This window comes from Nelumbo nucifera, chromosome 7 (genome assembly GCF_055504915.1).
Source record: "Nelumbo nucifera cultivar China Antique chromosome 7, China Antique-T2T, whole genome shotgun sequence".
NCBI classification, from domain to species: Eukaryota; Viridiplantae; Streptophyta; class Magnoliopsida; order Proteales; family Nelumbonaceae; genus Nelumbo; species Nelumbo nucifera.
In genome coordinates, this window is record NC_142655.1 from 43746710 (window position 1) to 43890888 (window position 144179).

General features: G+C 39.6%; 1 protein-coding gene across 3 annotated transcripts; it reads left to right on the forward strand.

Moving 5' to 3' along the window:
- Nucleotides 1-15477: 15477 nt before the first annotated feature.
- Nucleotides 15478-95237, forward strand: LOC104589917 (Subtilase family protein). 3 transcript variants are annotated; one of them, XM_088891385.1, is made up of 12 exons: nucleotides 15479-15925; nucleotides 16017-16480; nucleotides 17578-17731; nucleotides 29796-30193; nucleotides 30738-30833; nucleotides 31752-31824; nucleotides 59925-60207; nucleotides 60754-61085; nucleotides 62168-62438; nucleotides 69454-69621; nucleotides 75448-75729; nucleotides 94592-95237. In XM_088891385.1, exons 2-12 carry the CDS (start codon nucleotides 16269-16271, stop codon nucleotides 95011-95013), a joined length of 2691 nt encoding a protein of 896 aa, XP_088747511.1. In that variant the 5' UTR covers nucleotides 15479-15925; nucleotides 16017-16268; the 3' UTR covers nucleotides 95014-95237. The 3 variants fall into 3 exon arrangements, with proteins under 3 accessions (XP_088747513.1, XP_088747511.1, XP_010246696.1); XM_010248394.3 differs by lacking the exon at nucleotides 69454-69621 and having other exon boundaries at nucleotides 15483-15925; XM_088891387.1 differs by lacking the exons at nucleotides 69454-69621; nucleotides 75448-75729 and having other exon boundaries at nucleotides 15478-15925.
- Nucleotides 95238-144179: the final 48942 nt, after the last annotated feature.

Sequence of the window (144179 nt, forward strand, 5' to 3'; positions counted from 1 at the left end):
GCTAGCTCTACACGAAAAATCCTACCGGTCGCGGTTCAATTATTTTCTTCGTCCACAATATAGTTTGTCTTCTTCGTTGGCAGTATTTTCAACCCATCATCGATCTGGATGGTCGAACCGCCACCTAGCCATATTCCGGGTTTAGTTTATCTTAAATTTGGAATTTGGTCAAAATCTATTGACTGGTCAAAAATTGTCTCACTTACGACGTAGGTGGTTGAACTGTTGATCCATTCAACCCGGTCATTAGGTCATGTATTGTATGTACAAATTTTCAAATGCCATAATTTTGTGTTTAGATATTCTATTAGGATGAATTTTTTAATATTTTGGATAATTTTTCAAGATCTATGCATCACAAAGAGCCAAAAGGACCTTGCACCGCTGTTTTGCCAAAAAAACCTTTATTTACCTCAAAATTACAAATTTTGGAATTTTTTATAAATAAAAAATTAAGAACTGAATTAGAAAATATAAAATAGAGCATATATTATATATAGACCTCATTTAACTGAAATTATCAAACAGTAGCCCACGACTTAGAGGCAAAAACAGTAAACCCTCTATATAGTTTTTTAAAACATTGATTTAAGTCAGTAGAAATCTGTTGGATTAAAAAATATAAAAGAAAAGAGTGTTTTCTTAAAGAGAAAAGGAAGAGAGGAAGTGAAGAAGACAAGAAAAGATTTTGAGAAGTAGAAGAGCTATATTTGGCTGCCCCCTTCACTTGTTATTTATAATAAAAAATATAAGAGTACAAAGACTACAATGAATAGGACTCAAAATCATAATAAAATTTGGACTCACATAATTGTTGTGGCCCCCATTACCTATCTAAATCCTAACATAACACAATTATTTAATAATCACAAAAAATGTCCAAACTTCAACACTCCCCTTCAAGTTGGGAGTAGATGTCACACATTCCCAACTTGCGTTGATTATGTTCAAGTTTGTTCTTTGCAACTCCTTTAGTGAGAACATTAGCCAACTGTGACTCTGAAGAGACATAAGGCAAGCAAATTTCTCTGGTAGTTACCCTCTCCCTTATGAAGTGCCTATCAACTTTAATGTGTTTTGTTCTGTCATGTTGGATTGGATTATGGGCAATGTTGATTGCAACCTGATTGTCACAATACAGTATCATAGGCTCCTTTACTTTCACCCCAATCTCACTCAATAGGGATAAGTAGTTCTGAGACACCATGGGCCATGGATCTATACTCAGCATCTGCACTTAACCTAGCCACAACCGGTTGCTTCTTGTTTTTCCATGCAATCAAGTTTCCACCTATGAAGGTGCATACTACTAATGTAGATCTCCTGACATCTAAACACCCTACCCAGTCTGCATCTGTATAGGATTCCAGTTTCAGATTTTCATGGTTTGAAAAAAGAATGCCTCTGCCGTGGTGCTTTTTTAGGTATACAAGTATTCTCTTAATAGCTTCCCAGTGTTGAACCCGAGGTGCATGCATGTACTGGCTCACAACACTGATGGCATAGGAAATATCTGGTCATGTCATACACAAATACAGCAGTCGGCGTACCATTCTCTGATATCTCCCCACATCTTTTACCAACCCACCATCCACAGCATTAATTCTATGGTTTGGACCAATAGGAGTGTCAGCTGGTTTGGTTCCCAACTTTCTAGTCTCCCGTACTAGGTCAAGAATATACTTTCTTTGAGAAATAAAAATCCCATGCTTGGATCTTGCAACCTCAATCCCCATGAAGTATTTGAGTTCACCAAGATCTTTGATATCAAATTCTTGTTGCAATAACCTTTTGAGAGCATTAATCTCTTCCAGATTATTTCCTGTAACCACTATATCATCCACATATACAATCAGAATTGACACTAGAGTGTCTATCCTCTTCACAAAGAGGGCGTGATGATACTGGGTTTGTGTGTACCCAAAATGGATAAGTACTCCTTTGAACCTGTCAAACCAAGCCGTAGGTGATTGTTTCAAGCAATACAATGATTTTCCGAGTTTGCACACCTTTCCTTTACCAATCTTTCCATATATACATCTTCCTGCAAATTACCATTGAGGATTGCATTTTTAACATCAAGCTGAAACAGATGTCATGAGTTGGTTGTTGCTAGAGACAATATAATACGAACTAACTTCATCTTAGCTACTGGTGCAAAGGTTTCCAGATAATCAATGCCATATGTCTAAGTATACCCTTTTGCTACCAACCTTGCCTTGTACCTCTCTATCCTGCCATCAGCCCTATACTTTACAATAAACACCCATTTACATCCAACAGATTCCTTGTCTAAAGGATCAACTATTTTCCAAGTTTGGTTCTTATCCAAGTCTTCCATTTCTTCTTGCATGGTTGTTTTCCACTCAGGTTCAAAAAGAGCCTTAGTAATATTCCTAGGTATAGACACAGAATCCAGGGAAGAAAGGAAAGCTCGGTAGGAGGGTGCTAAGGCACTATAGGAAAGATGGTGTTAAATGCAATTGGTTGTACATTTTCTCTTTCCTTTGCGAAGACCAATGGGGAGATCAAGGTCAATGGGATCAGCTATAATAATAATGTTAGGTACAGGAACATTATCATTAGAAGAAATGATAGGCTCAGGCTCAAAGGGAATACCTAGAAGTGCATCTACGGAATCTGGAGCTTCAGAAGGACTAATGGAGAGTGGTGCAGGTTGTGGATGCATGGAGTCAATCATCATCTGCTGGCACTTCTTAGGTAAAGAAACTGATGGAGGTACTGTTGATTGAGGCACAAAGGAAACAGGAAAAGGAACAGACTATAAGTTCTCCTCTCCAAAACTCTCCCCCTAAGGAGAACCACTTGAGAAGTAAAAGGTAGATTCAAAAAAGTAACATCCATAGTGACAAATCTGTTCATCGATACAGGGTCATAACAACAATACCCCTTTTGGTTCTGAGCATACCCAAGGAAAACACATTTCTTGGCCTTAGGATCTAATTTCTTTCAATGGGGGCCAAGAATGTGAACAAAGGACACACAACCGAAAACCCTCAGAGGAATGTGAAACATCTTTGCATATGGAAAAAGAAGGCTGAATGGCACCTTAAACCCCAAAATATGTGAAGGAACACGATTAATCAAGTGTACAGTTGTAAGAACTACATCTCCCCAAAAATGGACAGGAACTAAAGCACATACGGTAAGACTTCTTGCCACTTCCATAATGTGTCTATTTTTTCTTTCTACTACTACATTCTGTTACGGTGTATGTGCACAACTGCTCTGATGAATTATACCATGCTCCAAAAGGTATGTTGTCAAGTCCTTCTCAAAATACTCTTTGGCATTATCTGATCTGAAGGTCTCAGTTCTTACTCAAAATTGTGTGAGAACCATCTGATGGAACTGCCAGACCAAGTTAAGGACCTCATCGCGGAATATCATCAAATATATCCAAGAATATCATGTGTAATCATCCACAAATATGAGAAAATAACGGTAGCCATCCATGCAAGGAATATGATATGGTCCCCATACATTAGTGTGAACAATATCAAAAGCAAATGCACTTCATTTATCACTTGGTTTAAAGGAATGTCTAAAATGTTTTCCTAACTGACAACTCTCACACTCCAAGGTAGATAACTGAACAAACTCAAATAACTTTAGAAACAAAAAATTTAAAGAACTAAAAGAAAGATGCCCCCATCGATTATGCTAGAGCATAATTTGACTCACTGATTCTAATCTACTACTACTACTGCAACTAATATGATGACTTTGATACCTCAAAATCTCATCCAAAAGGTAGACTTCATTCACCTCGCAATAATCTTCTTTGACTCTAGATCCTATAAAACATAATTACCAAGAAGGAAAGTCACTGAACAATTCAAATTTTAATAGGTTAGTATGAAGTTTAGGGATATGTAATACAAAGGATAAAGTAATATCATTGGTCACTCTAACTGTTCCCCTTCCCAATAATAGGAATAAGAGAACCATATGCTATAGAGACTATGTCTCTACCAGAGCACAATTGATAAGAACTGAAGAGGGTAGGGGCATTAGTCATGTGCTCAGATGCTCCTAAATCTATAATCTATGGAGGTCCTTCCTTACCTGAAGTGGATGCAAGGTTTGCAATTGCATATCAACTACCTGTACGTGCCAAATAAGAACTGAAGAGGGTAGGGGCATTAGTCATGTGCTCAGATGCTCCTAAATCTATAATTTACGGAGGTCCTTCCTTACCTGAAGTGGATGCAAGGTTTGCAATTGCATATCAACTACCTGTACGTGCCAAATAGGTGGTGTAGTTGGCTCCTACATTCTACTGTTCATCTGGAAGGCTAGAACTAGTTGTATCTTTTTTACTCATGAGCTGTCCAAACCTTTCCAATTTTGTTCACACAGCTACTACTGTAATGGATTTTCAACCAGTTTGGGAAAGAGGGGCCGAAGATTCTCCTATAGTGGCCACATTCGCATTCCCCTTCTTGTTCTTGATTCGAGCAAGCATAAGATGTGGATGGAGTTTCCAACAAGTATTTCTGGTATGCTTAGGCTTCTTACAGTAATCACACACCAAGCCCTTATCCCCCCTCCTAGTCTCACTGCTCCCCCTGTCTCCATTCAGCTTAGGTTTAGATGTACTAACCATGGCCAACTAGTCAATCCAGGCTGTCTCAACATGGCATTCCTCTTGCTTTCCTCTCCAGAAACAAAGGCATAGGCTTGAGAGAGTGTCACACTCTCCCTAGAGAGGCTTTGCTACCTAGCAATGTCGAATTCAAGGTCTAGCCCTGCCAAGAACTCAAAAACCCTATTTTTCTCTACCAGTTTCTGATAGGTTGTTGCATCATTGACACTTTCCCACGTCACAATTTCTAAGTGTTCTATTTCTTGCCAGAGGGTTTTCAGCATGGAGAAATACATAGCAAGAGCTTTATCTCCTTGTTTTATACTAATCACTTGATTTCTTAGCTGATAAGCTCTGGCTACATTCTGTTTCTGAGAATAGGTTTTGCTTACTCCATCCCAAATCTCTTTAGCAGTATTAGCCCACAATTTTTTTTCCAATGTGAGGTAGCATAGAATTACACAGCCAGGACATTACCATGTAATTTTCTTGTACCTACCGAGAGGAATCTATATCTAGTTTCCTTTCCTCCCCAGTGATGTATCCTAACTTTCCATGAGCATCAATGGCCATCTTGGCAGATTGTGCCCATTCTAAATAGTTTGTTCCATCCAGTTTTACTGTAATAATAATTCCAGACCCAAAAATATCATTACCATTTCCAACACCCAATCCCATGGTACCGATGGATTTCAGCTTGGTATTCCAATTCTCCATCTTACTTCAAACAGTTTAATAGACTGAAAGAAGAAAGTTGAGAGCTTCCAAGAACAATTTTAAGAAACACGCACAAAAGCAAACCCTTATGGGAAAAGAAAAAACCTAACTGGAGAGAAATCTCTCTCCTCCCAGCATCTCCCAACAAAGAGAAGACTGGAACGACTACTCCAGAAAGCCTAGAAAGGTCCAAGCGATACCTATGCGCCCAAGATTAGATCAAGAACAGAGAGTCCAACTTTTCTAGGACTCTTCCCTATACTCCAGTTCCTCCTAATTTTGATGCCAAGATGCATATCACCTTCCTGATGACTCGACCTCACCAAAAAATCCAAGAAGTGGGCAATCAAAAGCAGATCGATCAACCTCTTCTTACTTCATGTAGTCACCCGATATAGGGCTGAATGAGAATGCTTCAAGAACCCTAAACCTTGCTCTAATACCAAGTAGAAATCCGCTGAATTAAAAAATATAAAAGAAAAGAGTGTTTTTGTGAAGAGAGAAGGAAGAGAGGAAGAGAAGAAGAGAAGAAAAGATTTTGAGAAGTAGGAGAGCTATATTCTGGCCGCCCCCTTCACTTGTTATTTATAATAAAAAATATAAGAGTACAAAGACTACTATGAATAGGACTCAAAATCATAATAAAATTTGGACTCACATAACTGTTGTGGCCCCCACTACCTATCTAAATCCTATCATAACACAACTATTTAATAATCACAAAAGATCATCCAAACTTCAACAAAGTCAAATTTGTTTGATGTTTTATTTTACTTCATCATAAACAAATAAACATATAAAATAAGGAGTAAACCAGAATTTACACTCTAACCCGTTATGGTGCATGTGAATTTCCCACCCCACATCTCGGGTTGGCACTTGGAGTGTAAACCAGAATTTACAATGAATCCTTTTTTTTGTATTCCATTAATAGTAACTTCCCCTGACCCCTTTTCCCCCCAAAATGTTGATTGAAGGATTTGATTCAGCATCAATACTAGAACAATCCAGCTAACACACCAACAAGCCAGCCCTTGGTTGGTTACAATGAATCCATTTGTATCTTGTAGTTTTTCAACGATAAAATTGAAATTGCACCACTTGCATTGGAAGGGCTGAAGGACAGGCAGTGGCTTCTGGCTTTTTAAGATGGACTTCACATGGATAGTTTATAAATTATTTTTAGTGAAGAATCTAGAGAACCCAAATCGATTGCTAGTTTTGTTGTTCAAAGGACCATCTACTTCAGCCTCTTTAAGGGCCCATTTGGAGGGTTGAACTAAAGATTGCTAAGCTATTCAAAAAGGCTGAAACAGTATAATTAACAACCAATTCAGCCCTTTTAGACAAACACTAAATAGATGTATGGGGTTCATCTTAGAAAGCCAGAAGCCACTCCACTTCACATGGGAATTTAGCTCAATAATCAATTTAACCCTCTTAAACAATCACTAAGCTATGTTTTTTTCAAAGGAAAAGGTAGGGAAAGGAAGGGAAAAGTAGGAAAATCTATACAAGTTTCGTACATGTTTCCTTTCCTTTCCCTACCTTTTCTTTCAAACCTTTCAAAGGAAAAGGTAGGGAATGAATGAATATGAATGGCACATCCAATTTTATTTCACATAGTGTGAAGGTTATTTGTTAATGTTTCTGTTAGACAATATTTTTTCACTATTCAAATTAGCTAAACAAGAAAACAAGAAAAAACTATTGAAAAATGTTTTTAGTGCTTTTTAACCATTCGGTTAGATACCATTATGTGTCACATAATTTGAATAGTGAAAAAATATTGTCTAACAGAAACATTAACAAATAACCTTCACACTATGTGAAATAAAATTGGATGTGCCATGTCAACATGTCTCTCCTTTCTTTCCCACCCCTTTCCTAATTTCTCAGGATTTTGAATTTTCTTCTTTTTTTTAATCCACAATTTCTATGAAAGCCAATAACACTCGAGAGACGTTTGGACTTTCATAGCATCTCTCGTTTTGGTTTCAAACCTTAGGCTCCGTTTGGTTTGTGGGAAGATTTGGGTGGGATGGGAAAAGATGGGATGGGATGGGATGGGAAAGCATAAAAATTTAGGCTATGTTTGGTTTGAAGGAAAATGTAAGGAAAGGAAGGGAAATGTAGGGAAATCTTTACAACCCTTGTATTGGTTTCTCTGTCTTTCCCTTCCTTTCCCTACTCTTTCCTTCAAACCAAACGTAGCCTTAAGTTTCCATTGTTTGGTTTTATTGGGATGGGATAGGATGGGATGGGACTGTTCACCTTCCTCCTTTTATCGCTAGGTTTGGGTGGCAAGCTTCCTATGTAAATGACTCATATGTAACCGGGCTCTCATTTTTATCGCATTGGCGCGCGAAACCTCACTCTGTTGTTTTTTCAAGGGTTGCTGGTTGTAGTCTTGAGGGTTGAAGCATCTCTTGTTGGACCATGGCTTCTCGTCCTTCGAAGCATCTTCATAAGAACTAGAGTGAAGACAATTCAACTTATTCTTCTCTCGACAAGAGCTTGCCTCTTGTGGTCTTTGCCCATGGCGCTGGAGCTCCTTCTACTTCAGATTAGATGATAAGATTCATCCTCCCACTTTCTTTGGGTGGCAATGAGAGCACTGCTTTCTCCTTCGTTCGAGACAAACAGAGGCGACGGCTACCCCCAACCATGGTCCAAAAATGAGAACTATGTGTAAATGAGAGCACTATTCACCAACACTGGCGATGGCATTAGTGCTAGACACATGCGCTGGTACCATTGAATAGGACAGTATTGCCAAATTTCTTTGTTAATGTGCGTGGGACCTTCGGCATGGTCGTTTTATGGAAGGAGGGAGGGAGGAGGGAGATGGAAACTTAAGTTTTCTCGAGTTTTCTCACTGGGGTGGCACTGTTTTGGCGTGACCCCGAATCAGCGATTTTGGGATCTCGCATCCCACTTTTTTTCTCATCCCATCCCCCTCTTTCCCTCAAAACAAATATGAGAAAAGAGAATATTTTTTGAATATTCCCTTTTTCTCATCCCCATCCCAAAAACCAAACGGAGCCTTAGGTATTCCAAACGTTTGAGATCATCCCCCCTCTCTCTCTCTCTCTCTCTCTCTTTGTTCTTCATGTTTGCAGTTTGCTGATATTGTTGCATAGATGGTTCCAGATAGTTGTAGAATTAGTTCCAAATGCATGAGATCGTCTTCTTGTTTCCTTCATGTTTGGTTTTTATTCTCCTTATTCCAACTCTCAAACCAATTATTTTTGTTACATAATTAATTTGAGAATATTTTTGCAAGGTTTTCTTCATTGGTTGTAGAGTTAGTTTCTTATCCTTATTCAAACTCACTTCCAGGTTTATTTTTTTTGTTGGATTAACATTCTTTTTCAGCTTCATTTTTTATTTAGCAGTAATATTGTAGGTTTGTTTCTTCAGGCGCATTTCAGCATTAAACTTTGGTTCAAGTTCGATTCTGGAGTTAAAGTTGCATCAAGAATAAATCAGGTATGATTTCTTCAATATATTTTTTGTGTTAAAATTGACAAAAAATGTTCTTGGCATCCAAATCGATTCATTATAAGTCAATAGTCCAAAAAAAAACAAGCATAGAATAGAAAAAATAAATCGGATTGTTGCATGCCCATTTTAACGTGTGGGTGAAGGAGATGATGAAAATGGGTTGTCCTCGACCCTTTTTCGAATAACCACTCAGACCATATAGATCTAAACCGTGTAATACACGGGTTGCTTAATATGTTAGCAACCTGTGTAATACACAGATTACTTAATATGTTAGTAATCCATGTAGTACATGGTTGCTAAATATGTTGGCAACCCATGTACCACAAGGGTTGATTTTTTTTCATTTTAATAATAATAATAATTGATGATGCGCATTTTGGCAGCTCCCCAGCTAGCAGGTGACTCGGATGCCTGGCTGAATAATTCCTACCTGGAATGTGGCTTGGACGCCTAGTTGAATGGTTCCTACCTGGAACGTGACTTAGACGCCTAGCTGAATGGTGATGAGCTGGAGAGGTGGCTCTGATGCCTAGATAAATGGTGACGAGCTGGAGAGGTTGCTCTGATGCCTAACTGAATGGTGACGAGCTGAAGAGATGGCTCGCATGGGAACCTTGAAAGGCTCAACCTGTAAGGGCGACTACAGTCTGTTGGCCGCCAACTCCTGCGGGAGCCATGGAGGGCTTGACTTGTAGGGGCGACCTCACGAACAGGGCTAACAAGGCTCGTCTGGGCTGATTATGTATGTCGCTACTCGGTGGAAGTAAGTCGCCATCTTGGCGGAAGCAAGTCGCCAGTTCGAAGATTGGTCTCCAGGTCGCCAGGTCGTCAGAATTTTGATAGTCTAGTTTTCCTCTCAGCACCTCGGCCTACAAACACCTCGTCACCTTGGCAAGACTGACCTGCGAGGGTGGCTCCACAACCTACTGGTCATCAACTCCCACGTAAAGCATGGAGGGCTCAATCTGCAGCGCGACCACACAGTTTGTTGGCTATCAACTCCCACGAGAACCACAGAGGGCTCGACCTATGGGGTGGCCTCACATTCTATTGGCCGTCAACTCTTGTAGAGAGCACGTAGAGCTCGACATATGGGAGTGGCCTCATAGTTGGGGAGATTCTGTCTAGGCAAGACTGCGAGAACTTGTTTGGATTAATCACTTTGCTTCTGCCCCCGTAGGGGGTTCTTACGATCAAGCGCTATTGTTGTTGCTTGAAGGTTTTATTACTTGAGGCATAGAGAATTGGGTGAGGACATAGCCTTATGTAACGTTTCCCACAGACGACGCCAATTGATGTTGCGCATTTTGGCAGCTCCCCGGCTGGAAAGTGACTCGGATGCCTAGTTGAATAATTCCTACCTGGAATGTGGCTTGGATGCCTAGCTGAATGGTTCCTACTTGGAAGGTGGCTTAGATGCCTAGCTGAATGGTGATGAGTTGGAGAGGTGGCTCTGATGCCTAGCTAAAATGGTGACGAGCTGGAGAGGTGGCTCTGATGCCTAACTGAATGGTGACGAGCTAGAGAGATGGCTCTGTTGCCTAGCTGAATGGTGATGAGCTGGAGAGGCGGCTCTGATGCGACCTGCAAGGAAACAATGTCAGAGTGCCTGGGTTGCTTTACCAGGGGTGGGCACTCCGATGCTTAAGTTAGCGAATCAGAGATTTTAAGATAGCCAAATGTGAGAGAGCTAGAGAGCTACGAGAACTAAATTGCACATCTACCTGGGTCTTAGGGGCTGATGCCCTTATATAGTAGGGTTGTCATGGGTCTCGCAAAACGCTACCGGAATCCTCGGCCAACGACGTAGGGGTCCGTTCTGCTTTGGAAGGAGGATAACGTGCCAATTAATAAGGCTTGTCGTTTCCCTCCGATTCAGGCGGGATGAAGATAAGGCCTACTGTTACGCATCGTGATTCTGAAGGGTTTGGACACAACTGGCAAGCTTCTAAAGAGGTAGGTCGCCAGGTCGGCGACAGAGGCAGATCGCCAGGTTGCTAGGTCGGCGATAGAGGTAGGTTGCCAGATCGGCCGCAAAAGTAGGTCGCCAGGTCGGCGGCAGAGGCATGTCGCCAAGTCGGCAATAGAAGTAGGTCGCCAGGTTGGCGGCAAAGGCAAGTCATTAGCTAGGACCCCATTTTGGCTAAGGCAAGTTTGCGCCTAGGTGATGCTGGGATGTAGTCCAACTGTTCTGATATGCCATGTGTCATGATGTTAGTGGAGGGCCAAATCTACCCTCATCAATAATAATAATAATATTATACAAATAATATATTATACTAATAATAAGAATAATAATTAAAAATATATTTTTTTGCAATTAATAACGAAAATTATTTGGAAAATTAAAAAAAGAATTAGTTTTGTGTAATTCTAGAAAATATTTAATATCATAATTAAATTAGAATAAATTAATTATCACAAAATTCAACAAAAGTTCAACTTCAAAAAATTAAAAATTTAGTGTACTTTTCGAAAATTTTGGAAAATTTATTAGATTTATGCAATTATAGAAAATTATTGAAAATTTCTGTAGTTTACATTGAATATCGTAATTAAATTATAATAAATTAAATAATTTTTCAAAAATTAAATTTTAATTTCTTGGAATGTACTATTAAATTATAATAAGTTAATTTTCACAAACTTCAACAAAAATCCAACTTCAAAATTTATTTCTTAGGAAACTAAATTATAAATTTAGTGTACTTTTCAAAAATTTTGGAAAATTTAGGAAATTTATTAGATTTATGTAATTCTAGAAAATTATTGAAAGTTTGTGTATTAAATAATTTTATTTAAGAATAACGTAATAACAGTTTTTAGTAAATTTTTAAAATTATAAAAAATAAATAAATTTTCATAAAAATATATTTTGGAAAATAAAATATAAATTAGCCTACTTTTCATAATAAATAAGTATTGAAAATTATTATTTTTTGTATTTTCAATAATTTTCATTGTAAATTATTTATCAAATACTGTATTTGAATAATAACAGTATTATTAATTAAAACAGTATTGATTAAAAACAGTATTTTTAATAATTACAGTATTTTAACAAATACCGTATTTTTAATGAATACCATGTTTTTAATAACTATAATATTAAGTAATGATTTAACTGTATTTATTAAAGAAATCAACGATATTTAATTACAGTATTTTCATAAATACAGGCAATTAAAATTAATATAGAAGTATTTATTAATTAAATTAATTATGGTAATTATTTAATTATTTAATGTATTCTTACTGAAAACAAATGCGCATTAATTTTGTAGTGAAAATTAATGAAAAATGACTAATATGCAAGGCATGCTAAAAATATTGAAAATTACTGCATAATATTGAAAAAATTACTGAATTATATTGAAAAATACAACAAATAAAATAAAAATACGGAAAATTCTGAAAAACCTAAAAGTTAATTAAAATACTGAAAGTAATAAAAAAGTTAAAATTAATACAATTTTATTGCAATTTTTTTTGAAAATTATTGAAAAAATACTGAAAAGTAACAGTATTTTTATTAGTTACGGTATTTATTTGATTATTTAACTTATTTAAATAATTATAATTAATTATTAAAATACTATATTTTAATAAATACTGTATTTTGAATAATTACAATATTATTCACTAATTAATAGTAAATTTATTGAAAAAAACATTTTATTAATTAATAGTATAAATATTGTAATTAATTAATAGTATTTTCAATAAATATAGTCATTAGTTAAGTACAACCTTGCCCAACTCGACCCACACCCAAAGTGTAATAATATTTGTCTATGCCTAGAATAGGGACAAGCTTGCCTGTGTTAAGCATAAAACTATGATTTCTTTTATAAATTAAAATTTTAATTTAATTTTAATTTATTACAAAAAATATATTAAAAATCTATCTAGGCAACCTATAAAATTATTACTACACTATGAAAATCTGGTCCAATATCTTTTCAGTTTTTGATTCATTGGGCTACACAATGGGGGTAGCCCATCTCCCATAGCTCAATTTGGTTCAGATAATTACAAATGTCAAATTGCTCTTAGGGTTGCAACTTAGGGGATTGGGTCAGGTTGATGATCAACCAATGCCTAACTTGAATTCTTAAATCTCAAGTTCGGGTTTAATTTAATTATGATTAATAAAAAAGTTAATCTATAGATAAATTTAATTACGACTACACCTAACTTTATGTATTTACTAATATTTAAGTAACATTTACAAAAATTATAATATTTAATTGTTAATAAAGTAAAATAGATAAAATAGAATACTAATAAATAATATGGAAAAAATAATTATTTTATTAAGGAACTAACAATAATTTATTATTTTTGTAAAATAAAGATCAATTATTTTAATCAATATTGTAGTTATCATATTTATTATTTTTGACAAATCTTGTGAGTCGCACGGATCTCCACTAGTTTTAATTAAATATTAGCGGAGGAGCCCTGCTTTGTAGGGGCTGGAATGGAACCATCGACCCATTGACCTGGTGCTTGGCCAAAAACCGTTGAATCGGTCAATGACCCAATGACTCGAGCGGTCGAACCATCGACCCGTTGACTTGTTCAATGTTTTTTGGTTGTTTTTTATTTTTTTAGCTGGGAACCATCCAAGCAATCGGTTCTGTTTTATCCTAATCTCGGTCCCCAACAAAAAATCATTGAATCGGTCAACGCCCCATTGACTCGAGCGGTTGAACCATTGATTCATTCAATGGTTTTTGGTTATTTTTTTATTTAATTTTTGTTGTCAGAATGGGCCATCCATTTGAACCGAACAGTCGAATCATCAACCCGAAAGCTGGTGGCCAGAACGGTTATGTTTTCAGGTCGTATGAGTCACACGCTCGAATGACATAACACGTATGTCTTAATAGACCTCATACACTCATTTTTTTTGCCTATAATTTTTGTTGTCAGAACGAGTCATCCATTTTTTTATTTTTTTAATTGGGAATCGTCCAGGCAACCAGTTCCGTTTTACCCCAATCCCGGTCCCTGGTAAAAAACTGTTGAATCAGTCAATGACCCATTGACCCGAGTGGTTGAACCATCAACCCATTGACCCGTTTAATGGTTTTTGGCAGTTTATTTTTTATTTTTTTAATATTTGTTGTCAGAACGGGCCGTCCGTTCGAACCATCGACCCGAAAAACGGTGGTCAGAACAATTCCATTTCAAGTCGTATGAGTTACACGCTCGAATGACATAACATCATGGTTTTTAAAACTGACCTGGACACCGAACCGGTTAGGGTCCAGTTATCGAGTCGAATGGCTGGCCCATTCTGATAAAAAAACAAAAAAAAATTTAAAAAATAAAAAATAAAAAATGGTCAAAAGCGTTTGAATGGTTCGATATCTAGTTATTAACAATATTTATAATAACTATTATATATTTTTATAATTAGATAATTATATATATCTAATTATCTAACAATATTTATATAATTCTATATATCTAACAATATTTATATAATTAGATAATTATATATATCTAATTAAACCAACCCGAAGACCGAACTGGTCAGGGGTCCAATTATCAGGTCGAACGGTTCGACCATTCAAACCGAACAATTGGCATGTTTTGACAAAAAAAAAAACAATCAAAACTATTCTAATAATTCAATATTTATTTGTTAATAATATTTATAATAACTATTATATATTTATATATTTAGATAATTATATATATTTAATTATCTTATATATTTATTAATAGGAAATGAGTTGCTCTCAGGTGTCTTTAGATGAAATGACTTCTTGATGGGACTATTGCAATAGATCAGGGCTATGAATTTCCGTTTTAACTCTGCGCTAAAACCGAGACAGTGTGTCGTAGCAAAAGTGAAATCCTCCCAAACGGGCATTAGTGTCTGGGCAATCTGTACACGGTATCGGTAGCGGGGTTGCCAATTGCCACGAAGTTGACTACTGCTACCCTCTGACACTTTTGGTGCTGCAAAATCACGGGTTGGCCCTACGGACTGTGAAATAGTTGCCACCTCACCTTATTCCCACCACCAAGGCACCAACACGGTAAGTCACAATACAAAACCACGTGGTTTCTCTGTATAGATTCAGATGGTGGGCAGAAGTTACTGACGCACCGATCATAGTCATTCGTTCACCTTGTAATGATGTAATCCACCGATGATCTTGCCAATGACAAGAATTCAGCATCGTATGATACTCATATTATTGATCAGATGGTTAGAAATGGATCCATTTTAGGGTCAATCCAAAAGAAAAAGGGGGTATTTTGTGAAGTTCTCGGAAATCGGAACTTTAAAGTGGGCCCACATTCCACAGATTTAACGGTTGTATGATGGCATGGCCCCACAAATTATACAAAAAAAGTTCAAATAATCTGTACTCAATCAAAAGCAAAGATAAAAAAAAAGATTCCAATAATGGAAAGAAGAACCTCATCTATTGCTGAATTGCTTGATTTTGCACTTTTGCATGTGCACCACCATATAGTGTACAATACACCACCGTCCCACGACACTCCCACCAAGCACCAAGCCACCATCTCCACCTTTTATATGCTCCAATTCAATGTTCTCTCCAAACCCACACTCCAAAGTATTCACGGGTAAAGATAGTCAAAATATTAACAAAATGTGAAGAGAAGAAAATATCAAAATACAAAAGCTATTTTTATCTCTCGCTGTCTCCCACCTTCTTTGAAAAATTTAGAACGTTGGGAACTACTAGAACCATCAAATAAAAAGAGGCTGACCAGTGACCATCATCTTCGCCATCATTTCTCAGATAACCCACCAGCCAAAAAGAGTTCTTCTCATTCCTTTGTGTCTATTTCTTAATTCTATTTGAATTTTTTAATCTGGTTGATTCTTGTGCTGACTGTTCCACTACAAGACGAGTAAAACAGTCGAGAAAGAATAAAACCAAAATAAAGAAAACGTTCACTTCTTCCTCTTCTTTAAAAAAGAGAAAAAAAAAAGAAATTGAAACGTTTACAGTCACAGCAACCAAGAAAGTTGCAGATTCTCTCTTCAGCTAACAACACACTACTTTAAGGTGCCATCTTTTGGAGAACAAAAAGGTGCTCTCTCTCTCTCTCTCACGAGAAACCCATTTCCGTTTCCTTTCGTTATTTTGGCTTCTTATTTATGGAGGATTTATGGGTGTTGCAGTTTTTCTTCTTGGATATGTTTAGATAGCAGAGAAGGGCCTCTGGTTTTTCTGGGTTTTGATCCTCTGCAACATTCGCCTCTTGTCGGTTGGGTTTTGTTCCTCTGCAAGATTTATTTCTTGTCGGTTTTTGAACAGGGGGAGGAGAAAACATTGTATTTTGATGGAGGCCAGGAGGAGTTGCTGACGAGTTTGTGTTGTTTTGTGGTTCTTATCTCCTGGGTTTTCCGAATTTTCTGTAGTTTCTTTCTCAAATGGAGAGCGTTTACTTTTGTATGCATTTAACGGTTGTGCTTTGGTTGGGGTTGTGTATGGGAGTCTTTTGTCAGGAGGATTCAGTTACAGCAGTTTATATTGTTACTCTGAAACAAGCTCCTGTAGCACATTACAGTAGTGAAGCGAGATTTGAAGAAGCTGGTCTTAGAAATGAAGCTTCTGGGAGAATAAGTAAACTGGACAAACCAAGGTACTTGTTTGTTCACAGTTTTCTGTAAATGAAGGATTTTTATTTCTTTAAATGTAGTAATGCTGGTTTGGTAAGGGGGCTTGTTTTGTACTCGGGTGGAAATTAATGGCTTCGTTGAGGTCTTGTGTTAACTTCTATTTGTGTTTCATTTTATTTTTATCTGGTTTATTCTTACTATTTGTTTATTTTTACCTTTAGACTTTGTGGTAATTCCCTTCGAAACAGGGTACATTAATTACTTACTCTTTCACCTTCATTTCAGTAGAAATCATGTTGCTGGGATCTCTGATTTTTTGAAGCCAGTTGTAAATTCAAATTGACTGATTTTAGTTATTTCTCTTTCTTTTAATTTTTTACGGAAAATTTAGGAAATTAGACCGAATTATTTGCTTTTACTGATGGGTGTTCATAACTGGTAACGTTAGTACGTTAATTAGATTTAATTCTTAGACCCTCTTTAATTATTTCTGTGTGCTTTTGGGGCTGAGGGGGGCTTCACAGAATTGTGTATAGTAAAACATTGGCACTTTGGAAAATCCAATGGATACAATTTTTTCTTTCATATGGTTTATTGGGACTGACCAATTGTAAATTTGTCAGAATTTCACCATTATGTCCGTTGTAAAAATTAGTAATTTCTATTTTACTTTTCGTGTGTACAAGGATGAGGTTTGGAGTCAAGAAATAGTTCTTACTTTTTGTTTTTGTAACTGTTTATTTTTTATCTTCATATTTGGAAATAAGCACTTCCCTAGTTGAGTTCACTGAATCCAATTATAAAGCTATATCCTCCAGTTTTGGTTTAGTAGAAGTTGGTTATTTCCAAATTCAGTAGAGGTTACGGGGTGCCCAATAGTTATAGAGCACGTTTAATCCTGGCAACTAGGCATAAACCCTGACTCTCTATGTATCATAGTTAGTGGCTATTTATTGTTAATTTGATGATGTTTCCTCTTACAAATTTCAACCAGAGCTGTTGGTCTCGTTCAATTTTATCTGCCAAAAGGAATGCTTAAAATGAGATGTTTAGGCATTTGTGGAATTTAGGTTGTTTTCTGAGTTAAATGTTCTCGGCATTTATTCTTTTCTTAATGCAGAAATATCTCAAGGTCAGATCATCGTTATGGTTCTTATCTGACCCGGGTACATGATTCTCTCTTGAGAAGGGTGTTGAGGGGGGAGAACTATTTGAAGCTTTATAGCTATCATTACTTGATTAATGGATTTGCCGTGCTTGTAACACCTCAGCAGGTATATTATTTGTGTCTATTCTCTTTATTATATGCATTCTTATTATTTTTCTTTCTTGTCTACTTTTTATTGATTCATCTATGAAATCTTTTGTGTACCTCTGGGTTGAGTCAGAAAATGTTTCTGACCAGATTATTCAATTCTGTAAAGAATTTGATCTTGATGAGCATTTTTTCAAACTGATTTACTAAGCTTCTAAATTTGAGCCTTCAACTTGTTTGGAGTTTCTTGAATTGCTGTTATTGATAGTAATGGCAGTATGGCACATTAGCACTATTTCGGCAAGAAGAAGCACTGGATCCACAACGCAATATGCCATCTGGGATGATGATATACAATTGTGATCATTTTTCAAAAATCCTTTTTTTTAAGAGAAGGTAAAATATATACATATTAAATGCCAAAAAGCAGAGAAGAGGGTGGAGTGACCACCTCTATACAATGAAAATCTGTATAGTTGATAATCTTCTCAGAATTACATACAAAAAGGAACCAAAAGAACTCAAATGATTCATAGTGTCTTCTCTCCCAGACCTACAGAATTTTTTAGCGAAACTTCCTTCCCAGCAAATGTTCTCCGGGGAACTGAAATCAGATAAGCAAAAGAAATGGACACGAAAATTCAGGGGCTTCCAAGAAAAAAGCTATCGGTTCTTCAAATGATTTACCAACCTTCAATGCTAATAACCTGCAAAATATCTTGAAAATTGTTTGTCCTTGAGGGGAGTCACGAACCATGAGGAGTCGTCAAACCGGGGTTTTGTACACGAACACGCGCGTAAGACTTGTACACAAGAGATGGACACCACTTACAACCCAAAAGCCTAAGCTATTGGGTTATGGGCCACTCTTGTATATAAGTCCTTTGCACTTCTTGTGTCTTTCCAATGTGGGACTCTCTTTCATTCCTCATTCCGTACACCTACTCACATGTGCATCCCAACAATCTCCTCCTCACATGTGAGTTTCTTTAGCCACTCCCCCTAAAACGGAAGTTGATCACCAAGCTTGACATGTACCATACTGCACTGCATGCACAACACCAAGAGCCCTTGTTCACGACCATAGAGAGCCTACCACCTCCTGCTACCTATCTGAACACACGTAACCATGGGTGGTATCATGGGAACCACGTACATGCTCTTGAAAACCACTCACCAACTGCTCTCACCCAACCCATTCAACCATGGGGAACCGGTAGAGCCATGAGAGCCATCACATGCAAACTACTCGACCATGGGGAAAGGAAGCAAAGCCATGGGAGTCACCATCATATGTTCATCTGCCAACGCTTGCACCCAGCCAAACCTTTGGCTCTGATACCATTCGTTGGGCCTTGAGGGGAGTCACGAACCATGAGAGTCGTCAAACCGGGGCTTCGTACCTGTACACACACGTAAGACTTGTACACAAGAAATGGACACCACTTACAACCCAAAAGCCTAAGCTATTGGGTTATGGGCCACTCTTGTATATAAGTCCCTTGCACTTCTTGTGTCTTTCTAATGTGGGACTCTCTTTCATTCCTCATTCCATACACCTACTCACATGTGCACCCCATCAAAAATCACCTACTATAGGTTAATGGAAGATAGCAAATTTGAACCTGTGGGTAGGTGGAGAAAGGAAATCTCGATCAAAGCAAAATTATTCAAGTTTGAAGCAGTGAAAGCAAGGAATTGATTAACCTGAAGATTAGAGAAGATAAAAGAGCTATGGTTTACCTCCAAAGAGAATTGGTAGCTTGGCTAAAAGGTTTTTTTTGGACTTGGGCCACATGGCTATAGTGTCAAGGAAAATGCAAAGTTGGAAGAACACATTGAAGAGGAATGGGAAGTTGTTTGATGGCTGGTTCATCATGTTAACAAAGCGGTTTGGGGAGGGCAGAAAAAATTTGATCTGCATTCCCCTTGGAAACAGAGAAAGGGTTGGCTATTGTTTGTGGAAACTTTGCAGGAGTTCCTTTGGAGACATGAAGAGGAACTAAAGGCTAAGCAGATGCTATAGGCTAACAAGACCTAATCGTTGGTAGCTTGGCTAAAAGGGTTTTTTTGGACATGGGCCACATGGCTTTAGTGTCAAGGAAAATGCAAAGTTGGAAGAACACATTGAAGAGGAACGGGAAGTTGTTTGATGGTTGGTTCATCATGTTAACAAAGCGGTTTGGGGAGGGTAGAAAAAATTTGATCTGCATTCCCCTTGGAAACAGAGAAAGGGTTGGCTATTGTTTGTGGAAACTTTGCAGGAGTTCCTTTGGAGACATGAAGAGGAACTAAAGGCTAAGCAGATGCTATAGGCTAACAAGACCTAATCGTTGGTCGTGGCAAATGAGGAGACATGTGACAGTGGAAGCCAGAGGTTCCTGCAATAGCACAAGAAGTTTGCTGTATATCAACAAAAAAGTAAAATAGTAGAGTTACATCGTAGAGAAAATCAAAGAAAGACTAAAGTTTGAAGGCCCTTTCAAGTTACGACCATTCCAATACAATTCTCCATTCAAATGACAGAAGGTTTAGTGATGGATGATAGGTCAATGGAATCTGAGTGCAAATCATGTAGAGCGGGCAGAAATTTTCAAACATGCGCCAAAGACTAATAGGGTTGGTAAACTAGCAAGTGAAGCAAAAGGGGTAGGTGGCCCATATTATTCTAAGCCTAAGTCACATGATCACTTAAAGGGTTAGGTGACTAGTTTGGTCCAAGGGGTGGGGGAGGGGGTGGTTGTTGAGGTCTATCATCTCCTCACTTGACTCCAACAGCCCCCTTAGCTACTGTAGCAACAATAAAGGTTTTGAGAAACCACCCTAACACATCTAGGAGCTTGGTTGAAACTGTGATGGCTTTGAATAACAACTGGGTATGGAAGATGGTGGCAATGACAAACACCTCAACTCCAGAAAAACCTAATATGAAGTTCAATAGGGTTGAGCGTGATGATTTTGAAGAAGATTGTGAGTGATTTTGAATACCTAAGGTAGGTGAAGGATTATGAGACAAAATAATCTTCTAGTATCGGGAGTGTTCTCTCCATTAAAGCCTGTAACTTGTGGGATGATGAGATGTGAGGGATGGAGCTCCAATTTGAAGACCACTAGTACAAGACTTCTTTGGTACCGAGAGAAGAAAATATTGAACGTCCTACTTCAACCTTCTAGGTGGATTTAGATGTAGCTGAAAGAGAATATGGAAAACAATCAAAGGGCATTCATAGGATATTCATGTGGGATTTAGGTCTTGACACTGACCCAAGCAAAGAAACAATGGAGGAATGATCAACAAATGTTATCCTAGTTTTACTTGACAAGGGATCCTTTTCAGCGGGTAGTGAACAGAGGAAGGCTTATAGTAGTTTGGAGCAAGGAGTCTCACTTCTTTGCAGATCCAACTAGTGCCACACCTCAGTTTGCTTCTGACCGAAGTGCCACAGTTAATTGGGTCTAGGGAACTCTTTTTTTTTTGATGAATAGGGAACTCTTGGATAGTAGCTTAGAGAAAGAGAGGGATAGAATTATGACCAATATCCTAGAGAACCTAGTAGATTTGGCCCTAGAGAAGGTGTTGGTTGGAGAAGGGTTGGAATACCCCAATACCCAAGTGTGAAGGACTTGTGTCAAAATTTTCTTGAGGCTTAGGTGGGAGTAGTGACGCAAAGCCAAGAAAGGAAGGATTGGAAGAAAAGAATCAAGAGAGAAGGGAGGTAGGGGAAACTAAAGTCTACCTAAGAAAGAAGGGAAAGCAAAGGACAAGAAAAAAAGTGGGACTAAGAAACATAAATGTGGAATTAATTACGAGAGGGAGGAAGGTAGGAGAAAGGAAAGAAGAAAAGGGGGATGCTGATTAGAATTACTCAAGGGAATCTCAATCGGTTGAAATGAAGATAATAAGATGGAATGTGGGGGATTAACGTGTTTAGGAAAGAAAGACCAGACTTGGTCCAAGAGCCTATGTTGTCTGAGGTGGATAGAAAATGGATAAGAAGTATCTGGGGATCTAGAGGTCTTAGTTGGTCTTTTGCACCTTCATGGGGAAACGGGGATTTTCACCATTTGGAGGAATGAGAAAATGGAATGCTTGGAGGACTTGGTATGTGTTTGGAATGGGGGACGTTTATTGACCAAACGTTTTGTACTTGATTTGTTTGGAAAACCGAGAAAAGGAATAATGAACCCATTTATTGACACTTTAGCGCTTCCCCCAACGGTAGACGCGCACATAAACCAAAGTACACTTTTGCAAGTTCCTATGCGTACACATAATGGGGGAAATGCTGAAGTGGCGCCTATGTGGCAGCGTTTATTTAATAAACGCCCATGGTTCAAAGCACCCTCTTAATTGGCCAATACTCAATTTCCCTAAAAATCAAGAGAGTTTTGGATTGAAGAGAGTGGGTCTTAACAAATGTTTATGGCCCTAATTCTTTTTGAGATTAATATGGTTTTTGGGAGGGGTTGTCTACAATTACGAGATTATGGGAGGGCCCTTGGTGTGTGAGGGGTGATTTCAATGTCATAAGATTCTTGAGGGAAACAAATAACCCAAACTTAGGCATCACAACTAGCATGAGGGAGTTTAATGGTTTAATTAACTCCCTTGAATTGAGAGAACTTCCACTATTGCAAGTGGATTTTACTAGGTTAAACTTTCAATTCCCCCAACTTGCTCCAAATTGGATAGATTTATCTTCTCTTATGATTGGGAAGAATTGTGGGGGACCCTAGTAGCAAGGGGTTTGCCTAGAGTTACATTAGATGGCAAATGCTCGTGCTAGGTTCTCTTCAATCAGCAAGCTGGTGTGGGAGGACAGGTGTGGTGAGTCTAGTTCTGAAGTTAAATCTGTAGCTACTTCTTGCTATAAGAACCTTTATAAAGAGAAGTGGGTTTAGAGACCTTTTCCCTCCGAGCTCCAATTTAATAAGTTAAATGAAGAGCAGAAAATCTGGTTAGAGAGACCACCATTCTCAAAAGAGGAAATTAAGGGTGCAGTAAAGAAGCTAGAAAATGATAAATCACCAGGTCCTGATGGGTTCTCTAATCTATTCTACTTAAAATGTTGGGATATTATGAGGAGTGATCTGATGCAGGTGTTTCAAGCATTTCACACTAATGCCTCCTTTCAAAGAAGTTTGAATGCAACTTTCATCACTCTTATTCCAAAAGTTGAGGGGGGTGTCAATATAAAGGACTTCAGGCCCATTAGTCTTTTGCACAGTTTCTACAAAATCTTGGCTAAGGTTTTGGCTGAAAGAATGAAGTGTGTGTTAGGCAGTGTTATCTCTTGTAACCAAAGTGCTTTTGTCTCGGGTAGACAGATGGTTGACTCCATTCTCATTGCCAATGAATTGCTGGAGTCCAGAAGAAGAGAGGGGACCCTAGGTGTTCTGTGTAAACTGGATACTGAAAAAGCTTATGATCATGTTAACTGGCACTGCTTGGATCTGGTTTTGGAGAAAATGAATTTTGGGCAGCTTTGGAGAAACTGGATCAAAGTTTGTATTAAGACTCCTAAGTTCTCCATCTTGGTTAACGGGCAAACGACGGGGTTTTTTGGAAGTTCAAGAGGTTTGAGGCAAGGTGATCCTCTCCCCTTCTCTTCATTTGCGTCATGGAAATTTCATCTCTCTTTAGCAAGAAGGTTGTTGAGAATGGGCTTTAGGAGGGCTTTGCAATTGCTAAGAAAAAGTTAATATTCTTTAATTTTCTGATGACACCTTATGCTTTGTTGATGCTTCTCCTAATCAATTGGAGGTGGTGCTTGGATTTTTGAGTTGGTTTGAGGTGGTGCCTCAAGGTTAATTTGAGTAAATCTCAGATTATCCCTGTAGGTTTTGTTACAAATCTAGAAGTTTGTGCAGAAGTTATGGCTTGTCAGACTGCCCATCTTCTGGTCAAGTACTTGGGGCTCCCTCTTGGAGCTAAATATACTTCTTCTCAGATTTGGAATCCAGTGGTTGAAAGAATGGAGAAGAAATTGGCTTCCTGGAAAGCTAAATACCTTTCTTTCGGGGGGAGAGTGATTTTGATTAAGAGTACTCTTTCTAATCTACCTACTTACTTCCTCTCCCTCTTTCCTATTTCTTCCTAAGTGGCTAACAGATTGGAGCAACTACAGAAAAAATTTCTCTAGAGAGGTTGGGAGGAGGAGAAGAAGGTTCATGTTGTAAACTGGGATCAAGTGTGTCTTCCTAAGGAAGTTGGAGGGTTGGGAATAAGAAAATTGAAGAAATTCAATTCTGTCCTCCTGTGTAAATGGCTTTGGAGATTTGCAAATGAAAGAAATGCTTGGTGGAGAAAGTTGATTGTGGACAAATATGGAGTGGATTGGGGTGATTGGAGATCCAATTCTCCTACTTCAGGAGGGATAAGCTCCATTTGGACAGGTATAATGCTAATTTATTTGAGGAAGGAATCGGTTACAACTTGGTAAATGGGGAAAGAATTAAATTTTGGAAAGACTCTTGGTGTTCTGAAGTGTGTTTGAAAGATGCCTTTCCTCTCTTGTATCAAATTTCTGTAATTTAGGACTCCTCGGTGGCTGAGAATTTCAATGTGGATGGTAACTCTTTCAGTTGGAACCTAACTTGTAGGAGGTGCCTCTTTTACTGGGAAATTGAGGAGTATGCAATTCTGTTGGGCCTGCTCCAAAACCAGAAGATTGACCCAAACATGGAGGATGCTTGGAGATGGAAATGGGAAGCTGATGGCAGGTTTTCTGTAAAGTTTATGTTCAGTAAGTTGATAAGTTCAGGTCAGGAAAACTTTCCGGCTAGGCAGATTTGGAGCTCAATCAGTCCTTCTAAAGTGAAGTTTTTGCTCTGGACAATGGCTTTAAATAAATGTCTTTCCAAAGTTAATCTAGTGAAACGCGGCATACAGATTTCGGACATGTCATGTGGCTTATGTGGTGGGTTAGTAGAAACTACTGAACATCTGGCCTTACATTGCCCAGTCTCGAAATATATTTGGAGGCATTTTCTTCAAGCTATGGAAATCAGCTGGGTAATGCCAAATTCTATGAAGGATCTGCTGTTGTGTTGGCAGATTGAGGGTCTCAGCAAGAAAGGTATCTTGGTTTGGAAGACTATCCCGGCTGCTGTGCTTTGGACTATTTGGATTGAAAGAAATAACAGAATTTTTCAGGGCAAAGCTAAATCTGCAGAGGAATTGGTGCAGAAAGCTGTGGGAAAACTTCTGTCCTGGGTGTCGGCAACGGAGGTGTTTAAAAATCAGAATTTGAGTCTGTTGTTTAGATCTCAGAACTGGATGTATCTGTAATTTGTGGTGGCTCTAGGCAGCCTCTAATGGCCTAGGCTCCCTTGTACTGGTTCTTGTTTTAATAAATTTCCTTACCTTTTCAAAAAAAAAAAAAACAAAAAAAGAGTTACATTAGATCAGTGCTCTGTCTGCATTGAGAAAGAAGTTCCCAGTGGAGGTCGTTCTCTCTTCAGATTTGAGAATATGTGGTTTGAAGATACTTATTTTAAGGAGAAGTTGAAGGGTTGGTGAGGGAGAATCAAATCTTTGGGAGAAAGAAAGTAGTGGGTTTTTTCTAGGAAATTAAAGAGTTTAAAGGAGAGAACAAAAGTCTGGAATACGGAGCAGTTTGGGAGGATAGAAGAAGTTAAAGATAACCTAATTGCAAGGATTGAGGAGTTGGATAGGAAAGAGGCCCTCAAAACTCTATCAAAAGAGGAAAGAGATGAAAGGTGGAAGCAAAAGCAAGAATTGGAACAAATTTTAAGGAAGGAAATTAAAGAGTTTAAAGGAGAGAATAAAAGTCTGGAATACGGAGCAGTTTGGGAGGATAGAAGAAGTTAAAGATAACCTAATTGCAAGGATTGAAGAGTTGGATAGGAAAGAGGCCCTCAAAACTCTATCAAAAGAGGAAAGAGATGAAAGGTGGAAGCAAAAGCAAGAATTGGAACAAATTTTAAGGAAGGAATATGTTGGAGACAAAAGCTTAGGTGTAAATGGCTTTTGGAGGGGTATGGCAATCCTAAGTTTTTTCACTCACTTGCAAGTGGAAGGTGGGAAAGAAATACAACCCACAGTGTGGAGGTGGAAGGTCAAGAGATAAGAGAGGGTCGGGAGATTACAAGGATTTTTGTGAATCACTTTAAGGCCATATTCTCAATTTCAAGTGGAGTATTGTCAGATTTGTCGGATTTGGGTGGGATTAGAGTTTCAGAAGAGGAACCCCATCTTTTAGAGAGGAATTTCTCTTTGGAAGAGTTCAAGGAAACAATTTTCTCAATGGAGAGATCTAAAGCCCCAAGACTGGATGGTTTCTCTTTGGCTTTCTACCAAGAGTGTCAGGATTTCTTAAAGCTAGACCTCTTGGAAGTTTGTAATGATTTTTTTTCTAAAAGGAAAGATCTATCAAAGGGCAAATGCCACTTTTATTGCATTGGTTCCAAAGAAGAGGGAGGCCAAAACTCCTAAAGATTTTAGACCAATAAGTCTAGTAGTTGGGAGCCTTTACAAAATCATTCCAAAATTTCATTTGGAGAGGCTTAAACAAGTTTTACCCTTGGTAATCTCACCATTTCATGGGGCCTTTGTGGAAGGAAGACAGATTGTGGATCAAATCCTAGTGGCTAATGAGTGTGTGGTGGAAAAGAGAAAGGGGAAAGAGAAGAGGTTGGTATGTAAGGTGGACCTAGAGAAAGCTTATGACCTAGTGGATTGGAAAGTTCTACAAATACTAGAGAGATTTGGGTTTGGAGGAAAATAAAGTCTGGATTGGAGGTTGTGTTAGTTCAGTTCATTACTCAATTGTTATTAATGGTGTAGCAAAGGACTTTTTCCCGGCCAAGAAAGGAATTAGGCAAGGAGACCCTCTTTCCCCATTCCTTTTTACCTTAGTAAGCAGAGGTCCTAAGCATATTTACAAAGCTTAATCAGGAGTTGGAGAGTAGGTAGAAATCAAGTGGTTGTCATCCACCTCCAGTTTGTTGATGCCACAATAATGTTCTGTGAGGGGGTTACTATGGAAATGGTAAGAAATTTGAATTTGTTGATTGATAACTTTGTGGGTGTGATTGGGTTGAGGATTAATTGGAATAAAAGTGGAATTGTAGAGATTAATTTAAAAGAAGGGGAACTCCTGAGGTTCACTGTGACTTTGGGCTGTGAGGTTAAGAACTGGCCTATGAGTTTCTTAGGATTGCCTCTAGGTGGGAATCCTAGACCAAATGGGTTTTGGAAGCTAGTTGTTGAGAGATTTAATAGGAAACTAGCCCTTTGGAAGCAGAATTATATCTCCCTAGGAAGAAGAAGAATAACCTTGTGTTGAGAGAAAAATTATATTTGGTTGTATTTGAGTATATTTGTAATATTGATAAATTATGGGGACCTATATGTATTTATGGGAGAAAAAGGGCTTTCTGTGTAATTCTGATATATTTCAGTCTGTTGCTTATTTACGCTAGTGGTTGTGTGAGATTAGGGTTGGAGGAAGAGAGTGAGTCAGAGTGAGAGAGAAAGAGGACTTCCCTATGAAAGAAATTTGGAGTATATCCCACCTAAGTTCAAGCTCTTTGCTGGGAAATATTCCTTGGTAAGGTAAATACTAGTGATATGCTACAGAGAAGAAGGCCTTTTGCTTGCCTATCTCCTCACTTGTGCTTCTTATCTAAGGAAAGTGGTGAGGCCTATCTCATTTATTAATCTTCTGTACTTTTGTGCATCAAATTTGGGAGTTTTTCTATTCTGTTTTTGGTTGTAAGTGGATCTCCCCTCAAGATGTGGTGGGTATTTTCAATCCTGACTTCTTGAGGCAACCTAAGAAAAGAGGGAAAGTGCTTTGGAGAGCTACAAAGGCAGCAATTTCTTGGGTGGTTTGGGAGGAAAGAAATAATAGGATCTTCTTGGAAAAAAGCAGAGCACTAGAGGAAGTGATGAACGCCATAAAGTTGAAGGTAGCAGCACATTGGGTAAAAACATTGGTCAGCTTCCATGACTTCTCAATCACTGATATTTTAAGAGCTTGGATTGAAGTAGCACAGTCTTTGAGAGAAAAAGATAGAGTAAGAGAGGACTGGAAACTGTCAGAAGGCAACAAAATCAAGTTGATCTTTGATGGAAGCTCTCTTGGCAACCCAGGGTTGGCAGAAATAGGAGGAATATTCAGAAACTCAGAAAGGAGGATTTTGGCTTTGTTTCAGGGCCAATTGGTGTGGGAAATTCTTTAAAGGCTGAGCTTTTGGCTATGCTACAAGGTCTTCAGATGGAAAAGCAATTGGGACTTAGGCAAATCGAGGTGGAAGGAAACTCAAAAGTAGTCATTTTCATGGGCAAGTCACAACAGACGTGCTCCTTGGACCCTTCAACATATGATAAGGGAAGTGGAAAAGATTGCAAAGGATACAGAAGCTGACTCCTTAGCCAAACAAGGGGCCTTGAAGCAGCAATTTCTTTTGGGCTTCTATGTAATCTGAAATCGATAGTTGTATTTGGGGTTGAAAAGTTGGGAATGACACTCCCACTACCAAGTTGTATCAATTTCTGTTAAGCAAATATAGTATAATAAAATACATCTTCTACTGAAAATTCTATTACTTATAAAAAAAAAAAACATCTTCTACTGATAAAAAAAAAGAAAAAAAAGATAGATGCTCAGGGAGAATTCTGAAAACTGCTGTGAACTGAACCCAGGGAAGTAATCTTTGCTATGGCATTCCTTATAAAAAGTTCTTCTGTTTCTCTCCACCCACACTGTTCGAAATGTCGCACTGGGAATCAGCTGCCAGTAACTTTCCCTTTACAGATCAGCCTACCTATGTGCTAGCTTGAGAGAGTCTCCAAAATGTTTTTTTGGGGAATGTCCAACTGATGTTTAGAGCACTCAGAATGCTGGTCCAAACCTTGTGGCTCTTGGGGCAGTTTACGAAGAGATGATTAGCTATCTCAGGGTCATAGTTACAAAGGACATAACTCATAGAAGGGAGAGTCGTGCTTCTGCTGTAGAGTTTGTACCTGGTTAGGCATATAAAGAGGGAAGCTGCCCAGGCACTTTTGAGGGGATGTGATGGGACCAAATAAGGCTGTGAGGAAAGTGTGAAGAGTGGGAATTATCCAAGTGTTTATGAAAGATTTGACAGAAAAGTTACCTGCTTTATGCCACTTGCACTTTCTTCTGTATAAAGAATCCAAGTCTGGTCTTAGGTTCTGGAGAGATTGTAAATACTCCACTGCATGTTCTATCAACCTAATCCTGCATGTTCTTTCTGAATTTGGGAGATCAAACTGCCTGGTCAGATTCAGTAGGGAACCGGTCCACAGTTCCATCTTGTACTCAACAATGGAAAATGGATTTGGGAAAGAAGCAGAAAGGGCTTTCTCTCTCTACAGCAGCATTTTGTCCAAAATCTGATTTTCTGCTCATTCCCAAGCTTGTCAGAGTCTAAGAGATGCCCTCCACAAGTTTAGGATGGGCTTTTTAGATATCATTCTTCAAAATTCTTTTTTTTTGAAGACAAAAGAGAAATTTTCATTAAAATAAAAAGAGAATCATTACAACCCAGATGGTTGTCAAGATGACGCACTAATATAACTAGTCAAAATGAAAAACCTCTACAACAAATCAGACCTGTTAACTTGCTGAAATTCTGGTAGAACCAAAACCCTCCACTCTCCCCCTCTTTGTTGGGCCATACACATTTGTTAGGCCCCATCTCCAGTCTTCATTTACTTCTTGCAAGCAAACTGATACCAAATATGTTCCTACCTTCTCCTCTATCTTCCTGAAGGGTCCTGGATCCCATGATATATGTTCCTACCTTTCCCCATTCTTCAAAATTCTAGCTGATTATCATTGTTTAATGATGCCAAATGATGCTAATATGTTATGATTATCATCGTTTCATAATGTCAATTTGCAAGGTAGTACATATCCCAGGTGTGTGCAACTGAATGGTATCTAATTCCTTGTCTGTGAATGTCTTTGCAGTGTTCAGAGATGCTTTGATTTCCTATCATAGACTTCAAATATTGTATAGAACTAAATATTGTATAAAGTTTTGTTTTATTAAAGTTGCTTATTCTATGATCTTGGTTAATCTCAAAGGCAGAGAAGCTCTCAAGAAGACGAGAAGTGGCCAATGTAGTTATGGATTTCTCAGTTAGAACTGCAACCACTCACACTCCAGAATTCTTGGGACTTCCTCGAGGAGCATGGGTCCAAGAGGGTGGACCTGCATATGCAGGAGAAGGAATTGTGATTGGGTTCATAGATACTGGTATAGATCCAACACACCCCAGCTTCTCGGATGACATTCTAGAAAATGCATATCCAGTTCCTTCCCACTTTTCTGGTGTTTGTGAAGTCACAAGGGATTTTCCATCTGGGTCCTGCAATAGGAAGCTCATTGGTGCACGCCATTTTGCTGCATCTGCTATCACCAGGGGAATATTCAATGCTACTCAGGATTATGCTTCACCATTTGATGGTGATGGCCATGGAACGTGAGTTTTCTCCCCTTTCATTCATGTAACTTCTTTTATTGACTTTGAAAGCTGTAAAACTTTGGTCTTCAATAGATTTCTTTATTTCTTTTCTTTTATTAATCTTTAGAATGAATATTCAGTCACCTGTCTCATAGGCATGGTGAGCCCAGATCTTGATTGGTCTCATTTGGAGATCTTCCAGGTTCAAACAATCTGACATTGGATGATTAAATCTCCTTTATGTGTCATATTTTTTTTATGGTGGAAAAAGAATTTGGTTATCTGAGCAGTAAAAGCCTTTTCATTGCTGCTTCCTACCATCCAACCAAGCTATGTTTGAGGAGATCTCAGCCACAGAGGAGGATTAATGTTCAATGCCAATACATGGTCCACAAGTGTAATTAGTCCACATATAAATGCTATCTAAATACTTTGGTTGTGTCTTTTCAGAGTTGACTTATGTTTTAGACTTCCCATAAAAAAGAAATACAGAAAAAGAATATATTTCATTTATTGGCTATTCTTTCCAAAGGCAGCTGATTATTTTTCATGTGAAATACAGGCACACAGCGTCCATTGCAGCAGGGAACCATGGCATACCTGTAATTGTAGCTGGACATCACTTTGGGAATGCAAGTGGAATGGCTCCTCGTTCCCAGTAATCAATCTATTTATAGTTAATTATTTCTTATACGAGTAATATACAAGCAATTTATTAGACATAGATGCTCAGTTTTTTGAGAATAGAAATATAGATCCATATGCAAATTATGTACGGAATCATAGAAATTGTTTCCATGCTGCTTCTCTCTCTCTCTCTCTCACACACACACACACACACAAACAAATAGATGCATACTTGCTGCCACCTCCAAATCTATTTATAGTTAATTATTTCTTATAGTAGTAATATACAAACAATTTATTAGAGATAGATGCTCAATTTTTTGAGAATAGAAATATAGATCCATATGCAAAATATGTATGGAATCATAGAAATTGTTGCCATGCTGCTGGTCTCTCTCTCTCTCTCTCTCACACACACACACACACACACACACACAGACACACACAGACAGACAAACAAACAAATGGATGCATACTTGCTGCCACCTCCAAATCTATATGTACTAAAACTTCAGCTTCAAATATAAGAACATTAGGGTGTTTGGCTAGCTTTCTAGAATCTGGATTTTGCTCAGAAATGAATTTTAATGATAGTCAAGGTGTTTGGCTAGGATTCTACAATCAATTCTAATCCAGTCTAATTTTAGATTGTGCTTTCAACCAAAATTTGGAATTTAACATAGTGCATCTTCACAGAATAATCAAACTTCTAGACTTCTAGTATAATAATGAAAATCTGATGGACTTAATGGTTATATTTCAGTGTCTATAATATAGAATGTTATCCAAATGCCACCACATCTAAGTTCTTAAGCTTTAATAGCCTGTTGGCCTCTTGAAGTTGCCATGTTGGAAAATATATTTCTAATTATATAATTATTTCATGTTACATAGACGTTCTCAAATCTTTTCATGTCATTATTTAATACTGTCTGTCAATTTGTTTCAGCATTGCTGTTTACAAGGCACTATACAAAAGTTTTGGAGGCTTTGCTGCAGATGTTGTTGCTGCCATAGATCAGGTATGTGGTAATTAATTTTTATTTATCTGTTAGCTTGAGGAGGTAACACATTTGTCATGTGGCTGGTGCACTTGGGTTTGGAAATCTACTAGTTGATGCATCCCTCCAGAAGGTCTTGTAGGCCAAAATTTCATTTGACTTGATCATCTATGGTGCTTTTGTGAATATTAAGTTTTTTTTATTGATTACATGTATTGGCACCTCAGCCCAAAGCCCCACCCAACCCAAGATAAACTAAGCTGATTGTTTAAATCCTAACACATCTTAGTCAGAGCTATTGGGCTTAGGCATTTTTTTTTGCTAAAATTCAGAAAAGTTGGACATCTCTTGTAACTTAAGATTCAATTCTTCTCATTGCTTTGTACCTAATAAATCTCATTCTTAAATAAGATTAAAAACCTCTTTTTAACAGTGTTGTGTAAATTACAACCTACAATTATCATTTGCAGGTTGTAAGAAGAAGATGAGGGCAAGCAAAGAAACCTGCAATTATTTTAGTGGAGATCTTTTGCACCAGCTCTGGCTTTAGTTTTTCCCCTTTCTGGCTTCAAAGGCAGTAGTTGTAATTCAATCCCTCTCCACATTGCTGGATGGCAGGAGTTTGAGGGAATTGAAAAGAGCACTACTCAGATAATTTGGGTTTGGGAGGGACAATGTTTTCACTTCTAGTTCACTTGATTAGCAAACACCTTTGGGTCCAGGATCTGGCTACCTGAGGCCTTGACCCAAAATTCCAAGTCATGATGTTGCAATACCTAAGGTTTTGTCTCCCAAGCCCAGCCCATGGTTCTGAAATTCCATGCAAACCATGCAAAAATTTGGATTAGTCCACACTGGGCTTGTGTTGAGCCTGCCCAAGTTACACCTTTAATCCTGGACCAAAGACACTGCCTATTTATCTTACTGATGCTGACTTAGGAAACAGCTTTTTCCACAGAGCAGATTGTATACAGTAAATATATGTTTAAAATAAGATGATGTAGATATATACACCAAGAATTAGAGGGTCCAACTAACAAACTGGATTTAACAATGAGAATATTTATATCTATTGTACTCTTATTTTTCATCTTAGGTAGAGATGACAATTGTGCTTCTGGTGACCAGCCTTTACACAAAGGAAGCAGTTGCCCTTTGGTTTCCCTTTTTTCAAATCCAGTATTGTTCTTGCCCACAGCACTTTGAGGCCCCATATTACAAGAACAGAATTGCCCAAAACAATTGACCCCTACCCACCCCCTGTTTTTCCAAGATATCAGCAAAGGTATTTGCAGTTCTTTTCACCCAAAGAACCTAGGTGTCCTGTTATGGACGCATTCGTGGGGAAGAAGTACCGCCGCCGGCAGCAGCAGTAACGTGGGACCCTCATCAGATTATCTAGCTAGCCACAGTTCATCTTACCTTATCCTTATCTTATCTGCTTTCTTACTCTTATCTTATCTGTTCCAATAAGGATTAGTATAGAGTCTGATTTATCTTAGGGAGTTTTTATCCTTCTTGAGTAGGGAGTCTTATCTAGGAGTCTTTTCTATCTTATCTGTAAGCAGTTTAGTTAGTCTTATCTATCTTATCTGTAAGCAGTTTAGTTATCAAGGAGTCTTCCTACAAGGAGGACTCTTACCTCTTGTAATCTCCTATTTAAGGAGCTGAAATTATTGAATAAAGATATCAAATTTCCAGTCAAGAAAGAGAGTAAAAGGAGAGTTCGGTGATCTCTTGGACAAATCACCCTCTAGGACGCCAAGATAGGTTCAGCTAGGAAGGGGAGGAACAAGGGAAAACAGGAGCTTTTCCCCATGGACTGACCCGTGACGAGATCCTACGCCCGGGCCCATAACATGTCCATTCCCCTCAGCAGCCAATTAACCTCCCTTCTCTCATTAGCATAGAACCAAAATCCCATTACCTTTCCTTAACCAATTTAACACTAGCCATGAGTCTCCTTCAATAATCAATTTTTGGATGTTCAACTATTTGGCTTTCCTTAATCGTACTAACAAAGCAAACAGTTCAGCTCTCAGAGAGTCCCCCAACCCAATGGGACTAGAATATAGAGCAACCCCCTTCCCACTTTCATCTCTGATTACACCTCCAACCTCTGATGGACCTGGGTTGCCTTCGTTGTTCCCATCAAGGTTTAACCCGGGGGTGGGGGAGACAACACGGGGCACACCAAAGATTTAGTCGGCATAGAGGAGGCAACATCCTTCCAACTGTTCAGCAGCATACTCGTAGAGACATCAACAAACATCTCCAAAGTTTTCAGCCATTGCATCACCATAACTGTTATGACTTCAATCACCTCTTCTTTCTTTCTTTCTCTGAGAAGGTTCTTTGATTCCTTTCTTCCCACAATGTCCAGTGTAGAAACCACTGATGTGGTTCCCAACTCTTTCTATTGTACTCGTATACAACTACTAGTTATTTAAGTGTCTGTCCACAATTAGTTGTTAGTCTTTTATTAGGACTTTAATTGTTGTCTTTTATTAGGATTTTAATTTTGCCATGTAAGCAGTCTTATCCTTACTTCAGAATTAATATAAATAGAAAGAGGGGGGCGGCAGATTAAGCATCCTCTTCTTTTCTGAAATCCTTCCTTCGAAATCTTCTTCTCTTCTTCTCTATTTCTCCTCTCATCCTCTTAATTTCTTGTTGATTTTACACCACAGCTTGGGCTGTTAGTAATCTCATATGACTACATCCTGCATATTGCAGCTCTCAAACATCTCCACATGATTTTACCTCTTTTTTTTTCAGCCACCTAAAGAAAGAAGCAACAAACAAACCTTGTATGCTTGAGGGAGAGGACCACCTGCAACCAAATAAATCCATAAACTAAATCCAAATACCAGAACTGAAAGGGCATGAAACCAGTAAGTGGTAGGGGCTTTCACCATTAGCCTTGCACAAGATGCACCAATGAGGAGACAAGCACCTATTAGGCCTTTTCCTTTGAGAATATCACAGGTATTACATCTTTCCAAGAAGGCTTCCCAACAAAAAGCTCCAATCCTTGGAGGAATCGGTTAACCAAACTTCCTACACAGGAAAATTCTGGAGGCTACTATTATTAGAGTACACCAAAGATTTGAAAAAGGAGGCATAGGAAAAGAAACCAGAGGGGGTGAAGGTCCCTCTTTTTGAGTCCCCAAAATCTGGACTACCTCCATAGCATCCTCAAGTTCTGAGTCCCCAAGGCCTCCTCTGAAAACCAAATCCCAATCAAACCCAAAAGTAGACTCAAAAGGGGCCAGAAAGGAAGACACAAGTTCCCCTTTAAGTTGAGAGATGGAGAATTAAGGATGGAAACTTATCTTTCAATGGAACTTCTCCCACCCAAAGGTTTCCCTAGAACTTCACCTGGTTGCCAGAGCAAAGATCATACCTGATGTGCTGCAAGAAAGAAGGGAGAATGGTATGTATGGATCTCCAAGGAGAGGCTCTATTAGTCCTTGCCACCAGTCCAGAGTCCCACCCATAATTAGCAAGCCCATGTATACTCAGGATCACCTTAGCCCACAACTTATCTTTGTCCTCTGTTAACCTCCATAACCACTTTCCAAAAGAGCTTCATTTATCTTCCTAATGTTTCCTAGCCCCAAACCACCTTCCTCCCTACTTCTGGAAACAATCTCCCACTTCACCCTATGGTCTTTCCTGTCCTCCCCCAGCTCCCATAAGAAATCCCTCATCATCTTCTCTAACCTTTTACTTACACCCTCAGGGATCCTAAAAGTAGATAAATAGTACACTGGGAAGCTAGCCAAGGTGGACTTAATCAAAGTGATTTTGCCCCCCAAGGATAAGTAATTCTTTTTCCAAGAAGCCAACCTTTTAGTGAATCTGTCAACTACCGGGCTCCAAAAGTTATCATTCCCCGGGTTGTCCCTAAGAGGCAAACCCAAATACTTCAATGGCCATTGAGAAACCTCACTCACTTCCATGTTAATCCCCAATGATAAGTAATTCTTTTTCCAAGAAGCCAACCTTTTAGTGAATCTGTCAACTACCGGGCTCCAAAAGTTATCATTCCCCGGGTTGTCCCTAAGAGGCAAACCCAAATGCTTCAATGGCCATTGAGAAACCTCACTCACTTCCATGTTAATCCCCACTACACACCTCTTAATCAAATTCACCCTCATATTTGATATTTTTTAAAAAATTTGCACTACCATCTTCAAATTCCTAACCCACCCCACCTCCTCCCTGTCACAGAACAAAATTGTATCATCAACAAATTGCAAGTGAGTGATAGGTATTCCATCTATTCCAACCTTCCATCCCTTCACTAGATTCCTGGAGTCTGCCCTTTCTATTAGTCTTCCCAACACATCTACAATCAAGGTAAAGAGGAAGGGAGAGAGAGAGGGTCACCTTGTTTGATTCCCCTAATAGCCGGAAAGTGATCCACAAATGTTCCATTCACCAATATGGAATAATGACAACTCTCAAGACACCCCAAAATCCACTTACACCATTTCACCCCAAATCCAAAGCACTCCATCACTTGCATTAAGAAGGACCAGTCAACCATATCATAAGCTTTCTCTAGATCCAACTTGCATACAATCCCTTTCTTTCTTCTTCTGTTCACCTTCCCCACACATTCATTTGTGATTAAAAGTTGGTCAACAACCTACTTCTTACCCACAAAAGCCCCTTGAGATTGCACATGAATTTCTATATCTATGATATTTATCTAGCATGTTTACATAATCATTTTAACCATGTGATCATGAACTAAAGTTCCTTACTGCTATCTTAGTCTACAACATGGATAAATATGGTTGAAGGTGTTAGACAGTTTTGTATGCCCTTAGCTTCAATCCGATTTGATGTACTTTTGTTATTTAGTGGAAATAAATAAGGTGCATGTTTGATTCATGTTGTTTGGTTTAATTCTGTGTAAGACCCTAAAACTGGACACTTATAGAAACTCGTGTTAGTTTTAAATATTCACAGCCGTTGGATAAGTCTGGGGAGATTTATCCTGCCAAGGCTGATACTGGTGTGCCACCAAATGTTGGGATGGCCTGTCTCAGCCACCAGGGTAAGACCCAAGGCACATGCAGTATGGGATTATTTGAATCCTTGAACCGGACCAGATTTCCAGTATTGCCCTGGACCTTGGAGACAGATGGGCAAAATTGGAAAGTTACACCTGACCCCTAGACTCGATTATGACATTTCACTAGGTGTCGGATCGGGCTGTCTTTGATATGCCAATCAGTGAGATCCTTAGATGGGGATCAAAACCTGGGTATGTTGGGACAGTCTGAGAATTCATCTGAGTGGGTGATCATAGTGACAGGATCAGCCCCTTTGTCGGACAAAGGGTAATGATCGGGAATGCACTCTCCCTGATGGAAACCAAACTGCCGGCAGTTGATTTCAATCGTTGGAATTTTGTTTTGCAAAATTAATATATTTATGTACATATATATATATATATGTATGTACGGTTTCGAATTGTTTGCAAATGGTTTTAATTCCCGGGATCCATGTGAGTGGAGAGTGCGGCACTGTTCCTTGTAGCCGAGGGAGAGGTCCTCTCTTGTTAGGCAGTGCTTGATCATTAAGGGTTGAGAGGTTAAGTGTAAGACCATTTAGGGTAGTACCTGATGGGCTAATCTTGCACCTGCCCACAGTCCCTGGGTTTTTATAAGATGGCTTGGCCTAGGGACCACTTAATGTAAGTGTTGGGCTCATAGGGTCCATATTATGGGCTCAGGGGTTTACTGAGTCTTTCAGTGAATTCGGCTGGGCCTTGTATTAAAGGTTGGGCCGAACCCATGTGGCTGGTGTGTAGATCAATGCTTGGGTCCCACGCCATACAAAGAAGCCCAACTGGGCAGCAGATTGGAAACTAGTTAAACACTGAACATCTAATGGGCCAAAAGCCCATTTCGAGCTGGGCTGATATGATTACCCATCTGTGGGGCGAATCTGAGATTAATGTTAGTAAAAGGATTGGGCCTTTAACCTTATCCACTCCAGGAGACCAAATTCAAATTAGATTTGAATCTTGTAACCTCTTGATAAGATCAGGAGTAAACTAACTTAATCTGTAGATAGGATTAAGATAATCCCCTATCCAAATACAGATTTGGATTGGGATAACTCCTAATTAGGAGGTTTCTTAATCAAGAAGAAAGGAGGAGAAAAACAAGAGAAAATATATCAGAATTCGAACTAGGGTTTTGGTGAAAGAAAACTCCCTGCGAATTGAGATTAGATCTCATTCATACTCCAGAGAGAAGAAAAGCAGTTCAGCCATCTTTGTCCCTGGAGTTCTCCTCCTGCCGCCGCCATTCACTATTGCAAGATTCGATCTTTGCAACAATAGGAAGTCAAGAAATCAGTTCTTGACATCAGTCTTGCAAGAAAGACTGAAGAAGATTCGGTGTTCAGAGTTTCCAGAGGATTCTTGCGAAGGATCCAGTGTGTAGGACGCACCCTGCTGGTTCTGTTCCATCCATAGTTGTGTCATCTTCAGCAGGAGCGGATCTTGGTTTCTTCTTTGGGCGTGAACACCAACTTTGGGAGATACTGCTTCTTTGGATCAAGTATTCTAAATTTAGGGAATACGATTCCCAGTTGGAGGAAGGTAGGAAATTTTTGAAATTCAGCCACCCATTCCGCAACCTTTTTGGCGTCCATTAGATGGATCCTACCATTCCTTCAGAAGGAATCTAAGCAGAGATTCAAGAACCGTATCTACTTGAGATTGCACACAATTCTCTACACCTAGGATATGTAGCATATTTACATACTCATTTATCAGCTTGTGATCATGACCTAGAGTTCCTGAGTTGTTATTTTTCATGAAACCTCTCATTTCACTTACCCTACTTCCCTAGTTTGTGCTCCAAACATCTTTCGAAGCTTTTGCATGATATCTCTTGCATTGGGAAAATTTTGGTGTTATGTTGCAACAAATTCAACATAGACACTAGCATGTAGCACTTCATCATTTCATCATCATCTACCCAAATGTCAAAATGTTCCCTTCGCTCCTAAGTCACTAATTAAAATAGATTTAAATCATTCTACAGTCACAAGCATTTAAGTTGAAAAACAGCCCTAGAAGTATGGGACTGTGCAAGAAAACCAGAAAAACAAACAAGAGAAGATTAGAGAATGAGAGAGAGAGAGAGAGAGCTGCGGCAAGGAGGGTTAGAGAATGAGAGGTTCGAACTAAACCTCCCTCTAACACTCTAAAACATTTTATTAAGTTAATCTTTGAATTATTACAGAGAGGCCCTTGGGTGGGCAAGAAATTACAAAAATAGAGTATATAAGAGTATGGGCCCAGAATAAGGCCCATTACAGAGGAAAACATAAACATAACATAGAATGACAGCCTATGGGCCATTCGTCCCATCTCCTCTACACTCCCCCTCAAGCTGAGCATAGATGTTAATCATGCCCAGTTTTCCAGTGTCATGCTGAAGCCTTGCCTTGGGAATACCCTTGGTGAGGAAATCTGCCAATTGTCCTTCAGAAGTAATGAATGGAAGACACACTTCACCTGAAGAAACTCTTTCTCGAATGAAGTGTCTATCAACCTCAATATGTTTAGTTCTATCATGTTGTATGGGGTTGTGGGCAATGTTGATGGCAGCCTGATTATCACAGTACAACATCATTGGCTTGTCATAATCAATCTTGAGTTCTTCCATCAATGACCTTAGCCACAACAGTTCAGAGACTCCATGTGCCATGGCCCTATACTCTACTTCTGCGGAGGATCGGGCCACAACTGATTGTTTCTTGCTCCTCCAAGAGACAACATTACCAGCCACCAGACTGCAATACCCTGAAGTAGATCTTCTGTCATCAATATTTCCAGCCCAGTCAACATCAGTATAGGCTTCAAGTTTCAGATGTCCATGCTTGGTAAACAGAATCCCTTTTCCTGGAGAGCCTTTTAAATAACACAAAACTCGTTCTGCAGCTGCGATATGAGTATCTCGAGGGGCATGCATGTATTGGCTAATACAACTAACAGCATATGCAATATTTGAACGAGTCATGCACAGGTACAGGAGCTTCCCAAGAAGCAGAAAGTTTGTGATTCATATCAATAGGAGTTGCAGCTGGTCTAGCACCCATCTTCCCAGTTTCAAAGAGCAAGTCAAGGACATACTTCCTTTGGGAGATAAGAATCCCACCCTTGGATCTAGCAACTTCTTTGCCAAGGAAGTATCTCAACTCCCCCAGATCCTTAATCTCAAATTCTGTACGAAGGAAAGACTTAAGAACACGAATTCCTGAGGCATCATTACCAGTCACAACAATGTCATCAACATACACAATGAGATATACTACCAGAGATTCACTTCTCTTCACAAAAAGGGTATGATCTGACTGTGTCTGAGTGTAGCCAAATTTAACAAGTGCTGTTCTAAATTTCTCAAACCATGCTCTAGGAGACTGTTTGAGGCCATAAAGAGATTTCTTCAATTTGCATACCTTTCCTTGCATATCACTTCCATACATTCCTGGAGGGAGCGACATATAGACCTCCTCATGTAAGTCACCATTCAGAAACGCATTCTTTACATCCAACTGGTAAAGGGGCCAATCAAAGTGAGCTGCTAGAGATAAGAGAACCCTCACAGATGTCATCTTAGCAACAGGAGCAAAGGTCTCTAGGTAATCAATCCCATACGTCTGTGTGTAGCCTTTGGCAACCAGTCTGGCCTTATACCTCTCAATAGTCCCATCAGCCCGGTATTTAATGGTAAAGACCCACTTGCAACCAACTGGATCCTTCCCTTTAGGCAAATCGACCACTTCCCAAGTATCATTTTTGTGTAGGGCATCCATTTCAGATTTCATGGCATCTCTCCATTCTGGAATCTCAAGAGCTTCTGACACAGATCTAGGAATAGGGTTAGAAGCAACTGAAGAGAGATAGGCAAAGTATGAAGGAGAAAGTAGGTCATAAGAAAGGTGTTTGGAAATGCAGTGTGTAGTGCACTTCCGTTTTCCTTTCCTAACAGCAATAGGAACATCAAGATCTGGGAAAGATGGTTCCAAAGAGGTTAAAACAACACCTGTAGTCTCATCTGTGATTGGAAGTGTATGAGGCTCATCTGCTGTAAGGGAAACAACCTGCTCATTCTTGGACCTTTGCCTTTGATACACCTTGGGATTGTGGGTAGGACGAGGAGGTAAAGAGATAGGAGCACTAGGACAAGAAGAACGAAGTGACTGGTCCTCCCTCCCTTGATTCATTTGGTGAGGACACAGGCTCATTAAGAGACTCAACTGGGACAGGGAGAGGAAGAGCAAACACTTGTGACAAACTCTCCCCCTGTTGACAATGTCCTTCCTGAGAGGACCCATAAAAAGGAAAAAGTTCATCAAAGGTAACATCCATTGAGACATATCGAGTGCCAGTCTTTGAATCAAAACAACAGTAACCCTTTTGTGTGGGGGAATAACCAAGGAAGATGCATTTGTGGGCTTTTGGTTCAAACTTATGTCTCTGGGCACTTGGAATGTGAGCATAACAGGTGCAACCAAACACATGGAGAGGAATCGGGAAGAGATCCTTGTTTGGATGAAGAAGACTGAAGGGGGATTTAAACCCTAGAACCCTGGATGGCATACGGTTTATGAGATAGGTAGCAGTGGGAACAACATCACCCCAAAATCTTGTGGGAATATGTGAGGCAAACAAAAGACTCCTTGCAACTTCAACAATATGCCAATTTTTTCTTTCAGCAACTCCATTCTGTTCAGGGGTTCTAACACAGGAACTTTGATGAATAACTTCCATGTCAGAGAGATACAAGGATAAACTCTTCTCAAAATACTCTTTTGCATTGTCAGATCTGAAAATCTTGATTCTGGTATCAAATTGAGTTAAAACAAGCTCATGAAATTGCCTCACAAATCTTGGGACTTCATCACGGGATTTCATTAGGTATATCCAAGTGAATCTAGAAAAATCATCAATAAACAGGATGAAATATCTGTAGCTCCCCATAGAAGATAAGTGGTAAGGCCCCCACACATCAGAGTGCACAATATTAAAAGGAAAAGAGGATCTTTTATTGCTTAAAGGGTAATTGTTTCTACAATGCTTTGATAACTGACAAGACTCACAATTAAGATTGGACACACTGACTCCCTTAAACAGTTAAGGAAATAGATGACTTAAAGCAGAAAAAGGCAAATGACCCAAACGATAATGACTCAACATGATTCGACTGACAGACTCTGACAAGGTAGATCCAAAGGCAGCATTCTTAGAATGATCAAGGCATTGTCCAGGAGTGTCAAGCAAGTATATTCCATTCGTTTCATGGCCACTCCCAATCACCTTTCGAGACTCCAGATCCTGAAAAACACAGTGAGAAGGAAAAAAGGTTACACAACAATTCAATGACTTGGTTAAGCTACTTACAGATAACAAATTGATATTTAATCTAGGTACATGAAGGGTGGAGGATACGAGTAAGGAGTCCGTAGCCTTGACAGTTCCCTTGCCAGAAATAGAGGCAAGAGAGCCATCGGCTAAGGTGCTTTTGTCACGACTAGGAAGCAAACCATATGAAACAAACAAAGTGGAAAGATTGGCCATGTGATCAGAAGCACCTGAGTCTATGATCCAAGGGGTCTTAGGATTACCTAAGGTGGTTGCATGGTTAGCAGGAGCTCTTATACCTGAGTGAGCAAATGCTGTGGTGGCTGAATTTCCTGAAGGGTTGGATGATGAAGTCACTCCTTCAAGATGGCTGATCATCTTTCCAAACTTTTCATACTCAACTTTCATGGCTGCCAACTGTGCACAGGCAGACTCAATTTCAGCATCTGTACCCGTGGCTGCATTTGCACTCCCTGTCTTTCTACTATCATTTTTCTTCTGGAATCGAACAGGAACAAGTCCGGGATGTAATTTCCATCACTTGTCCTTGGTGTGCTTCGGCTTCTTGCAATATTCACAAACAACCTCCTTCTTTCCAGTGCCACTGGGAGCCCCTATAATTCCTTTGGGTTTAACCCCCATATTTGCAAATGCATTAGTGCCAACTCCTTGAACCTATACTTGTCTTCTGCTTTATTCACTACTGACTAAAGCATATGTTTGAGATAGTGAGACACATTCCTTGGATAGGATATTTTGTTTTGTGATGTCATATTCGGGGTTTAGCCCAGTTAGGAACTCAAAAACCCTGTTCCTTTCAACTAATTTCCCGTAGGTTTCTGCATCATTGGGAGTATCCCATGTCACAGCCTCTATCAAATCAATTTCTTGCCACAGAGATTTCAAGGTTGAGAAATATGCCGCAAGGGATTTCTCCCCCTGTCTTAGATTCTTCACATCACTCCTTAGTTTATAGGCTCTGGCTACATTCAGTTTTTGGGAGTAGGTTTCTGCAACACTATCCCAGATTTCCTTAGCCGAGTTCATCCAGAGATTATGTTGACTAATCTGTGGCTGCATTGAATTCACGAGCCACCCAATCATGGTGTAATTCTCTTGCACCCATTTCTCATAAGAGGGATCATCCTCTGGGGGAGCTTTCTTGCTCCCAGAGATAAACCCCCACTTTCCTCTACTACAAATATGAATTTTTACGAATTGTGATCAGGCCAAATAGTTGGTTCCATCCAGTTTAACTGTGGTTACAGCCAACAAAGAATCAGTTGTGGTTCCCAAAGTATGTCCATATTCAGCAGTACTCTTGCTCTCAATATCTGAGAAGTCCATTATGTAAAAACTTCAATTAGGGTTTCGGCAAGCCTCCACTAGTCTACTGATTTTGAAGAACTCAGATTGAGTTGAATCAACAACAAACACAGCAACTCACAAACTCAGTTCAGACCTGACAGCCGTGAGAGCCAAGTTCGGTGGCAACACTTTCAAGAAGAGGAGGGCCTGATTCAGCCTTCAAGAAACAATCAGCAGACCTCCAAACACTATGTATTCTTGGTTTCCAACAATAATTTCCCAAAGAGAGCAAAAATACAGTCCACAGTAGTTAAGAGGCCTTTTTAAAAACACTATGTATACAGCAGTCAACACTCCACTGTTAACAAGTAGGAATCACTTCAAGAACACTCCGTATAGGTCCAAGAAGTAGCTGAACTGAAGTAGAGACTCATACCACTGAGTTTAAACAAGTTTCGGCCACTTGGCAGTCCAACAGGATAAGAAAATAACCCAGAAATCTTTGAGTTAAATCAGTCCAGCAACAACCGAACAGTAGAGCAGATATAGAGGGGTTTCGAGTACTTTAACAGCTCCCCAAATCAGAAAAATAACCCAGCAATAACTCAGCAATAATTGAAGCAACTTACAGTTGTATGAATCTCTGATTTGAGCTTCAAATCAGGTCGAACAATCTATCTCTCTGATTCTTCCTAGTCACCGAACTATTCTCCAAGCGAATAGAGTCTTGGGCACCCTCCAATGACCTCCAAGAGTCAGGAAAATGAGTCAAAACTTCCAGCCCTATAACACCCTCATGCAGTCGGCTGGACTATAACCACATGAGAGCCACGTCAAGCTCAGGCCTGCTCTGATACCAAGTTGAAAAACAGCCCTAGAAGTATGGGACTGTGCAAGAAAACCAGAAAAACAAACAAGAGAAGATTAGAGGATGAGAGAGAGAGAGAGCTGCGGCAAGGAGGGTTAGAGAATGAGAGGTTCGAACTAAACCTCCCTCTAACACTCTAATACACTTTTATTAAGTTAATCTTTGAGTAATTACAAGAGAGGTCCTTGGTTGGACAAGAAATTACAAAAAAAAGAGCATAGAAGAGTATGGGCCCAGAATAAGGCCCATTACAGAGAACATAAAGATAACATAGAGTGACAGCCTATGGGCCATTCGGCTCATCTTCTCTACAATTTATATTTCTAATAAAGGAATGAATGATAATATATAATTTCATCAAAAAGAGTAATTACTTCCTAATTTGATTTAATTATATCATAATTTTTATTTATGTATTTTAGACTTTATACATTTTATCAGTAATTATTTGTCTTTAATATCTTCTACCATCATTTAATTTAAATGTTAGTGAATAATATTTAGTTGTACATTTGTACTCAATGTTTTATTAATTTTATATTGTTATAGTGGTAAAAATGCAACTTTTAGAGTCCCATAGAATAAATACATAATTATCACAGCCTCAAGGGCAATGTATAATTACTACTATATATATAAAGGTTAATGTGTTAAAATTATCATTTTTAAACCTAGGTTTGGTATGGTATTCCTTTTTTTGTTCATAATGGTAGCACAAGTACATGTTTTGTTTTCTTTCTTTATTTTCTTCTCTTTTTTGTTCTCTCTCATGTTGTCTCCTTCTCTGTATGCCCAATCTTGGCTTTATCCTTTCCAATGGTACATTGGTGCCTCTCTCTCTCTCTCTCCCTCTGAATCATGCCATTCATTTAATTGTTCATGAAGGTGACCAGAAGTCAACCAAGAGAAGAGAAAACAACAAAAGTACACCCAACCACACAAGAAAAACAGTACAACTTCCAACAAACCCAACCATAGCCAAAGACCCAACAAATTTTAACTTCCAGTCGGCAAGTCTCAAACAAATCGAAAGTCAGCCCATCTGAAGAACAGATACCAAACCCCAAGCAGAAGCCAAAATTCATGCAAGCTCAAAACACAAGCAATTGACTTAACAATCCAAAATCGTGCTTGGGCACTAATCTTCTCGAAAAATTTGAGCACGAACCAGCCTACCTCTTCTTAAGAGCTTTCTTTTGTAAAGAGACTGGGCCGAATGGGTCCTAGTATCTTCTCTTGTAATATCTATTCTTTTATTGTTGGCTAATGGGCCTGTTATTTCTTTTTGTTTAATCTCTTTATGTTACTGCCTAGTTGGCTGCCCACTTAAGGGCATACTTGTCATTACTCTAATTTTAATTCTTAATAAAAAAGGATTAGAGGAGAAAGGGAAGATAATTCGATTCTTCTTCTTCTTCCTTATCTTTTCGCCATCTTCTTCTCTGTAGAGGAGATGGGCCGAATGGCCCATAGACTGTCATTCTATTGTTATGTTTATGTTTTCCTCTGTAATGGGCCTTATTCTGGGCTTATACTCTTATATACTCTGTTTTTGTAATTTCTTACCCACCCAAGGGCCTCTCTGTAATAATTCAAAGGTTAACATAATAAAATGTTTTAGAGTGTTAGAGGGAGGTTTAGTTCGAACCTCTCACTCTCTAACTCTCATTGGCGCCAGCTCTCTCTCTCTCTCATCTTTTTAATCTTCTCTTGTTTGTTTTCTAGTTTTGCATCTAATCTCAAGCAGTTCTATACTTCAAGAGGGCTGTTTTCAACTTGGTATTAGAGTAGGCCAGAGCTTGGCGTGACCCTCGTGTGGTTCTAGTCCAGCCGACTGCATGAGGATGTTCTAGGGCTGGAAGTTTAAAGTCATTTGCCTGGTTCTTGGAGGTCATTGGAGGGTGCCCAAGTCTTTACCCACTTGGAGAATAGTTCGGTGACCAGGAAGAATCAGAGAGAATGGTGTTCGGCCTAATTTGAAGTTCAAATAAGAGATTCACATACTGTAAGTTACCGCAGTTATTGCTGGGTTATTTTCTTTGCTTGGGAGGGCTGTTAAAGTACTCGAAACCCCTCTCCATTCTGCCCTACTGTTCGGCTGTTGCTGGATTGATTCAACTCAGAGATTTTTGGGTTATTTTGGGGAGCAGTTCGTTGTTGGACTGTCAAGTTGCTGAAACTGGTTTGGACTCGGTGGTATTAGTCTCTAATTCAGCCCAACCTTTTCTTGGACCTATACGAAATACTATTGAAGTGGTTTCTATTAGTTATCAGTAGGGTGTTAACTACTGCACACAGAGTGTTTGTTAAAAGGCCTCTTAAGGACTGTGGACTGTTATTTCTTCTCTTTGGGACAACGGTTGTTGGGGACCTGGAGTACTTTGTGTTTGGAGGTCTGCTGGTTGCCCCTTGAAGGTTGAAATAGTATTTCTTCTTCTAGAAAGAGCTGCCACCGAGCTTGGCTGTCACGGTTGTCAAGACTGAACTGATTTTGTGAGCTGTGTGGTGTTGCCGATTCAGCTCAAACCAAGTTCATCAAGAATCCCTGCACTTTCAGAAACTTATTAAAACCCTAATTGGAACCTTTTCATGATGGACTTCTCAGACCTTGAAAGCAAGAGTGTTGCTGAATATGGATAGACTTTGGGAACCCCAGCCCATTCTATGTTGGCTGTAACTACAGTTAAACTTGATGGGACCAACTACTTGGCATGGTCACAATCAGTGAAAATCCATATTTGTAGCAAAGGAAAATGGGAGCAAGAAAGCTCCCCCAGAGGATGATCCATCTTATGAGAGATGGATGCAAGAAAACTATACAGTGATTGGGTGGCTTGTGAATTCAATGCAGCCACAAATTAGTCAATACTATCTTTGGATGAACTTGACTAAGGAAATCTGGGATAGTGTTGCAGAAATCTACTCCCAGAAATTGAATGTTGCCAGAGCCTATAAACTGAGGAATGATGTGAAGAATCTAAGACAGGGGGAGAAATCCCTTGCGACATACTTCTCAACCCTGAAATCTTTTTGGCAAGAGATTGATCTGATAGAGGCTGTAACATGGGATACCCTCGATGATGTTGAAACATACAGGAAATTAGTTGAAAGGAACAGGGTCTTTGAGTTCCTAACTAGGCTGAATCCTAAATATGATATTACAAAGCAGAACATTTTGTCCAAGGAAAGTGTTTCTTTGTCGCAAGCATATGCTTTGGTCAGCAGTGAAGAGAGTAGAAGACAAGTACAGGTTCAAGGAGTTGGCATCAATGATCATTATTTGGGGGATAAACCGAAAGGGGTTATAGGGGCTCCCAGTGGCACAGGAAAGAAGGAGGTGGTCTGTGAATATTGCAAGAAGCCAAAACACATGGCCAATCTTTCCACTTTGTTTGTTTCATATGGTTTGCTTCCTAGTCGTGACAAAAGCACCTTAGCCGATGGCTCTCTTGCCTCTATTTCTGGCAAGGGAACTGTCAAGGCTACGGACTCCTTACTCGTATCCTCCACCCTTCATGTACCTAGATTAAATATCAATTTGTTATCTGTAAGTAGCTTAACCAAGTCATTGAATTGTTGTGTAACCTTTTTTCCTTCTCACTGTGTTTTTCAGGATCTGGAGTCTCGAAAGGTGATTGGGAGTGGCCATGAAGCGAATGGAATATACTTGCTTGACACTCCTGGACAATGCCTTGATCATTCTAAGAATGCTGCCTTTGGATCTACCTTGTCAGAGTCTGTCAGTCGAATCATGTTGAGTCATTATCGTTTGGGTCATTTGCCTTTTTCTGCTTTAAGTCATCATCTATTTCCTTAACTGTTTAAGGGAGTCGGTGTGTCCAGTCTTAATTGTGAGTCTTGTCAGTTATCAAAGCATTGTAGAAACAATTACCCTTTGAGCAATAAAAGATCCTCTTTTCCTTTTAGTATTGTGCACTCTGATGTGTGGGGGCCTTACCACTTATCTTCTATGGGGAGCTACAGATATTTCATCCTGTTTATTGATGATTTTTCTAGATTCACTTGGATATACCTAATGAAATCCCGTGATGAAGTCCCAAGATTTGTGAGGCAATTTCATGAGCTTGTTTTAACTCAATTTGATACCAGAATCAAGATTTTCAGATCTGACAATGCAAAAGAGTATTTTGAGAAGAGTTTATCCTTGTATCTCTCTGACATGGAAGTTATTCATCAAAGTTCCTGTGTTAGAACCCCTGAACAGAATGGAGTTGCTGAAAGAAAAAATTGGCATATTGTTGAAGTTGCAAGGAGTCTTTTGTTTGCCTCACATATTCCCACAAGATTTTGGGGTGATGTTGTTCCCATTGCTACCTATCTCATAAACCGTATGCCATCCAGGGTTCTAGGGTTTAAATCCCCCTTCAGTCTTCTTCATCCAAACAAGGATCTCTTCCCGATTCCTCTCCATGTGTTTGGTTGCACCTGTTATGCTCACATTCCAAGTGCCCAGAGACATAAGTTTGAACCAAAAGCCCACAAATGCATCTTCCTTGGTTATTCCCCCACACAACAGGGTTATTGTTGTTTTGATCCAAAGACTGGCACTCGACATGTCTCTATGGATGTTACCTTTGATGAGCTTTCTCCTTTTTATGGTTCCTCTCAAGAAGGACATTGTCAATAGGGGGAGAGTCTGTCATAAGTATTTGCTCTTCCTCTTCCTGTCCCAGTTGAGTCACTTGACAAGCTTGTATCCTCACCAAATGAATCAAAGGAGGATCAACCACTTCTTTCCTCTTTCATAGTGTCCCTATTTCTTTACCTCCTCGTCCTACCCATAATCCCAAAGTGTATCAAAGGCAAAGATCCAGGAATGAGCAAGTTGTTTCCCTTACAACAGATGAGACTCATACATTCCCAATCACAGATGAGATAACAGGTACTGCTTTAGCCTCTTTGGAACCATCTTTTCCAGATCTTGATGTCCCCATTGTTGTTAGGAAAGGAAAGCGGAAGTGTACTACATACTGCATTTCCAAACACCTTTCTTATGATCTAGTTTCTCATTCTTACTTTGCCTACCTCTCTTCAGTTGATTCTAACCCCATTCCTAGGTCTGTGTCAGAAGCTCTTGGGATTCCAGAATGGGGAGATGCCATGAAGTCTGAAATGGATGCTCTACACAAAAATGAAATTTGGGAGGTGGTGGATTTGCCTGAAGGGAAGGATCCAGTTGGGTGCAAGTGGGTCTTTACCATTAAATACAGGGCTGATGGGATTATTGAGAGGTACAAGGCCAGACTTGTTGCAAAAGGCTACACACAAACATATGGGATTGACTACCTGGAGACCTTTGCCCCTGTTGCCCAGATGATATCTGTGAGGGTTCTCTTATCTCTAGCAGCTCACTTTGATTGGCCTCTTTATCAATTGGATGTAAAGAATGCATTTTTGAATGGTGACTTACATGAGGAGGTCTACATGTGTCTCCCTCTAGGAATGTATGGGAAAGATATGCAAGGAAAGGTATGCAAATTGAAGAAATCACTTTATGGCCTCAAACAGTCTCCTAGAGCCTGGTTTGAGAAATTTAGAGTTGCACTTGTTAAATTCGGTTATGTTCAGACACAGTCAAATCATACTCTTTGTGAAGAAAAGTGGATTTCTAGTAGTGTATCTCATTGTGTATGTTGATGACATTATAGTGACTGGTGAGGATGCCTCCGGCATTCGGGCCCTTAAGTCTTTCCTCCGTACAAAATTTGAGATTAAGGATCTGGGGGAGTTGCGATACTTCCTTGGCATAGAAGTTGCTAGATCCAAGGATGGGATTCTTATTTCCCAGAGGAAATATGTCCTTGATTTGCTGTCTGAAACTGGAAAAATGGGTGCTAGACCAGCTGCAACTCCCATTGATATGAGTCACAAACTTATAGCTTCGGATGAAACATTGTTGGAAGACAAAGGGGTCTTTTAGAGACTTCTTGGGAAGCTTCTGTACCTGTGCATGGCTCGGCCAGATATTGCGTATGCTGTTAGTTGTATTAGCCAGTTCATGCATGCTCCTAGAGATACTCATATGGCAGCAGGAGAACGAATTTTGTGCTATCTGAAATGCTCTCCAGGAAAAGGAATTTGAAGGGATGAGAGATCCATCATATGGATGCCCAAATCTGGCGGAATGAAGGGGGCGAATTTCAAAAATTTTTCTCTACCTTCAACTGGGAATCGCATTCCCTATTTAGAAAATCATATTTTCAAGGACCAATCTTGAGCCATGAACTGAACCAGATCTGAACCAAAAGAAGTAGGAGAGAGGTATATCTGATACAGAGAAATATTATCTCTCAATGGAGGTGTTCACACCCAAGGAAGGATCCAAAGACTGCTCCCAGTGAAGATGGCACAATGCAGGATGGAGCAAAATGAGTAGCGTTCTCCAAGAACCTGATCCTTCGTAGGAATAACTGGATGGCATGTGAGCACTGCTTCCAATCAGTCCTTTCACAAAGGGCTGATATCAAGATCGAATCTTGATCTCTCCCACAAAGTTGGAGATCGAACTGGAGGCTTGGCGGCGGCAGGAAGGAGGCGGCAAGAAAGAGTTTTTGCAGGGATTGCAGAAATCTTTCTTCTGTGATTTCCGCTCTGAAGACTAGAGACCTTTTTCTCTCTTGTGTTGTCTGTTGTCTCTAAAGGCTGCCGCCCCCTCCTCCTTTAATAGGCTCAAAGGGATCAGCTTCTAATCCCATTAGGAATTGCTGATCCAAATCATATTTGGATTAGAAGTCCCTTTAAGTGGTAAGGAAGAACCCTTATCTTATCTGTAGATTAGATCAACCCTCTCCTAATCCTATTAGGAGGCTCCTAGATCTAAATCTTATTTAGATCTATGGTCTCTCTGAGTGGATAGGGTCAAGGCCCAATCCTATCAACTGATTTAATCCCAGATCCGCCCCTCATTTAAACTGTTCAAATCAGCCCAGTTCGAAATGGGCTTTAGGCCCATTAAGGTTGTGTGTTCACTTAGCCTTCCAAACTGCTGCCCAGTTGGACTTCCTTGTATGGCGTGGGACCCAAACATTGATCTACACATCAGCCACATGGGTTCGGCCCAGCCTTTGTTACAAGGCCTGGCCGATTACACTACTATGGACAATGCACCCCCTGAAACCCATCAAATGGGCTCTATGGGCCCAACACTTACCCTAAGTGGTCCCTGGGCCAAGCCACGTTGTAACACCCAGGGGCTGTGGGCAGATGCAAGATTAGCTCATCAGGTAGTGCCCTCAATGGTCTTACACTCAACCTCTCAGCCCATACTGATCAAACACTGCCCGACAAGATAGGACCTCTCCCTCAGCCGCAAGGAACAGTGTTGCACTCTCTGCTTATATGGATCCCGGGAATTAAAACCTTTTGCAAACATTTTAGAAACCATAATATATATACTTTTATATCTCATATAAAAAATACTTTGCAAAACAAATCTCAACGATTGAAATCGGCTGCCGGCAGTCTTGGTTTCCATCAGTGAGAGTGCATCCCCGATCATTACCTTTGTCCGACAAAGGGGCTGATCCTGTCACTATGATCACCCACTAAGATGAATTCTCAGACTGTCCCAACATACCCAGGTTTTGACCCCCGCTAAGGATCTCATTGATTGGTACATCAAAGACAGCCCAATCCGACACCTAGTGCAGTATCATAATCGAGTCTAGGGGTCGGGTGTAACTTTCCAGTTTTGCCCATTAGTCTCCAAGGTCCAGGGCAATGCTGGAAATCTGGTCCAGTTCAAAGATTCAATTAATCCTACACTGTATGTGCCTAGGGTCTCACCCTGGCAGCTGAGACAGGCCACCCCAACCGACTTGGTGGCGCAACAGTGTCAGCCTTATCAGGATAGGTCTCCCCAGACCGACCCACTGGCTGTGAACATTCTAAACTAACACGGGTCTCATTAAGTGTCCAGTTTAAGGGTATTACACTGAAACATACCAAGGGAACATGAATCAAATATGTACTTTTATTCATTTACAATAAACTTTTAATGCACATCATTCTGATTGAAGCTAAGGGCATACAAAACTGTCCAACATAATTCTATTTACCAAGCATGGTCATCTGAAACTTGAAGCCTATACTGATGTTGATTCGGTTGGAAATATTGATGATAGAAGATCTACTTCAGGGTATTAAAGTTTGGTGGCTGGTAATGTTGTCTCTTGGAGGGGTAAGAACAATCAGTTGTGGCCCGATCCTCCGCAGAAGCAGAGTATAGAGCCATGGCACATGGAGTCTCTGAATTGTTGTGGCTAAGGTCCTTAATGGAGGAACTTGGGATTGATCATGGCAAACCCATGATGTTGTACTGTGATAATCAGGCTGCCATCAACATTGCTCACAACCCAGTACAACATGATAGAACCAAACATATTGAGGTTGATAGACACTTTATTCGAGAAAGAGTTTCTTCCGGTGAAGTGTGTTTTCCATTCATTACTTCTGAAGGACAATTGGCAGATTTCCTCACCAAGGGTATTTCCAAGGCAAGGCTTCAACATGACATTGGCAAACTGGGCATGATTAACATCTATGCTCAGCTTGAGGGGGAGTGTAGAGGAGATGGGCCGAATGGCCCGTAGGCTGTCATTCTATGTTATGTTTATGTTTTCCTCTGTAATGGGCCTTATTCTGGGCCCATACTCTTATATACTCTGTTTTTGTAATTTTTGCCCACCCAAGGGCCTCTCTGTAATAATTCAAAGATTAACTTAATAAAATATTTTAGAGTGCCAAGGGCCTCATTGGCACCAGCTCTCTCTCTCTCTCTCTCATCTTCTTAATCTTCTCTTGTTTGTTTTCTGGTTTTGCATCTAATATCAAGCAGTTCTATACTTCAAGAGGGCTGTTTTCAACTTTCTCTTGTGTTGCTGCTCTTACTTCTCTTATTCCTTATTCTAATCTTTAAATTTACACCTAATATTTGAGCACTGATTTACATCTTCTTTATTTTCTTCACCTTCTTGTTTGGCCCAATCTCAAATAAGCCTACTCTTAATCTATAAAAACTTTTGAAACCATAATATTTCCGTGTTTTATGTGTGATTTCTGAAACTTCTTATTGCAAGAGGTTTCTTCTTAATAACATAAGCTTTGTCCAAAACCATATACATCATATATGCTTTTAATCCACAAAGTGTTTGACTTACATGACATGAGTGCCTTGAAGCATTTTAAGAATGCCTTGCCTTGAGGTGTTCCTTGGTGCATACAATGATTAGTATAATGATTTCCTTGGACAATGGTTCTATCTAAACTTATGAAATAGCTACTACCCCATCATTATGATCAAACTTTTGATTTCCATCTCATGGGAATTCCGTATTTTCATTTAATGATTCCAAATTCTTTTTGGCAGAACCACACTTAAAGCCTTGGGGTCACAATGACCCTAGTAGTTAAGTGTGGATCCACTCAATACACAAAGCCGTGGTGTCACGGGGGTAGTTCTACAGCGGAAGAAACCCGTGCGGCGTCCTGGCCAAGGCAGGCCAGGACAAGCCTTTATGCGCTTAGAGGCTAGGAGTTGCCCGATGGGATGGCTCCACCAACGTCAGTAGCACTGGATCATGACCTCAAGTCCAATGGCCGGGGCACTCTCCTGGCTCAGACCGGTCCATGGGAGGCGCCGCTTACGTGCTAAAGGGGGACAACCATAATGGAAGGCGACCATGCGCCGATGAGGTGACTTGGCACCGATGTGAAGGGTCTCCTGTATGCCGATGATGACAGGCACCTGTGTGCCATGATGATAGGCAACCGCTTGGGCCGGAACACACCCGTGCGCTAGGGGCAACGGGATAGCTCAATCAGCTTGGGCAAGGGGCTGGCGAGGTAAAGGGACATGCTTGAGCCAGGCCCGCATGCCAAGCCTCCCTTGAGTATCGGTAGCGCAGTGCCGGTCCAACATTGTCCCCATGAGCAAGTGTGCGCCCATGAGGAACCCTGGTAGCCATGCTAGCCGTTAACCAGGGCCGCCCCGCAAGGGGATGAAGGTCTAGGAGTGCCAAGGTTAGGCACCCAAGGAGGTTGACCACCCCTCCTCAAAGAGTACGTTAAGCTTTTGGTGGTCTGCCTGAAGATGACATCAGTTCTCCCAAAAATCTTACAGGCGAAAATGACGGGCATGTCCCTAACGTAAGCCTGCCAAGCGTAGGCAAGGCTAAGCCTGCTTTGAACCGTAACAGTGGGGTACTATCTCTTGAGTAGGGATGGCAATTCATGTTCTTGTATTGTGTCAAGACGAGGGTATTTTGGATACATGGGTTGACATGAATACACGACACGACTAATTAATCATGTGAAATTTTCAAACATGAAGACAACCTATTTATTACATAGGTGACATGACATGACCTGCATAACGTGTTTATTTAAACAGGTCATTTTTTTTTGTTGACATGACAGTCTTGATAACCTATTTAAATCTATAATAAATGACAATATGTCCCAGATTAACACAAAATCAACATGTGTTAAAATTAAACAATAAATAGATTTAAGTAGTAAAATAAACATTCAATCATCATTCTTTTTATAAATGAGAGTAGCTTTATTAATTCAAATAATGAAAGTACAGTCAGCCTAGGAGGAGGCATGAGGTGTTACCTCCCCTGAGGACTGAAGCATCAACACTAAACATACACAAGCCTGAAACACAATTACAAAGTAGCCCAAAACAGATCTCCCCTTGACACCCCTTGCTTGGCCAGAGAATCAGCCATTGCATTTGTTGATCTGCTGACCCACTGAAAGCTGACAACCATATTTCTTGTCAGCCATTTAACCTTCTTTAACAAATCCCTTTTGCCCCAACAAGCTGTTTCTAGACTTGTCAGCCAGCCCACTACTACCTTGGAATCTCCTTCTACTATCAAATTGTTCACTCCAAGTTGACTGGCCATCTGTATACCTTGTACCACTGCTAGTATCTCTGCCGTTACAAAATCACCAATACCCACTGGTCTTGAAAATAAAGACAACATGTTGCTGTCTTTGTCTCTCAGAATCCCTCCTACTCCAGATGGCCCTGGGTTACCTTGGCAGCTACCATCAAAATTCAATTTTTCCACTCCATTCGGTGGGGGTTTCCATTCAGCTTGTGATTTGTTTTTTGTGGAGACTGTAGAAGCCACTGTTGCCCAGTTTCTCCTCAAGTCATCAAAGGAGTAATCTGCCAACAAGTGTGAAGATTTCAGCCATGAGACTGTCCTTGTCATTATGCATTCCTTGATTTTAGAAGGACTTCTTTCCTTTTCTTGAAATATTCTATCATTTCTCTCCTCCCATAACGTCCACAAGGTAGCGGCTCTAATACATTTCCACATTAGCTTCCCTCTTTTTGTCAATCTCCCAAAGGCAGCCGGAGTGAATAGCAGCTTTACTTTGGAGGGCAAGTTCCACTTGCACCCAAATAATGAAACAACCCAGTTCCAAATATTGGCAGCAAAAGAGCACAATATCAGCAAATGATTACAGTTCTCACCTTTCACATTACACAAAAAGCACCAATTTTTTGGTGACAAACACATTTAAGGTTTCTTCTTTTGCAAGTTTTCCATAGTATTGATCTTACCATAATAGGCTTCCCAACAGAACATTGCTATTTTAGGGGGTATTGGCCTTGACCAAACCTCTTTAACGGGGAAGACTTGAGAGGAGTTGGAGCAAAGGGCTTTAAAGAAAGATACACAAGTGAAGGAGCCAACCAGGGTTAGAGACCAAACCCTTTTATTTGGGTTAGGGGGGTCCAAACACACCGAGTCTAGAAGCAACAAGAGCTCTAAAACACAAAGAAATTCTTCATCCCTTAACCCTTTTCGAAACCCAAAGGGCGAACCAGGGGGAAAGGAACAATGAAATGGGTTTCTTTTTAAAGAGGGAGATGGAATAGAGAGAAGGGAAACAGTCTTTTAGGGGTTAAGTGCTCACCCAAATATCTTCCCAAAAAAGAATGGAGTTTCCAGAACAAGCATCATACCTTACAAATCTGAGGAATTTGGGGAGAATGCCAGAAATAACCTTCCAAGGTGTTGTGAGCAAAGTCCTTCGGGATACCCCTGCGTCCCAACCTGATTCAGAATAGCCATGGATACTCTTCACTACTTCATGCCACAACCTCTCCCTCTCCAGGGGCCACCTCCAAAGCTACTTATCTAAAAGAGCTTCATTCTTACTCATCACATTCCCTAAGCCTAGGCCTCCTTTTTTGCTTTGACTCATCACCTCCCACCTAATCAAGTGATCATTTTTCTCTCCCCAGGTTCCCATAAGAAGTACCTCATCAGTTTTTCCAACCTCTTTGCCTCCCTTTTAGGAATTCTAAAGACTGACAGGAAGTATAAAGGCAAGTTGGCTAAAGTTGCTTTAATCAAAGTAACTCTACCCCCCAAGGAAATATAGTTTTTCTTCCAAGCTGCCAATCTTTTTTCGAATTTTTCCACCACCGGGTTCCAGAACCTACTTTCCTTTGGATTTGCACCTAAAGGAAGTCTTAGGTAGGATAGAGGCCACTGAGACCAAGTGCATTCTAATGAGGCTGCTATAGACTCCATCTCCTCTTTGTTCAAATGTATTCCCACAACACAACTCTTCTCAAAATTTATCTTCAAATTTGAGGCCCTCTCAAAGTGAATTATTAAATCCTTCAGATTCCTTACCTCCATCAGATCACAACCTTCACAGAAGATTATTATGTCATTTTTAAATTGAAGATGGGTTATCGATAGTCTATATCTATTCTCCACCCTCTTAAAGATCCGGCCCTATCCGCTTCTGAGAGGAGTCTACTAAAACAAATTCATGAAAACCTTTCAATGTCATCCTTACCTACCATTAATAGTATTTCATCCAAATATAGTACAGACCATTATCTCTAAATTAAAACATACTTGAAACATTGGGTCATAAATAGGTGATTTTCAAGCTTAGTGGATCAACCCAAAATGGACACCTTTATTAATTGTGATAAACAGGTTGACCATAAACATGGTTAAGGTAGTAAACCCAAACACACTATGTCTCGTGTTCAAGGGTGTATAAGAGAAGATAAGATAAGTGGTAAATTGGTGGTAGAAATTTGTCTGAAGGAGTCTGAGTGTTTTCTTGATAGTCAAGTGGATATTGTTTGTCAAGATACTGAAGAAGAGGTGGGGGAAGAAGGTGTTGATGCCAGGGAGTTGATCAAGGAATCTTTTTTTATGCTGAAACTGATCTAATTGTCACCCAGAAATTGCTAACAGTCAATCTGGAATGCTGAAATAGGTCTAGCAATCACCCAGAAATGCTGAAACAAATCTAATAATGACCCAGAAATTATTGTCAATCAGTCTGGAATGCTGAAACAGATCTAACAATCACCCAGAAACTGCTGACAATCAGAATATTAGGGCTAAAATCAGAGAACTAATCGTAGGACTAGGAAAACCCTAGAAAAAAAATCCAGAGAAATCAAAAAATTTCAGCCACTCCATCCAGATACTCTAATATGTTTCTGATTGGTGTCAATCTCAAAGAAAAACCAAAATTTAATCTTATTACCAAAGGACAAGTCATACTTCATATGATTGAGAGACAAAGGGGGAACACCATGTATTGGCTTTCAAGGGAAACAGTAGCTTTGTGCATCAAACTAGCATCCCAATCATTCTCTGATAGCCCATGAATGCTAGTCACTTGCTTATGCCAAAGCTTTTCATTCTTTGTGGGGGTACCTCCACAACCACTTACCTAAAAGAGATAGATTCTTCTTACTCACATTACCTTTTTCCAAGCTACCCTCCTCTTTAGTTCTACTTGTTTTTTCCCAACTAACCAAATGAGTTTTCTTCACCTGTCCTGGTTTCGCAAAAAGTCCCACATAATCTTCTTAATCAAAGTTAACATTGACATGTAACACACAAGGAGATTTGCTAGGGTGGACTTAATCAAAAGCTAGTAGATTTGGGGTTGGCACCCAAAGGTAAGCCCAGATACTTCAACGGTCTATCATCACACATTAAACCTCAACTCTTCTAAATGTATTCATGCTACCAAACTCTTGCCCCAATTGACCTTCAAGTTAGACAATCTTTCAAATACCTCACTACTAACTTCAAATTTTCAACAATTGACTATTCATCCCATCAGAAAAAGTAATTATATCATCTGCAAATTGTAAATGGGTTACCACAAACCTCTCTCTCCCCACAGTCCACCCCTTCAAAAATTGCATTCTATTAGCTCTTGAGATCAATCTATCAACACATCTACAACCGAAGTAAAAAGAAAGGGAGATAAAGGATCATCTTGCCTAAGACCCCTCATTGCCCCCAAAAAGTCCCTCACAAATCCATTAATGATCACTGAGAAATGGCAAGTTTGTAAACATCCCTTAATCCATTTACAACAAAATTCTCCAAATCCACAATTCCTCATTATGTTAAGCAAAAACTCCCAATCAACAAGAGCATATGCTTTCTCCAGATCTAGCTTATTTGCCATTCCCTTTCTCCATCTTTTTTGTGCCTCCACACATTCATTAGGTACAAGAATCCGATCCACAATCTGCCTTTCCTAAGATAAATGCCCCTTGAAATTGTATGATAATCGAAGGGTTATATTTTATATTTTTTATATAAATATTACAAAATGACTCCTATAATACATGTTATATGTGATATTTCATATTTCAAAATATAGAAAATAATTTTTATACACATTGTATGACATATAATATAAAAAATGTATATTTAATATTCTATACATTAAATTCATAGGCCTGGAATTAGGCCCAGCCTGGACTGGGCCTGGGCTATAGCCCTTAGAACAGGTGCTAAGCCCAGCCCAGCCTGGCCCATGATCACCCGTAGGCCCCACCTTAAATGTCATCCTAGGGATTCCATTTCTTCTAAGATTCAATTATTTTTAGGGTTTTGCATGAAGATAGTTCATAACAAAGAAATTACAGAATAAAACAATTCGTCAATAAAAAATTCAATGTCTACATAGTGGCAAAAATTCAGAAAAATAAATTTATTCAGCTTTTTATGCAATTGTGCCCATTATGAGAATTAGAATACCATGCAACTATTGAAAAATTAAAATTACAAAGAGATCCTTTCCTACTGAACACTTTATAAAAAATATCCCTTCACATTATAATAGCTGCTTGTAGATGAAAGTAAATTGATATCTCTTTATTTGTTATTGATATATCAGTCCCTGGATATTATATTTTGGGCACAAAGAAAACATTTGTAGTAAATACGATGAACAGTCCAGAAAAGTGTTTACCTGTCATGTGCTTTGGTTCTTTTAGTTTTTATATTTCATTAAACGCTCTCAAATGGTAGGTCCTGACCCCCCAAGACCCATGCCATATGTAAAACTGAATAAATGAAGACAGGTCATTGTGTTGTAACATACATTCCATTTCCTAGAATGTGCTTGCATATTCAAATATTAAGTTATTCCTTAGAGGCAGGATTGGTTTTGTACATAATTGCTTAACTACTATATTTGGTTGCATTGCAGGCAGCTCAGGATGGAGTGGATATTATAAGCTTATCAATTACTCCCAACCGGCGCCCTCCTGGTCTTGCAACTTTCTTCAATCCCATAGATATGGCCCTACTTTCAGCTGTGAAGGCTGGGATTTTTGTTGTACAAGCAGCAGGCAATACTGGGCCCTCACCCAAGAGTATTTCTTCCTTCAGTCCATGGATCTTCACCGTGGGTGCCTCTGCTCATGACCGGATCTACAGTAATTCCATAGTTCTTGGCAACAACATAACCATTTCTGGAGTTGGGCTTGCACGTAAGTTTGCCCTTAAAATCATGGAAATAATTTCATCTGGTATTGTATCTGGCAGCTGTACAGCCTTTTATGGGTAGTTCAAAGATACAACTTGGTGCAAAATTTAGTGATTAGGATTAATATCTTAATACTTAAGTATCCATTGGCCCCTACAACAATTTGTATTTTGACCTTATTTGGTTGAGAATCCTAGAGGTTAGGTCCATGTCCAGTCCACCTTTTACCTTGTTTGGTTGATCATAATTCCTCAGAAGCTATGAAACACTATAAACAAAAAAAATTATTATGATAATGTTACATTAGTGTACTGTACTGGACTTGAAACAAAGAAGCACTTCTGTGGATTTTGCAGAGGAAACATGATATGTGGAGATAGGAACTCAGTATTGTTGGATCCCATCCATAATTTTCATAAAACGATTAGTTGTATGTGAAGATTTCTTTTTTTCTCTGATTGATCCAACAACTGCATGTTTTCCATGTTCCCTTCATGCAACCCTGTGCCTTGTTTCTAAAAATATATACTGAATTTTATATTATCTTCAGCGGGAACAAGAAATACTACAACCTACACGCTGGTTTTGGCACTTCATGCTTTGAACAATGAAACAACGGATACCAATGGCATGTACTTGGGAGAATGTCAAGAGCCCACTAGCTTGAATCGTGATCTGATCCAAGGAAACCTCTTGGTCTGTAGCTACTCAATTCGCTTTGTGCTTGGGCTTTCTACCATCAAACAAGCCTTGGAAACAGCTAAGAATCTCAGTGCAGCAGGTCTTGTGTTCTACATGGATCCTTTTGTTATTGGATTCCAGCTTAATCCTATTCCAATGAAACTGCCTGGTGTAATAATTCCATCACCTGATGATTCCAAGGTGAGCCTTTCTGGTAATTATAAATGATTGATTATAGAAGTGTAAATATTAAAATTTAGCTAGAAAAGTTTTCCAACTCATTTAGACATAAAAATCTGCATACAGTCTGAATTGTTTGAAATTATATTTCCTTTTTCTTATCTTGGATATTTATTATGCATCTTTTTAGCAGACAAGCATATCTACATTATATACATTTTTGTCAGAAACAAGCTTATCCTCTAGTTATGTCTCTGGTGCTATCTATTTCATGATTTTGCATTGCTTTGGGTTCACCGTAAGGTGAATTCAAAACCAGCTGATTGTGGGATGGACAGAATTTGAGCAGAGCCACTAGTATGGATTGGTTGGCCACCTGTACTTTGAAAACTTGCCATATCCGTCCCATTTAACTACACTTTGTTCTTGTTATGTTTTTTATGGTTTCTTTCAAATTTTGTCAATTGTTGAGCAGATCCAATTAGGGCTGTGATCATATCGTATGTACCTCCATTCAAGTTCAATCATAATTAATAAAGATTTATTATTTATTCCTTGTTTTTAAAACATTTCCCCAATTTTTAAAATTTCCAATTATCTTTGCAATACTAACGAAATATTCCCAAAATTTCTCAATCTCTATGTGGCAAAATGTCCATCATTGTAGAAATTGCAAATCATGGGTCCAAGTAGAAAGCTCTAAAAGGGGAAGTGGAAGAGCAAAGAAAACATGGTCCATAGTGGTAATGATCTAAGGACTGAGAATTTTAGAGAAAACATAGCTCTTGATAGAGCACAATGACAAGACATGATCTGTATTACCAACCCCAAATAACTGTAATTAAGGATGAGCTGAGTTCAGTTGTTGAACAGGTCCACTACCACAAGTTTAGGGTTCTGCTCTCAGTAAATTCTTTTATATGGAATATAAAAATGTAAATTAATTGATATTCTTATACTACTAGATGAGAATTTTGTCCTTTTTAAAAATTCTCAAGTTTGGGTATTGGATCATGGTTATCACTTATGACTTCAAAGATGGATGCTGGCTTTTCTTTATCTATGTATGCTTATAATGATGCCTTCAATTATCTTTTGAGCAGATTTTACTACAATATTACAATTCCTCCTTGGAGAGAGATGCTGTTTCAAAGAAAATTGTCAAATTTGGTGCTGTTGCAAGTATATTAGGAGGATTGAAAGCTAATTACAACAACTCTGCACCAAAGGTTATGTATTATTCTGCCAGAGGACCAGATCCAGAGGACAGTTTCCTTGATGATGCTGACATATTGAAGCCCAATCTAATAGCTCCTGGAAATTTCATATGGGGTGCTTGGAGCTCTGTCGGTGCTGATTCTGTGGAATTTGAGGGTAAATGCAATAAGCTTGGAATTTTTAAATGCATGCTGACACACATTAATGATTTGTTTAGCACGAAAAACAAAAGTGTTTATAAAGGTTTTGGATCCATGAACATATCTTAGTGTTATTCATGTATATACACCATATTCTTGTTTTGATACCGGCTCGGTGTAAAAAAAGCAAGATAGAAAAGAAAAATAGGAAATACAATAGAAGGATATTTTAAACACCAACAAAACAAAAATAAAAGAGAAGAATATATAGATTTACATTGTTTGTGTATTAGCCTACACCCACAGAGTATACCTGCAAAATTTCCACTATTTCTCAATCAACAATTACAGCACTATCAGAAAGCTAGTATTTTATATAATTGAACTAGGGTTTCTATACGATGCCCTATTGTAGGGAAAATTTTCGCATAATTTTCCCCCAACATCTTCTTCAGTGCTGCCCAAGTATTTTGTGTAGGGGATTCTTCACTTGCTTAGGCAACCAGTCACCAAGCCTAGAAGCCTACTAGTCGGGCCATAGACATTTACTTGTCTCTATAATTATATTTTATTTCATATTTTTCATGAAATCTATAAAAGAAGATTGTTGGGTGAAAAGGCAATAGGGTTAACTCAAACCTAGGTCTTATTTGTTAAAACAAACAAGAAATGCCAACTCTAGCAGAAGATGACTTTGTACAAAAGCTGGATATATATATATATATATATATATATATATATATATATATATGAATTTTTGGACTTGTACTCCCCCTGTCTAGGTAGCTTGTTGGGGCCCAGCCCAGCCTACATGGTAGCAAAAGAACACAAAAAGGTATGCTGTATTTTGATTAGTTCAAAATATTCCTAGAACTAGTCTCTTAGCCAAAAAATTAAGGTATGATTACAATTTCTTATTTTTGGAACAATGTCTAACCTACGAATTTGGAAAGTGATAGAATACTCTCTTATATTGAATAAAAGAGCATAGAAGAGAAAGAGTCTAGGATTGCCTGATTCTCATGTGACAGAATTCTGTAGGTCGAACAATAATAAAAAAAATTAATAGTCAAACATCAGTTCCGCTCAAAAAGCCCCTTCTCCCCCAACTCCTTTTATAATAGGGAGGGGTCATTTATAATAGGACTCCAAAAAGAAAAAGGAAACTGACTTGCAATAGGTAACTAATACTGACTTCCAAAAAGGACTTCAAATCAATTAGACTTTTACTAGGACTGGTAACCATAAAGTTGTTTAACAAAACAGATATTTGTCATATGAAGATGGAGAAAAGTACTAATGCAGTAAGAAGATTTAGAAGACAGAAAACCAACTAAACGGTGCAAGCCTCAAAAGTTTTTGCCAGGTTAAAAGTTGGGAGTATTTGGAGCAGGATTAAAGAAGGGGAAGAAGATAAAGAAAGTCTCTCAGACGAGAAGTAAGATCTCTGTTCTAGTTAGCGGACAGGATGAGAAAATGGATAAAGCTTGAGGTTAAGTTTGTCATCAGAGAGTTGGGTGGGCTCAGGTTGTTTTTTCTTATGTGTTTTATGGCAAGGGTTGGATGGTGCGGGATATGCAGTTTTTTGGATGCTTTTATTTCTTCTAGTGATTGGTGGAAAGGGTCTCTGTGATTTTTGTTTGTGTTGTATCTGGTTTTTCTAAGGTGTTTTGAATTGTTTGTTGGGCTGTTTTTTCTGTTTAAAGGGTTAATTTTGTTAGGGTAGGTTGGTAGTATTTGGGTCTGTGGGTGATTCCTTATTACCCTGTTGTATTCTCTTTTCCCTTCTTCATCTATAAAGTTTATTTTTTATTTATCTTCCAAAAAAAAAAACAGATATTTGTCATATTAATAAACTTGACAAAAATTGAGCTTAAACTGATGGGATGGCTCAGCTGGACCGTTTCTAATTAATGGACTTTCCCTCTTTGTTCTTCTTTCTCCTTTCATATACTTTATGTAAGTTTGGATGCTCCCTTTTCTTAATAAATTTTCAGCTTTTCAATATCTAAGGGATGTATTACATCATTCGCACCCACTTCAAAAGAATTCATCATCGAGTTCTCTTCATACTCCTCATAATAAGGTGACAAATGCTTCACATTAAAAGTACTATTGACTTTAAGCTCTGGGGATAATTCTATATGCATTAGCTCCCATTTTCTCCAGAATCTTGCTAGGACCAATTTTCTTGGGCTTCAATTTGTGATTTCACCAAATGGATACCTTTCCTTAGAAAGATAGATCCATACTTCATCTCCCACTTCAAAATTTTTCTCTTTGATGCCTATATTTTGTGCCTTGTATCTAGCATAGATTTCTTCAATGTTGCCCTTTACTTGCTAATGAATTGCCTTCAGTTCAGCAATGGCATCTTCAGCCTTCTTGTTGCAGTGCATGAGATTTGGAAAAGGAATAAGGTCAAATGGCTTTTGAGGATTCCTCCTAAACACCACTTCAAAAGAGGAAAAACTAGTGGTTCTATTTTTTGAGCAATTGAGCTTGGATTCCAGATTTAGTAGTGCTAAATACCACTTTTTCTAAGTCTTTACATGGGCCCTAAGCATGCTCCCTAGAGTTCTATGGACAACTTCAGTTTGTCCAACAGTTTGGAGAAAAAGTGAAGCATAGTACCAAGTTTCTGCCAAATAACCCAAAAGGTGTTCATAAATTTAGAGTCCTTGTCATTTGCATCATGGGTTGTCTTACATGGAATGAAGTGAGTCATCTTTGAAAATCTGTCCACAACCATAGAATTATTATCCCATACTCCGGCAAATTTAGGCAGGCCAAGAACAAAATCCAGCAATATCAACCCAAGGATAATAAGGAATAAGTAAAGGTGTGTATAGACTAGCATTAAAAGGATTTCCCTTGGCTGTTTGACAGATGCGACACCTTTACACATACTAAGAGACATTTCTTTCAAGGTTTGGACAAAAGAAATGCTCCCAAATTAGTGCACGTCTTATCCTTCAAAGTGTCTAATTTATTCCTCCATAATGAGTTGTCATAGAAATGTGATAGGAATGCACAAGCAATTTTCTTTAAAAAGAAAATCTTGGACCAATAAATAATCTTGATTTTCTCCTGCTTCAACAAGATCGGCCATAATTTTCTTGAAGAACTCATCCTCCATTTCTTGCTCTTTTAATAATTCAAACTCAAGTACATCAACCCACATAGAGCTTAGAAGAGAATGTCTTCTGTCAAGGCATCAACTACCTTATTAAGAGTCCCAGATTTGTGCTTGAGTACAAAAGTATAATTTTAGAAGAAATTTACCCATTTAGCATGTCTAGGGTGCAATTTATGTTGCTCACCAAGGTATTTCAAGGTCTCATAATCTGAAAATAGCACAAACTCATCAACATAGGTAGAGTAATTTAGTAAAGAGGTAAGGCCCCGGTCAACTTCTCACTAAAATACCCTCAGATTATGAGACCTTGAAATACCAAGTCAAACAACTTGTTAAAATCTGGAAATATTAAACAAGGAACATTTGTGAGGGATGTTTTGATATCATCAAAGGCCTTTTGTACATAAGATGTCCACTCAAAAACACCCCTCTTCATTAAATCATCTATAGGTGCCATTCTAGTATTGAAATACTTGACAATCATCTATAGAAGCTAGTCAACCCATGGAAATATCTCTCCTTATGAATGTTGCTAGGTGCTGGCCACTTGAATATAGCTTCAACTTTTACATCATCCAGCTTCAAGCCTTCCCTAGAAATTTTATATCCCAATTTTTTTATCATCTCAAGGTACATCTTTTTAGGTTAGCAAAGATCTTCTTGCTTCACAATTCTTCCAACACCTTAAAGTGTTGAAGGTGTGTTGGAAAATCCTTACTATAAATAAGAATATCATCGAAATAAACAAGAAACTTACCAATCAAGGGTCTAAACATTTATCCTCCTCATAAAGGAATTAGGAGTTTTGGATTGACCAATGCTTGAAGGTGATCTTTCATTTCCATGTTGGATTTTGATTTAATGAAATACTTGATCTTCCACTCTTCAAGTCGATCTTATAGAAAATGGTGGCGCCACCAAGTTGATCCAACATTATCATCTAATTCAGAATTGGGAATCAATATTTGATAGTAGTTTTATTAATGACTCTACTTTCAACACACATATGCCAAGTACCATCTTTCTTTGGGATTAATAGTTGTTGGAAGATTTCTGTAATTATGTATTATATCTGATTATGTGCTATTTTAGGTAGTTGAGAGATTTGTGAGCTGTACAAATTTTTAGGAATCAGCTTTATCTTTCCTTTAATTAGGGAGATTTGTTACCTAGTTTGTATCCTTTAATCAGGGAGATTTGTTACCTAGTTTGTATCCTTTAATTAGGGAGATTTGTTACCTAGTTTGTATCCTAGAGAGCTATAAATTTCGATGTACAGAAGCACAAACGATCATCCCATTCTTCATATCTTTCTATCTCTTCTTTATGGTATCAGAGCAGAAAAGACCTAGGGTTTGTTTCTGCGTTTCTGTCCCTAAAAATGTCCGAAGTCACGTCCAGCTCTCATCCTTCTCAGCCTGAGCCCCAGATTGTCCGGAATCTGCCTGAAAATCACCTTATTCAGATCACTACAATCCGACTAAATGGTGACAATTTTCTCTGGTGGTCACAATCTGTTCGCATGTATCTCAGAGGGAGAGGGAAAATTGGCTATATCTCAGGAGACACGAAGAAGCCTGATGTGAAGGATCCAACCTATGCTGTTTGGGATGCTGAAAAATCCATGGTGATGAAATGGTTGGTTAACTCCATGACTAAAGAGATAGGTGCAAATTATCTCTGCTATTCTACAACCAAGGAATTATGGGACAATGTCTCACAGATGTACTCTGATTTAGGGAGTCAATCCCAAGTGTACGAATTAACTCTACAACTCGGAGATATTCGCCAAGGTGAGAACTCTCTAAGTATTTTAATTCTCTTAAGAGAATTTGGCAGGACCTGGACTTATTCAACGTTACGAGTGGAAGTCACCTGATGACTGCAATTATTACAAGAAGATGGTTAATGTTGGCCGAGTCTTCAAGTTTCTTGTAGGTTTAAACATTGAATTCGATGAGGTTCGTGGCAGAATTATTGGAAGAAACCCTCTACCCCCAATCGGTGAGGTATTTGTAGAAGTACATAGAGAAGAAAGCCGGAGACAAGTGATGCTTGGAAAGAAGGCTGCAGGTACAACCGGACCTGTGGAAGGGTCAGCCCTGATTATTTCCAAGGCTCAAGTCAGTCGAAAGTCAGCCCAAAATCAGCGGATTGGAGACAAGAATAACCTACGTTGTGATTACTGTGGGAAACCTCGCCATACCTGAGAGAATTGCTACAAACTACACGGGAGACCATCAAATTGGAGGGCGAACAAACCTGGTGAACAGAATATACCTACAGCAAACAAGGCTGAATCATCCCCATTCAGTAAAGAGCAAATAGATCATCTTCTTAAACTTCTAAAATCCTATTCGTCACCTAATACTCCTATCGGGTCTATGGCACAAACAGGTAGCAATTCTTTGGCACTCTCAATTCTAGGAAAATCCGGTCCTTGGATCATAGATTCAGGGGCTTCCGATCATATGACAAGTTGCTCTAACCTATTTAGTTCCTATTGTCCTTGTTCTGGTATTGAAAAAGTGAGAATAGCTGATGGTAGTCTTTCATCTATTGCAGGCAAAGGAAACATTAAAATTTCAGAAAAAATTACTCTGAAATCTGTTTTACATGTTCCAAAACTTGCCTGCAATCTTCTTTCTGTCAGCAGATTGTCGAAAGATACTAACTGCTCCATTCTTTTTCTTCCTTCCACTTGTGTTTTTCAGGACCAGAACTCGGGGAAGACGATTGGAACTACTAGAGAGATAAATGGACTCTACTACTTTGATGAAACCGCTACTGGTAATAAAAAGGTAATGGTTTAAGTAGTACGAGTTCAATCCCTGTTTGTGATCAAGTTATATTATGGCATAGAGGATTAGGGCATCCTAGTTTTCCATATCTCAAACATTTGTTTCCTAAATTGTTTAAAGAAGTTGATTTGTCAAAACTTCATTGTGAGGCTTGTCATTTGGCTAAAGATCGTCGTGTTTTATTTCTAATAAAACCTTATTTTGCTTCAAAACCATTTTATTTGTTACATAGTGATGTTTGGGGCCCATCTAAGGTTAACACTCTTTCTGGAAAAAAATGGTATGTGACTTTTATTGATGACCATACAAGGGTATGTTGGGTTTACTTGTTGGAAAGGAAATCAGAGGTTGAACAAAGATTTAAAGAATTTTTCCTAATGATTGAAAATCAATTTCAAACCAAAATTGGTATTCTAAGATCAAATAATGGAACTGAATACTTTAACAAATACTTAGGACCATTTCTAACCGAAAAAGGTGTTATCCATCAATCAACTTGTCGTGACACACCACAACAGAATGGAATTGCTAAAAGAAAAAATAGGCACCTTCTTGAGGTAGCTATAGCCATCATGTTTTCTATGAATGTACCTAAATATCTCTGGGGAAATGCTCTCTTAATTGTATGTTACTTGATAAATAGAATGCCATCTCGAGTTTTAAAATATGAAACTCCTTTACAGAATCTGAAAAATTGTTTTCCCACATCTCGAATAACTACGGATCTTCCTTTAAAAGTGTTTGGTTGTGTCTGTTATGTGTATATACCAAACATTTTTCGATCAAAACTGGATCCAAAAGCTGAAAAATGTGTGTTTTTTGGTTATGCATCTAATAAAAAAGGGTACAAATGCTTTAATCCAGTTACAAAGAAATTTTTTGAGAGTATGGATGTACACTTTGTTGAGGACCAACCTTTCTTTCAAAAAAATTCTCTTCAGGGGGAGAACATAAGTAAGGAAGATATTTTTTGGGAAACTTTACCTATTCTAAAAGAATTTATACCTTTGATTAATTCTGATAAGCAAGTTTCGGAACAATTGTTGAAAGAATGGAACATAGTGATAGTACTCTTAATCTAAATTTGCCAGATACTACGTTATCAGAGACAGGGGGAGAAGTACTTCAAACGAATCACAATCCTCATCCTGAGCTTCAGTTTTATACCAGGAAGAGGTTTCACAAAAGTACTATTGTTCCAGTTGTTCCTACAGCAGAAGTCCAATCCAATTTGCCGAGTGAAGGTCCTACAACTCAGAGTAATCCTTCTTCTACCCCTATTCCGTCTTTATCTAATGATTTGCCTAATCTGTCCTCTTCAGATCTTGACATTCCAATTGCATTAAGAAAAGGTACCCGAGCTTGCACAAAACATCCTATTGCAAAATACTTGTCATATGAGAAATTATCACATACTCATAAAGCATTTGTGTCTAGGATTTCTAATCTGTATGTGCCAAGAACTGTTCAGGAAGCATTAGATGATTCGAAATGGAGGTTAGCTGTGATGGAAGAGATGAATGCTCTTAAAAAAAGTAATACATGGAGTATTACTGATCTACCCCATGACAAGAAGACAGTCAGGTGCAAATGGGTGTTTACAGTGAAGTGCAAGGGTGACGGAAGTGTGTTGAGATACAAAGCAAGACTCGTAGCAAAAGGATTTACCCAAACTCATGGTATAGACTACCAAGAGACTTTTGCTCCTGCTGCTAAAATTAACTCTATCAGAATACTTCTTTCTCTTGCAGTTAATTTTAACTGGCCACTTCGTCAGTTCGATGTCAAGAATGCATTCTTGAATGGAAACCTAAAGGAAGAAGTATATATGGACCTACCACCAGGATTTGAAGAAAGTCTTGGAAGAGGCAAAGTTTGTAGGTTAAAAAAATCCCTATATGGGCTAAAGCAATCACCAAGAGCTTGGTTTGAACAATTTGGGGATGCAGTAAGGTGGCACGACTTCTCACAAAGTCAAGCTGATCATACTTTATTTTTCAAGCACTCCACCGAAGGTAAAATAACTATTTTGATAGTGTATGTAGACGATATTATCATGACTAGGGATGATTTATTTTAAATCAACAAGTTGAAGAATAAGCTTGAGGCTGAATTTGACATTAAAGACTTGGGAAAACTTAAATATTTTCTCGGAATGGAGTTTGCAAGGTTAAAGGAGGGAATCTTTATCAACCAACGCAAATACATTCTTGATTTGCTCAAGGAGACAAGGATGACAGGTTGTAAAGCCGCAGAAACTCCAATGGACCCAAATATGAAGTTAAAAGCAATAACAACAAATGAGGTGGTTGATCGAGAACGTTATCAAAGATTAGTTGGTTGGAAGACTAATCTATTTGTCACACACAAGACCTGACATAGCCTTTGTAGTAAGTGTAGTAAGTCAGTTTATGCATTCACCTGGACCTACTCATCTTGAAGCTGTGTTCAGGATTTTGAGATATCTGAAAGGAACTCCGGGGAAAGGACTCTTGTTCAAAAATAGGGGTCATCTCCAAGTCGAAGCCTACACAAATGCAGATTAGGCAGGTGATGTAAATGATAGAAGATCTACTTCAGGTTACTGCACTTTGGTAGGAGGGAATTTGGTCACCTGGAGAAGCAAAAAACAGAGTGTTGTAGCAAGGAATAGTGCAGAGGCAGAATTCCGCTCTGTTGGACATGGCTTTTGTGAAGTGTTATGGATCAAAAGGCTCCTAGAAGAGTTGAAGGTTCCTACACCAACACCTATTAAAGTCTATTGTGATAACAAGGCAGCTATTTCCATAGCTCATAATCCAGTTCTACATGACAGAACAAAGCATGTAGAAGTGGATAAACATTTCATCAAGGAGAAGATAGACAGTGGTGTGATATGCATGTCCTACATACCCACCACGAGCCAAGTAGCAGACATTCTCACCAAAGGGCTTCATAGGGCACAGTATGAGAACTTAGTTAGCAAGCTTGCCATGAGTGATATATTCATGCCAGCTTGAGGGGGAGTGTTGGAAGATTTCTGTAATTATGTATTATATCTGATTATGTGCTATTTTAGGTAGTTGAGAGATTTGTGAGCTGTACAAATTTTTAGGAATTAGCTTTATCTTTCCTTTAATTAGGGAGATTTGTTACCTAGTTTGTATCCTTTAATCAGGGAGATTTGTTACCTAGTTTGTATCCTAGAGAGAGCTATAAATTTCGATGTATAGAAGCACAAATGATCATCCCATTTTTCATATCTTTCTGTCTCTTCTTTAGTAGTGTTAGAACTGCACAAGGACGGATGCTTTCTCAAATAAATCCTTTGTTGACAAGTTCCTCTAGTTGTATCCTCAGTTCCTCATGCTCTCAAGGAGTCATCCAATAGTGTGGCATGTTTGGAAGTCTGGCTCCTGGCAGGAGATCAATGTGGTGATGGATTTTCTTCATTTGAGGTAGTACAAAAGGTAAATCCCCGTCAAAGGCATCCTCAAATTCCTTAAATCATGGTTCAAAGTATTGATACACCTCTGTGTATCAACAGAGGTGTATTGGTACTTAAAACCATGTGCTTTTATATATATTTATTTTTTCAAAAGTTGGTTTTTATATGTATTTTTATTAAAAAAAGGGGTTCCCAAAAACACCTGTAAACAGGTATTTTGGAACCCAAAAGATACGATACGATACGCCCAATCGTGTCAATACATTGAACCTTGCCTTCAACAAAGGCTGTACATGTTCAAGTATGCTGGATTCACACTTAATTTCCTTCTCAAACTTTGATATAGAAAGGGCAAACAGGAGATTTTGGAGTTCTGGGATCTTTTCGATCCTTAGCTGGAAGCAAAACAACTTTCCTCACATTATAAAGGAAGGAATATGTGTTCTTCCCATCATAGATAGCTTTCTGATCAACCAAATCAGCTTGTGAGATACATTCTAAGCAAAACAACTATCTGGCCTCCAAGCAAGCAAGTGGTGGTGAATTTTTTTTTTGATAAACAACAGAAGCTTTTATTAATAGATATTAATAGAAAAAGATATAAGAGGAAGGGTAAAAACTCTTAACCCTCCCAATAATTACATTTCAGTTTACAAAATTGCCCAGAAAAAGTTGACTCTTCCCACTCCTTGTTTGGCCAATGAATCTGCCAAGGAATTGGCACTCCTCTTAGTCCGTTGAATCTTGACTTCCATGTTCTGAGTGAGCTGTCTAACTTTCTTTGTCTCATTTAGAAATTTCCACAAACTAAAATCGTCCTTCTGCAGCCAATTGATAGCCAGCTTAGAATCAACTTCCACTATCAATTTTCTGATATTCAACTCTTGGGCTCTTTTTAACCCTTCCAAAACCGCCAATATTTCAGCTCTAAGAGAGTCCCCCCATCCGATAGAACCGGAATACATGGCAATAATTCGACCTTCTCCATCCCTGAAAACTCCCCCTATACCTGAAGGGCCTGGATTTCTCTCGCTACTGCCATCAAAGTTTAGTTTAGTGAACCCCAAAGTTGGAGGAGACCAAATTGGGTTAGATGAAATCTTCCTTGGAGCTGACCAAGCCACTTCTTTACACTTCCTGATGATGTTTCTCCCTTCATAGGAGCGTAGAAGGACCTCCTGTTCACCAAACATGGACCATAATCCCCTTGACTTATGGCATCTTTCTCCTCTTGTTCTTCACCACTAGGTGCTATTTCTTCTTGTTCATCTTCATCCAAAAACACAATCTTTGAGCTCCATCATAAAAAATGACAAGCTGTCTAGCCCAGCATTTATGACATACCATGTCAAACCTGGTTTGGTTGGGTTTTGGACTAGGACTTTCAGGAATCTATCTGCTGGATTGGGGTGGGTTACTGGCTGAATTTTGAGATTTAGTGAAAGAGGATAGTATTTGAAGTCTGGGTTCTTTTATGGGATGTTGCGGGCTTATAGGAATGTTGAGCATACCATTTTTCTGAGAACATTGCCTTTTGGATGGCATCAGAAACATTCATACTTGTTTGGACATGTAGTTCTTTGTAACATACCTTGCAAACAGATCCTCTTGGCTTTCCCTCACTTTAAGCCGAGCAACAAGTTTGTGGATCTCTTTCATGTATACCTCATAAACTGTATGGTTGCCTCGGGACAACTTGAACCTATTGGCTATAGCTTATCTGTAAGTAAAGGGAAGAAATTCTTCATTCATTAGTTGATTTATATGTTCCCAAATCTTCATCTTGGAAAGTCTCCTTGTGGATAGTAATGCCACCATGCAACGGCTTGTCCTTGATTCTTACAATGAGATACACTTTTACATTAGGTGGAATAACTTTCACCTTGAAGAGATTGTCAATAACATACATCCAAAGTTCCAATTGAACTAGCACAACACAGAAAGGTAGACTGTATTTGCTAACTCACCAAAAATCATGGAACAGGTCTCCTATCCCATAATTTTAAAATTAGAAAAAGCTGGAATCCTCTCTTATATTCAATAAAAGAGCAATGAAGAGAAAGTCTAGGATTACCTAACTCTAGTATACAGAATTATGTAGGTAGAGCAGTAATAAAAAAATTAATAAATTAAATATCAATTCTGCTCCAAAAGCTTCCACCAACCCCTCCTTTTATAGTAGGGACGAGTCAATTACAGTAGAACTCCATACAGAAAAAGGAAGTCGACTTGCAATAGAAAACTAATTCTGACTCCCAACATGAACTAAAACTCAAATTAGTCTTTTACTAGGACTGTTAACCATAAAGGGCACCCCAGTGCACGAGGCTCCTGCGAATGCAGGATCTGGGGAGGGGACAGATGTACACAGCCTTGCCCCTGCACATACAAAGAGGATGTTTCCAAGATTTGAACCCTGGTCACCCAGGTCGCAATGGAGCAACCCAACTGTTGCACCAAGGCCCACCCTCACTGTTAACCACAAAGCTGTTTATTAAAACAGATATTTTCCTTACTTATCAATTTGACAGAAATTGGGCTGAAACTGATGGTTTGGCTTGGCTGGCCCATTTATCCTCTCATATACTTTATGGAACTTTGGATGCTCCCTCTTCTTAATAATGTTTTCAACAATATTTTTAATAGTGTGGAAGACAATTCCAGCTGCAATCCTGTGGTCCATTTGGGCTGAAAGGAATAGTAGAATCTTTTGTAATAGGTATAAGGATGTTGATCATGTAATTCAGAGAGCTGTGGGCAAGTTGATCTCTTGGATTTCTACCTATGGGGAATTCAGGTTTCAGTCATGCTCCTGGTGGAGGTTGTAATTTTGGTTGCTTTTCAGACTGCCTGCTCGGGTCTGAATTGCAGCCTTCTTTTGCTTATGATGAATAAACTTACATTACCTTTTCCAAAAAAAAATATACTTTTAATATCTAAGAGATGTACATTCTGCATCACAACCAAATTTGACTGGGCTTTCAGTTTAGTCTGGCCTGGACCGTGTTGAGCACTGGCATAACAACATAGGTCAAACTCCCAAGTGCAGTTGCCTGTTCCCACACCAAGGTTACCATTCATAGCTTCAGTGCCTAAATAACCGTAGCCCATTTATCGCTTGTAGAGATCCTAGTCACCTAGAGTCCACCTTGGACAAATATGTAACAAGGACACCAATATGTGTCCATTGAATTTACTCTTATAGTAATGTTCCTACATGATCTTGGGAACCCTTGACACTGTACTTTGTAACTTTCCTACCTGTATAACAATATGAAGAATCCAACTTAGCCTTCAAAGCAGACAATTGGATATTTTCTGAAACTTCGACTTTAGTTTTTACTATTCAAGATCCAAGTTCTCCTGATTAAAAGATTTAGATTATTTGAGCAATACTGCATTTGGCATGAGCTGTATTACAAAATTTTTTGGTACCCTTTGAATTCCCTAATTATTACATGGATGAGTTTTACATCATCAGTCATGAAGGACAGAAAAAGTCTTTCCCTTGAGCTACATGGTTTACGTTGTTCCTATTTACTTGAGCTACAAACCTAATGATACAGATACACATAACTTGAGTCTTCTTTCTATTCGAAAATTCTCAATTTTCCTTATGATTGATTTTAATTCCTTGCATTCTAATTAATTGTACCAGGTGAGAACTTTGCAATGATGTCTGGGACAAGTATGGCTGCTCCTCATGTTGCTGGACTTGCATCACTGATCAAGCAGAAGTTTCCAAATTTTAGTCCATCAGCCATTGGTTCAGCACTTTCCACAACAGCCTCCCTCTATGACAATAATGGCAGTCCTATAATGGCCCAGCGTTCATACTCCAATCCTGACCAAAACCAGTCGCCGGCAACACCCTTTGACATGGGCAGTGGCTTTGTCAATGCAACTTCTGCTCTAGACCCGGGCCTAATTTTTGATTCCAGTAAGTTCTGCTTTTTTTTTTAATATATATAAATTTGGATACTATGTATTGGCCTCACAGACCAGCCCAAATTGAACTCTGGTTCTGGTCCTATTATCTTCAGTTTGCCTAGAATTTATAAGGTTCAGAGGTTGGGGCCAATGGCCAACCATCTTTTGCTGGTTGCACACATATGTATTGTTGTGAACCTGGTGGAGACTGCCGATTGCCTGAGTGGGTATTAGGGCAAGCATCCTCCTTATCTAGTGCTCTCAAATTTTATACCATTAAAGAGATCATGTCAATGGTCACTGTATCCACTTGGTACACAGTTCAAATGCACAAGGTCATATTGATCACTGTTAGGACCTCTAAAGATTACTTAGATCAGTTAGATCCTAAGAGGCTCATGGATCTCATAGAGATAAGCTTAATTTTTCCTAGAAACTTTGTGAGTTGCAAATTTGGTCCTAAACAACTTATCCCTGAGTTTTATAGTGTTGAAGGGTAAATAGTGGAAGGCCTAAAACCCACATTATAGGAAAAATATCCAAGCTTGAAAAACAAAGATCAGTCAACCATTGAAATGTCAAAGTGGATGAGATTGAACTTTAATGACCAGTTCTCTAGATCTGGCTGATTTTCTTGAAGAACCTTTTTAAATTTTTCTTGCTTTTTTAGCTCCATTAACTTGGGGTTTGGATGCCTTGAAAAGGTTGGCAGCTAGTAGCCCTCAATGTCTTTATTGTACCCCTGCTTGTCTTTTGAGGATATGCTCATAAAAATGTGCTTGAAATTCTTTTATTGTCATTGGACATTAATCAAATTCTTACCACTATCCATGAATAAATGAGACCTCTAGCTTTCACTCTAATGCATCAGGATTCACTTGATGCCAAAGTGATGTAGGACCTTTATCCATCTTGTACTATATCACTAGTTATATTTCTATTGTTGCCTGTGCCATTGTTTGCTTTAAGTATCCTTTTATTAATTATTCTGGTAAATAAAATTTTTGTTAAAGATTGCTTGGTTAGGAAATCTACTTTTTAAGTGGTTCAGATAAGTCCTGTCAAAGAGAAAGAGAAGAAGTCAAATATACCCCTAGTTATATTTTTATTGTTGCTTGTGCCATTGTTTGCTTTAAGTATCCTTTTATTAATTATTCTGGTAAATAAAATATTTGTTAAAGATTGCTTGGTTAGGAAATCTACCGTTTAAGTGGTTCACCCCTAGTTGACCATAATCTCTATTATATTAATATAAGGGTACAAAGTCAAACATACCCTTACTTAAGTATGGGACAAGAAAAATAAAATACAAAACAGAATTGCCACATCACTACACTACTTAAACTATAATGAAAAGACTAAGTTACCCTTACTTGACCAACTCAACACTCCCCCTCAAGCTGGAGAATAAATGTCATATAATCCCAGCTTGTTACATATATAGTTCACTTTCCTTAACTCAAACCTTTTGTGAACAAGTCTGCTCATTGATCACCTGAACTCATGTGTTTTGCGCTTATCTCTCCAGTAAGGACTTTCTCCCTCACAAAATGGCAATCAACCTCTATGTATTTTGTCCTTTCATGGAAAACTGGATAACATGGGACGTGGATTGCAACTTAGTTGTCACAGTACAATCTCATAGGTTTGCTCATTGAGAATCCAACTTCTTATAGAAGATTTTTCAGCCATTCTAATTCACATATGGTGTATGCCATGGCCCTGTATTCAGCTTTAGCACTACTCCTTTCCACAATAGTTTGTTTCTTACTCTTAATCTTCACCAGATTTCCTTCAAGATACGTGTAATAACCTGTAGTGGATATCCTGTCAGACACCAAGCTTGCCCAATTTGCATCTGTATACCCAACTATCTCAAGTCTTCCCCCTGGTTTGTATAACAACTTGTGACCTGGAGCTCCGTTCAACTATCTACTTGGGGGTTTTGCATAAATTGGCTCACCACACTAACAACAAAGGAGATGTCTGGTCTGGTAATGGTTAGGTAGTTCAGCTTTCCCACTAATCGTCTATATCTTTCAGGATCATCAAATATTTCACCTCCATCATTGCTTAACTTAGCATTTGGTTCCATGGGTGTTTCAGCTAGTTTCGCACCTAACAAACCCGTTTCATCCAGTAGATCAAAAACATATTTTTTTTGGCACAAGTTTACACCTTGTTTCGACCTGGTAACTTATATACCCATGAAATACTTCAACTTTCCAAGATCTTTTGTTTGAAAATGGTATTGCAGAAAGGCATTTAGTTTGTCAATCCCTAATCTGTCACTGCCAGTTATGACTATATCATCCACATAAACTACTAATAAAATCTTTTTGGCTTTAGAATAATAGTTGAACACTGAGTGGTCGACCTGACATTGTTTCATTCCAAAATTTTTCACCACTTCACTAAACTTCCCAAACCAAGCATGAGGAGATTATTTCAGCCCATAAATTGCCATTTTCCATCTACACACCTTACCATCCTTCCCCTGAGCAACAAACCCTGGTGTTTTCTCCATTTATACCTCCTCCACAAGGTCACCATGGAGGAAGGCATTTTTAATGTCAAGCTGAAACAGAGGCCAATCATATATAACTGCGAAGGAAATTAAGAGACGAACTGAACCAATCTTTGCCACAGGGGAGAAGGTCTACATATAGTCCATCCCATACAATTGAGAATAACATTTAGCAACTAGTCGTGCCTTCAACCGCTCCACACTACCATCTGGTAAATATTTAACAGTATACACACACCAATTTACAATCTACAACATGTTGACCTGGAGGAAGAATGGTGAGCTCCCACGTGCGAGTATGTTGAAGAGCAGAGAGTTCCTCCTTCATTGCTTGATGCCACCCGGGTGAAGTAAGGGCCTCCTAGACATCCTTGGGTATAGATATAGAGGACAACAAAGTGATAAAATTATGATCTGCACTAGAATTTTGTTAGTATTAGTATTAGAGAGGTAGTAGAAGAAATACTAAAGAGAATAGAAGAAGAAGAAGAAGAGAAGAAGAGAGAATAGAGGAGAAGAGAAATCTGGTTCGAACTAGAGAGCTTAATCTTTCTCTCTAGTCGGCCAGGTTATATTTATGTGTTTCTATCCAATAAACTATTATGCCCCTACTTAAGTATGGGACACATCACTTAACATAAACATTACACATCATCTTTAAACATAAATAGAAAGACTAAATTACCCCTATACAATCGGCACTAACACTCCCCCTCAAGCTGGTGAGTATATATCATATAGTCCCAGCTTGTTACATATGTAGTCCACTCTTCCCCGACTCAACCCTTTGGTGAACAAGTCTGCCCATTGACTCCCTGTGTTAACATATGTAGTATCTATCACTCCACTAAGCACCTTTTCTCTCACAAAGTGACGGTCAACTTCTATATGCTTTGTTCTCTCATGAAACACTGGATTAGAAGAGATGTGGGCTGCAGCTTGGTTGTCACAATAAAGCTTCATTGGAGTGTCAACCAAATACCCTATCTCCTGTAGAAGATTTCTCAGCCACACTAATTCACAAGTGGTACGTGCCATGGCTCTGTATTAAGCTTTTGCACAGCTTCTTTCCACAATTGTTTGTTTCTTTTCCATGTCACCAGATTACCCCCAAGGAAAGTACAATAACTTGTAGTGGATCTTCTGTTAGATACAAAACCAGTCCAATTAGCATTGGTGTATCCCTCTATTTCGAGATTTCCTCCACTCTTATATATCAAGCCACAACCAGGAGCTCCCTTCAAATACCTTACAATCCTTAGAACTGCATCCCAATGTGGAACCCGAGGTTTCTGCATAAACTGACTCACCACACTAACTGCAAGTGAATTATTTATCCGGATTATGGTTAGGTAGTTTAACTTACCCACCAACCGCCTATACCTTCTAGGATCTTCAACTTCTTCACCCATATCACTGCTCAACTTGGCATTTGGTTCCATAGGTGTTTCAGCTGGTTTGGCACCTAATAATCCTTATTCTTCCAACAAAGAAATAACATATTTCCTCTGACACAAATTAATACCATGCTTAGACCTTTCTACCTCTATCCCCAAGAAGTATTTTAATTTACCAAGGTCCTTTGTTTATAAGTGTTCTTGCAGGAAGGTCTTCAACCTATCAATTCCCAATCTATCACTAAGTGATCAACCTGACACTGTTTCATTATCACTTCACTGAATCTACCAAACCACGCAAGAGGAGACTATTTAAGTCCATAAAATGGCCTCCTTTAGTTTGCACACCTTACCATCCTCCCCTTGAGCAACAAACCCTAGTGGTTGCTCCATATAGACTTCCTCAAGTAGATCACCATGTAAAAAGGCATTATTGATGTCAAGCTGAAAGAAAGGCCAATCATACATAGCAGCTAGAGATATCACAATACGGACTGAACCAATTTTAGAAACCGGAGAGGTCTCCATGTAGTCAATACCATATGTTTGGGAATACCTTTTGGCGACCAGTTTAGCTTTTAACTGTTCTACACTACCATTTGGTAAATATTTAACAATGTATACCCACTTACAACCGACAACCTGCTTACCATGAGGAAGTGTGGTGAGATCCCACGTATGATTATGAGTTAAGGCAGAGAGTTCTTCTTCCATTGCATGGCACCACCCTAGAGAGGTAAGGGCTTCCTAGACATCCGTAGGAACAGAAATAGAAGACAACAAAGAAATAAACTGGCGATGGGAAGCAGAAAGGTGAGTGACAGAAACATAATTAGAAATGGGATGAAGTGTGCAACTGCATTTACTTTTCCACATGGCAATAGGATGATCAAGGTCAAAAACTATGGTTGTAGATGATGTGGGAACAACTGCTGGATCTGTCGACGGTGACAAAGCTAGAGGAGTTGGTACGTGTTGTCGCTGTGTATTCACTTGACGAATGGGTGGCCATTCAACAGGAAGTTGCATTGGAGGCAAGGACTTAGTCACAACTGGAACAAGTGGAATGGGGTCCTCAACGGGGACTTGAAGAGGAGGAGGAGGAGGTGAGGAAGAAGGAACATCACCTGACCCCGAGAAAAACGGAGTGGATTCAAAGAAAGTAACATCAACACACACAAAGGAACGTTGGGAACTAGGGTCATAACACTTATACCCTTTCTGGATCTGGGAATAGCCAAGGAAGATACACTTAGTGGATCATGCATCTAATTTGTCCCTTCCTGGTCCAAGATTATGAACAAAACATACACACCCGAAAATCCGAGGAGTAAGGGGAAACAGAGATGTTATTTTTGTTGATGATCGAGGTAGGAAACAAAGTGGTGAAAGGGGAATGACCTTCCAGGATGGGCGTGGGCATCCAATTAATTAGGAAGTAAGGTGTAAGCACAACATCACTCCAAAAATGTTTGGTTACATTCATATGGTGCATAAGGGATCAAGCAATTTCCAAAAGGTGACAGTTCTTTCTCTCAGCTACCCCATTTTGTTGTGGGGTGTAGGTACAAGAAGTATGATGGATAATGCCATGTTGTTCCAAATATTCCTGGAATGGTGTATAAAAGTATTCTCGGCCATTATCAGAACGGAGAATCTTAATGTATACAACAAATTGGTTATGAATTTCAGCATAAAATTTTTGGAAAATGGAAAACAATTCACTCATTTCTTTCATTAGGTAAAGCCACGTCATCCTTGAATAACCATCAACAAAAATAACAAAGTATTTGTAACCATTGTATGACATTATTTTATTTGGACTCCAAACATCTGAATGAACTAAAGAAAAAGGACTCGACATATGATTATCAACCCTAGGACTAAAGGGAACATGATGATGTTTCCCCAACTGACGTGACTCACAATCCAAAACAAAAAGATGACTCAACAAAAGAACAAGAGATTTCAATACTTTAAGTGATGGATGACCAAGTCTACAGTGCCACTGAAGAGGGGAAAGGGATGCCTGAAGAGTTGTTGACGAACTACCACCACCATCAAGATAATACAATCCACCAGCTTCATGCCCTCCACCAATCTTCATCCCCGTCTTGAGATCCTGAAAAACAAAAGAAGGGTAAAAAGTGATAGAGCAATTAAGGGATTTGGTCAACTTACTAACAGACATAAGATTAAAAGAAAATTTTGGAACATACAAAATTGAGGATAAAGATAAAGGGTCTATGTCAACATTACCAACACCACAAATGGAAGATGTGGAACCATTAGCAAGGGTAAAAGTGTGATGTGGGGCACTGAGAAAGGGAGGAAAACACACATGGAGTTCCAGTCATGTGATCGAAGGCTCCAGAGTCAATAATCTAGGGGTTGAGTTTGAATGCCAGACAAGCCATACCTAAGTGTGCAAGAGTGGTTGTATTTTGTTGAGGTGTGGCCTGAACAAGTCACTCATACTCATCACGTGGAACACTCATCATCTCCTTCTCGGAAACATCTGTAGATATAGAAGGCATCTGATCAGCTTGACGACCCTCCTGTTTGGAACCACTATCATTGGCCACTGCATGATTTGCCCAAATTGAAGGCGGGCCATGCAAATTGTAACAAAAATTGATAGTATGTCCTTCCATACCACAATGTGTACACCTTCTTGGACCATTAATACGTCCTCTACCATGAACTCCCCCTAAATCTCGACCTCCAAATATGTCCACCACCATGACTATACATACGTCCACCACCACCACTACGACCATACACCGGTCCACTGCTACCACTACGGCTGGATTGAGCTCCACCTCTAACACCACAGCCTCCCCCTCTTGACACTGCAAAGGCAGACCTGACAGAGATATTAGAATTCTTTGTAGGCCCAACAGAGATCCTCCGAAGATGGGTAAACACCTCTTCTAGAGAAAGAAGAGCTGACCCTCCTAGTATTTGTGCTCTCACTAGTTCATATTCAGATTTCAGTCCTACTAAAAATCTGGTCACATCTAGTTCTCTCTGCTGCTGCTGAATTTTAACATCAGAAGTGAGGGGATGGTACACATTCAACTCATTGCGAAGGTTCCTCATACTAGCATAGTACTCCTCAAGACTTTGATTACCCTGTTGTAGATTAAAGTACTCTTGATAAAGCTGATACACTCTAGTTGTGTTGTCTTGTCCTGAATGCAACTTCTTGGCATGGTCCTAAATCTCCTTGGCTGTATCTAGGAACATGAAATTCACACTGATCTTGGGCTCCATACTATTCCATAGCCATGTCATAATTTGTTCATCCTCTTGTTCCTAATCACTATACTCATGAGACTCAATGGAGGGTTTTTCTTCCCTTACATGCTTCACTTTCTTCTTAGCTCTAAGAAAGACCTCTACGGATTTCGCCCAAGGCACATAGTTCTCCCCATTCAATTTGATAGAAGTCATCTGAACATTCAGGTAGTTGGTGGGAACCATCACACTAATTTTCTTTTCGCTGTTACCGCCCATATCTGAAAAAAAAGTTCTCTTTAATTCACTTCTCACCACACTGCACACTAGTAAAGAAGACACCTACAGTCACAAACTCAGCACCACCTGTCACTGAATTCTTCACTCTCCTCACCACAACACCACTACACAACTACCTAAATACACACCATAACACTTGCAACTCACCAAACCATTCGATCCACACTGAAATCCCCACATAACCCACCTATCTAATCACTAAAAAACCAACATGCACTCAACTGTCCACTGCATCACCTGAAACAACCCTCTTCTGACCATCGATTAGGGGGTGCTTCCTACAAATCACCGCAAACACCCACCAACCTACTGACCGGAGGCATAAAAACCTCCAAGGGGGAAGGGCGATCACTCCTTTTCAGCCCCGTTTCCTATCTCCAACAGATGATGAAGAAAAAATAAAAAACCCTAGGCTGAATGGCGAGAAAAACAGAATTCTGGGCAAATCTGATATCGGAACTTGGCTCTGATACCATGATAAAATTCTGATCGGCACTAGAATTCTGTTAGTATTAATATTAGAGAGGTATTAGAAGAAATACTAGAGAGAATAGAAGAAGAAGAAGAGAAGGAGAGAGAATAGAGGAGAAGAGAAATCTGGTTCGAACTAGAGAGCTTAATCTTTCTCTCTAGTCGGCCAGGTTATATTTATATGTTTCTATCCAATAAACAAAAGACTATTATGTCCCTATTTAAGTATGGGACACAACACTTAACATAAACATTACACATCAGCTTTAAACATAAATAGAAAGACTAAATTACCCCTATACAGTCGACACTAACACAGAAACAAACTGGCGATATGAAGTGGAAAGGTGAGAGACAGAAACATAATTGGAAATGGGATGTAAGGTACAACCATGTTTTCCTTTCCGCAATGCAATGGGAAGATCAAGTTCAGAAGAGGTAGGCAACTCTTGGATAGGAGCAACTACAGGATCCGTAGACAAGGTAGAAGTCGAAGGAGGTGTCGGTGTTTGTCGATGAGTATACATGTGCTGGATCGATGGTTGTTTAGTAGAAATCTGCACTGGAGGAGGTGAAGGGTCAGACATAACAGGAACAACCGGAATGGGATCACCAACTAGAAGAGGAAGAGGGGTCAATGGTGAAGAGGACGGTACATCAGGACCCGAGAAGAACGACATGGACTCAAAAAAGGTGACATCAAGGCAGATAAATGACTTATGAGTGGTAGGATTGTAACACATACCCTTTCTGGGTCCAAGAATACCAAGAAAAATGCACTTAATAGAGCGTGCATCCAGCTTATCAAAACCAGTGCCCAGATTATGAACTAAGCACACACACCCAAAGACCCGGGGAGTTAATGGAAAGGGAAACAAAGTGGGAAACAAAATAGAAAAGGGACACCAACCATGAAGAATGAAGGAGGGCATCCGATTAATAAGAAAACCAGTTGTAAGCACTGCGTCACTCCAAAAAAGTTTAGGAACATTCATATAATGAAGGATAGACCGAGCAGTCTCAAGAAGATGACGGTTCTTTCGTTCAGTCACCCCATATTGTTGAGGGGTGGATGCACACGAAGTTTGATGAATGATGCCATGTTGTTCCAAATATTGTTGAAATTAAGTAAGAAAGTATTCGTGACCATTATCAGAATGAAGAACTTTTATTGGAACACCAAATTGCATACGTATTTCAACATGGAATTTTTGAAAAATAGAAAACATTTCACTCATTTCTTTCATTAAATAAATCCATGTCATCCTTGAACAATCATCAATAAAAATGACAAAGTACTTGTAACCATTATAGGACTCAACTTTAATCGGACTCCAAACATCTGAATGGACTAAAGCAATGACTCAACATATGACTATCAACCCTAGGACTGAAGGAAACCCATTGGTGCTTCCCATATTAACATGACTCACACTGCAAAGAAGACAAATGACCCAAAGAAGGAACTAGTAGCTTGAGAGCCTTGAGAGATGGATGTCCCAACCGGCATTGCCATTGAAGAGGAGTCAAGGAAGTTTGAAGTGCAACTAAAGATCCACCACCGTCATGATAAATACAATCCACCGGCTTCATGCCCTCCACCAATCTTCTTCCCCATCTTGAGATTCTGAAAAACACAAAATGAAGGGTAAAAAGTGATAGATCAATTAAGGGCCTTAGTTAATTTACTAACAGACATGAGGTTGAATGGAAATTTAGGCACATATATAACAGATGATAAAGAAAGAGATGCAGTGTCAACATTACCAACACCACAAATGGGGGAAGAAGAACCCTTGGCTAGGGTAATAGTTTGTGATGTGGAAGTTTTAGAGAGGGAAGAAAACACACATGGAGTCCGGTCATGTGATCAAAGGCTCCAGAATCAATAATTCGTGAGAATGTTTAGATGCCAGACAGGCCATACCTGAGTGTGCAAGAGTAGCAGTCTTATGTTGTGAAGTGGCCTGAAGGAACCTCTCATACTCATCTCGTGATACACTTATCATCTCCTTCCTAGAAGCATATATGTTAGATGTGGAAGGTGTTTGATTTGTCTATTAGTTATCACTCACATCACCACCACCAACAACTACATGATTAGCCCATGTAGAGGGTGGGCCATTTTGATCATAATAGAAATTAATTGTATGTTCGTCTTTGCCACAATGTGTACACTTTTTAGTAGTGTGCCCTCTTCCTATACCATGGCGTCCCCCTGATTCCACGACCTCCACCACTTCCACCACCATGACCAAACATGGGACTACCACGGCCTCCTCGAAATGTATGTCCTCCCCCTCTATTGCCACGTACACCTCTCACTACAACAAACACTTATTTGTCTAACGTTGTGGTACTCTCTGTGGGTCCCAAGGAAATCCTACGAAGCCGAGCAAAGACCTCTTCAAGTGTAGGAAGAGCATAACCTCCCAATATTTGTGCTCTAACTGGTTTGTATTTTGATTTCAGCCCCACTAAGAAGCTAGTTACATCAAGTTGCTCCCTTTGTTGTTGCTGAATTTTAACATCTGAATTTAGGGGATGATAGACACTGAGTTCATTTCTGAGGATCCTCATATTGGTATAATACTCTTCAAGGGTTTGATTTCCTTGCTGCAAATTAAAATACTCCTGATAGAGCTGATACACTCATGGTGACAACAATCTGAGAACTACTCCCCTAGGGCTGCCGCACCTTCCTAACACCTGTAATGGGGATTGCAGCAGTCCTGGATCACCAAAAAAGGGTTGCCGGAGCCTTCTACCTGTGTAACTGAGATCGCACCTCAGAGAAAAGGAGATAAGAAGAAGAGAAGAGGTCGCAGGTCCAGGAACTTGAGATCGCAGCCTTCCTCACTTTTAGTTAGGGTTCTGATACTATGTTTTAGTGGTTCAGATAAGTCCTGTTCAAAAAGAAAGAGAGAAGAAGAAGAAGGATATTCATCAAAACAAAAAAAAAGAAGGAAGAAAGCTGTCGAACTAGAGAGTCTAAACCCTCCTAGTTGACCATAATCTCTATTATATTAAAATAAGGGTACAAAGTCGAATATACCCCTACTTAAGTATGGGACAAGAAAAATAAAAAACAAAACAGAATTGCCACAGCACTACACTACTTAAACTATAATGAAAAGACTACGTTACCTTTACTCGACCAACTCTAACATCTACCTTTTTTTCTCCACCTAAGGGGGCAGCTAATCATATTTTTGTTTACAGTTTTTGTAATCATGCATGAGCACTTGGGTACTCTGAACACATTTGATACAGATTTTGGAGTATAGTTTGGACATAACTAATACCTTAGCAGAAAATATCATGTATTGGATTTGCTTTTGCTACAAAAGTCTAGTACCCATCTTAAGCATCATAGATTGTCACAATATTTTGTTCATTTTATTACGATTTATTATTTTCTGTCAACTTGGTGATTCAAATAAGAGATACACAGTTCTAGGGGTGCTAATAGAATGAATCGACCCCCACCCACAGAGCCTTTTATATATTAAAATATGTACAATTACAAGAAAGCCCTTATAAGGCTGAAAGAAGGAAAATAAAAATAATAAGATACAATACAACAAGGACTATTATAATAGGATACATCAAAACTCTCTACGCTCCCCTCAAACTTATGTGAAGTCACAAGCATCAGTTTGCTCACAAGAAAGAGATGTCTTGATCTCGTTCAGTGTTTTAAAAGGCGTGGGAGGCGTATGACTGGACACGCACCTCCAGGTGAGGCGTTCCCAAAACGCCTTGAGGCGTATGCCAGAGGCGCTAACACCTCTAAGGCGTACGCTTCATTAACATCTTATATAAAAAGACAGAAAAAAAAGAAAAAAGGAAAAAAGGAAAGAAAAGGAATGGAAAAGAAAGGGAAGGGAAAGAAAAAGAAAGAGAAGAAAAAAAGAGGAAAGGAAAGGGAAGGGAAGAAAAGATAAGGGGAAATAAAGCGGTTTGCCCCCTGCCCCTTTGGCTGGGGCAAAGCCCCCCAGATTCCCCCGCCCCTTTTTCGATGCAGCCCAATTTGCTTTTTTGAGTTAGGGGGGTCTTGCATATCTAAGGCCACATGTGGAAGTGAAAAAGAATCAACAAGAAATGGGTCTCTAATAAAGTGACAATCCACCTCAATATGTTTAGTCCTCTCGTGGAAAATTGGATTTGAGGCAATCTTGATTGTACTACTGGTGTTGTTAGCTTAAAGAGGAATAGGAGTAGGAAGATGAACACCAAGATCCTCAAAGACCAGACAATCTCACTATAGAGATGACATAGCTCTATACTCCACTTCTATAGATGACTTGGAGACCGTTTGTTTTTCTCTTGCATTTCCAAGAGATGAGGGAATCACCCATTAAGACATGCCTCCCTGTAGTAGAACGTCAACTGTCGGGGCAGCCTACCCAATCAGCATCAGTATACATCCTCAATAGAATGGGAGAAGAGGAAAAAAAGAATAGTCCTCGTGATAATGTTCCACAAACATATTGAACAATTTGATGAACAGGTAAGTGAGGCTGATGGAAGGGCAAAGACAAACTGACCAACCAACTTGACACGATGAAAAACATACTTACGTTGGCAAATGAAATATCCTCAATCACTTCTTTGAACCTCAAGTCCTAGAAAGTAGGTGAGAGCACCCAAGTCCTTCATATAAAATGAACTATGAAAAAGGGATTTAAGTTCTCTAATTCCCTCTTCATCATCCCCAATCAACACCATATCATCAATGTACAAGAGGAGGATTGTGATACCTTGAGGTCTTCTACAAATAGAGAGAATAATCATAAGAACTTTGGCTATAGCAGGTAGCAGCAATGACATCATGGAATTTTTCAAACCAAGCTCAAGGAGCCTATTTCAAACCATATAAAGACTTCTTCAGTCTATAGACAAGAGAATGATCATTGCAATACCCAAGAGGAGGTTTCATATACATTATTTCCTTTAGCTAGCCATGAAGGAAATCATTCTTCACATTTAGTTGATAAATTGACCAAGAGTGTATAGCTAACAAAGTTAAAAGAACATGAACTGTAGTAATCTTGGCAGTTGGGGCAAACGTCTCTTCATAGTCAATACCATATTCCTACATGTTTTAATGGTTCGGACCAGTCCTGTTCTGAGAGAAAGAAAGAGAGAGAGAGAAGAAGAAGAAGAAGAAGAGGAAGCAGTTGAACTAGAGAGATTTGAACTAAAAAAGTCAAAACAGAATTGCCACATCATCACATAATGAAAGACTAATATACCCTTACTCAACCAACTCTAACACTCCCCCTCAAGTTGGAGAATATATGTCATATAATCCCAGCTTGTTACATATATAGTTCACTCTCCCTGAACCCAAACCTCTTGTAAACAAATCTGCCCATTGATCACCTGAACTCACGTGTTCTGTGCTTATCTCTCCAGTAAGGACTTTCTCTCTCACAAAATGGCAATCAACCTCTATGCGTTTTGTTCTCTCATGGAAAACTAGATTAGATGAGATGTGGATTGCAGCTTGGTTGTCACGGTACAATCTCATAGGTGTTCCCATTGAGAATCCAATCTCTTATAGAAGATTTTTCAGCCATACTAACTCACATGTAGTGTGTTCCATGGCTCTGAATTCAGCTTCAACACTACTCCTTGCCATAACAGTCTGCTTCTTACTCTTCCATGTCACCAGATTTCCTCAAAGAAACGTGCAATAACCTGTAGTAGATCTCCTATCAGACACTGAGCCTACCCAATCTGCATTTGTATACCCAAATATCTCAAGTCTTCCTCCTGCTTTGTATAACAACCCACGGCCTAGAGCTCCCTTCGAGTACCATACAATTCTAAGAACTACATCCCAGTGAGGTACTCGAGGATTTTGCATAAATTGGCTCACCCAACTAATAGCAAAGGAGATGTCTGATCTTGTGATGGTCAAGTAGTTCAACTTCCTCACTAACTGTCTATATCTTCCACGATCATCAAATATTTCACCTACATCACTACTCAACTTAGCATTCAGTTCTATGGGTGTTTCAGCTGGTTTTGCACCTAACAGTCCTGTTCCATCCAGCAGATCAAGAACATATTATCTTTGGGACAAGTTTACACCTTGTTTCAACCTGGCAACTTCTATACCCAAGAAATACTTCAACTTCCCAAGATCTTTTGTTTGAAAATGGTCTTACAGAAAGGCCTATAGTCTGTCAATCCCTAATCTACAACTGCCAGTTATGACTATATCATCCACTAAACTACTAATAAAATCTTTTTGGCTTCAGAATCATAGTTGAGCACTAAGTGGTTAACTTGAGCAACAAACCCTGGTGGTTGCTCCATATATATCTCCTCCACAAGGTCACCATGGAGGAAGGCATTTTTAATGTCAAAGCTGAAATAGAGGCCAATCATACATAACTGCCAAGGAAATTAAGACATGAACTAAACCAATCTTTGCCATAGGGGAGAAGGTCTCCATATAGTCCACCCCATACAACTGAGAATAACCTTTAGCAACTAGTCGGGCCTTCAACTGCTCCACACTACCATCTGGTAAACATTTAACAGTGTACACCCATTTACAACCTACAACATGCTTACTCGGAGGAAGTGTGGTGAGCTCCAGCTCCCACGTGTGAGTATGTTGAAGAGCAGAGAGTTCCTCTTCCATTGCTTGACGCCACTCGAGTGAAGTAAGGCCCTCCTGGACATCATTGGTTATAGATATAGAGGACAATAGAGAAACAAATTGGTAATGTGAAGTGGAAAGGTGAGAGACAAAAACATAATTCGAAATGGAATGTAGGGTACAACTACGTTTACCTTTCCGTAAAGCAATGGGAAGATCAAGGTCAGAAGGTTCTAGGACAGGAGCAACAACGGGATTTGTAGACGAGGTAAAAGCTGGAGGAGGTGCCGGTGTCTATCGATGAGTATACACGTGTTGGATTGGTGGAAGTTCGGTAGGAATCTGCACTGGAGGAGGTGAGGTTTCAGTCAATGGTGGAGAGGATGGTATTGCAGGCCCCAAAAAGAATGGTATGGACTCAAAATGGTGACATCAGGACAGAAAAATGTCTTCCTAGTGATAGGATTGTAAGACTTATACCCTTTCTGGGTCTGAGAATAGCCAAGAAAGATACACTTAATAGAGCATGCATCCAACTTGTCTAAACCAAGACTCAGATTGTGAACAAAGCACACACACCCAAAGACCCGAGGAGCTAATGGAAAGGGAGGCAAGGTGGGGAACAAAATAGAAAAGGGAGACCGACCGTGAAGAATGAAGGAGGGCATCCGATTAATAAGGAAACAAGCAGTAAGCACTGCATCACTCCAAAAACGTTTAGGAACGTTCATATGATGAAGAATAGACCGAGTAGTCTCAAGAAGATGACGATTTTTTCGTTCAGCCACCCCATTTTGTTTGAGGGGTAGATGCACACGAAGTCTAATGAATGATGCCATGTTGTTCCAAATATTGTTGAAAGTAAGAAAGTATTCACGACCATTATCTAAACGAAGAACTTTTATTGGAACACCAAATTGTGTACGTATTTTAGCATGAAATTTTTGAAAAATAGAAAATAATTCACTCATTTCTTTCATTAAATAAGTCCATGTCATCCTTGAACAATCATCAATAAAAATGACAAAATACTTGTAACCATTATATGACTCAATTTTAATCGGACCCCAAACATCTGAATAGACTAAAGCAAAAGGACTCAACATACAACTATCAACCCTAGGACTGAAGGAAACCCAATGGTGTTTCCCATACTGATATGACACACTGTAAAGAAGACAAATGACTCAAAGAAGGAACTAGTAGCTTGAGAGCCTTAAGAGATGGATGTCCCAGCCGACAATGCCATTGGAGAGGAGTTAAGTTTGAAGTGCAACTGACGATTCACCACCGTCAAGATAATACAATCCGCTGGCCTCATGCCCTCCACCAATCTTCTTCCCTGTTTTGAGATCCTGAAAAACACAAGATGAAGGGAAAAATGTAATAGAGCAATTAAGGGCCTTAGTTAATTTACTAACTGACCTGAGATTGAATGGAAATTTAGGCACATATAGAATAGATGATAAAGAAAGAGATGCAGTGTCAACATTACCAACACCACAAATGGGGGAAGAAGAACCATTGGCTAGGGTAACAGTTTGTGATATGGAAGTTTTAGAGAGGGAAGAAAACACACATGGAGTCCCGGTCATGTGATCAAAGGCTCTAGAATCAATAATCCAGTGAGAAGGTTTGGATACTAAACAGGCCATACCTGAGTGTGCAAGAGTGGCAGTGGTATGGTGTGAAGTGGCCCGAAGGAACGTCTCATACTCATCTCGTGGTACACTCATCATCTCTTTCTTAGAAGCAGATGTAGATGTGGAAGGTGTTTGATCTGTCTGTTGGTTATCACTCACATCACCCCCACTAGCAACTGCATGATTAGCCCATGTAGAAGGTGGGCCATGTAGGTCATAACAGAAATTAACCGAATGTCCTTCCCTGCCAGAATGTGTACACCTCCTAGTAGTGTTGCCTCTTCCTTTACCACGACCAAACAACTGGAGATCGAACTGGCAAACAAGGCGGCAAGAACAGGGAGGCGGCAAGAAGGAATTCAGCAAGGTTGCTTAATTCTTTTTCTGTGATTTCAGATGTCAAGAAGATGATTCTATGGCTGCCGCCCCCTCCTTCCTTTGTTAACCTAAAAGGATTAGCTCCTAATCCAATTAGGAGCTGCTTATCCAAATCATATTTGGATCAGCCCTCTCTTTAGGTGATAAGGATAAACCCTTATCTTATCTGTAGATTAGATTAGCTTTCTCCAAATCTCATTAGGAGGTTTCTAGATCTGAATCACATTCAGATCTGGACTCTCTGAGTGGATGGGGTCAAGACCCTATCCTATCTGCTAATCCATCTTAGAATTCGCCCCATAATTGACTAATTAAATAGCCCAGTTCGAAATGGACTTTAGGCCCATTAAGCTTATGTGCTCACTTAACCTTCCTAACTGCTGCCCAGTTGGGCTTCCTTGTATGGCATGGGACCCAAGCATTGATCTACACATCAGCCACATGGGTTCGGCCTAGCCTTTGTGACAAGGCCTGGCCGAATACACTGTTATGGACAGTGCACCCCTTGAAACCCATCAAATGGGCTCTATGGGCCCAACACTTACCCTCAGTGGTCCCTGGGCCAAGCCACCTTGTAACACCCAGGGACTGTGGGCAGATATTAGCCCATCAGGTATTATCCTCAATGGTCTTACACTTAACCTCTCAGCCCATAATGATCATACACTGCCTGACAAGAGAGGACCTCTCCCTCGGCTGCAAGGAACAGTGTTGCACTCTCTACTTATATGGATCCCGGGAATTAAAACCTTCTTGCAAACATTTTGGAAACCATAATATATATACTTTTATATCTCATATAAAATATACTTTGCAAAACAAATCTCAACGGTTGAAATCGGTTGCCGGCAGTCTTGGTTTCCATCAGTGAAAGTGCATGCCCGATCATTACCTTTGTCCGACAAAGGGGCTGATCCTGTCACTATGATCACCCACTCAAATGAATTCTCAGACTGTCCCAACATACCCAGGTTTTGACCCCCGCTAAGGATCTCACTGATTGGTACATCAAAGACATCCCAATCCGACACCTAGTGCAGTATCATAATCGAGTCTAGGGGTCGGGTGTAACTTTCCAGTTTTGCCTACCAATCTCCAAGGTCCAGGGCAATACTGGAAATCTGGTCCAGTTCATAGATTCAATTAATCCTACACTGTATGTGCCTAGGGTCTTACCCTGGCAGCTGAGACAGGCCACCCCAACCGACTTGGTGGCACCACAGTGTCAACCTTATCAGGATAGGTCTCCCCAGACCGACCCACTGGCTGTGTATATTCTAAACTAACACGAGTCTCATTTAAGTGTCCAGTTTAAGGGTATTACACAGAAACATACCAAGGGAACATGAATCAAATATGCACTTTTATTCATTTACAATAAACTCATAAAGTACATCATTTTGATTGAAGCTAAGGATATACAAAACTGTCTAACAAGAGAGAAAAACACAACCTCAGGGGTGTCAATAGAATGAATCAACTCCCACCCCCTTATAGGGCTGAAGGAGGGAAAAAAATAAAAGAATAAGATACAATACAAGGACTATTATCATAGGATACTTCAAAATCTCCACACTTTCATGCTTAAATTTGTCATAATATTACCTGCGTTAATAGTAAAACAAGATTCTCCACTTTTCATTAGTTTGGACTGGCCAACTCAAATTCATAAAACATGATACTGTGTTGGCTGAGCGCTGCTACATATTTTGTAGGAAGTTTATTGTATTGCATAAAAGTTATTCAAAAAACTAAATATGTTACTGCCTTGCAGCTAAGTCAAATCATCCCTTTTTCCCACCCAATTAGACGAAGGGCTCTAAACATGTTTCTCTCTGGAACATGTGAGAGATTTTCTGTTTTGAGAGAGAACCAGGTTGATCCTATGGAACGAGAGATGGTCTCAGTGTTATATCATCATTCTCATAAACCACCATTTATTTCATGTGTCAATATACTTGTTTAAAGTGATTATTTCAATGCCTAATGGAGGAAGACATGTAAAATGTACAAAAGTAGAAAGAGACTCGACCAAAAGCTCCTAGATCTCTTACTTGACCTGAAAATTGAATTTAATATGGCCGTAATGGTAGATCAGTTCCATATAGCACAACTGTATCATGAAATTGTGCAAACCAATTTGCTAACATTACTTCATGCATCGTATTACTGAATTGGTTAGCACTTAGCTGATATTTTTCATCAATAATGAAAATAAAGAGAAAATTACATATTATATACATTATTTTCTGTTGTCATCAGATCATTTTAACTTCTTAAACTCGTGCTTGTTTTAGGTTATGATGACTTTTTGTCATTCCTTTGTGGCATAAACGGATCCTCTCCTATTGTTCTGAACTACACTGGCAAGAGTTGTGGGATTTATAACATAAATGCCTCTGACCTGAATTTGCCATCCATCACAATAGCAAAGCTAAACCAGTCAAGAACAGTCCAAAGAGTAGTTACAAACATAGCTGGCAACGAGACTTACAATGTGGGTTGGAGTGCTCCTTATGGAGTTTCAGTTTTGGTGTCGCCAACTCGCTTCTTCATTGCAGGTGGGCAGAAACAGGACTTGACTGTGCAATTCAATGCTACTATGAACAGCTCCTTCGCCAGCTTTGGAAGGATTGGGCTTTTTGGAAACCAAGGGCACATTGTTAATATCCCATTGTCAGTGATTTTGAAAATCTCGTCTAGCATCACTAACAACTGATGTGGCCAGCAACGATTCTTTTTCTTTTTCTGTTCTTTTTTTTTGTTTAGTTCGTCGGTTGCTTTTGATCCATTTTTTCATTCATTGTGTAAATGTTGGAGTTGTTTGATATGTAGATAGGGTGATTAAATAATTATACAACTTAGTTTTATTTTGCTTCTTCCTCATACCTGTTAGATTGTGAAGACTATGAATTAAAGTTGTACGCTGGAATTTCAGTTCTAGGTGTTGGATGTGCTTAATTCCTTAAAGACTGGTATCATCGGTAACCAATCAGGTGGTTATTTGTCAAATTCACAAGGGGGTTTTGATTGGTTAAAGCCCTTCCATATCATATCTTTCTAGCAGCATGGGTTTTTCTTCACTTCTTTACTTTAGGGTTGTTGATACTGTATAGGTTCAAATTGCATTTTATTATAATTTTAGTTTTACCCCTTGGAAGCACAATTCTCCTGCTCTAATAAGCAAGTTTCAAAGTATCGACATAGGCTGATATGCCTTTTTTTATGTTTTATTTATTTTTTTCAAAACTGGTTCAGAGGACCATTCAAGTCCCAAATACCCTCTGAACCATGGTCTGACCCAATACAATCCTTGGAGGGGTGTATTGGGAAGCCATCGGCACGATACGTATTGGCTGATATGGGCTGATACGTGTCGATACCAAGGTTCTAAATATTGATACGCCCAATATGTCGGTAGGGGAGTATCAGTACTGTTTTTGTTTTTTACTTTTTTTTTCAAATTTGGTTCAGGGGGGCTGGTTTAAGGTTCCTCCACCCCGTGAACTGCTCAAAATCCCGATACACCCTTTGTAGGGGCATATTGGGGTGCTCCAGATACGATACATAACAGCCAATATATAACGATTTTTTGAACCTTGGTCAATACTTTGAACCTTGTTAATAAGAAAGAAAGAAAAAGTACACTTCTTACCATAAGTATATGCAAATATGTCCCTTGAAATTCAATGCACATGGGTAAAGAGAAGTGCAAGCTCATTGACAGATGGTCTAACTAGGCAAGGGGTGAATGGAATCTCTATTTTTTGGGCTGTATTGTAATTGTTTTATTTTTGGTGTTCAATGGTTGTACTCAAGAGTTAAGATTGTTTAGCTCCCTTTGTCATTTTTCATGATCTTAATTCAATTCACAGTTATTGATCAAAAAAATATGTCCCTTGACCCAACACGCACGTATGCCAACCGATTTACCCAACAACCTCAACTCTTTTTGAAGCAAAAGAATAAAAAAACCCTCAATTTTTTAACTCTCAGCATCAAGTCCGAAGACCCGACGTATTTTTTGTTTGCACTTTGGATAACCATCTCAACCACCTCAAACTCCTGCAATGGCTGAATTTGACCCCCACGTCTTTTCGTCTCTACTAAAATTGGCGAGAGACCTTGCTAGCTTGTCAGTTGGTGCCTTTGAATTACCCACGCTTACCAACTTTTTGTTCAACAAAATCGATCCCCATGTATTTTAGCTGAGCCGAATTTTGGTATATAAAAGAATTGGACTTGGAATCATGGCTAGGTGATAGATTGAACTAGGGTTATAAACGAATCAGATTCAAATCTCATTGGATTTGATGACATCGAGTTCAAATTTGAATATAACTAAATTGGATCGGATTTGGATTTAATTGGCTTCTGGTCAACTTTTATATATAATAAATTAATGTATATATAGTGAACTGGTGGAAATGGGGGTTGGAATGGCACAATATTTTGTGTTCCAAATTCAGCCATAGATTGTTTTGGAATGCGCCATGGGATTAAACAAATGCCATTTTATGTGTTCCATTGCTAAACAGGCTGGGATGAGTATCTACCACATTATCAAATGTTGCTAAACTATCTCTATTTTTGAATTTAGTCCCTCTTTAATTGTGATGGTTGAAATGTAATTTAAAGTACAACTTTTCACCTTATTTAACTCCCTCTCATTAAGTCTTATATTTAATTTATTAACTCTCATTCTCTTACATTAAATCCTATAAATAATGTATTTTTTCATTAATAAATTATATGACCCAAAAATGAAGTCATTCTTTTGTACATATGGATTGTATGCAATTTAACCATATGGACCAATTGGGTCAACCCATGATGTCATAGTTAAATAATAAAATGTCTAAAATAGAAATAGGTACACAAAATAAGAAAAAATAAAAAATTGGTCCACATCTCCGGTATTTTATATCAATCATATTAAAGAAAAATAAGTGTGATAAATAAGACTTTTTTAGTAATGAAAAAAGTGAAATACAAAATGTAAAACTAACAAAAAATGATATTGTTTTCCTATTTGGTAATGGGTCAATAGTAGCTCAACTTTTAGGTCAAATGTATTAACCTTTGATGTCATAATTAAATAAAAGTAAAAAAGATAAAAACCACAAAAAATGAAAAAAAAAACAATCATAAATTCTATAAAACCAATTGGGCACATCTCTAATATTGTATATGCATCATATTTTATTGTATGCATCATAGAATATTGTATATTCTATAAAAACAAGAGGTCAAGAAGCTGTTAGGGAGAGAAATTAAGACCCTTCGATTAGATCGAGGTGGCGAATATCTTTCTCACGAATTCAGGGACTACTTAAAGGACAATGGGATAGTATCACAACTAGCTCCTCCTGCTACACCACAACTAAATGGTGTGTCAGAGAGAAGGAACCAGACTTTATTGGATATGGTCCGAGTTACCCACATCCTTTTGGGGTTACGCATTAGAGACTGCGATATACATGCTGAACTGGGTTCCAACCAAATCAGTTCCGAAGACTCCCTATGAGCTTTGGACCGGTAAGAAACCAAGTGTGAGACACTTGAAGATTTGGGGTTGTCCAGCACATGTTAAAAGAACGAGTGCGGACAGATTGGAATCCAAGACTAGCCGTTGCCTATTCATAGGCTACTCCAAAGGCTCTATGGGTTACTTATTCTATGACACAGGAGAACAGAAGGTGTTTTGTAGTTGAAATGCCCATTTCTTGGAAGATGATTACATCCTGAACAATCATCGTTAAGAAGTTGTTCTTGATGAGGAGAGCTCAGGGGTAGTGGGAGATGTCCCACAAGCTCCAGTTAATGACCAACCTAAAAGATCTACCCGGGTTTCTAGGCCTCCAGTTCGTTTCAGCAATGACCAGGATAGTTACTTGGTGGAAGCCACGACCAGTGAGAAGGATCCCACGACTTATACGGAAGCTATGTTGAATATAGATTCCTTGAAATGGGTAGATGACATGAGAGCTGATATGGACTCAATGGAGACCAATAGAGTATGCACTCTAGGAGATCCGCCCCCTGGGGTAAAAGCAATTGGTTGCAAATGGATCTATAAGAGGAAGAAGGGCTCTAATGGTAAGGTTGAGACCTACAAGGCTCGTCTTGTGGCGAAAAGGGTACACTCAGAAAGAAGGAATCGATTATGAGGAAACCTCTTCGTTGGTGGCCATGCTTAAATCCATTAGGATCCTACTAGCTGTAGCAGCGTACCATGATTACGAGATTTGGCAAATGGATGTCAAAACCACGTTCTTGAATGGAGATCTTAGTGAAGATATCTATATGCAGCAACTGCAAGATTTTATAGTTGCGGGTCAGGAACACATGGTATGTAAATTAAATCGATCCATATATGGACTTAAGCAAGCTTCAAGGATTTGGAACATCCGGTTTGACTCTACCGTCAAAAAGTTTGACTTTGAGCAAAATCCGGATGAGCCCTGTGTTTACAAGAAATCTAGTGGGGATAAGGTTACGTTCCTGGTTCTGTATATAGATGACATTCTACTCATTAGGAATGATGTAGGAATGTTGACTACGGTGAAAGTATGGCTTTCACAGCAATTCTCCATGAAAGATCTTGGAGAAACCTCCTACATACTGGGTCTTTGGCTCTATAGAGATAGATCGAAGAGGATAATAGGATTATCCCAATCTGCTTACATTGACAAGATAGTCAAGAGATACAGCATGGAGAACTCCAAGAAAGAAAATGTTCCTTTCAGGCATGGAGTCACTCTCTCCAAGGGTATGTCTCCCAAGACTCTCGAGGAGATTGAGGGCATGAAAGACATTCCCTATGCCTCAGCCGTAGGGAGCATCATGTATGCCATGCTGTGCACTCGCCCTGACATCTCTCAAGCAGTGAGTGTGGTAAGTAGATTCCAGTCAAACCCAGGACAGGAGCATTGGACTGCTGTGAAAAACATACTAAAGTACCTTCGAAGGACAAAAGAGTTTTGTCTGGTATTCGATGGTAGTTCACTACAGATCTAGGGGTATACTGATGCCGACTTCCAGTCAGATCCAGATGATAGAAAGTCTACATCTTGATACGTTTTCACGATAGGATTGTGTGCTGTTTGTTGGAAAAGCAGCAAATAGGGGTGCACGACGGATTCCACAACCGAAGCCGAATACATTGCCGCAAGTGAAGCTGCCAAAGAAGCCGTTTGGATGAAGAAGTTCATTCACGAATTTGGAGTAGTTCCATCCACCACATTACCCATTCCATTGTTGTGTGACAACACTGGAGCCATTGCTCAGGCTAAGGAGCCACGAGCCCACTCAAAGTCAGAGCACATCGAGAGGAAGTACCACGTACTGCGGGAGATAGTTGGAAGAGGGGACGTCCTAATTTAGAAGGTAGCATCAGCGGATAATGTAGCAGACCTATTGACTAAGCCACTAACACAGAAAGTGTTTGAGAAACACATGGAAAGCATGGGACTCTGCCTTATACCAGATTGGACCTAAGTGCAAGTGGGAGCTGTTAGACAATGTATGCCCTTAGCTCCAATCAGAATGATGTACATTATGACATTTAACTTAAATGAATAAAGCACATATTTGATTCATGTTATTATGGTATGTTTCTGTATAATACCCTTAAACTGGACACATATGAGACTCATGTTAGTTTAGAATCTTTACAGCCGTTGGATAGATTTGGGGAGATTTATCCTGTCAAGGTTGACACTGATATGCCACCAAGTTGGTTGGGGTGGCTTGTCTCAGCTATCAGGGTGAGACCTGAGGTACATGCAGTGTGGGTTTTCTTGAAACCCTGAACCGGACCAGAATTCCAATATTGCCCTGGACCTTGGAGATAGATGGGCAAAACTGGAATGTTACACCTTACCCCTAGACTCGATTATGATACTTCACCAGGTGTTGGATTGGGCTGTCTTTGATATGCCAACCAGTGAGATCCTTAGAGGGGGTCAAAACCTGGGTATGTTGGGACAGTCTGAGAATTCATCTGAGTGGGTGATCATAGTGACAGGATCAGCCCCTTTGTTGGACAAAGTGAATGATCGGGGATGCACTCTCTCTGATAGAAACCTAAATTGCTAGCAGTTGATTTCAACCGTTGAAATTTGTTTTGCAAAATATATTTATATAGAGATATACACACACACATATATATATATATATATATATATATATATATTATGGTTTCAAATTGTTTGCAAAAGGTTTTAATTCCCATGATCCATGTGAGTAGAGAGTGCAACACAGTACCTTGCAACCGAGGGAAAGGTCCTCTCTTGTCGGGCAGTGTTTGATCATTATGGGCTGAGAGGTTAAGTGTAAAACCATTGACAGTTATACCTGATGGGCTAATCTTGCATCTGCCCACAGTCCTTGGGTTTTTATAAGGTGGCTTGACCCAGGGACCATTTAGTGTAAATGTTGGGCCCATTAAGAGCTCATGGCGATGGACTCAGGGGTTCACTGCTTCCTACAGTGAATTCGGCCAGGCCTTGTAACAGAGGCTGGGCTGAACCCATGTGGCTGATGTGTAGATCAATGTTTGGGTCCCACGCCATACAAGGATATCCAACTGGGCAGCAAATAGAAGGATGAGTGAGCAGATGGACTTAATGGGCCTAAAGCCCAAATCAAACTAGCTTAATGTGATTAATTAAAAGACGACGATTTTGGGATTCAGATTAGTAGATAGGATAAGGGATCATCCCTATCCACTTAGAGAGTCCAGATCCAAATAAACATTTGGATCAAGAAACTCCTAATTAGATTAGGAGGGCTGATCTTTATTTGTAGATAAGATAATGGTCTATCCTTATCTCTTAAAGAGAGTCCAGATCCAAATACAAGATTTGGATTAGGAAACTCCTAATGGGATTAGGAGAACCTCTTTTTAAAGGCTATAAATAGAGCAGCAACAGGCGAACCAAAAAGGACATAGAAAACAAGAGAAATCTTCTGGTTCACAGATCACAAGAAAGAAATCTTGTAGTTCGACTGCTTCAAATTTTCACCCTTTCCTGCTCTTGCCGCCTCTGCTAGTTCGATCTCCACCTATAGGAGCGATCAAGAAAAGTTCATAATATTATCTTTTGGGAGAAAAGATAATCAGAAGTCGTGCTAACCTGCCCTCCATCGAATTCTTGCTGAAGAATTCGGTTCTTGTTGAGGAACCACCCTGTTGATTCTACTCCACCCTACGCTGTGTCATCTTTAGTGGGAGCTGTTTTTGGCCTTTTGATGCTACCTCTCAAGGGCTGAGCTCATAAAGTCATGCATCTACTTAGCCAAGATAGGGAACAAAAACCTGGAATTGGATGATCATTTTAGATGAGAGTTTTAGATTCTAATACTTGTGATTTTTATTTTGATCATAATTCTTAGATTTCTTATCCTTAATTTTTTATCAATGCAATTTTAATCTCATATGAAATTTTCTAGATTTGATCTTGATTTGTTGTTTATTTATTTAATTGGTTTTGATTTTTTATCCTACATTATTATTGTTATTTGACTTTGATTCAATATTTTGATATGTTGAAGCTTACTTGGGATCTAGCTTAGATTTGGAAAATTGATCTTGTGTGTTGCCTTCTGTGACTTTTGGGGTGTTTTAATGTCTTTTAATGTAAGACCAAATCTTCTTTTTTGGTTGTTTTTTTTTAACGGGTTGAAACAGTTTGGGTTTCATTTTTTTTTCCTACTTTTAAAGATGGCAACCACATAGTGAAACACTCATGGTGTCATATTCCTAACTATACTACAGTTCCTCTATCCCACTTTCATCTAAGGCCTCTATGTATGGGTATTCTAGGTGTGATGCATGGAATTGTTAGGTGGGTTCCAGACACAGAAGTTATAGTCAAGTTGCTAGTCTTCAAACCTCCACCCATGGACAAGTGGGCTTCTTTGGTTGGTGACTAGTTTGAAGGTTTTGGTGGAGCCTTTGAGGACCAAAGTCTAGCGGCACACACCTACTATCCTTCCTCTAATAAGTAAAATGGGATTCTAATTCTACTTACATGAGAGTGTGTGTGAATTGTGAGTGTTCAAACAGGCACGAAAAATGAATAGGAAAGCAACAAAGAGAAAGGGGAAAATGCAGTCACTTGTTCAAGTTTACAAGCAATCCTATAAGTTTCCAGGAGGCCACATTTGGGGATCTAATAGAAACTAAGTTCTCTTGATGCATTTTTTGAAGGGATGAGAGATCCATCGTATGGATGCCCAAATCTTGCGGAATAAAGGGGCGAATTTCAAAAATTTTTCTCTCCCGTTCAACTGGGAATCGCATTCCCAATTTAGAAAATCATATTTTCAAGGATCGATCTTGAACCATAAACTGAACCAGATCTGAACCAAAAGGAGTAGGAGAGGATTATACCTGATACGGAGAAAAAGTATCTCCCAACGAAGGTGTTCACGCCCAAGGAATGATCCAAAGACTGCTTCCACTGAAGATGGCACAGTGCAGGATGGAGTAGAATCAACAGTATTCTTCTCAAACAATTTTGTCCTTCGCAAGAAACAATAGAATGGCACATGAGCACAGCTTCCTATTAATTCTTTATCAAAGAACTGATGTCAAGATCGAATCTTGACTTCTCCCACAACTGGAGATCGAACTGGATGTCTGGCGGCTGTAGGAAGGAGGCGGCAAGAAACAGTGTTGCACTCTCTACTTATATGGATCCCGAGAATTAAAACCTTTTTGCAAACATTTTAGAAACCTTAATATACATACTTTTATATCTCATATAAAATATACTTTGCAAAACAAATCTCAATGATTGAAATCGGCTATCGACAGTCTTGGTTTTCATCAGTGAGAGTGCATCCCCGATCATTACCTTTATCCGACAAAGGGGCTGATCTTGTCACTATGATCACCCACTCAGATTAATTCTCAGATATCCCCGAAGGAGTTGAGAGATGCATCGTATGGACGCCCGAAGATTGCGGAATAAGGGGCAAATTTCAAAAATTTTTCTCTACCTTCAACTGGGAATCACATTCCCTATTTAGAAAATCATATTTTCAAGGATCATTCTTGAACCTTAAACTGAACCAGATCTGAGGCAAAAGGAGTAGGAGAGAATTATACCTGATACGGAGTAGTAGTATCTCCCAATGGAGGTGTTCACGCCCAAGGAAGGATCCAAAGACTGCTCCCACTGAAAATGGCGCAGTGCAGGATGGAGCAAAATCAGTAGTGTTCTTCTCCAAGAACTCTGTCCTTCGCAAGAATCAGCAGGATGGTACGTGAGCACAGCTTCCTTTCAATCCTTTCTCAAAAAACTGATGTCAAGATCCAATCTTGACTTCTCCCACAACTAGAGATCGAACTGGCAAACAGGGCGGCAAGAACAGGAAGGCGGCAAGAGAGTATTTGCAGGGTGCAAAATTCTCTCTTCTTGTTTTCAGCACTAAAGGAAATCTGATGATGTGTCTCTTAGGCTACCGCCCCCTTCTTTTGTTAACCTAAAAGATCAACTCCTAATCCAATTAGGAGCAGCTTATCCAAATCATATTTGGATAAAACCTCTCTTTAGGTGATAGGGATAAACCCCTTATCTTATCTGCAGATTATATTAGCTTTCTCCAAATCTCATTAGGAGGATTCTAGATCTGAATCATATTCAGATCTGGACTCTCTAAGTGGATAAGATTAAGACCCTATCCTATCTGCTAATCCAACTCAGAATTCGCCCCTTTAATTAACTAAATGAATACCCCAGTTTGAAATGGGTTTAGGCCCATTAAGCTTATGTGCTTACTTAACTTTCCTAACTGCAGCCCAGTTGGGCTTCCTTGTATGGCGTGGGACCCAAGCATTGATCTACATATCAGCCACATGGGTTCGGCCCAGCCTTTGTTACAAGGCCTAGCCGAATACACTGTTAAAGACAATGCACCCCTTGAAACCCATCGAATGGGCTCTATGGGCCCAACACTTACCCTAAATGGTCCCTGGGCCAAGCTACCTTGTAACACTCAAGGACTGTGAGCAGATGCAAGATTAGCCCATCAGGTATTATCCCCAATGGTCTTACACTTAACCTCTCAGCCCATAATGATCATACACTGCCCGACAAGAGAGGACCTCTCCCTTGGCTGCAAGGAACAACGTTGCACTCTCTACTTATATGGATCCCGGGAATTAAAACCTTCTTGCAAACATTTTAGAAACCATAATATATATACTTTTATATCTCATATAAAATATACTTTGCAAAACAAATCTCAACGGTTGAAATCGGCTGCCGGCAGTCTTGGTTTTCATCAGTGAGAGTGCATGCCCGATCATTACCTTTGTCCGACAAAGGGGCTGATCTTGTCACTATGATCACCCACTCAGATGAATTCTCAGACCGTCCCAACGTACCCAGGTTTTGACCCCCGCTAAGGATCTCACCGATTGGTACATCAAAGACCGCCCAATCCGACACCTAGTGTAGTATCATAATCGAGTCTAGGGGTCGGGTGTAACTTTCCAGTTTTGCCCATCAATCTCCAAGGTCCAGGGCAACACTGAAAATCTGGTCCAGTTCAAAGATTGAATTAATCCTACACTATATGTGCCTAGGGTCTTACCCTGGCAGCTGAGACAGGCCACCCCAACCGACTTGGTGGCACCACAGTGTCAGCCTGTCAGCATAGGTCTCCCCAGACCGACCCACTGGTTGTGAACATTCTAAACTAAAACGAGTCTCATTAAGTGTCCAGTTTAAGGGTAATACACAGAAACATACCAAGGGAACATGAATCAAATATGCACTTTTATTCATTTACAATAAACTCATAAAGTACATCATTCTGATTGAAGCTAAGGGCATACAAAACTGTCTAACAGCTCCCACTTGCACTTAGGTCCAATCAGGTACTAGCCGGAGTCCCATGCTTTCCACATGTTTCTCAAACACTTTCTGTGATAGTGGTTTTGTCAATGGGTCTGCTACATTTTCCGCTGACGCTACCTTCTGAATCAGGACGTCCCCTCTACCAACAATCTCCCGCAGTACGTGGTACTTCCTCTCGATGTGCTTCGACTTCGAGTGGGCTCGTGGCTCCTTAGCCTGAGCAATGGCTCCATTGTTGTCACACAACAATGGGATGGGTGATGTGCTGGACGGAACTACTCCCAACTCGTGAACGAACTTCTTCATCCACATGGCTTCTTTGGCAGCCTCGCTTGTGGCAATGTACTCGGCCTCGGTCGTGGAGTCTGTAGTAGACCCCTATTTGTTGCTTTTCCAGCAAAAAGCACACGATCCTATCGTGAAAACATATTCAGATGTAGAGTTTCTATCATCTGGGTCTGATTGGAAATCGGCATCTGTATACCCTTGGATCTGTAGTGAGCTATTGTCGAATACTAGAAAAAACTTTTTTGTCCTTCGAAGGTACTTAAGTATGTTTTTCACAGCAGTCCAATGCTCCTGCCCTAGGTTGGCCTGAAATCTTCTTACTACACTCACTGCCTGAGCTATGTCGGGACGAGTGTACAGCCTGGCAGACATGATGCTCCCTACGGCTGAGGCATAAGGAACGTCTTCCATGCCATCAATCTCCTCAGAAGTCTGGGGAGACATCTTTTTGGAGAGAGTGACTCCGTGCCTGAAAGGAACATTTCCTTTCTTCGAGTTTTCCATGCTGTATCTCTTGACTATTTTGTCAATGTAAGCAGATTGGGCGGTCTTTGATGGAGAATTGCTGTGGTAGCCATACTTTCACCGTAGTTAACATTCCTACATCATTCCCAATGAGAAGAATGTCATATACATACAGAACCAAGAAGGTAACCTTATCCCCACTGTTCTTCCTGTAGACACAGGGTTCATCCGGATTCTGCTCGAAGTCAAACGATTTGACAGTAGAGTCAAAACGGATGTTCCAACTTATAGAAGCTTGCTTAAGTCCAAAAATGGATCTGTTAAGTTTACATACCATGTTTTCCTGACCTACAGCAATGAAGCCTTGCGGCTGCTGCATATAGATATCTTCAGTAAGATCTCCATTTAGGAATGCAGTTTTGACATCCATTTGCCAAATCTCATAATCATGGTATGCTGCTACAGCTAGCAGGATCCTAATGGATTTAAGCATGGCCACAGGCGAAAAGGTTTCCTCATAATCGATGCCCTCTTTCTGAGTGTACCCTTTCGCCACCAGATGAGGTTTGAAGGTCTCAACCTTACCATCGGGGCCCTTCTTCCTCTTGTAAATCCATTTGCAACCGATTGCTTTTACCCCGGAGGGTGGATCTACTAGAGTCCAGACTCCATTGGTCTCCATTGAGTCCATCTCTACTCCCATGGCCTCCACCCACTTCTGGGAATCTATGTCCAACATAGCTTCCACGTAAGTCACGGGATCCTCCTCACTAGTCAAGGTTTCCACCAGGTAACTATCCTGGTCATAACCATAACGGACTGGTGGCCTGGATACCCGAGTGGATCTTCTAGGTTGGTCACTACCTGGAACTTGTGGGACATCTCCCACTGCTCCTGAGCTCTCCTCATCAAGAACAATTTCTTGACGATGGGTGTCCAGGATGTAATCAGTTTCCATGAATTATGCATTTCGACTGCAGAACACTTTCTACTCAATTGGGTCATAGAATAAGTAACCTACAGAGCCTTTTGGGTAGCCTACAAATAGGCAACGACTGGTCTTGGATTCCAACTTGTCTGCACTCGTTCTTTTAACATGTGCTGGACAACCCCAAATCTTCAAGTGTCTAACACTTGGTTTCTTTCCGGTCCAAAGTTCATATGGAGTATTTGGAACCAATTTGGTTGGAACCCGATTCAGCACGTAGATCGCAGTCTCTAATGCGTAACCCCAAAAGGATGTAGGTAACTCTGAGTGTATGAGAAGTGACCGGACCATATCCAATAAGGTCCTATTCCTCCTCTCTGAAACACCGTTAAGTTATGGTGTAGCAGGAGGAGCTAACTGTGATACTATCCCATTGTTCTTCAAGTAGTCCCTGAATTCATCAGAGAGATACTCGCCACCTCGATCTGATCGAAGGGCTTTAATTTCTCTCCCTAACAGTTTCTCGACCTCTTGTCTAAACTCCTTGAACTTTTCAAAGGATTCAAACTTGTGTCTCATTAAGTACACGTAACCATATCGTGAAAAATCATCTGTGAAGGTGATGAAATACACGTGTTGATGTCGTGTCCTAACACTCAGGGGACCACATACATTAGTATGTATTAGGTCAAGTGTGCCTGTACATCTTTCAGGCTTACCGTTAAATGGCCGCTTCGTCCTCTTGCCTTATAGGCAAGGCTCGCAGGTGGGAAGATCTTCTACAGTTAGAAAATCCAAAGGACTATCATTTACCAACCTTGTGATTCGGTCAACACCGATGTGGCCAAGTCGGTAATGCCACAGACACGTGGGATTAACTGTATCACGGGCTCTCTTCTTGGGGATTTCAGTCGACGTAATTTCGGTTATGTTAATTTCTAGAGAAGGATGTAGAACATAGAGACCGTTCTCCAGTTCCCCGTATGTGATGAATCTGTTATTTCTTTTAATAGTAATCGTATTACTAAAGAAGACAGAATAACCATCTGCACACAGTTTTGAGACAAATCAAATTTCTCCTTAAATTTTGCACATAAAGACAATCTTTCAGTACAATTGTTCCTTCTCTAAAAAGTAACTCCACGGTTCCTATGGCCGCGGCTGCAACAGTTGCAGTAGTCCCCAAGTAGAGTGTGACTTCTCCTTCACTCAGCCTTCTGCTTATCTTGAATCCCTACAGTGAGTTACACGCATGAGTTGAAGCCCCAGAGTCAATACACCAGGATGCAGAAGCTACCAACAAATTGGTTTCTATAACACAAGTTTCCAAGTTACCTTTCTTGGATTCTAGGTAGGCAGGACAATTCCTTTTCCAGTGGCCGGTCTTCTTGCAGAAGTGACAGGCATCCGATGCTTTGTCTTTTCTTCTGCTTCTTGCTCTTAGTGGCTTTCTTCTGAGGCTTCTTTGCCTTCCTTTTCTCTTGCCTTTCTTGCCAGTTTCAACAAGCATGGCTACAGGCTCATCATTTCTAATCAGTTCTTCAGCTCTTTGCAACATATTGTTGAGCTCTTGCAAGCTGACATTCAGCTTGTTCATGTTATAGTTCATGATGAATGGATTAAAGGAAGGAGGCAAAGAATTAAGGATAGCATCTATCTGGGTTGCAAGGTCCAGTCCGGATCCAAGAGTCTCCAGTTCATTGATATATCCTATCATCCGAAGACAATGATCGTGAACTTGTTGGCCCATGGACATTTGTGCGGTCATGAACTGTTTCAAGACCTTTTGTCGAGTAGAACGATTCTTCTCTTCATTCATTGTCCTGGGACTGTCCAATATGTCTTTGGCAAGTTCGATCTTATCGAACTGCCTCTGTATCGGGTTGTCCAAGGAGGCAATGATGTAACACCGGGCAAGGGAGTTTTTCTCCTCCCATTCTTGGTAGTCTCTCCTTCGGGCCTCAGAAGCCCTATCACCCGGATGCTCCGGGGCAGGATTCTTTGCCACTTTGTCCAGCTTTTCAGAAGCTAGGACCAGCATAAGGTTCCTGTACCAGTCATCATAGTTTGGGCCCTTCAACTTGTTGTCATCAAGCAGTTTTGCAAATGATCCGTTTGCCATTTTCTGATAAAAGAGCAAACATCAGTCCACAATATAATTTGATTCATGTTCAGCTCATAGATATGGATTTTAATCTACGTTCCATTTCCATTTATTCATCTTTGAGATTTCCCTCCTTTCTCAGCGACGGAGAATACGGGTTGTCTCTAGAAATGTGGGAAATCACATAGGGTGAATGGAGCCAACTGTTTCAGCTACATAACCCCACCACCTTTCCGTGAAGGATCATATCCACTCATCATATGAGCTTTCCCTTTGGCCTCTGTCAGATAAGGTTCAGAGCCGTTTTCAGGTAAACCTTTCTGTCCAGTGAGTGCTTACCCATCATATTCGCGGACGCCAAGGTACCGTGAGAGAGTTCCCATTTTCTGGTGAAGCCCCTCCCACATCAGTCTATGACGCCCCTATCATCTTATGAAACACTCAGACAAGCCCAACAGCAAATGGATAGCCCATTTTCTGGTGCATTTCCCCAGTACTGAAGGACCCATCCTCATGCTAATGATGAAAGGTCTTTAGAGAGTTCATCATATGAATCTCCCTATCACATGCACTCATATTAGCCGGAGGGAACAGTTAATTACGCCCTAGTTCTTATTTTAGGTCAAACCAAAGTGGCTCCCACTGACTTTCATAAAGCCAGATTTCGGTGGGCCTAAATCGGCTAGGGTTCCGCACGTAACCTCTTGATGAGGTGTGGGGCCCACCACTGAGGGAGGTCATCCAATGACCAAAAGGGACACCATGGCAATGATGTGCATTCAGCCATGGTGTGCGCAAGAGCCACTGTCGATGGAGCATGGGCCAAGTACTTATGGCCCATGTACGTAGCACATCACACATCCATACATCACATGCAGGGATAAATTGATCCAATCAATTAATCATCTGTAAGGCCCATTTGAAGCCCATTTTAAATCCATAATATTAACTATTAACATTATCTAGGTATATGGGCCGAATGGTTCAACCCATATAGCTTTAAATGTCAAGTGGGCTTTTAGCAGTTTTAACCTTTTAAAACTGGGCCTTTACAGGTTGGGCCGAATTAACCATTTAATTAAACACCAATCCTTAGGCCCATTAGTGGGAAAATTAGGGCTGACAATCAGCCTTGATTAAACCCTAGGTTTGGTTCAAACTATTTGAACCAATCTTGGTTCGAATGGGTCTAGGGTTTGATCTTTAATTAAATCTTTAATTCAAGAAAATAATCTGAAATTAAATACTGATAAAAGAAAAACAAGAATCAGTCAATCAGGGCTATTCGGACAATCCATCTTGCAAAACAGAGGTTAGATCATAGAATGCAGTTTCACAAACTGCAAATCGCAGATAGCGATTTTCCATCTGCGAAATCTCCTTCTCTGCGAAATCTCCTTTTCTGCGCTGCCATCTTCGATCCAAAATAAAATAAATAGAAATCCTATTTCTATTAATAATTACATCAGATCGAATACCTATACATTGAGTCTAGAAAATAAAAAAAAAAATATTTACAAACCAAAAATAATTCAAGAACTGCATAATCGCAGGTTCCCTGCGCAAACAAAGAATTCGATCTCCTCTTGTACGAACAACCCATAAATCAAGAAAATCATAAAGAACAATTTTAAATAATAATCAGATTTATGTAAAATTAATTTCAGATTATTTGCCCATTAATTTTTGAAACAGATTTCCCAAAACCCATATCTGCGCAGATCGGGTAGAACACCTTCTGCCCATTTGCGCAAGTTCAGATCTGAAACAAACTGGTTCAAGATTTGAACCATGGCTCTGATACCATTGAAGGAGTTGAGAGATCCATCGTATGGACGCTCGAAGATTGCGGAATAAGGGGCGAATTTCAAAAATTTTTCTCTACCTTCAACTGGGAATCACATTCCCTATTTAGAAAATCATATTTTCAAGGATCATTCTTGAACCTTAAAATGAACCAGATCTGAACAAAAAGAAGTAGGAGAGAATTATACCTGATACGGAGTAGTAGTATCTCCCAATGGAGGTGTTCACGCCCAAGGAAGGATCCAAAGACTGCTCCCACTGAAGATGGCGTAGTGCAGGATGGAGCAGAATCAGTAGTGTTCTTCTCCAAGAACTCTGTCCTTCGCAAGAATCAGCAGGATGGTACGTGAGCACAGCTTCCTTTCAATCCTTTCTCAAAGAACTGATGTCAAGATCCAATCTTGACTTCTCCCACAACTGGAGATCGAACTGGCAAACAGGGCGGCAAGAACAGGAAGGCGGCAAGAGAGTATTCGCAGGGTGCAGAATTCTTTCTTCTTGTTTTCAACACTAAAGGAAATCTGATGATGTGTCTCTTAGGCTGCCGCCCCCTTCTTTTGTTAAACTAAAAGGTCAGCTCCTAATCCAATTAGGTTCAGCTTATCCAAATCATATTTGGATAAGACCTCTCTTTAGGTGATAGGGATAAACCCTTATCTTATCTGTAGATTAGATTAGCTTTCTCCTAATCTCATTAGGAGGATTCTAGATCTGAATCATATTCAGATCTGGACTCTCTGAGTGTGTAGGATTAAGACCCTATCCTATCTGCTAATCCAACTCAGAATTCGTCCCTTTAATTAACTAAATGAATAGCCCAGTTCGAAATGGGCTTTAGGCCCATTAAGCTTATGTGCTCACTTAACCTTCCTAACTGCTGCCCAGTTGGGCTTCCTTGTATGGCGTGGGACCCAAGCATTGATCTACACATCAGTCACATGGGTTCGGCCCAGCCTTTGTTACAAGGCCTGGCCGAATACACTGTTAAAGACAGTGCACCCCTTGAAACCCATCGAATGGGCTCTATGGGCCCAACACTTACCCTAAGTGGTCCCTGGGCCAAGCCACCTTGTAACACTCAGGGACTGTGGGCAGATATTAGCCCATCAGGTATTATCCTCAATGGTCTTACACTTAACCTCTCAGCCCATAATGATCATACACTGCCTGACAAGAGAGGACCTCTCCCTCGGCTGCAAGGAACAGTGTTGCACTCTCTACTTATATGGATCCCGGGAATTAAAACCTTCTTGCAAACATTTTGGAAACCATAATATACATACTTTTATATCTCATATAAAATATACTTTGCAAACAAATCTCAACGGTTGAAATCGGTTGCCGGCAGTCTTGGTTTCCATCAGTGAGAGTGCATTCCCAATCACCTTTGTCCGACAAAGGGGCTGATCCTGTCACTATGATCACCCACTCAAATGAATTCTCAGACTATCCCAACATACCCAGGTTTTGACCCCCGCTAAGGATCTCACTCATTGGTACATCAAAGACATCCCAATCCGACACATAGTGCAGTATCATAATCGAGTCTAGGGGTCGAGTGTAACTTTCTAGTTTTGCCCATCAATCTCTAAGTTCTAGGGCAATATTGAAAATTTGGTTCAGTTCAAAGATTCAATTAATCCTACACTGTATGTGCCTAGGGTCTCACCCTGGCAGTTGAGACAGGCCACCCCAACCGACTTGGTGGCACCACAGTGTCAGCCTTGTCAGGATAGGTCTCCCTAGACCGACCCACTGGCTATGAACATTCTAAACTAACACAAGTCTCGTTAAGTGTCCAGTTTAAGGGTAATACACAAAAACATACCAAGGGAACATGAATCAAATATGCACTTTTATTCATTTACAATAAACTTATAAAGTACATCATTCTGATTGAAGCTAAGGGCAAACAAAACTGTCTAACAGTCCCAACATACCTAGGTTTTGACCCCCGCCAAGGATCTCACTGATTGGTACATCAAAGACAGCCCAATCCGACACTTAGTGTCGTATCATAATCGAGTCTAGGGGTCGGGTGTAACTTTCCAGTTTTGCCCATCAATCTTCAAGGTCCAGGGCAATACTGGAAATCTGGTCCAGTTCAAAGATTCAATTAATCCTACACTGTGTGTGCCTAGGGTCTCACCCTGGCAGCTGAGATAGGCCACCCCAACCGACTTGGTGGCACAACAGTGTCAGCCTTATCAGGATAGGTATCCCCAGACTGACCCACTGGCTGTGAACATTCTAAACTAACACGAGTCTCATTAAGTATCCAGTTTAAGGGTATTACACAGAAACATACCATGGGAACATGAATCAAATATGGACTTTTATTCATTTACAATAAAATCATAAAGTACATCATTCTGATTGAAGCTAAGGGCATACAAAACTGTCCAACATTTTTAACCAAACCAAAGAAAATGAAAGAGTGAAGCAAGAAACATATACAATTTACTCCCACCTAAAACAAGGCTAATTACACTTAGTTATAAAAACAACAAAGACTACAAATTTTGAGAGATTACCAAAGGAAATGAGGAGGGTGAAAAACCCAAGAAAAAAAAAAAAGGGAAAAAAACATGGGGATTGGGAAGATCCAGTGCGATACTAAAGGCTAGTCGTGTGATAGAAATCCAATACGCTACGATGGAGGATATGGTGTGATAACAAGTCATGGAAAGAGTAGATGGGTGCAATTTAGATGCAATAAGACAAAAATAAGGTGTGATGGGTAGGTTTTGAGGTGCGATGAGCAGATTATAAGGTGCAATGAGTAGATTCTAAGGTGCAATGAGCAGGTCCTAGAGTGTGATAAGCATGAAGGAAGGCACAGTGAGCAGGTTCTAGAGTGCGATGAGCAGGAAGGAAGGTGCAATGAACAGGTTCTGGAGTGTGATGGGTAGGTTCTGAGGTGCGATGAGCAGGTTCTATGGTGCAATGAGTAAATTCTAGAGTGCGATGAACAGGTTCTAGAGTGCGATGAGCAAGTTCTTAGAGTGTGATGAGCAGGAAGGAAGGTGCGGTGAACATGTTCAAGAGTACGATGAGTAGGAAGGAAGACGTGATTTTGGGCTTCTAGAGTGAGATGACCAGGATGGAAGGTGTGATTTTGGGCTTCTAGGTTCCGATGAGACTAAATTGAGTTGCAATTTTAGGCTTTTGGGATGTGATGGAACTGAACTGAGTTGCAATTTTGAAATTCTAGGCTGTAATGAAACTGAAGCAAATCGCAATTTCAACAAAGGTATGGTTCTAGGTGAAGCTTCAGGTGTGATTTTGGCATGGGAATGGCTTTGGGTGATTGCGTTGGGAAGGTCTATCACGCCCAACCTTCTTGAGGTGCGATTTTGGAATCGCAATCCAACAACTTTTAGTCTTTAAGCCTTACAACGCACAACAACTAAGCCTAAACTTGAGCCCAAACATCTCCTATAAAGGTCCTTAAATATCCCTAGTGGAGTCGCTAGTTATAAGCTCTATGAAGCTCATGGTTGGCTCAAAAAGATGGAGTCGTCATCCATTTTTTAGAGGAAATGGGCCCTCTTTCGTATTTGAAAAATTGATTTGCCTTTGATAGTGACTCCATTCTCCATGGGAAAAAGCACAAAATCGAGAGATTTCGGGTCCCAAGGATTGGGAGAGGGAAGGTATTAGGCTCCCATCTCTCCAAGCTATTGTAGCAGCCCAATACGGGAGTTGTTCAGGCTCAATTTTTCTAACAAACAAAAAAATAAATGGTTGCAGGGATTTCTTAAATCTAGAGGAACATGCTTTCAACTTCTCCTAAGACCGATTTTGAGGTGATGTTATCAGGTCTTACGTACTAATTTCCCTAAGACACTCGCCTCTCTGCTTCTATTCTCAATCAAAAAGAAATTACAAATGATGGTTCTTCAACATTTTAGAACCTCAAGCAACCCAAAAAACTAAAAAACAGAGATTATGAAATCAGGTTTAAAAGTTAAAATGAAAGATTTATCTTTCGTATGTACCTTGATGGGAGTTTTCCAGTAGTGGGAATAAGTTCAAAGAAGCTTGAATGAGATACTAGGATGGATAGTGCACTTTTTTTGTTTCAAATACCATAGCTGAAAATAGATGGGTGGATTCGAAGTTAGATATTCAAGGACTTTGAGATTAGAGGATGGGTAAAATGCTCTTTTCTCCCTTTCTTCTCTTTAGATCTCTCTCTTTTTGGTTTTCTCCCCCCTTTCTCTCTTCCTCTCTTTCTTTGGAGGCCTTCATCAGGTTTCCTCCCTCTTCCTCACTTTTGAGCTCAAATTAGATTAGTATTTATAGAGAAAGGAAGAGGGTCAAGTCTGAATTCGTTCAACTACAGTGATTGGGATTCAATAGAGGTTTTTCACACAAATAAACAAAGATTCTTCAAAAAAATGGATGTCTAGTCAAGCTTTCCTATTTTGTGAAACATTTGGGGGTGGTTTTCATGGCTTTTGTGCATCGAATGGGAGCTTGGGGCATGCTTGTCATGGCAGTCTCGTATTTGGGGCTAACATCGAATGGAAGCTTGGGGCATGCTTGTCTTTTCTTGTTTTTAAGTAGGGATATCTTGGGGTTTTGGGGCTTTTTGGGTCTATTAGGCTCTATTTCATTGGTCCAAGTGTTCTAATGAGTCAAGAATAGGTTTGACATGATCTATTACTCTTTCGAGGCTTTAGGTTGGGACAGATGACGTGGCCATTTAATCTGGTATTTTTCTAGTTTAATAGTCAAACGGATGAATTTGTTCATGAAATTTGGCATGCCGGAGTCTTTTGAGTCTCTAAACATAGTGGTGAGATCTGACTAGACAAATAGGATTGGGATGATTAAGATTTATGGCTGACAAGTTTGGATCAACAAGATTTACTGAAATAGAACATTTGTTTGATGAAGGGTCAAATGGGGAATTTTGGGATGAAATTTGGTGAGTAGCCATTTTTTTTCATCCCGAATCTAATGGAAGTGATGGATCTTTGATCATAGAAGAAGATCCACTAATTTAGTTTAGATCATAGTCTTAGCTTATGGTTTTCCAATCAATAAGAGGGCCCGAAATAGAATCTTATTTTCTCAACAATCAAATGGAGGTGCTTGGTCTTGAAATTTGACGTGCTAGGGTTTTCTGGGTCTCTGAATACAATGGTAAGGTCTGATTAGTCATGAAATTGGGATGACGGATTGTAAGCTCTAATTAATGAGATTTGCTGACATAGGATCTAGGCTTGAAGGGGGGTCAAACGGGGGAATTTTGAGCTACAATTTGGTAGGTAGGCATGGATTAGGGTGAAGAGTCAAGTGGGTGGTTCTGATTTGATAAAGATATGGTTGGTCTTGGTAATCATTCAAGGCCATCAGAATGAGATCTTGATATTTTTGCAATTGGTTGTTGTAGATTCGTGTTGGGATTCACTTGTTGATTGTTTCCTAGTGATCTTGGGGTGATGGATATGTTGGATTTGATTTTAGAGGAGTTGGAATTTGAATATCGGATAAATCAGGGCTATTAGAAAGGAAATTAGCATGATGAACAATGGATCTTTGTACTTTAGTCATGAAAACTGATGTGTAACTAAGTTGTAGTTTTCCAAGTCTAGGGATGATGTTTGATCAAACATTGAAATTGATCTCAAGGTTCTTATTCATCCCATGGATTGTGTCAAGGGAGGGTATTTTGGGTTTTGGAAAGTGTTAAGTTAACTTGGTTCTGTGTTTTTGGGGTCTAAGAGGAGGGTACGAAGAGGTAGGGTGAAAGGATCGAGCAAAAATTGGGTGCTGACAGCATTGATGAGTTGCATCGAGCCCATTAATGTTTCCTCCCCTTGATCATCCTCCTTGGTTGTAAGGGAGTTAAAGACCTGCTTCTTTGGATAGTCCCTAATCATGTGAGCTCCATCACATAGGAAGCGCTTGAGTGACTTCTTCTCTTGCCCTTTGACTTTGTCTCTCCAGCCACCACCCTTTCCATCCTTATGGCCTTGAGAGGGTTGGGGCTTAGATGATCCTTCTTTGGCATGGTCCTTTTCTCCTCCACCTTTATCCTGACCTGGCTTGGTAAGCTAGCCCTTGGCCTACCTCTTGTACTCAGTCAACTGCTCAACAACGACCATGACACGAGCCAAGTCTTAAACGCCATGGTGCCTTAACTCTTGCTCCACCTATGGCTGAAGCTGAAGGCCTTCCATAAAGTGGAACAAAAAGTCCTTGTATATCATGTATGTTAGCTCCAACATGAGCGTAGAGAATTCCTTCACATAGTCCCTTAGGGTACCCGTATGCTTGAGATGCCTAAGTTTCTTCCAAGCAAGGTACTCAACATTCTCTAGATAGAATTGCTTCTTAATTTCCTTCTTAAACGTCCTCCTAGGTATTCATGGTGCACATGCCATGTTAATATCCATGCACTGCCTACACCACCACAGCATGGCAATATCTAGTAAGTACATGACCGTAGTACGTACCTTGGTCCTCTCATCCTCAAGACTAACTGTTTCAAAGTATTGCTGCATCTGCCAGAGGAAGTTGTCTAGTGGTGTATTCGGAAGTGTGTCGTTAACCACTTCGGAACACCAGTTTCAATATTTGTAAAATTCTTCGATTCTCAAAACAACTACAAACGCAGTTAGTGGTGAGAAAAGGGTCGTATCCACAGAGAAGCGAGGGGAAAATTATTATTTCTCTTTGTTTCGGATAAATAAAAAGAAAATGGAATTGGGAATTGTAGAAAATTAGAAAATAAAATTTATTAAAGCTAAAATTAAAGGTTTGGAATTAAACTAGACAATAATTAAAATTCAGAAATTAAAAGAGTACTGAAATCAACAAAAGAAATAAACAAAAGTGATCCAAAATTCGGATCCAGTGGCGGTAGTTGTAAATTGGCCGGACAGCTTGCCGGAACCCCTCCTAACAAGATCTGGGCGTCCTTCCCTTCTTCAGCCCTCAAACCCCTCGAGACACCTTAGCCTTGAACCAAACGAATTCAGATCTACAAAACACAAAAACGAACAGAAATTAAATATAAAAGAATGTTGGAATAAAAATAACAGTAAAGAAAATAAAGAAAATAAGAGGATGGTTGATCAAATCCAGTGGCGGTAGCTGTAGATTGGCTGGACAGCTTGCAGGAACCCCTCCTGACAAGAACTGGGTGTCCTTCCCTTCTACAACCCTTGAACTCCTCATGAAACCTTAGCCTTGTGAACTGGGTGAATTGACCAACCCTTTCTCCAGGGCCCCTAGAGTCCTTTTTATAGACGAGGGTGGACATAACTGGGATTAGAGAGAAAAAGGGGGGTGGTAGTTAGGTTTTTTGCAGAAACATGGGTGCCCTAGGGTTGAGAATGGAGGGTTAGGATGATTCTAAGGTGATCCTAAGGCTGAGAAGAAAAGGAGAGGGCACCCAATATTATGTAAGGCTGAGATTTGGACACCCAAAAATGGATGGTGAAGATTGAGGCGCCTAGGGTTGAAAGGTGGAGAATAAAAGGAGTGGGTGGCGCCCTAGAGTGGATGGTTGAGATAGAGAATGGAATAGAGGGTTGAGATCTAGTGGCTAGGGGATGAATGGTGAGGATTAGAAATTAGGTGGCACCCTAGGGTTAAAAAGCTAAAAAGAGAGTGCCCTAGAATGAATGATGGAGATTAGAAGGGATGGAAGGTGGAGATTTAGCAGCTAGGGGCGGCTAGGGTTTGTTAAGGATGAAAAGAATGAGTTAGAAGGTGCCCTAGGGTTTGGTAAGGAGTGGGGAGCATGCTAATATAGTAGGAGGGGTGCCATTCTGGGTTTAGCAGATAGGAGGCGCCCTCCTGTGCTCAGTTTTTCATAAAAACACCCCCTCTCTCAGTTGGACTTCACACCAGCTTCCCAAAAACTGCATTTCAGTTAGGAAACTTCCCCAGTATTCCACAAGATTTGCACAGAGACCCTTAGAGTTTACAATATTGAATTTAACTCGGAAGAGGGCTGATGAGACAAAAAAGAACCCTATTTTTATCCCCTAATATTCACTCTTTTACATTTATTTAGCACTTAAATGGACTCATTACTCTTGTATTTCGATTCAGGGCAATAAAGAAGGCAATTTGAAGAAAACAGGGCAAATCGGGTGATTTTGCACATTTCGGCGACAGTCAGTAATCTGGGCATAACTCTCAATTCCGAACTTCGAATTGGACAATTCAAGAAGCATTAGAAAGTAAAGGAAGGCCCACAACTTTTATGTTTTGGGTTTTTGCAGATTAGGTCCGCATCGAGTCCGAAACCGGGCACGAAGTCAGAGCAAGTTTGTAGCCAGTCCCATTTCACAGTTGAAGCCCAACTCGCAAAAGAACATGGAAGTAGCCCAAGTTATCAGAGAAGCCCAACTCGAATGCGAGAGCCTAGAGTCCTAATTCGATTGTAACCTCCAAGGAGGGAGAGAGTCTTATTAGATCTAAATTCTGAATTTAATCCTATAAATATAAGAAGGATGGGGATTAGATAAGAGATAGGATAGGATTAGTTCAAAGAAGATCAGGACACCCTTAAGATAAGATGATCTCCTAGAAGGAGTTGGAAAACAACCATCTCATTTGGCTATATAAAGAGGAGGGCGGACCAGCTCTAGCATCACTCACTCCAAGATCCAAGAGATCACCAAGCAACTCAAGAAACTCAAGAGAGCAGTTCGGCCATGGAGAAGCAGAGCATGGAGGTTTCGCAGATCATGAGCAGCTAAGCTTCTTTTTCTGGTTCAAGGGGGGAGGTTCGATTGTGCCATTGTGAGGTTCTGTAGTTAATTTATTTTATTGCTTTTTAATTCAAGTATTCATTGGTTCCTGTGCACATTTTTATTGGATGTTAATGTTAATTAATCTGACAAACTGAATTAATGTTGATTTTTCTACTGCTATCCATGATTTCGGTGATCCGTAATTGTCACGAATAGTGGTACAAGTAGCAATTAGGTTATTATCTTTTTGGGTCAATTGTTCGTGACAGCCTTTGACCAATGTATTGACATGGTTTAACCTAAAAGGAATCGATGGAACAAGATTCAATAATTGCAACTATCTCAATTATTGTTGTTTTGGTTTAACTGTTTTCACAAATCTTAATGCTATCACCGGTTAATATGGAACGCTATCATACCCAGTTGAGTGGTGATAAGTGTTGATCGAATGCTGGGTTTGGTCAACTGAATTAGGAAAACACAAGGTTTATTATGGCATTTCTAATAAATCTAAGGTTAAATGCTTGAATTGCAAGATTTCCAGGGATATCTATGATCGATGGCCAATCGGCTAAACCGAACCCCTGAATCAGAATTCGATAAGACTGATTTCTTTTTGATTGTTGAGTTTGCTATTGCTTTCTTGTTCTTTTAATTTTAGTTATTTTATTTTCCCACTCAGTTATATTATTCATTCGGTTGAGAAATTACTGTTACCTCCCTGTGGGATTCGACCTAATACCACTTTTACTGCAAATATCTTATTGTGGGACTAGTACTAATTTTGAGGACTTCGACAAACCCGTCAAGGGCACATTTTGACTATTCTAAAGCCAAAAATACCCCTGAAATGATGCCCTTAAGGCATCAAAATACATAGTTATCATCTAGCTCACATGCATTTCGCACAACCTTGAATGGCTTAGGTGTAGGGGGTCTTCACCTTCACCACCTCATGAGCTGGGGCGGACGAACTTCCACTAGCCAAGGCCCTCTTCTTCAAGGCATGATCTGCCTACATCTCCTCCATCTTGGCTTGATGCTCGGTAATAATTCGCTGCATGGCCTCCATTTGGCCTTAATACTCCTTGTACAAGGCCTATGCAACCTCCTCAAACTTGGATATCTCATTTTCAAAGAAGTCCAGGTCGCCATTAAGCTTCTCAATCTCTTCTTGGGCTTCACTAATGGTCATCTCCACCTTGGTTAGCCGTTGGTCCAAGCTAGCAACCTTGTCTAAGGATGTTTCCAGGTTCTAATTACCAGGCTCACCCTTCTTGCTTGGCTTCACCTTACTCTCTTCAATCCTTGTGGCATCCTCCACTTCAAAGGTAATGTGCTTCCCATCCTTAGCTTGTGATTAGTGTCGATGAGACTCTGATACCATTTGTCATAGATCTAGTCTCCTCTAGCATCTCATGCAAAACTTGGGTAGCAGTCTGTTGCTCCACAAGTTAGCCTTCCCCACTTAAAGCACTCTCTTGACTCTTAGGGTCAAGTAGTTCACCAACTCGTCCCTCACACTAAGGCACACACTTAGGCAACAAGAGCATAAAGCAGACAAGGAAAGAGAGATTGAGAACTCAAAGGAACTCCTTGTATATTTCAAAAGATGAATACAACACTTGAATGCTTAATGAACGAAAATGAGGGAGGGAGTCCCCTTTTATAGGCACTTCCACCTCCTTACTGGATTTCTCTAGAATATGAATGTTCTAGACATGCTTCTAGACTTATCTTAATTCCCTTAGATACATGTATAAATAAGAAAGCTCTAGAATAGTTCTAGAATAGTGTACAAGCATCTACAGTGTCCAAGGATCCTCATGAGTCTTCTAGAATGCTTTTGGAATATCCTTGAACTTTCTTGAAGTGTCTTGGGGCTTCATGAAGCTTCTAGGATGTTCTTGAAACCTCTTTCGTCAACCTTCTTCATTGTCGGGTCGGGTTATATGGCTTCAACATTGGCACCTCATGACACCTCGCTTTCGAGGGTTGTACCTGCTGATGGCCTTTTGAATTAAGTTAAATGAGAAAGAAGCTAAGGGTAAAAGGGACATTTCATAATTTTCGTTATGATTTAATGGCGATGACAATTGTCAGAAGTAGTAGGGGTGGTTTAAGACAATAGTTAAATAGTAAGGGTACAGTTTGTTAATTAGCTAAACTATAGGGGTAGTTTAAGAAATTTGCCCTAACAAAATTCTTATATTTTTATATTATTTTTTATATTTCTTACTTTGTTAAAATATCTTTAATTTAATCAAGTGACCTTAGATCAATTAATTAATTTATATTGCACATGGATCGAAATGGAGAGAGGGGTTATGTGGACACAATGTCATAATGGGGGGTGGTGGAGAGGGAGGGGGTTCGTTTGCAAGAATCCATGCAATTGAACAACCCCATGCCATGTGCTGTTGTTTAAAAAATATTTTTTAGAATTTTATATTTTTGGCTTATATTTGAATAAAATAAAATAAAAATCCATGATTTCAATTGATGGCTAGATTTTTTGTGATCATTAACAAAATGGAATGAATTTATGGCCAATTGACATTTCAAAGAATGAGAAAGAGAGAGAGAGAGAGAGAGAGAGAGAGAGGAGATATGATTCCATTGTAATATTTACAAGGCAAAATCTATATTACATCAATTTTATAGGCCGTATTATAGATTTTGCCTAACTAGAGCTTTGAAAATTTTTTAGATATTTTAATTAGGTAATTTAAGCAAATTAATTTAGTATAATTTAATTAGTTATCTTAGTTAATTTATTTAACTTAATTGATTAAACGTGATAAATTTATTAACTTAATTAATCTAATTACATTAATTACTCAAAAAAAATTACACTTACAATTAATAACTTTAAAGTAATTAATAAATTCATCAAAAAATACATTAAGTGAAATTAAGAAACTTAACATCCATTTTATAAATATATACCATTGGAGGGGAGGGGGAGGGATGGGAAGGGGAGAAAGGGGGGGGGGGGGGGAAGTAATTATTCAATGGGATTTAATTAATAGCTTTTGAAGGAAAATGTTTCCTAGCTCAAAATATGATATAATAGAGATATTGCTATTTGTATTTTCTTATTTTTTCTTATTTTGTATCATCTACTTTTAGATTATTTGTTTGTAGTATACTTCGATAGTGACTCCATATATCCATAAAGTAATTAGGTAATATGTTTTTCAAAATGGTTTTTCTCTCTAATAACATTAAATTATATCGTATAGATATTATTTTGGGCATTGATTTGATATATGTATTTTCTTTAAAATTTTTATAATCAAGATTTGCAACCAAGGACAAATTTTGCTTTTTTTCATTTGTTGTTCAACGCTAGTAAGAATATAAAATTTAAAGAATTTAAAAAACTAAATAATGTTATAAATAACTAATTTTTAAATGCTTTAAATATCAAAAAATTTAATATTAAATAATATTTTAAACATTATTTAAAAAAGAAAAAATAGATTAAATCATGAATTTATGTAATAACTTTAAAAATTTATCAAGGACAAAATGAATTATAATAGATTTAATAATATTCGATTATAAGAATATAAAATAGAAATAATTGAAAAAATTTTAAATATTATTGAAATAGTAAAAGTAGATTAAATAACTTAGAGGTATTGAAGCTTTATTAGTTATTTATTGTATTTTTTCTATGAATTTTCAATAATTATTGGATATTAAACTATTGTTATTTGTTAGATATTAGAGACCAATTTAGTTGAAATTAAGAGTGTTCACTAGGCTATTCAGTTCAGTTGCAGATTTGTTGGCCATTGTGAGCAATGTGGAGGGATGGAGAGAAGTTTTATTAATCAAAAAATACATTAAGTGAAATTAAGAAACTTAACATCCATTTTATAAATATATACCATTGGAGGGGAGGGGGAGGGATGGGAAGGGGAGAAAGGGGGGGGGGGGGAAGTAATTATTCAATGGGATTTAATTAATAGCTTTTGAAGGAAAATGTTTCCTAGCTCAAAATATGATATAATAGAGATATTGCTATTTGTATTTTCTTATTTTTTCTTATTTTGTATCATCTACTTTTAGATTATTTGTTTGTAGTATACTTCGATAGTGACTCCATATATCCATAAAGTAATTAGGTAATATGTTTTTCAAAATGGTTTTTCTCTCTAATAACATTAAATTATATCGTATAGATATTATTTTGGGCATTGATTTGATATATGTATTTTCTTTAAAATTTTTATAATCAAGATTTGCAACCAAGGACAAATTTTGCTTTTTTTCATTTGTTGTTCAACGCTAGTAAGAATATAAAATTTAAAGAATTTAAAAAACTAAATAATGTTATAAATAACTAATTTTTAAATGCTTTAAATATCAAAAAATTTAATATTAAATAATATTTTAAACATTATTTAAAAAAGAAAAAATAGATTAAATCATGAATTTATGTAATAACTTTAAAAATTTATCAAGGACAAAATGAATTATAATAGATTTAATAATATTCGATTATAAGAATATAAAATAGAAATAATTAAAAAAATTTTAAATATTATTGAAATAGTAAAAGTAGATTAAATAACTTAGAGGTATTGAAGCTTTATTAGTTATTTATTGTATTTTTTCTATGAATTTTCAATAATTATTGGATATTAAACTATTGTTATTTGTTAGATATTAGAGACCAATTTAGTTGAAATTAAGAGTGTTCACTAGGCTATTCAGTTCAGTTGCAGATTTGTTGGCCATTGTGAGCAATGTGGAGGGATGGAGAGAAGTTTTATTAATCAAAAAATACATTAAGTGAAATTAAGAAACTTAACATCCATTTTATAAATATATACCATTGGAGGGGAGGGGGAGGGATGGGAAGGGGAGAAAGGGGGGGGGGGGGGAAGTAATTATTCAATGGGATTTAATTAATAGCTTTTGAAGGAAAATGTTTCCTAGCTCAAAATATGATATAATAGAGATATTGCTATTTGTATTTTCTTATTTTTTCTTATTTTGTATCATCTACTTTTAGATTATTTGTTTGTAGTATACTTCGATAGTGACTCCATATATCCATCAAGTAATTAGGTAATATGTTTTTCAAAATGGTTTTTCTCTCTAATAACATTAAATTATATCGTATAGATATTATTTTGGGCATTGATTTGATATATGTATTTTCTTTAAAATTTTTATAATCAAGATTTGCAACCAAGGACAAATTTTGCTTTTTTTCATTTGTTGTTCAACGCTAGTAAGAATATAAAATTTAAAGAATTTAAAAAACTAAATAATGTTATAAATAACTAATTTTTAAATGCTTTAAATATCAAAAAATTTAATATTAAATAATATTTTAAGCATTATTTAAAAAAGAAAAAATAGATTAAATCATGAATTTATGTAATAACTTTAAAAATTTATCAAGGACAAAATGAATTATAATAGATTTAATAATATTCGATTATAAGAATATAAAATAGAAATAATTGAAAAAATTTTAAATATTATTGAAATAGTAAAAGTAGATTAAATAACTTAGAGGTATTGAAGCTTTATTAGTTATTTATTGTATTTTTTCTATGAATTTTCAATAATTATTGGATATTAAACTATTGTTATTTGTTAGATATTAGAGACCAATTTAGTTGAAATTAAGAGTGTTCACTAGGCTATTCAGTTCAGTTGCAGATTTGTTGGCCATTGTGAGCAATGTGGAGGGATGGAGAGAAGTGGAGAAGTGAGGGTCTCGATCTATTGTTACCTTCCTCTATGAAGGTAGGGGACAATGAATAGTAAAGACCTTTCCTCTCGTCGATTCTCTTCCTCTAGGGCGAAATGAAAATCGGTTGAATTTATATGGGAGGTAGGGGTTATTTTGTAATTTTGGGGAAAGCTAGGGGTATTTTGGTAATTTTAATAAATCAGGTCAAACCGGGTTTAGGGGGTTTGAACTGGGTTCTGGCCCAATGGAAGGTGGTTTTGGGTAAAAAATGAAAGGTTAAGATGGATCTGACTTCTTAGAAGGGTTTTGTGTTAGCGGGCCAACGAGATTAGCCGAAACAGAATCTTATTTGATGAAAGGGTATACGAGGGGATTGGTGGGGTCAGATTGAGCCAAATGGGCTCAGATCGGGAAATTTTGGAAAGGGCTTTATTTGGTTAATTTAAGGGTTCAAAACGAAATCTTTGTGTGATCGAGGGGCAAACAAGATTTGTTTTGGATGAAATTTCACAGGATAGGGTTTTTGGGCAATCTGGGGTGATTGGTATGGTTAGATTGGGCTGACTAGGCCTGGATCTAGCGGATTTGGAAGGGAAAACGAGGGTATTTTCGGTGAGGTGTTGAGTTAAAATTTTACGAGTAGGTCTTTTGGGAGGTCCTAGGTCTAATGGTCATGTTTGATCTAATGGTTGAGGTGTTGATAGGGATTAACCAGGGTCATCAAATCGGTATTGGGTAGGTTTAACAGTGGATTTGAAGGCTTTAGGGTTGAAAGTTGGGTTTTCTAGGCTTTGGGCATTTTAAAAAGATTGGAAGGGTCTAATTGAGAATTTGGGGTGAATTGGGGTTCAGGCGTCAGACTGAGCAAATTTTAAAGGCCAACAATAGTTTGTGGTATGACTGGGCCCCTAGTGAAATGCATAGTATGCACTCTCGTTGTATTTGCTCGGCTTGGATTCTGTAGGCTGCCTCCACTTCATCAACAGCAAATATCCTTCTTGGACCAAACTGGGCAGTAGTTGGGAGTATGGGTAAGGAATTCGGATAAGCTCTCTCCTTCCCCTGTAAGGGCGTGGGGGAGCTGCCAGGGGATAAGTAGGAGGCACATTATTATACCTGGGAGGAGGATATTGGGAGTTTATTGGAGGCACAGGCTGGTCGGGCGTTGTGGAGTGAGGTGGGGGCTTCATTATAAGAGGTGATCTGACAGGCGAGGGATTGGGTTGAATAGTGGCTATGAAGCTAGCTAGAGGAAAGGTAGCAGGCTGAGTAGCTCCATAGGTGGAGATTGTATTCACTCCAATGCCCGGCTTTGGTTTAAGTGAGGGGTCTCCTTGGTCCAAAAGTAGAACTAGGTGAGCTTCCTACCCCAACTATTACAGGATTCATGCGTTTGTGACACACCGACTCCTCTATCCTTACGACACCTCTAACAACATCACTAAAGTCTCTCAACAGCTGGGCCACCAATAATGTGTGATAAGGATCGTTCAGTGTTTTGATTAAGGCCTGAACCATTTCTTCTTATGGCATTGGATGGCAAAGTTTGACTGCTACTTCGTGCCAACGATAAGCATAGTCTAGAAATGATTTTCCTGACTTCTGACTCATCAATTCAAGATCCACCCGATCCAGGACCAACTCTATATTGTAGGAGAAATGGTCTATCCTTACGACACCTCTAACAACATCACTAAAGTCTCTCAACAGCTGGGCCACCAATAATGTGTGATACGGATCGTTCAGTGTTTTGATTAAGGCCTGAACCATTTCTTCTTATGGCATTGGATGGCAAAGTTTGACTGCTACTTCGTGCCAACGATAAGCATAGTCTAGAAATGATTTTTCTGACTTCTGACTCATCAATTCAAGGTCCACCCGATCCAGGACCAACTCTATATTGTAGGAGAAATGGTCTAAGAAGGCTTTTGGCACTTTTTTCCATGACCTTTTCTTCTTTTCCGACAAGTTGGCAAACCATGTTCTCGCACTACCCATCAAACTCTTCTAAAACATTTGGGTTGATAGTTTTTCATCAGACCCGTATTGAAACATGTCTCCACAGAAAATTTTCAAGTGAGTTTGGGTACATCCCTTCCCGTCATATTTATCAAAGTCAGAAATCTTAAACTTTTCTAGTAACTTGGCATTAGGGTAGAGACACAACTCCTTAAAATCTGTAACCCCTAAACTGTGGACCCCTTTTACTTGGCTCATCTCTTCTTTCAACTTTTCCACATTATCCTTGAGGGTGGTTTGGAATAAGGGAGGTGGTATGGTGAATTTGGGATCATCTTCGCCGAAGAGGGTTGGAAAGGGATGAGTATAAGATTGCCCCAGAAAGCTGAAGGTTAGCTGGCATGAGGGTTGATAGTAGGATTGTTCAGTAAAGCTGAAGGTGGGTTGAGGTGGGGATTGATGTGACGAAGCGGTGAAAGTGAAAAGAGGGGGTGTAAAAGCAATGTTGGGGGTGATAGATGTAGGGAACGAAGTGGAGTTGATAAGTGGGAAAGTGGTTGATGTGTTGGGAGGCATGATAGTGGGGGAGACTCCTGATATTGGTTGTTGAGCATTTAGGTTTGTGGAGGGAGGAAGCAGTTCCAATCTGGTATGTTCTTCGCGGAAAGCTGTGAATTGGGCTATTACCTCTTCTAATTGTCCTCAAAGTTTAAGGTATTCAGTGTATGGGACTGAGGTTGGTATCCTCGAGTCTGACAAAGCAGATGAACCCGCAGATGAAGGGGGGACAGTGTTGGCATTCTGATCTGACTCTTGTGCCATTGCTCGCACGACAAATCTGGTGAGTATGCACCGAGTCGTGGCCTTAGGATTCTGAATGGTGTTCTATTAACCATCAAAACTCAATTAGTAATTATTCCTTCTTTTTATTTTCCATTATCCTTCTTTCCCCCTCCCCCTTTCTTTTTTTGTTTATTTGTTTGTTGCTTATTTTGATTTTCTTTTCCCTTTTTTTATATCGTTATCACATCTTTATTATCCCTTATGCATATGTATTATTATTGTTATTATTTTTGTTATTAGCGTTACTTTCATTTTTATTATCTTTATTCATCTTTTATTTTTGTTTCTTTTTTACTCCTTATACAATAACGATGCCATAAATGAAGACCTAAATTGAAACCACCAAGAGGACAACCAAACGAAGAGAGACAAAATTGTGAAACTCAAGAAATAAGAAACCACGAGACAAAACAATATCCAAAAAAAGGTGAAATCAAGGCTCAAAGTATTGTTAAGTATCGGCCCGTATCGGCCGATACGTATTGTTTCGGGACCCTTCCGATACGCCCCTACAGTGTGTGTATTGGGGTGGGGGTCTGACTGGTTTAGGGGATGGAGGGGTCCTAAACCGGCTCCCCTGAACCAGTTTTGAACAAAAAAATAAAAAAAGGTAAAAAGACAAGTATTGAAACGCCCGATACGCCCCTACCGGCATATGGGCGTATCAATATTTTGAACCTTGGGTGAAATCATATTAGTCAACATTGTGCTCTTCCTAAGGTAAAGCTATAACTATACAGCAACATCATTATTTTTTTTTGCCTACTTTCTTCATCAACTGTACAAACACTTGCTGGACTTTCTCAACCAACAACTATCCTAATGGACCAAGTTTAAAATAGATAAGTCAAAACAAATTTTATTTTATGGGAAAATAATAATAATAATAATAATAATTGAAAAAAGGTATTGATTATGTGTGCATGTTAGTTCACATAGGGCAAATACTCCATCGATCGTGTAATTATTCCCATTGGCCTACGGATAATCCTACACATCGAAAATGATATATATCGAGGGCCATAAGCCACTCGGTCCAACATAATCTGTCTATTCTCAGCGGCTAGACGGGGCTGATCACATCCTTCCTACAACCTCAAATCTATTTGTTAGACAATTGAATCGTCGGTTGCTTCTTGAAGCGATCGATAACAATCTTGCCAAGTTGTATGTAGAAGTTCTGGACGAGCGTAAAGTATTTCCATGACTCGGAAAGGAGGTTTGTGCTGCATGCCTGTCCTTCTAGGTGTTGTCAGAAAGGGAAGATGGTGAAGGAGCCACAATTGCAACACCTGAAGAGATCCCTGAAAAGGCCACCTTTTTTCAGTTTGCAGTAGGGTTAAACTTGTCAGAATTTCAGCCAATATCATGGGAGAAGCGTGGCTTTTGCTTCACTCGAGGGAGTCATAAAGGGACCCAAGTGCGGCAACACCGTAACTAAGCTTGCATGAACCTTGTCCCGATCCCGATCGATCTAAAGGGAACAACAAATGGCCTACTATGGCCAACAAAAGTGCATGCTTCTGCCCAATCTTCTTGCACTCCTCATTGTGCGGCCTAAGTTGAGTAATGCTCCTTCAGAGCAAATAGCTGATAAAGAGTGCATGATCATTTAACATCTCAACCTGATTTATGAAGGTATTGGGCCACCTCCTTCTTGTATCTGGGTTTTTGAACAGGAATTAGCACCTCATCCTTGACCCACATGCAAAGTAAATAGGCTATTTCTTCAAGGGTCGGACATCTATATATCTATATATATCTGTTAATACAAAACATGGATTCGTGGCAGCCTGGACATTCAGTAAATTAATGGCATCTTCATGAGTGACCAAAAACTATGCATGCGAGGTTCTTCATTGTTTACACACGTGATATCCTCTTCCACCCTCTTCTCTCAATTTCTCTTTCCTGTCCTACTGCTCCCCACCCCTATCTCTCTTCCTGTCCTACCACCCCCTCTCTTCCTGTTCTATTACTCCCCACCCCTGTCTCTCTTCCTAAACTACTACCCCCTCTCTTCCTGTCCTACCACCCCCATTTCTCCCCTTTCGCCAAATGGTAGTAGAATTCCCTTTAATATATAGATATATAAGATTCTTCATGGAAAAATCTCAAATTATAAGAAACAAATATAAAAAATCTTATATATCTTATCTACCACCAGTTTTTGGGTTGACAGTTCGATTGTCCTATTCAAATGGACGGCCCGTTTTGACAACAAAAATTATAGACAAAAAATTAAAGAACCATTCTAGCCACCAATTTTCAAGTCAATGGTTCAACCGTCTAGTTCGAACACATGACCTGTTTTGACAACAAAAATTACAGGTAAAAAATTGAGTGTGCGAGGTCAAGTAAGCAGTATCATACGCGTTATGCCATTTGAGCGTGTGACTCATACGACCCAAAAATGGAACCATTCTGGTCACCGATTTTCGGGTCGATGGTTCGATCATCTGGTTTGAACGAATGACCCGATCTAACAACAATAATTAAAAAAAATAAAAAATCAGCCAAAAACCATTGAACGGGTCAACGGGTCGACAATTCAACCGCTCAGGTCAATGGGTCGTTGACCGATTCAACAGTTTTTTGCCAGGGACCGAGATAGGGATAAAATAGAACCAGTTGCCTGGATGGTTCCCAATTAAAAAAAAATGGCAGTTCGTCCATCCGATTCGAATGGACAGCCCATTCTAACAACAAAAATTAAAAAAATAAAAAACGGCCAAAAACCATTGAACGGGTCAACGGGTTGACGATTCGACCGCCTGGGTCAATAGGTTGTCAACCAATTCAATGTTTTTTGGACAGGGACCGGGATTGGGATAAAACAAAACCGGTTGCCTGGACGGTTCCCAATTAAAAAATAAAAAATGGCCAAAAATCATTGAACGGGTCAACGGGTTGACAGTTCGATCTCCAAAGTCAATGGATCGTTGACCAATTCAACGGTTTTTGGCCAGGGACCGGGATTGGGGTAAAATGGAACCAGTTGCCTGGACAGTTCCCGGGCCAAAATGTTCATCCACCTAGGTCAACGATAGTTTGAAAACCATGACTTTTTATGCTTTTGGATTTTCACTATTCAAAGGTTTCTTCTACTGTGGGCTTTATTCGAGCATGTGCGGTATGTTCCATTTTTTTCATTTTATGCTTCTTTTATTGTGTTTGGTCTTTTCTTCAAGATCCTCCAAAATGGTTTAGGGTTTACCACCATTTTATTTCTTCCCTTTTGTTTTTTCTATGGGTTTTCTTGTGCAATGTTTTTTTTTTTCTTACAAGATGATCTGCTTTGTCTCTTTCTTTGATTGCATGTATGTTTAGCTCTATCTTTGTAGGGTATTTTTATTCTATGACCCAGGAGAACAGAAGGTGTTCTGTAGTCGAAATGCCCATTTCTTGGAGGAAAATTACATCCTGAACAATCATTGTTAGGAAGTTTTTCTTGATGAGGAGAGCTCCAGAGTAGTGGGAGATGTCCCACAAGCTCCAGTTAATAACCAACCTAGGAGATCTACCTGGGAATTCAGGCCTCTAGTTCGTTACGGCTATGACCAAGAAAGTTACTTGGTGGAAGCCACGACCAATGAGGAGGATCCTGTAACTTATACGAAAGCTATGTTGGACATAGATTCCTTGAAGTGGGTAGAAGCCATGAGAGCTGAAATGGACTCAATGGAGACCAATGGAGTCTGGACACTAGTAGATCCACCCCTTGGGGTAAAAGCAATTGGTTACAAAAGGATCTATATGAGGAAGAAGGGCCTTGATGGTAAGGTTGATACCTACAAGGCTCGCATTGTGGCGAAAGGGTACACTCAGAAAGAGGAAATCGATTATGAGGAAACTTTTTCGCCCGTGGCCATGCTTAAATCCATTAGGATCCTACTAACTGTAGAAGCATACCATTACTACAAGATTTGGCAAATGGATGTCAAAACCACGTTCCTGAATGGAGATCTTGCTGAAGATATCTATATGCAGCAACCACAAGGGTTTATAGCTCTAGGTCTGAAACACATGGTATGTAAACTCAATTGATCCATATATGGACTTAAGCAAGCTTCTAGGAACTGGAACATCCGGTTTGACTCTACTGTCAAATAGTTTGACTTTGAGTAGAATCCGGATGAGCCTTGTGTTTATAGGAAGATCAGTGACGATAAGGTTACGTTCTTGGTTATGTATATAGACGACATTCTACTCATTGGGAATGATGTAGGAATGTTGACTATGGTGAAAGTATATCTTTCACAACAATTCTCCATGAAAGATCTTGGAGAAGCCCCTTATATCTTGGGACTTCGACTCTATAGAGATAGATCGAAGAGGATAATAAGATTATCCTAATCTACTTATATTGACAAAATAGTCAAAAGATACAGTACGAAGAACTTCAAGAAAGGAAATGTTCCTTTCAGGCATGGAGTCACTCTCCCCAAGGGTATGTCTCCCAAGACACCTAAGGAGATTGAGGGCATGAAGGAAGTTCCCTATGCCTCTGTCGTAGGGAGCATCATGTATGCCATGCTGTGCACTCGGCCAGACATTACTCATGCCGTGAGTGTGGTAACTAGATACCAATCTAACCTAGGACAAGAGCATTGGTTTGTTGTGAAAAACATACTGAAATACCTTCGAAGGAAAAAAGAGTTTTGTCTGGTATTTGATGGTAGTTCACTACAGATCCTTGGGTATACCAATGCCAATTTCCAGTCAAATCCAGATGATAGAAAATCTACATCTGGATACATCTTTACGATGGGGTCCTGTGCAGTTATCTGGAAAAGCAGCAAACAAGGGTTCACTACAGATTCCACAACCGACGCCGAGTACATTGCCGCAAGTGATGCTGCCAAGGAAGCTATATGGATGAAGAAATTCATTCAGGAGTTAGGAGTAGTTCCATCCAGCACATCACCCATTCCATTGTTGTGTGACAACACTGGAGCCATTGATCAGACTAAGGAGTCACGAGCCAACTCGAAGTCAAAGCACATCGAGAGGAAGTACCATGTACTACGGGAGATAATTGGAAGAGGGGACATCCTGATTCAAAATGTAGCATCAGCGGAAAATGTAGCAGACCTATTGACTAAGCCACTGACACAGAAAGTGTTTTAGAAACACGTCGAAAGTATGAGACTCCAGCTTATACCCAATTAGACCTAAGTGCAAATGGGATCGGTTAGGCAGTGTATGCCCTTAGCTCCAATCAGCATGATGTACATTATGACATTTATTGTAAATGAATAAAGTACATATTTGATCCATGTTATTATGGTGTGTTTCTGTGTAATACCCTTAAACTGGACACATATGAGACTCGTGTTAATTTAAAATCCTCACAGTCGTTGGATAGATCTAGGGAGATTTATCCTACCAAGGCTGACACTGGTGTACTGCCAAGTTGGTTAGGGTGGCTTGTCTCAGCTACCAGGGTGAGACCTGAGGTACATGCAGTGTGGGTTTTCTTGAATCCCTAAACCGGACCAAAATTCCAGTATTTCCCGGGACCTTGGAGATAGATAGGCAAAATTGGAATGTTACACCTGACCCCTAGACTCGATTATGATACTGCACTAGGTGTCGAATTGGGTTGTCTTTGATACGCCAATTAGTGAGATCCTTAGAGGGGTCAAAACCTGGGTATGTTGGGACAGTCCAAGAATTCATCTAAGTGGGTGATCATAGTGACAGGATCAGCCCCTTTGTCGGACAAAGTGAATGATCAGGGATGCACTCTCTCTGATGGAAACCTAAACTGCCAACAGTTGATTTCTACCATTGAAATTTGTTTTACAAAATATTTTTATATAGAGATATACATATATATATTACGGTTTCAAAATGTTTTCAAAAGGTTTTAATTCCTACGATCCACGTGAATATAGAGTGCAGCACTACACCTTGTAGCCGAGGGAGAGGTCCTCTCTTGTCGAGTAGTATTTGATATTTATGGGCTGAGATGTTAAATATAAGACCATTGAGGATTATACTTGATGGGCTAATCTTACATCTACCCACAGTCCTTAGGCCTTCATAAGATAGCTGGACCCAAGGACCATTTAGTGTAAATGTTGGGCCCATTAACAACCCATAGTGGTGGACTCAGGGGTACACTGCATTCAGCAGTGAATTCGGCCAAGTCTTGTAACAGAGGCTAGGCTGAACCCATGTGGTTGATGTGTAGATCAGCGATAGGGTCCCACGCCAAACAAAAAGAGCCAAGCTAGCCAGCATTAAAGAGGAAGTGAGCCAAAAAGCTTAATGGGCCTAAAAGCCCATTTCAATCTGAATTAATTAGATTAATTAAATAGGGGTGGATCGGGGATTTGGGTCAATAAATAAGATAAGGGATTACCCTTATCCGCTTAAAGAGTCCAGATCCAAATAAAGATTTGGACCAAAGAAACTCCTAATTTGATTAGGACGGCTGATCTTTATCTATAGATAAGATAAGGGATTACCCTTATCACTTAAAGAGTCCAAATCCAAATAAAAGATTTGGATTAGGAAACTCCTAATGGGACTAGGAAATGTTCTCTTTAAGGCTATAAATAAGAGAGTAGGTGAACCTCCAAAGACAGATTCGCTGAATACAGAGAGAAAACAACACAGTTAGAATGCTCTTGCCTTCTACACTTTTTCTTCCTGCTCTTGCCGCCCCACCCTGTTCGATCTCCAGTTCTTGGATTCGATCAAGATTGGATCTTGATATTGTTTACTGCGAGAAAAAACAATCTAGAAACTATGCTCACTGTCCTATTTGATTCTTGCTGAAGAATCACTAGTTCTTAGTAAAGAACTACCTACTGATCCTGCCTCACCATAAGATATGTCATATTCAGTGGAGGGAGGATTTGGTACTCTCTTTGGGCATGGACACCTATGTTGGTAGGAGTATTCTTGCATGAATTCCATATCAGGAAACTACATCGGATAATAACCCCAAGAAAAGAACCCTTGATACAATTACTCCCATGTGTTTGTGGCATTACCGACTTAGCTACATTAACATAGATCGTATCACAAGGTTGGTAAAAGATGGTCCTTTGGATTTTCTAACTGTAGAAGATCTTCCAACCTGTGAACATTGCCTTCAGGGTAAGATGACAAAACGGCCATTTAACGGTAAGTCTAAAAGATCAACATGCACACTTGACCTTATACATACTGATGAATGTGGTTTTATGAATGTTAGGACACGTAACCAACACGTTAATTTCATAACGTTTACCGATGATTACTCTCGGTATGGTTACATGTACCTAATGAGACACAAGTCTGAATCCTTTGAAAAGTTCAAAGAGTTCAGGCAAGAGGTCGAGAAACGATTGGGGAGACACATTAAGGCCCTTTGATTAGATTGAGGAGGCGAATATCTCTCTAATGAATTCAGGGACTACTTAAAGGAAAATGGAATAGTATCACAACTAGCTCCACCTGCTACACCACAATTAAACAGTGTGTTAGAAAGGAGGAACTAGATTTTATTGGATATGGTCCGATCACTTCTCGTACACCCAATGGTAAGGTTGAGACCTACAAGGCTCGTCTTGTGGCAAAAGTGTACACTCATAAAAAGGGAATCAGTTATGAGGAAACCTTTTTTGCCCGTGGCCATGCTTAAATCTATTAGAATCCTGCTAGCTGTAGCAGCATACCATGACTATGAGATTTGGAAAATGGATGTCAAAACCACGTTCCTGAATGGAGACTAAAGATATCTATATGCAGAACCACAAGGTTTAATAGCTGCAAGTTAGGAACACATGGTATGTAAACTCAATCGATCCTTATATGGATTTAAGCTAGCTTCTAGGAGCTTGAACATCCGGTTTGATTCTACTGTCAAACAGTTGGACTTTGATCAGAATCCGGAAAAGCCCTGTGTTTACAGGAAGACTAGTAGGGATAAGGTTACATTCTTGGTTCTATATGTAGACGACATTCTACTCATTGGGAATGATGTACGAATGTTGACTACGGTGAAAGTATGACTTTCACAGCAATTCTCCATCAAAGATTTTGGAGAAGCCTTTTATATCTTGGGACTTTGACTCTGTAGACATAGATCGAAGAGGATAATAGGATTATCCCAATCTACTTATATTGACAAAATAGTCAAAAGATATAGTATGGAGAACACCAAGAAAGGAAATGTTGCTTTCAGGCATGGAGTCACTCACAGCAGTCCAATGCTCCTACCCTAGGTTGGCCTGAAATCTGCTTACTACACTCACTGCCTGAGCAATGTCAGGACAAGTGCATAGCATGGCATACATGATGCTCCCTATGGCTGAGGGATAAGGAACGTCTTTCATGCCATCAATCTCCTCAGATGTCTTGGGAGACATCTTCTTGGAGAGAGTGACTCCGTGCCTGAAAGGAACATTTCCTTTCTTGGAGTTTTCCATGCTGTATCTTTTGACTATTTTGTCAATATAAGCAGATTGGGATAATCCAATTATCCGCTTCGATCTATCTCAATAGAGTTGAAAACCCAGTATATAGGAGGCTTTTCCAAGATCTTTCATGGAGAATTGCTGCGAAAGCCATACTTTCACTATAGTTAACATTCCTACATCATTCCCAATGAGTAGAATGTCATCTACATATAGAACCAAGAAGGCAACCTTATCTCCACTGAACTTCCTGTAGACACAGGGTTCATCCGGATTCTGCTCGAAGTTAAACGATTTGACAGCAGAGTCAAAACGGATGTTCCAACTTCTAGAAGCTTGCTTAAGTCCATAAATGGATCTATTAAGTTTACATACCATGTTTTCCTGACTTGCAGCAATGAAGCCTTGCGGCTGCTGCATATAGATATCTTCAGTAAGATCTCCATTCAGGAATGCAGTTTTGACATCCATCTGCCAAATCTCATAATCATGGTATGTTGCTACAGCTAGCAGGATCCTAATGGATTTAAGCATGGCCACAGGCGAAAAAGTTTCCTCATAATCGATGCCTTCTTTCTGAGTGTACCCTTTCGCCACTAGACGAGCCTTGAAGGTCTCAATCCTGCCATCGGGGCCCTTCTTCCTCTTGTAAATCCATTTGCAACCGATTGCTTTTACCCTGGAGGGTGGATCTACTAGAGTCCAGACTCCATTGGCCTCCATTGAGTCCATCTCTACTCTCATGGCCTCCACCAACTTCTACGAATCTATGTCCAACATAGCTTCCGCGTAAGTCACGGGATCCTCCTCACTAGTCAAGGTTTCCACCAGGTAACTATCCTAGTCATAACCATAACGGACTGGTGGCCTGGATGCCCGAGTGAATCTTCTAAGTTGGTCACTACCTGGAACTTGTGGGGCATCTCCCACTGCTCCTGAGCTCTCCTCATCAAGAACAACTTCCTGACGATGGGTGTCCAGGATATAGTCGGTTTCCAAGAATTGCGCATTTCGACTACAGAACACTTTCTGCTCACTTGGGTCATAGAAAAGGTAACCTACAGAGCCTTTTGGGTAGCCTACAAATAGGCAACGGCTGGTCTTAGATTCCAACTTGTCTGCACTCGTTCTTTTAACGTGTGCTGGATAACCCCAAATCTTCAAGTGTCTGACACTTGGTTTCTTTCCGGTCCAAAGTTCATATGGAGTATTCGGAACCGATTTGGTTGGAACCCGATTCAGCACGTAAATCGCAGTCTCTAATGCGTAACCCCAAAAGGATGTGGGTAACTCTGAGTGTATGAGAAGCGACCGGACCATATCTAATAAGGTCCTATTCCTCATCTCTGAAACACCGTTAAGTTGTGGTGTAGCAGGAGGAGCTAATTGTGATACTATCCCATTGTCCTTTAAGTAGTCCCTGAATTCGTCAGAGAGATATTCGCCACCTCGATCGGATCGAAGGGCTTTAATTTCTCTCCCTAACTGTTTCTCGACCTCTTGTCTAAACTCTTTGAACTTTTCAAAGGATTCAGACTTGTGTCTCATTAGGTACACGTAACCATATCGTGAAAAATCATCTGTGAAGGTGATGAAATACACGTGTTGATTTCGTGTCCTAACACTCAGGGGACCACATACATCAGTATGTATTAGGTCAAGTGTGCCTATACATCTTTCAGGCTTACCACTAAATGGCCGTCTCGTCATCTTGCCTTGTAGGCAAGGCTCACAGGTGGGAAGATCTTCTACAGCTAGAAAATCCAAAGGACCATCCTTTACCAACCTTGTGATTCGGTAAACACCGATGTGGCCAAGTCGGTAATGCCACAGACACGTGGGATTAACTGTATCACGGGCTCTCTTCTTGGGGTTTTCAACCGACGTAGTTTCGGTTATGTTAGTTTCTAGAGAAGGATGTAGAACATAGAGACCGTTCTCCAGTTCCCCGTATGCGATGAATCTGTTGTTTCTTTTAATAGTAATCGTATTATTAAAGAAGACAGAATAACCATCTGCACACAGTTTTGAGACAGAAATCAAATTTCTTCTTAAATTTTGTACATAAAGACAATCTTTTAGTACAATTTTTCCTTCTCTAAAATATAATTCTACGGTTCCTATGGCCGCGGCTGCAACAGTTGCAGTAGTCCCCAAGTAGAGTGTGACTTCTCCTTCACTCAGCCTTCTGCTTACCTTGAACCCCTGCAGTGAGTTACACGCATGAGTTGAAGCCCCGGAGTCAATACACCAGGACGCAGAAGCTACCAACAAATTGGTTTCTATAACACAAGTTTCAAAATTACCTTTCTTGGATTCCAGGTAGGCAGGACAATTCCTTTTCCAGTGGCCGGTCTTCTTACAAAAATGACAGGCATCTGATGCCTTGTCCTTCCTCTGTTTCTTGGGTTTGGCAGCCTTTTTCTGGGGCTTTCTCTTCGCCTTCCTTTTCTTGCCCGATTTGCCAGTTTCAACAAGCATGGCAATGGGCTCATCCTTTTTAATCAATTCTTTGGCCCTCTGCAACATATTGCTGAGTTCCTGCAAGCTGATGTTCAGCTTGTTCATGTTGTAGTTCATGATGAATGGATTAAAGGATGGAGGCAGAGAGTTGAGAATAGCATCGATCTGAGTTACCAGATCCAGCCCGGATCCAAGAGCCTCTAGTTCGTTGATATAGCCCATCATCCGGAGACAATGGTCGTGAACTTGTTGGCCCTTGGTCATCTGCGTGGTCATGAACTGTTTCAAGACCTTCTACCGAGTAGAGCGATTCTGCTGTTCGTACATTGTCCTAAGACTGTCCAATACGTCCTTAGCAAGTTCGATCTGATCGAACTGCCTCTGAGTTGGATTGTCTAAGGAGGCAATGATATAGCAGCGGGCAAGGGAGTTTTTCTCCTCCCATTCTTGGTATTCTCTTCTTCGGGCCTCAGAAGCCCTATCCCCCGGACGATCCGGGGCAGGATTCTTGGCTACCTTGTCCAATTTCTCAGAGGTTAAGACCAACATAAGGTTCCTGTACCAGTCAGCATAGTTTGGGCCTTTCAACTTGTTGTCATCAAGTAGCTTTGCAAATGATCCGTTTGCCATTTTCTGATAAAAAAGCAAACATCAGTCCATGACCTAATTCGATTCATGTTCATTTCATAGATATGGATTTTAATCTACGATCCATTTCCATTTATTCATCTCTGAGATTTCCCTCCTTTCTCAGTGACGGAGACTACGGGTTGTCTCTGAAAATGTGGGAAATCACATAGGGTGCATGAAGCCAACTATTTCAGCTGCATAACCCCACCACCTTTCTGTGAAGGATCATATCCACTCATCATATGAGTTTTCCCTTTGACCTCTGTCAGACAAGGTTCAGAGCCGTTTTCAGGTAAACCTTTCTGTCCAGTGAGTGCTTACCCATCATATTCGTGAACGCCAAGGTACCGTGAGAGAGTTCCCATTTTCTGGTGAAGCCCCTCCCACATCGGTCTATGACGCCCCTATCATCTTATGAAACACTTAGACAAGCCCAACGGCAAATGGATAGCCCATTTTCAGGTGCGTTTCCTCATTACTGAAGGACCCATCCTCGTGCTAATGATGGAAGGCCTTTAGAGAGTTCATCATATGAATCTCCCTATCACATGCACTCATATCATCTGGAGGGAACAGAAAATTACGCCCTAGTTCTATCCTTAGGTCAAACCAAAGCGGCTCCCACTGACTTTCATAAAGCCAGATTTTGGTGGGCCTAAATCGGCTAGGGTTCCGCACGAGACCTCATGATGAGGTGTGGGGCCCACCACTGAGGGAGGTCATCCAATGACCAAAAGGGACACCATGGCAATGATGTGCATTCAGCCAAGGTGTGCGAAAGAGCCACTGTCGATTGAGCATGGGCCAAGTACTTATGGCCCATGTACGTAGCACATCACACATCCATACATCACATGCAGGGATAAATTGATCCAATCAATTAATTATCTGTAAAGCCCATTTGAAGCCCATTTTAAATCCATAATATTAACCATTAACATTATCTAGGTATATGGGCCGAATGGTTCAACCCATATAGCTTTTATGGGTTAAGTGGGCTTTTAGCAGTTTTAACTATTTAAAACTGGGCTTTTACAGGTTGGGCCGAATTAACCATTTAATTAAATATCAATCCTTAGGCCCATCAGTGGGAAAATTAGGGCTGACTTTCAGCCTTGATTAAACCCTAGATTTGGTCCAAACAGTTTGAACCAATCTTGGTTCGAATGGGTCTAGGGTTTGATCTTTAATTAAATCTTTAATTCAAACAAATAATCTGAAATTAATTACTGATAAAAGAAAAACAACAATCAGTAAATCAGTTCTGTTCGCACAATCCATCCTGCAAAACAGAGGTTAGATCACAGAATGCAGTTTCACAAACTGCAAATCGTAGATGGCGATTCTCCCATCTGCGAAATCTTCTTCTCTGCGAAATCTCCCTTTCTGCGCCGCCATCTTCGATCCATAAATAAAATAAATAGAAATCCTATTTCTATTAATAATTACAACAGATCGAATACCTATACATTGAGTCTAGAAAATAAAAAAAATTATTTACAGACCAAATGTAACAAATAAATCAAGAAACTGCAAATCTTGCAGGTTCCCTGCGCAAACCAAGATTTCGATCTCCTCTTGTACGAACAACCCATAAATCTAGAAAATCATAAAGAACAATTCTAAATAATAATCAGATTTATATAAAATTAATTTCAGATTATTCGCCCATTAATTTTGGGAACAAAATTTCCCAAAACCCATATCTGCGCAAATCGGGTAGAACACCTTCTGCCCATTTGCGCAAGTTCAGATCTGAAACAAACTGGTTCAAGATTTGAACCATGGCTCTGATACCACTGAAGGGATGAGAGATCCATCCTATGGACGCCCAAAGATTGCGGAATAAGGGGCGAATTTCCAAAATTTTATCTCTCCCTTCAACTGGGAATCGTATTCCCTATTTAGAAAATCATATTTTCAAGGATCAATCTTGAACAATAAACTGAACCAGATCTGAAGCAAAAGGAGTGGGAGAGGATTATACCTGATACGGAGAAATACTATCTCCCAATGGAGGTGTTCACGCCCAAGGAAGGATCCAAAATCTGCTCCCACTGAAGATGGCGCAGTGAAGGATGGAGCAGAATCAGCAATGTTCTTCAAAAGAACTTGACCCTTCGCAAGAATCAATTGGACGGCTTGTGAGTACAACTCCAATCAATCTTTTCCCAAAAGATTGAAATCAAGATCCAATATTGATTGCTCCCAAGAACTGGAGATCGAACTGAAGGAATGGCAATGGCAGGAAGGTGGCGGCAGAAGAGAATTCGCAGTATGCAGGAAATCTCTTAATCTCTCTTTCTTAAAGAGAAGAATGCTATAGATGTTATTGTGTCCTTCAAGGCTGCCGCCCCCTTCCCCTTTTATAATCTTAAAGGGATCAGCTCCTAATCAGATTAGGAGTTGCTAATCCAAATCATATTTGGGTTAGAAGTCCCTTAGTGATAAGGGATAATCCTTATCTTATCTGCAGATCAGATCAGCTGTCTCCTAATCTAATTAGGGGGTTTCCATATCTAAATCTTATTTAGATCTTGGACTCTCTGAGTGGATAGGGTTTAAGCCCAATCCTTTTAGCTGACCCACTTCAGAATTCCCCCCCTTTAGATGACTGATCAAATCAGCCCAGTTCGAAATGGGCTTAAGGCCCATTAAGGTTATGTACTCAAAAAACCTTCCAAATTGCTGCCCAGTTGGGCTTCCTTGTATGGCGTGGGACCCAAGCATTGATCTACACATCAGCCACATGGTTTCAGCCCAGCCTTTGTTACAAGGCCTGGCCGAATGCACTGCTAAAGACAGTGTACCCCCTGAAACCCATCAAATGAGCTCTGTGGGCCCAACACTTACACTAAGTGGTCCCTGCGCCAAGCCACCTTGTAACACCCAGGGACTATGGGCAGATGCAAGATTAGCCCATCAGGCATTATCCTTACTGGTCTTACACTTAACCTCTCAGCCGATAATGATCATACACTGCCCGACAAGAGAGGACCTCTCCCTCGGCTGCAAGGAACAGTGTTGCACTCTCCACTCATATGGATCCCGGGAATTAAAACCTTTTGCAAACATTTTAGAAACCATATATATACTTTTATATCTTATATAAAATATATTTTGCAAAACAAATCTCAACGGTTGAAATCGGCTGCCGGCAGTCTTGGTTTCCATCAGTGAGAGTTTATCCCCGATCATTACCTTTGTCTGACAAAGGGGCTGATCCTGTCACTATGATCACCCACTCAGATGAATTCTCGGACTGTCCCAAAATACCCAGGTTTTGACCCCAACTAAGGATCTCACTGATTGGTACATCAAAGATAGCCCAATCCGACACCTAGTGCAGTATCATAATCGAGTCTAGGGGTCGGGTGTAACTTTCCAGTTTCGCCCATCAATCTCCAAGGTCCAGGGCAATACTGGAAATCTGGTCCAGTTCAAAGATTCAATTAATCCTACACTGTATGTGCCTAGGGTCTCACCCTGGCAGCTGAGACAGGCCACCCCAACCGACTTGGTGGCCCCACAGTGTCAGCCTTGTCAGGATAGGTCTCCCCAGACCGACCCACTGGCTGTGAACATTCTAAACTAACACGAGTCTCATTAAGTGTCCAGTTTAAGGGTATTACATAGAAACATACCAAGGGAACATGAATCAAATATGTATCTTTATTCATTTACAATAAACTCATAAAGTACATCATTCTGATTGAAGCTAAGGGCATACAAAACTGTCTAACAGCCTAGGCTAAGGAGCCACGAGCCCACTCGAAGTCAAAGCACATCGAGAGGATGTACCATGTACTACGGGAGATAGTTGGAACAGGGGATGTCTTGATTCAGAAGGTAGCATCAGCGGATAAGGTAGTAGATCCATTGACTAAGCCACTGACGTAGAAAGTGTTTCAGAAACACGTGGAAAGTATGGGACTCCGGCTTATACCCGATTGGACCTAAGTGCAAGTGGGAGTTGTTAGATAGTGTATGTCCTTAGCTCCAATCAGCATGATGTACATTATGACATTTATTGTAAATGAATAAAGTACATGTTTGATTCACGCTATTATGGTGTATTTTTGTGTAATACCCATAAACTGGACACATATGAGACTTGTGTTTGTTTAGAATCTTCACAGTCGTTGGATAGATCTGGGGAGATTTATCCTGCCAAGGCTGACACTGATGTACTGCCAAGTTGGTTGGGGTGGCTTATCTCAGCTATGAGGGTGAGACGTAAGGTACATGCAGTGTGGGTTTTGTTGAAACCCTGAACCGGACCAAAATTCCAATATTGCCCTGGACCTTGGAGATAGATGGGCAAAACTAGAATGTTACACCTGACCCCTAGACTCGATTATGATATTGCACTAGGTGTCGAATTGGGCTATTTTTGATATGTCAATCAGTGAGATCCTTAGAGGGGGTCAAAACCTAGGTATATTGGAACAGTCCAAGAATTCATCTGAGTGGGTGATCATAGTGACAAGATCAGCCCCTTTATCGAACAAAGTGTATGATCGGGGATGCACTCTGATGGAAACTTAAACTGCCGACAGTTGATTTCAACCGTTGAAATTTGTTTTTGCAAAATATATTTATATAGAGATATACGTATATATTATGGTTTCAAAATGTTTACAAAAGGTTTCAATTCCTGGAATC

What these genes read in the sequence shown, in the direction of transcription:
- LOC104589917 (XM_088891385.1), top strand. Translation starts at nt 16,269, where the DNA reads ATGGAGAGCGTTTACTTTTGTATGCATTTAACGGTTGTGCTTTGGTTG. An exon ending in TTCTGGAGTTGGGCTTGCAC is followed by an intron (nt 60,208 to 60,753) that starts GTAAGTTTGCCC and finishes TATTATCTTCAG; the next exon opens with CGGGAACAAGAAATACTACA. An exon ending in TGAAGGTCCTACAACTCAGA is followed by an intron (nt 69,622 to 75,447) that starts GTAATCCTTCTT and finishes TAATTGTACCAG; the next exon opens with GTGAGAACTTTGCAATGATG.